The sequence below is a fragment of the Urocitellus parryii genome, chromosome 9 (genome assembly GCF_045843805.1).
Source record: "Urocitellus parryii isolate mUroPar1 chromosome 9, mUroPar1.hap1, whole genome shotgun sequence".
Classification (NCBI taxonomy): Eukaryota; Metazoa; Chordata; class Mammalia; order Rodentia; family Sciuridae; genus Urocitellus; species Urocitellus parryii.
In genome coordinates this window covers 19,598,850-19,708,605 of record NC_135539.1, presented here as the reverse complement: position 1 = coordinate 19,708,605, position 109,756 = coordinate 19,598,850, and the positions used below count along the sequence as shown (strand labels likewise).

Genomic DNA, 109,756 nt, shown 5'->3' with positions numbered 1-109,756 from the left:
CACACTCAGATTTGAGGCCACGGGTTAGATTGCTATAATGTATGCAGGAGGCACACCCTAGAACTCAACCGCAGCTGCTTGGGTTTGCTTCCTGACACTATTCCTCAAAAGCAGCATTTTACAACTGCATGGCCAATAGCAGCATAGTGAATTCTTGCTTTGAATACAATCCTTTTTTTTTTTTTTTTTCTTTTCCCTCTCACAGTCTTTGGAGTTGCATTTCCTTTGGCTGTGGTCAAACCTGAGTTGAGCCTTCAGGTCTCAGTTGACATTTGCTTTCCTCCTCTTGTCTATCTCGGCTCCCTGCTTGTTTGTTTGGCTCAGAACAGTCTTTATTTCTACAATTAATTCATTTGTTCTTGTTTCTTATCTGCTTTCTAGGGCAGGGACTACAAAAGTTTTGTTTACCTCTTGTAAAATAAAAATTCTAGGAGGCCACCGTTTTGGACTAAGCTCCCGCACTAGACCTCAGCAGGGGAGGCTAAACATAAAAATGGAGTCCCTCATGCCAAAGCTCCATCTTACCAAGCTGAAACCAAGTTGTTTATCTGACTTTATGAGAAATTAGGATTGGAGAAAAACAACCAAATTTTCTCAGATCAGTTTAATTTGGTGAACTTCCCTCATCTCAATCCTTAAACACTAATCTGATGTTAACCATCTATTTTTCTATTGTCTTCTTGTCTCAGCCTTCAGGAGAGTAACTTTGAAACAACAAATCCGTTTTTTGTTTTCTTTTGATGGGGGGGGGGTTCATTATGATTTTCTTTTGCCCTTTTTCTATCCATAAGGCCAACGTTTATAGCTGAGCTCATTAGAACACTTAATTCTATTTTATGGACTTTAGTGTCACCTGATTTTATAATTGAAAAGTCAATGGAGATCGTTGGGCAAAATTGTCCTTTGACACTTTCGACTCCTAGGGCTAAATTGTGTGTGTAACGAAGGTAGATAAGCTCCGCGAGAGCAGGGCCTGTGCGCCGCCAAATTACTAGCCCGGAGCGTGGCATTTGAAATGCGCTCCGCAAAGATTTGCAGGATGAAAGAAGGAAGCGAAAGAAAAACCTCCCCTTTACTAAAATGGCAGACCCCGTTTCCTTTACCAAGATGTCTGCGCGCAGGCGCACGAGACGGTGGGCACAGGGGGCGGGGCCTGGAGAGGCGGAGTCAGCGGGAGCCGTCAGGTGCGGCCCCGCCCCTCGCCCTCCGCCCTCCTTCTTGATTCCGGATTGGTCCGGTTCCAGCGCCGCAGCCTGGCGGCAGCGCTTTGGAGCCGCCCGGCGTTCGCCACTTCCGGCGCGTTGGGGCTGTTGGTCCGGGGCTGCCGCGCGGCGTGAGCGGGCAGCTCCGGGGCGGGCGCGCGCAGGGATGCTCTGGGGGGCGGCGGCGGCCGTGTGGGCTGAGGCGGTGGGGACAGCGCGGGCCCGCGGGCCTCTCTCCTGAGCCGGCCACCCGGCCCGAGCCGCTCCGCCGCGGCCCCTTCAGCCTCCGCCCCTTCAGCCTCGGGGCCGGGCCCGCCGCCGCCTCTGTCCGCGGAAGCCGGGGAGCCCCTGCCTGGGCCCGTAGCCTCCCCCTCGGGGGTCGGGCCCGGGCGGGGGGCCCCGAGCCGCTGCCCTCCTTGCCGGCTTCGGAGCCCCATTTCCTGCTTTTTCCGTTTTCTTGGGGAGGAACGGGTGGGTCTGGATGAATTGCCCCGGGGGTCCTCGATGAGGCGGACCGGAAGGCCGTGCTCCTTTTAGAGGGTCCCGGCGGGACCCGGGTGGGGAAGGGGTTGTCTTTGCATGGTCGGGGGACTTCCCGAGCTTGCCGGGACCATGACCTGAACTGTGCGGGCGGGACGTGTCCGAAGCCCTAGAGCCAGCTCACCTGAGCCGCCCCCTCCCCGGCCAGCATGGTAAGTGGAGTGGGACCCTCCGCCCCACTGGGGGCCCTGCCGCAGGGGTGGGAGTGGGTCCCGGGGCTGCTGAGCCATCGTTTCTTTCCCCCGGGCGGGGAGAGGCGCGTGCCGAGCCTGGCTGGTGACACATGCGTGCAGGGTGTGCAGCCCCGGCTGTGCGCTCCCATCCCCCCCAGGGATGTCTCAGGACTGGGAGGGCCCTGGAAGCGCAGCAGGCACAACCCTTGCATCTCCTTGTTTGCTTCCTTCATAATGATAATAACTATCATTTACTTATGGAGGGTTTTCTGTGTGCCCAGGGCCTGTGCTAAGTGATTGACGGGTATTACCTAATTATCACACCAACTCCTTTGATCGGAAGTGGGGGGACTGAGGCATAGAATCATTAATTACCCGGCTCAAGGTCAAGCGCTTTTTAAGTGGCAGTGGCAGTGGCAGTATTTGAATCTAGGCATCCCGACTTGAGAACTCCTCCGGGTTCGGGGAGAACATGGTGTCCAGGTGTAGGTTTATATATATGGGAAAACAGCAAGATTTGCGGAGGTCACTTGGATGATAGCAGAGTCGGCAGGAGTATCCCCTGGACCCACAGCAGCTGTTCTCAATGCTGCGAGCTCTCTGGCCTTCTCCCTGGTAGTGTTGGAAAGCTCCATCCTTTCTGATTCTGCTAAGAAGCCTCTAGAGGATATCTTCCTCATTTTCCTGAGCCATAAGCATTCTCAGTGCTCCTTTAGATTTGTGTACCTCCATCTATCGATAGAGCATTTGTCTTTTTACTTATTTTTGTGGTGCCAGGGATGGGACCCGGGACCTTGTGCATACTAGGCAAGGCTGTATCGCTGAGCTACGTCCCCAGGCTGAGCATTTGTCTTTTAAAAAATTTTTTTTTAATTGAGCCTTATCTGTCCATTGCAGTAGACTCAACTGTCTCAAAGGTGAAGTTGTCTGAATCTTTATCTGCCCTAGTTCTTGGCATGGTAGTAAGCCCATGGTGAGTAGTTAATTGCCCAGCCTGTGTTTGGGCACATTCAGGGCTGGCTCTGTGCTCCTCAAGGCCACTGTTTTACCGCTGCCAAGTTAGTGGAGTAGTAGGGAAAGGGATGCTGCTTCTGTGACACAGCCAGTGGAGGTTTGAAAACTTTCAAGGGGCCTGCTTGTGGTTTGGTAGGTCCTGGAGTATAGAAAGAGGATCTAAGTCATTGACCTTTTCCTCATAGGGCTTTTATCCAGCTGGATAAAATACAGCCATTAATGTCCAGCAGCATGGCATAAGTCGTACACACACACACTCTGTCTCTGTATGTGTAAATTATGCGTTATATGTGTGCACACATACTCTGGTGGCAGACGAATTAAGCTCTTTGAGTTCCAATTTTCTTATCTATACAGTGTGGAGATAGGAATTCTCTAAATAATCCAAAGGTATGAGATACATGTAACATTTAGCAACCGAGGAAAGTAGTACTCCTTTCCTTCATTTATAATTTCAATAATTAAAACATTTCCAAATTATTCTTTCAGTTTTTAATTTTTGTTTTTTAGCTCTGGTAGGATTTACATAAAACAAAACATTTTACCTGTACAGTTAGTTGAGTGGCATCAGATACATTTACGTTGCTGTGCAACTCTCTTGGCCATCTACTCCAGAAGTTTCTCATCTCCCCAAATTGAAACTCTGTACCCTGGGCATGAACTCCTAGTCCCCTCTGTCAGCATTCCTTCTCCTCTGGGGCCTTGGAAACCATCATTTTGCTTTCTGTAAATGTGACTACGTTAGGGCCCTCATGGAAGTGGAATCATACAGTATTTGCCCGTTGGTGACTGGCTTATTTCACTCAGCTTAATACCTTCAAGTTCATCCATGTTGTAGGGTGTGTCAGTTTCCTTCCTTTCTAAGGCTGAATTCCATTGTGTACGAGGCACATTTTGTTTATCCATTCATCCGTCAGTGGATACCTGGTTATTGTGCTTAATGCTGCTGTGAATATTAGTGTACAGCTATTTCCGTGGATTTTACACAGCGACTATATGCCACATCCTGGAGAAGGCACCGAAGGAGCCAGACCCCAGGTACCTCCCAGGGAACTTAGACCACCGTTTGCACCCTTGTATTCAGGTTTCACTTAATTGGCAGTCAGTAGAGCCCTGGAATGACCACCTTTGAGTAATTAATTGTAAAGTTGTTGACTTCTTGACCTCTAGTAGATTTTTTTCCTGAGGTAAGTTGTGATCAACCTTAGTTATTTAAGCACACAGCGAATGGTCACTGTGGATGTGAGGTGAATGATCACATCCTCTTTGTGTTTCTGATGCCAGTGGGTCGCCTGTAGTTGTTCTAGGGGTTTGGGTGGGGCAGGCTTTGTCCCCTAAAAGCCAGGAAATCATTGCCTGGTTTGTGTCTGTCAAGAGAAGGGTCTTTTCTCTGGGATCACAGCTCTTAATTCAAAGAATTCTTTCTCTCTTCATTTCTTACTGATTTACAGTTTGACTTTTAAGAGTATTGGTTGGTCTAAGTTTGAGCCTTTTAAATATCTTTTTAAAACATCAAGTCTAGGAAGACTTGAAGAAAACTATCATTTATTAAGTGCGCAGTGCGCATGTCAAATATGCAGTTTTTCATTTAGCCATTCAGTATCAGTTCACCTCACCAACCCTGTTAGGTCACATTGTTGCTGTTACTACCAGAGGAAGAGATTAATAGACCTGCTCTAGGATGGAGCTGGCATCTATCTGGACCCATGGTACTGTATTCCAAATCCTGTGTTCTTCACATTGGGCCATGTCATGGGAAAGATTATCAGGAATGTCACTGAACTGTGTGCTTATTTAGTTCTGAGATAGATAGTGGTGGAGCGTAGGGAGAATGGGAGAATTTCTTTAAACTGTCCCTCCAGCAGAAGAGAATTTGACCTGCATTTTTATAGCCAGTTAAATGAGAATGGTAGTTCCAGTACAGAATTAGTTAGCTGTACTCTAACTCCATTTGATTAAATCATCATTTTTTGTGGAATTCCCATGAGATTTTAAGTGGTGTAACATGTTAGAGGTTCCTACTACTTCTCTGAAAAGTTGTTACTTAATATTGAATGAGCTGCTGCTTAAAATGGAAATTTTGTGCAAAATTGAATCTTTGCTTAAGTTAGTATTTCTTTTTTAGTTGCTTAGAAATTCCATTGGTTACAAAGGCTTATTTTTTTATTTTTTATTTTTTTTTTACGTCCCAGTCCGTGAATGGTCCCTGTAGTGGAGACAAAATCAGACTTTAAATTTGGCCACTCACATGGTGTGTCATGGTGCCAGATTGTGTCCACAGTGTTGTGTGGTACACAGTGCTGTGGGAGGAAGCCACCATGGTGGTGTGAGCAGATGCAGGGAAAGGTTCAGCAGAATCTAGGGGTTCTGTAGTTCTGTCACATCATTAGAGATAGTCTGGGTGACATTTAAATATCAAGAAGTGACTTTTGGAAAAATTGGTGCATGACATGGTTCAAATGATGAAATTGCCTGGTAAACAAAAACTCCTGTTAATGTATGTAAAAGCAATTCTCAGCATTAAGCCCAAAGCTTTTTAGTATCTCATACATTCATGAAATATTTTTTTGATTTCTGTTTCAAACTTAAAATCTCAGGTGCTGTGACTACAGTATAACAGTGTGTTAGTTAATGTTAAGTATAGGTTAGTTTATGCCAGCTATTTTACATATATTAATTCACTTTTTCTTCTAAACAATGCTAGGAGGTAGAGGCTATCTTTATATCCCATTTTGTTTTGTTTTTTTGTTTTTTAAATGATGACATTCAAGACACTAAGAAGTCAGGCAGCTTCCCAGAATTACACTGCACCAAGTGGTAGAATTGGGGTTCAAACCCAGGTAGTCTGGCTCTGGAGTCAGTGCTCAGGGTGTAGAAAGTGTTTGTTCAGCATGCTCAAGGCCATGGGCTCCCTCCCCTGCGGTGCAGAAATGTTGTTGCTTATAACTGTTACACTTTCTGGGTAATTGTCCTTGCCCCTGAGGAGTCAGGTTAGTGGGGAAGAGGAGATGGATATTCTGATGAATACAGGGCCTGTGGTGAGAGCTGTGGGAGAGGAATGCTTTGGTACTAAGGCATGTTGCCATGAAGGTACCTGGGGACAAAGAATGCATTGAGAGCCCGGGTGAGGGTCAAAGAAGGCTTTCCAGGAGGGCATATTTGAGTCTTGAAGGATAAGGAAGAGTTTGATAGTTGAATAAGGAAAAAAAGGGCTTTCAAAGCAAATGTCATTTACATAAAGATCAGATATGTATCAATAAAGATAATAAAATAATGGGTGTCAGGTGAGAGTGAAGGAAGGAGTAAATGTTGAGTGTTTAGTACTTTCTGGGGCTTTATCTGCACACATATCTTACAACACAAACATGATGCGTTTTTCTCATCTTCAGAATTCTTCATTCATACTTTTCTTTGACGGGTATTGCTCCATTTCTTTGTTCCCTTTCCAAGGAAACTTCAGGAGAGTGTGTTCTATACCTGGTCTGTACTTCTTTACTTTGTGTTCTGTCTTAAGCTTACTTGTCAAAATTCCTCCTGCCTCTGTTACTGACTCCAGTGGTTGTCTCTTAGCCTTCATCTTATTTGATCAGTGGCATCAGACAAATCAGACACTCCCTCTTCACTTAAATATTTCTTTACTTGGCCTCCAGGACACTAAGATGTGCACTTGATTTCCTCCTCCCATCTCCTGAATGTTTCTTCCCCATCTCACTGATCTGGGGATGGAACTGAGGAGGAATGATGTTCTAGCATTTTTAAATTTTGAGACAGGATCTTGTTAAGATGCCCAAGCTGTCCTTGAACTTGTGTTCCTCCTTCCTCACCCTCTCTGGTCCCTGGGTGGACAACACCACCCTGGCCTTCTCTCTGATCTTTAAACAGTTGGAGCACACCAGGCCTCAGACTTTGTGAACTCTTGCAGGCTACCATAAGCCAAGCACTCCTAATCCAGGCCTTTTTCCCCAGATCCAGTGCTCATATATGCAGTTGCCTGCTTGACACACTTGTCACACTTTCTTTCCTGCTGGTGCTGTTGCTGTTACTCTACCCAGTGCTCACTCTGTTCCAGCTTCCCTGGCCCCCTGTCCTTCTAACCTTCCGGATGTGTTCCTGCTCCAGCTTTGGTCTTGCTGTTGGCTCTACTGGCCTGTTGATGTGACTAAACTTCTTCAAGCTTCCTCACCTTCCTAATGAGGTCTGCCCTTACCATCCTATGTAAAATGGTAATCTTGATGGGCGTGGTGGTACACACCTATTATCTCAGTGTGTGGAAGGCTGAGGCAGGAGGATTGTGAGTTCAGAGCCAGCCTCAGCAAAAAATGATGCATTAAGCAACTCAGTGAGACCCTGTCTCTAAATAAAATACAAAATAGGGCTGAGGATTTGGCTTCGTGGTCGAGTGCCCCTGAGTTCAATCCCTGGTACCCAGAAAAAAAAAAAAAAGGTAATTTGTGGGCTGGGGCTATATAGCTTAGTGGTAGAGTGCTTGCTTTCATGTGTGAGGCCCTGGGTTCCTCCTCAACACCATCAAACAAATCAAAAAAGGTAATCCCATTTCAGAATGCCCAGTTCCTCTGACATCCTGCTTTACTTCTTTTTGTAGTGTTTACAGGTTTTAAATATTTTATGTACTTAAGGCTTAGTTGTATAGTCCATTTTTTGTTGTTTCCTGCTAACATATTAGCTTTGTAAAGCTAGGGATTTCTGTTTTGTTCACTGATGTATCTCTAGTGTAGAACAGATTCCCAGCGTAGCACACAGTTACATGGTAGTAGGAATGAGTGGAGGCCTTAGGTGTTCAGAGGGGGTTTCAGAGGTTTCCTTGGTGATTAAAAGTTGCAGAGAGGATATTTGAGAAGAGAAGAGAGTAACAATAAGATATGCAATGTTAAGAAAACACTGGAGGACTGGTTTGGCTGTGGTGCTGGTTTATGAAAGGAGGTGGAGGAGGGCTATAACATTAGTTTATGGCGAGGTTGTGGAGGGTCCCCTCGGCTACCCTTGGGAATTTGGCTTTGATTTTTGGCTGATTTTTCAGTCCATCTGTTGTATATAGGTTAGATTGGTGTCGGAAGCTAGATGTGACACCATACCTGTGTAGACGTAACAAAGGCCTTTTCTCAGATGTGGAATTAGGAATGGAGAGGAAGACTTTTACTCAAAATAAGAGAATTGTCCCTTAAATCTCTCAACTGATTTCAGAGTGTAAGGATGAAGGGAAGAGCCTACACTTTAGCCTGGAGATGGGAATAGTGAGAAGTGTGAAATAGTTGGTGATTTGGATTTGGAGGAATGGAAACGATGACATTGACCATTACACATGATAAAGTGTTGGTTTGTTGTTTGGCAGTGCTGGGGATGGAACCCAGGGCCTCACACAGTCAGAAACAAAGCTGACAGGAAGAGATGACAGGAGACGGCCATGTGCTGATAAGTAAGGGTTTGGCTGTGTGGGCTGCTGTGTGGAGAGGGAGGTAATTGGTACCTGGCTGGAGGAGGATGTTGGAGATTTTAGGGAGTTGAGTTGTCAGTGTACACGGCTGCATAAAGGAAGGCGTGATGGCATGCACTTGGGTGAAGAGGGAGAAATTCTGGACTGCATAGCATCTCTCTGCCTCTGTTTCTCTTCCTTCCTTTCCTTCTTTCTTCCTTTTCCCCCCCCAGTGCTAGGGATTGAACCCAGGGCTCTGTGCCTGCTAGGCATGTGCTTTCCCATAGAGCTGCATCCCCAGCCTCACCTCTTCATTTTTCAACCTTCCCCTACTCATTTCCCCCCATATTCTACAAACCATTGTGCACTGACTTTAAAAAAAAAAAATCTTACTGTATTTTCCCTAAGATTCTTCTATCCTTTTTTTTTTTTTAATTGTCACATATTTGTGGCGTAAAGTGTGATTTTTTTTTTTTTTTTGGTGGGGGGGGGGTGGGGAACCAGGGATTGAACTCAGAGGCATTCAACCACTGGGCCACAACACCAGCCTTATTTTATATTTTATTTACAGACAATGTCTCACTGAGTTGCTTAGTGCCTCGCTTTTGCTGAGGCTGGCCTCAGCTACCCAAGCCACTGGGATTATAGGCGTGAGGACCAGCACAGTGTGATATTTTGATACACGTATACCATGAATAATGGTCAATTATATATCCATCACTTCAAACAATTATTTCTTTTGGTGAGAGCATTTAAAATCCTGTCCCCTATCTATTTTGAAATATATAATAATTGCTTACTGGCAGACGGACTTTTTGTCTTGATTTTTCAAGATTGCCTATAATCTTAAGTGTGCTGAGTCCAGTTTCCATCCATAAGCCATTTGAATTCTTGTGGCCTTTGGCAGCTACTGTCTCCTTTGGTTGAGACACTTGTTCTTGGCTCCCTTGTCTTTCACGTGTTACTTTCTTGGGTTAGTCTCCCTGATCTTTTCTTCCCATGGCTTCCTATTCTGTAAGAGTGAAACCTTCCTCTCCAGGCTTGGATATCCACTTAAGTGTGCATTGAATTATTTGAAACCCATCATTTCTCTTCCGGTTAGTCCTCCTCCCATGCCCTAGTTCTCTTAATGACCTTATCTACCAGACTAGTCACAGACCTTGAGTCATCTTTAACTTCCTCTCCTTTAGCCCCCACTCCCAGACCTCTTGATGATGTTACTGTAACATACTATACCCTGACTGGTTTTCCCTTCATTTCCTCCACTTGGGTGGGACTTCGTTGTCTTTTGCTTTGATTGTTGCTGTCTTGGCTGGGCTGTGCTTTCCAGGTTCTCCCTTCATCAGCCCATCTCTGTGCCTCTGTCAGAGCTACTTCATAGAGCTCAGATGGGAGCCTGCCACTTGACCCCGGTCGTTCACAGCAGAGGGTCCCCATTGCTCTCAGAGAGCAGGTTTCCATTAGGGCAGAATAGTGGAAGCACACAGGCTCTGGGTTTTCACAGAAAGATTGACTTTCAGGCTGCAGTAGGGAAGAGGATGACTTATTAAATACTTAAAGTGATTTATTTGGAATATCTTTTTTGTTTGTTTGTTTGTTTGTTTGTTTTTTTGGTGGTGCTGGGGATTGAACCCAGGGCCTTGTGCATGTGAGGCAAGCACTCTACAACTGAGCTATATCCCCAGCCCTTGGAATATCTTTAAAGATTTCCCAAATTGTACCTTGTTCTCCAGCCACAGCAAACTTCTTGTCATTCCAGAACATCCAGCACACTCCCGTGCTTCTCTGCCTTTACTCTTGCTGCTGTTTCTCTGCTTGTCCTTTTCTTGAGGGAGACTCATCCATCATATTCATGGTCATCATAAGCATGTCTTTGAAGCTTTCTAGCTCCTAGTTTAACATACATTATCTTTTTTTTGGCTTTTATCATTTTTATTTATTTGTTTTTATTACATAAGAATTACAGGACTACATTCTTGTAGTGATGTTCAGAAGTTTGAAGAGCATAATATGAAACCTGTGCCTCCTTTATGCTCCCTCCTCTCCATCCCAACCCAAGTCTGGTTCTCTTTAATGAAAGAGTCCATATCAGGTGAGTTTTCCTCCTCTCTGCCTCTCCAGTGCCTAGTAAGGATTCAACAGGCATTTATTTGGTTGAGTCAGGAGTGAAAATAAATCCAAGGAGGTCAAGGTGGCCCTTGAGATTAGAAATGATGAAAGTAGCAGTACTTGGAGAGACTGGTAAAATTGAAACAGTATGAATGTAGTTACCACCCTGTTTAACCAGAATCCAGCCAGTGAGCAAGGGCAGTGGTTAGGCACTTGCTGTGTAGATGGTGTGCTCAGAAGCCCCAACAGCTGGGGGTGGGGTCAGGTGAGGTGAGGCAGTTGGTTGTAGATACCTAGGAAAGCCACAAAGCAGAGAATCTAGGGAGGTGGAAGAGGCCGACGGGAAGGAATTTAGAGGAACAAAAAAATGGGTGGTTCATAATTACATTCTGTGCTAGCCATTGCTTGGGGGCCCTGCTGCAAACTCGTACTCCACCTGTTGACTCTCCCATAGCCACCCTGCAAGGTGGTTATTACGTTCCCATTTTACACTTGAGGAAGATATGGACACTGAGGCTCAGGGGAGGATAAAGTTAAGTTGCTTGTCAAAATTTTACATAGTGAGGGCTGGGGTTGTGGCTCAGTGGTAGAGTACTTGCCTCTCACGTGTGAGATCCTGGGTTCGATCCTCAGCACCACATAAAAAATAAATAAATAAACAAAGATTAAAAAAAAAAGAAGCTTAAAAAAATTTACATAGTGAGTTACATAGCTAGGTTTCAGACCCAAGGTTCCAACCCCCAAACACGTGTTTTTTTCGTAGATCATTAGATTTCTTTTTAACCCTATGCATATATACGTAGACATATTTACTTGAAATATAGCTTATCTACTTATATTGTCCCATGAAAAACAGTGCATCTAGCTGGTTAAACTTAATACCTGAAAAAATTTGCCTCATAGTAGAAGGGTTCAGATGGTCAGCATTGGCTAATAAATAGCTATCTCTGCATGTCCTATAATGTGATAGAACAGAGAAAGTGGACTGTTGAGGGCACAGTGGTAGCTGGAATAATGGAATTGACAGAGGAAAGTTACTTTCCTTGAGTTTCAGTTCAGATAAGCCCATTAAGCTTAGTCTATGCAGTAGGCTCACTTATATCACAGCAGCTTTCTGTCGTTTTATATCAAGGTCATAATAAAAACTGTCTCTGGTCTAGGACTCTCCCAAAAGGTTAGGTGGAAAAGAAAGGCCATCATTGTTTTCTCAGCCAGTAATTAGACCTGGGAAGTGTTTCCTTTTTTTTTTTTTTTTTTTTTTTTTAGAGGAATAACTACATAAAAAAAAAAAATTTTGTGTGTGTGTATCCGTGTGTCTGTCTGACCATTTTTCCAATACTGGGGATTGAGCCCAGGGCCTCACTTCTGCAGGCAAGCACTCTACCTCTGAGCTACATACATCTCTGTCTTTTATTTTTATTTTTTTTAATTATTATTTTTTAAAAATATTTATTTTTTAGGTGTAGATGGTCACAACACAATGCCTTTATTTTTATGTGGTGCTGAGGATCGAACCCGTGATCTGCCCGTGCTAGGCGAGCACTCTACCACTGAGCCACAATCCCAGCCCCACATCTCTAATATTTTATTTTGAGACAGGGTCTAAGTTGACCTTAAATTCCTGCCTCAGACTCCCAAGTAGCTGGGATTTTTAGCTCCTACTTTAAGACATATTATCTTTGATTTTGTTTAGTTTAGCAAGCCTGCACCACTGTGTGCCTGGCTGAAATTTTTTTTTTTTTTTGAGAGAGAATTTTTTTTAATATTTATTTTTTAGTTTTTGGTGGACACAACATCTTTATTTTTATTTACTTATTTTTTTAAAGAGAGAGAATTTTTTAATATTTATGTTTTTCAGTTTTTGGTGGACACAATATCTTTATTTTATTTTTATGTGGTGCTGAGGATCGAACCCAGTGCCCCATGCTGCCAGGAGAGCGCATTACCGCTTGAGCCACATCCCCAGCCCTGGAAAATTTTTTAAAAAGTGACACGTGGCTTCAGTGACACGCACCTTGTAATCCCAGTTACTCTGGAGGCTGAGGCAGGAGGATGGCAAGTTTCCAGCTTTGACAGCTTAGTGAGATCCTGACTCAATATAAAAAATAAAAAGGGCTGGGGTAAAACCCAGCTTAGTGTAAAGCCCCCTGGATTTAGTTCATAGTTTCACAAAACAAAAACAAAAAACCAATAAAATGACAAACCAAAAAAATAAAAAACAACCCCAAACTCTAAAAATACCAAAGTACAAAGCCATGACAAAAGGGAAAAAAGGAAATCACTGATTTTTTTATATTATATAAATATCCCATAATTTTCTGAAAATTTATCTATAGCTATATATCTGTAGATGGATGAGGGGCGGATACTTAGCATAAGTATTTTTGTTAAGAAAGTGAATGTACTGATGCTTTTTGATCAGGATATTTAAAAAATAAAAACTAAATTACTGTCACTTATTTTGAAATAATTGTATGATCACAGGAAGTTGTAAAACTATGGAGTTCTGTGTACCCTTCACCCAGATCCCCCGATGTTGGCATTTTATGTACCTTTGTGCAATATCAAAACCAGGAAATAGGCATTGGTATGTGTCAATTATTGACTAGACTACAGGCCTGATTGAGTTTTTACCAGTTTTAGACCTGCATTTATTTGTATGTATATGTTTCTGTGCAGTTTATTCCATGTGTTGATTCGTGTAATCACCACCCCAGGTAAGGTACAGAATTCTCTCATCACAGAACTCCTCATGAGTACCGCCTCTTTGTCTTCGTATCCCCCCCGCCCCCAGCAACTACTCATTTCTAGGGTTTTGTCAATGTTATTTTGAGAATGTTATTTAAATGTAATCAGCAGTATGTAACCTTTTAAATTTTTTTTTTTTTTAGTTGTAATTGGACACAATACCTTTTATTTTTATGTGGTGCTAGGGATTGAGCCCAGCGCCTCACAGGTGCTAGGCAAGCGCTCCTGAGCCACAACCTCAGCCCCAGTATGTAACCTTTTGAGACTGACTTTGTTCACTGACCATAATGCTCTTGGCTGCTGTCCATTTCACTTGAATTTATAGCACAAAAAGAAAAAAGTGAAACTGAAAGGAAGTAACACATTTCAAGTAAGTCTTTGTCTCGATTATTAATGCTGCATAAATCCTCGTTGGTTAAGGAAGAAGACTATAAAAAAAATTTGGAAGATGGCATCATTTTTTATCAATATACTGTGTCCCAGTTGTAATCAGTATTGGTGAACTTTGTAACAGCAAAAATAAGAAAATTTGTACTCTTTCCACTTCCCCTCTTCCTCCCTTTTGATTGTTAATTTACTTTGTTTTAAAGCATTTTTATACTATTTTATTATCATAATTTACTCACTTTAGTGTTACATGTTTTCAAGGATTCAGTATTTCCCACTGGTTCTTTTTATGTTTTTTTTTTTTCCTCATATTCTGTAGTTCATTTCCTACTGCTGGATTTTATTGTCAATTTTTGTACAGAGTGCCCTATTTGGTCATGTGTGTTTGTATTTTGAAGAACATTTTGGCTAGGTATAACATTCTTGGGATTTACTCTTTCCCTCTGATTTTGTAGACATTGTTCTACCATCTGGGATGGAGTGTTCTCTTGATCTTTTCTGTCAGTTATTAGCTGATAATCCTTTTTCAAAAGAGTTTATAATTGTTATTTTTCTGGAATTATTTCATATAATATAAAATGCCTGTGTATTATCCTTATCCATAAATGGTAACCTTGCTGGGCATAATACTTACAGGTAGTGCATTCTTTTCCCAAGTATTTTGGAGACCTTTCTTCATTGTTTTCTGAAGGATGACATGTGGAATATAGTAATTTCTACCTCAGTGAGAACCAGCTTGACTTCTGCCTGGCTGCTGGAAGAAATCTGCAAGTTCAGTAACTTCAGCATCTCTCAGAGTAGATGATTTTTTTTTTTTTTAATCAATTTGCCCTGGAACACCAGTGGTGTGCCTGTGTTAATGAATTAATATTGAATGTTACTGTGTTTCTGTTAACTTACTTTTTAAGTTTGTAGGATAGATAACTTTTTTTTTTTTTTGGTGTTGGGGATTGAACTCAGGGGCACTCAACCACTGAGCCACACCCTCAGCTCTGTTTTGTATTTTACTTAGAGATAGGGTCTCACTGAGTGCTTAGCACCTCACCTTAGCTGAGGCTGCATTGAACTTGGACCCTTCTGTTTCAGCTTCCTGAGCCTCTGGGATTACAGGCATGGGCCACTGTGCCCTTCTAGATAACATTTTTGCAATACTCAAGAGTTGGGTAGGCCCTATTCCCCACTTTTGGTTAACATTATTAAAACTAATTAATGTGAAGGGTGAAATTGAACTTCAGGAATTACTTTTTGAAATAAAATACCAAAAGATGTTCCACTTCACTCATCACTTATCACCTAAGGCACTCTTGAGTGGAGTGGAACTTTTTTTGATGTTTATTACAGTATATATTTAATTCCCATATCAGCTTACCATTCTTGATCTCCTGATCTTTGTACATTTTCTATTGGGTCAGCCAACATTTGTTTAATTTTAAATATAATTTGGTTGGATAATTTTGGAGTAGCTTGCACATTTGGTTGAGCAGTTATAGGGTAAACTGAACAGCAGCTACTTTTGTTGAAAGGAGAGCGCTAACTAGCATTTCATGTGCACTAATTATTTGGAATTGAATAAAATGAGAATATCGAAGGGGCTGTGGAATCTGATGGTTTTCTAAATCACTACACATGTACCTTTTGTCTTATCGTGTAATTGAAGTGTTCATTCCCTCCTGCTTGGCTAAAGGTTTATTTGTCATAACATAATTTTTTTTTTAGAGTAATAGAGGAGAGAGAGAGAGAGAGAGAGAGAGAGAGAGAGAGAGAGAAGAATTTTTAATATTTATTTTCTAGTTCTCGGTGGACACAACATCTTTGGTATGTGGTGCTGAGGATCGAACCCAGGCCGCATGCATGCCAGGCAAGCGCGCTACCGCTTGAGCCACATCCCCAGCCCGTCATAACATAATTTAAGAACTTTAGAAATACAGGTCTCATTGTAGGATGGAGATTCCTTTACCAGGAAGTTGTGGAGTTTCTTTGAAGTGATTTTCCAGTAATTTTTTGTTGTTGATTCTGTTAGTTGGGCTTATGAATCAAAGTGTGAATTTACAGTGTTAAGAGGTCATTTCATAGAAGGATTGGCTAGTCATGCTTAGAGTTTCTGTAAAGGAAAGCACATGTCCGTGGACTACAAGTCATAGCAGGCTTCCTGTAAACTTGAAAATCTTGGCTTGTACCTTAAACATTTATTGTTTAATAACCAGTGTAGCTAAGTGTAGTCGTGCACACCTGCAGACCCATTTATGTGGAAGGTGGAGGCAAGAGGATCACGGAATTGGAGGCCAGCCTGGGCAATTTAGCAAAGACCCTGTTTTTTTTTTTTTTTTTTTTTTTAATATTTATTTTTTAGTTTTCGGCGGACACAACATCTTTGTTTGTATGTGGTGCTGAGGATCGAACCTGGGCCGCACGCATGCCAGGCGAGCGCGCTACCGCTTGAGCCACATCCCCAGCTCTGAAGACCCTGTTTTAAAGTACATCAGTAGGTCTGGGAATGTAACTCAGAGGTAGAGGGCATGTCTAGCATTCGAGACCCTGAGTTCCATCACTAGTGTAGGGAGGAGGGAACAGCGTAGAATCTTTTTGCTTATCTATTAACTAGTCATAACTGTTTGAATCTTCACAAGGAAATAAAAGTACCAGGCACACATGTTTGAGGAACACAATGTGGATTCATCTCATTTGTCTGTGGGTTGAGTGGCTCATCCTCACATCCTCATCACACTCTGCACAGACATACTTTATTGAGACATGCTGCAAAATCATATCTTGATCTATTGGTAAGTGAAGCCTCTTGTGAAGAGAGAAAACTTGAAGGTGTTTGAAAAGGCCTCAAAGCACTATAAGAAAACATTTTGAGAAATAATGAAGAACTCCCATTTTAATAATGTCAGATTGAAAGAGTTTTGAGTTGATACTCTTATTGGGATACAGACCAGTTGATAATTTAACATTTGTGTTTCTGACTGCCAGGAACCTTCAGAGCTTTTAAGGAGGAATTTGTTAGGATTTGCATTGCCTCCAGTGGTCTGGAGCAGGTCACAGTGAGTGGACTCAGCTGAAGGTACTTCCTAAAACTTGGATGAGTGGTGAGCCGTGGCAAAAATTGCCGATTATTTTTTTTAGAGAAAGTTGAAAAGACAAGTTGTAGAGAGAATCTGCACTGAAATGCATGAAATTTGTAATTTTTTTTTCTAAAATGGAAAGTTAGGAGCTGGGATAAGCACTGGTTCATTTGGGGAAACACTTGAAAAAAGTTGCAAATAGTTGGGTATTCATCTAGTCCACAGATATAGATGTAAGAATGGAAAGGGGTGAGTAGAAGTTTTGAAAGTTTATAATTTCTGGGTGAGTTTATAATTCTTGGATGAGGGAGATGCACAGGCCAGCGTATGATTTCAGTGCTGGGGATAAGTGCAGAAATAGAACTTGTAAGAGAGATAGCTGCACTTAAAAAACAAAAATAAGCCTTGCTAAATTGGGGATGGGAGTCTGTATCAGGGAAGGCTTCCCAGAGGAGGTGATGTCTAACTTAAGTTTCAGAGCAGCTGTGGGAAGTCTTTTGGCAGAATGGTTTTTCTTTTGATTCATGAGGAAAGGAACCGTGGACTTATTATCGCCCAGGAAACTGTTCATGTACATTCTGTATTCTGTTTTTAGAGAAAGACAAATTAAGTGATATCAGGATTGATTTATTTTAAGCCTGTTATTGAGATACTTTTAGACTTATAGAAAAGCTGCTAAGATCTTACAGGGAATTTCTCTGTACTCTTCTTTTGTAGGGATTTATTAAAAGCAAACATCAACAAAAATTGCAGTAGCCACCCTTTGAAACATTTGTGACCACTCCGGTAGTTCAATTTTTACCTTCTTCATTCTGGTAGAATGAAGGAATTAAAGGAGAAACTGATGCTCCTACAGAATCATAAAATCTGCTGCCTCTTGATTTTGCTTAGTTAACTATTTTGAACTCTTACAAATATTTGAAAAAATAATTTTTTTAATTGTAGATAAACACAATACTTTTATTTTATTTATTTTTATGTGGTGCTGAGAATTGAACCCAGTGCCTCACACATGCTAGGCAAGCACTGTACCACTGAGCTATGACTGCAGCCTTCTTAAAAATATTTGATAGCTTAAAAAAAAAAAGAAATTACCACCATCTGATTCAACTATTAATAACATTTTGGTTTGGTTTGCTCCCTTCTAGTTTTTTTCTCTTTATATATGGTTGAGGTCATACTGTCAATGCACTTTCTTCTTTTTTTACTTAACATTATAGCAGAAGTGTTTTTTGTTTTGTTACCAGGGATTGAAATTGGGGGCACTCACTGATCCATATCCCCAGCCCTACTTTGTATTTTACTTAGAGACAGGGTCTCACTGACCCCTCGCTTTTGGTGAGGCTAGCTTTGAACTAGCAATCCTCCTGCTTAAGCCTCCCAAACTGCTGGGATTACAGGCGTGCACCATTGCACCTGGCTAAAAGTTTTTTTTTTTTTTTTTTAATCATTAAATGCTTTATAAATATTTGTGATGATTATATAATATTACATTGCATGGATTCTTAAGCAGTTAGTTTGTTCAATTTTTTTTTTTTTTTGCTACGGTAAAATGTGATTAAAGTCTTTGCAAAAAGCTTTTTCTGTATTATAGAAAATTGTCTCAGAATAGGGTCCCAGAAAAGCCCAAGAGTATCAAAGAAATTTTTTTTGTCATAAAGTTTTTATTTTCAAATAATTTTTACATTTGGTATGAATTCTTTTTTTTTTTTTAATGTAGTGCCAGAGATTGAACCCAGGGCCTTGTGCATGTGAGGCAAGCACTCTACCAACTGAGCTCTATCCCCAGCTCCAGTATGAACATTTTTAAGGCACTTCATCACATGGTACAATAGAAAGGTTGCACCAGTTTATTCTACCCACCAGTTGTACATAATTATGCTCATTAACATTGGTAATCTTAAGAAAATTGTTGCTAGTTTTTTTTTTTTTTAACTGTAGATGGAAACAACACCTTTACTTATTTTTATGTGGTTCTGAGGATCGAACACATTTCCTCAAACATGCTAGGCAAGCACTCTACTACTGAGCTACAACTCTAGCCCCCAAACTTGCTATTCTGTACAGTACAAAATTCAGCAACAGGTCTGGGGGTGTAGCTCAGAGGTAGATCACTTGCCTAGCATGTGCAGGGCCTTGGGTTCCATCCTTAGTACTATGTGCAGCATATAAAAATCAGCTCTATTAAGTACATTTATCATGTTGTGTTCTTTCATTACTCCAAAGGAAATCTCGTCACTTCCCATTTCTCTCCCCAGCCCACGGCAATCACAAGTCTACTTTCTGTGTCTATGGTTATCCTTATTCTGGACTTTTCATATGAATGAAATCATGTAGTACATGGCCCCTCAGTATCTTTTCTTTTTTGAGATGGTAGTCTTTCTATATTGGCCAGGCTTGCTTCAAACTCCTGGGCTCTAGTGATCCTCCTGCTCCAGCCCCCTGAGTAGCTGGGTAACTACATCAGTATATTTTTAAAGCATAGAAAAAGGTGAAGATGAATGAGCTGGGTGTGGTGACATGTGTCTATAATCCCAGCCACTTGCTGGGATCCTGGTCTGGGCAACACATCGCCAAAAAAAAAAAAAAAGTTGGTCAGGATGCCCCATGCTCCAGCCATTAGGAAGAAATAGTTTACAGCTATTGTCAGTGGACAAAGGGCTCTAGGGAAGGATGGAACCTAAAATAAGGAAAAGGGGGAAAATTTATTGTGCCTAGAGAGTGAAAGCCAATGAAATGACAGCACATTTCCTGGATGGGAATATGCAGGAAACTTCTAGACATTACTCTTGATTTGGAATGTGATTTGGAGAACTTGCAGGTAAGGTGTTTCCCTTTGTCATAAAAAATAGCCAGCCTAGAAATGAGTAAGTTTATGACAGCATCTAATACAGAGAACCTTAGGAAATGTATGAATTTTTGCCTAAAAACAAGAGTTCTATTGAATGTCAAGGAGAATAGACAAGGCTCCAGAGCATCAGTTTCTCAGTATTGGATATTTTCACTGGGACCCCTGGGGAGAGAAGTCCTGTGTTTTTATTTAGGTGAGTGGTTTTCATCCTTCATGTAGGATTTTTTCCAAAACTGGGACTGAGCCCTTCAGAATTTGATCTGACAGGTGTTGGAATGGGAGTTCTTGATGTAGACGAGGATTTTATGTGAACAGTTATCACTTAGGTATTACATTCATGTTCTGGCTGATAAGTCAGCATCTTGTTTTGATCAGTGTGTTAATCATTCCCCAGGGCCTGAGCCCTTAGGGGCGGTGGTGGGGGCCGGAAGATGTGAATCCGCAAGGCCAAGGATCAGAGCCTGCATGATGTTATGAAATTTTTGGTCTTCACTTCCTAAAATCCTTAGAATCTCCAGAGTGATGTCCTTTTGTATGTCATTGAATTGACTGATGGCTGCTAGCTTCTAGGGACCTTCAGGATGGGGAATGGTCATAGGAAAAACAAAAGCAGGATTAGAGAATTGGGACTTTGAGCCCCACCCCTCCACCTCATGGAAAGGAGAGGGCTGAAGATGGCTAGTGATGAATCAGTAATGCTTACCTGAGGAAGCTGTCATAAAAGTCCCGAAGGACTAGGTTTGGGGAGGTTCTGGATAATGTCACATGGAAGTTCCTGGAGGGTGTTGCACCAGGGGAGGGAGTGCCTTCTGCCCTCTCCGCATCCACCTATGCATCTCTTCATCTGTGTTCTCTGTAGGATCAGTTTTAATAAGCTGGTAAATGTAAGCATTTCCCTGAATTCTGTGTGCCACTTTAGGAAAGGAATTGAACTCAAGGAAGGGGTTGTGGAAATGTGGATTTATGACTTTTTAGAAGCACAGTTAGAACAGCTGTGCTAGGTCTTGGTGACTGGCACCAGAAGTGATGTGAGGCAGAGCCCCCCCACCTGTGGGTGGGATCTGATGCTGTATTCCAAGAATTGAGGTGGCACTGAGATTTGCACACCTGAGTTCATTTTAGCTTATTGAATTCATTGTAATGTGATAAGCCCAGGGGTGGCTGCTCTGTGTGGGAATTGCAGTAGTCATGGTTATGCTTATTCTGGACTTTGGTGGTGACTTTGCCAAGGAGTGAAAGGCATTCTAAAGAGAAAATGGCATGGATCTATAATGTGGAGGGAAAAGTGAGGCTTTGGGTCTGGCTGGAGCAGAGGACGGATAGGGGGTCTGGGAAGGGAGTGTGGGGACAGTAAATTGTCTGTCATACATTAGGGCCAGAAGGTGGAGTGACTCCATCACCCCTGGTGATCAGGTGGCAAAGACACTCGGTGTTGGTGGTGTGGTGGTGTGCAATTGAAAGGTGCTTGAGAATTAACAAACTAGTATTTCAGCGACTGTTTATTAGCTGGACTTGATAGAACCTGAATCATGAATCTGCAAGGGCTTTGGCTCACAGGTGGTATTAGCTAAGGGATTATTTTTTCTTTTCTTTTTTTTTCTTTTTCTTTTTTGCTGGGGATTGAACCCAAGAGCAAGGGTTTCTGTGCTCTGTAGGCCCATAGAGTTTTTTGGAGATGTCACAGGTGCTGGGCATGGGAGTACAGGCATTTTGGGGTCATAGTAATTAAGCAGAGTCTCTGAGTCTGTTTTAAATGGTGGAACTCTGGGCAATACATTTCTTTAAAAAACAAACAACATGCAACTTTTGCTGCTGGAATTATGGATCTGTTCCCAAACCCTACTGTCTCAAGCACAAATGGAGGCCCGCAGGGCACGTGGTGTCATTGTCTCATACTTTGTTTGCAGCACATTTTTATATGATCCATATAAAAATGAAAGTGAAGGCATTTGGTATTGGAACTTTCTGAGCATTTGGTTGGTTTATTATGTGGGATTTTTGTTTATTTGGTTTCTTTTTTAAAAGCTCATTGAGTCACCCATGATATGTGTAGTGAAGGTAGTGATGTAGTTTTGTTTATGGTTAGGGTGTCATTTAGTTCTCACAACTACCTGGTGAAGGAATGTGCTGTTGTAAGTTCATTTTGCAAATAAGAGACTTAAGGCTCAGAGTGGTTAAGTAGTTTGCTCATCATGTCATTACTGTATAGGGTGTTAGGGTTAAATCCTTATTTTAAAATAACAATTTTTACTTAAAAAAAAAAAACAACTTTCTTTTTACTTCTCCTTGCCCCCCCCATATTCTAGCAGGGTTGTTTGAGAACTGTGGAAAAGATGATCCATGCTTCTCTCCCAAGCTAATTATGCTTGTCCTGCTGGGAATTGGAGGTTGACAGAAAACTGTGTGTAGGGCTATCTTTCCATTATCTAGAATGCTAGCAGGGCCAAGGTTTTTAGCAGGGTAACAGGACACAAGTGAAGTAAGTACTTGTTTTCTTCCTCCTGTGTACCTCCACCACCCCTAAAAAAGTCACCATCTGCTTTTCAGCTGCCATAGCTGTTTGGGAATCACAAGTGGGATGGGGAAGGAATAATGTATAGCCCAGCATTGCAATATAGTTTTTTTTTTTAATTACAATTTTTTTTCTTTTGGTGTGTTTTGGTGAGATATATATATTTTTTTGGTGGTGGTGCTGGGGATTGAACCCAGGCCCTGTATATGCTAGGGAAGCACTCTCCCACTGAGCTATGTTCCCGGCCCATTTTTTATTTTTGTTTGCAATAGTTTTCTATATTGTATACATTATAGCTATTTTTAAAATCATAGTTTTAATGAGAAAAATTGCATTGATTAGTAGTACTGTGTGGAACCCAGAGCACACGAGTTCCTGGTTAGAGAGTTGCTAAGCAGACTTCTCACTTTGTGGCTAGTGATCATCTGTGGTGATGGGAGGAGTATCATCCCCTGGCCAGGAAGAGTCACTTCCTATTAGACAGATCTCTGCTTGTGCAGCACCCTCACACTTCCGGTAGAATGTAATGCCCTCAGCAGCTGCTCCTATGGGCTCCTATCTCTTGCATGAGATACTGCTTGACCATTGGTTATGAGCCTTTGAGAACCTTCGAAAATGTGGCTGAACAGCAATTAAAAATTGAAATATTAGGGTCGTGTTAGGCATATTCACAGGGAAAAGTTGGTGACTGTCTAATGGACTTTGATTTTTTAAAAGCAAGTGCATACGTGGAGTTTGTGCAAGGAAACGTGTTATGAGGGATGGCTCTTACAGTGCTTTAAAACCACACACAATGTGCACACCTGATCACATTTAATGCCCAGGGTGCTCCAGGAGCTTTCAGGGTTTGTCTATAAAGTTTTATACAGGCTGTCCTCAGTGGAGCCAGGCAGGACTGGCTCTAGCCTGGTCCTTTCTCTGCCTGCCATGCCGGGCTGTGTTCCTCTCTTGGAGGTACACTGTTCCTGTAAGTTTTCTCCTTGCTCATGTGGTGGGCACCCTTTCTAGGTTCCCTCATTCTTGCTTTGGTTTACATTCAAGGGCGGGTTGTTTGTATCCCAGATGGGAGCAGGATTGGAGCAGTTCTCCTCTGCCCTGTCTCCATCCTCTTTGTTTCTTCCTTTCTACAGGAATGATTGGTGCACTGGGGACAGTGTGACACGTTGGCTTACATCTGCCAGGTGTAAAGTCACTGCATCAGAACACTGCGTAGTTTCGGACTTGAAATATCTCACCTGCGTATCCCTTAAGAGAAGCCTGTCCTCCCTGTTGTGGCCAGAACCAGCTGTATTTTTGCCTGGCCAAGGGGTATGGGGTGAGGTGGTAAAACCAGTTCAGAATGGTAAGGAGGAGGCATTGTGGCTTTGTCAGTAATAGGGACATTCAACTTTGATCTGCACTTGGTTTCTTGATAGATCCTGGAGGGGAGAAAGAAAGTGATTCTGCTCCCCCAGTTCCCAACAGTCTGTTAAACAGTCTAGAGGTTTCGTCCAACATTAAATATATTTTAATTGGTATTTAAAATGCTAGATCTGTTTGATAATAATTTAGGATGAGGTGATATGCGTTTGACAAAAGAGACTTAGGACAGGTGGTAACAGCAACTGCATTGAAATTATTTACACATGAGCAGTAGTGTTGATCATGATTTTAGATTTGCAGCATGATTTTATAGTGGTCTAGCAGCATCATACTCACCTGATTTCATCCGATGCCAGCTCACTTGTTATCTTTAAAACCCTTGGGAGCAGAACCCCTCTCTTTGTTCAAGGGATGGGGAACCATCACTGGAAGGAGCTTTGCTGGCCTCCATGTCTTGACTTGACCAATAACAGGAGACTTTTTGGGCAAGATACTCTGGCGTGAGACTTATTTTCCTTACTGGTAACGCAGGTTCGACTTGCTATTCTTTGAGGTTTATTTTTGTCACAAGATTCTCTGATCCTGTTTTAGAATTTCTTGGTAGCATGCCTGTGTTAATGTACTCAGTATAGGTCTTTGGAATTTAATTGACTAGGCATACAAACACTTATCCTCCTGGGATATGTACCTGGGAAAGAGAAGCAGATGGGATGGTGAAGAGAGAGCCTGTTCTCTGCTGTATTACTCATTATGTTCCTGTAGAATAAATATTTTTATCATTTACTTTTTTTGGCTGTCTAATTAAAGCTGTCTGGAATGTAAAATAAATATATAAAATATATGTATTCTAGCTCCCTGTGGATATGGTTGTTGCCCAACTACTAGATGCAAAATTTTTTAATGTCTAGTCTATATAGCGTTCTTTTCAAAAATAGTGGATGAAAATACGCTTGGAATCTGAGAGACAAGAAGAATACTCTCTGCTTTTATCACTTTCTTACCCTCTTTACTGTTTTCAAAGCCAGCTTGGAGTGGTAGTGAGGAAGGAGCAAGGTGGAAGATGGCAGTCCAATAGATTTTTTTGTGTGTGTGTGGGGGTACTAGGGGCACTTAACCACTGAGCCACATCCCCAACCTCTACTCCTTTTGGTACCAGGAATTGAACTCAAGGCACTCAACCACTGAGATACATCCCTAGCCCTATTTTGTATTTTATTTAGAGACAGGGTCTCCCTGATTTGCTTAGTGCCTTGATTTTGCCTTCGCTGGATTTGAACTCGTAGTCCTTCTCTCTCAACCTCCTGAGCCACTGGGAGGGATTACCACTGCGCCCAGCCCCAGCACCCCACCCTTTTAAAAAAATATTTTATTGCACTCTTTAAGTTGCTGAGGCTGGCTTTGAACTTGTGATCTTCCTGCTTCAGCCCCCAAGCCAGTGGGATTACAGATGTGTGCCGCTGCGCCTGGCTCAATTGATGAAATTTTAAAAAACCTTTTAGAGTTGGGGAATGGTTCAGTGGTCCAAGACCCTGGGTTCCATCCCTAGCACTACAAAAAACCCCAAACTAAATCAAACAAACAGAAACACCCCTCATTCACTGTTAACATTTTGCCCTGTTTCCTTTGTTTTATAATAAGGATACTTTTTTATATTGCCATTTATACTTACAAATCAACTTATTGCTTCAGCACTTTTATCTACCATCTGTAGTCCACTTTTGTCAGTTGGCGTAATTATGTCCTTCATAGAATTGTTTCCCCTTTTCAATACAGGGGCCAGTCAAGGATCAGATGTTGCATTTATTTGTCAAGACCCTTTGGTTTTTAGATTTGTTTTAAAATTTTGAAACTGGTGTACCTATACTTGGTAGCTGCTTGGTGACCCTTGTTCTTATGTATTCAGTAGTACATAGATAAGTTTTCCCAGCATAAAATGTACTGTCCTCTGTCTGCAAGGATGTTTCTTCTGATTGGTCCCCATGGGGACAGAATAGATGCCTCCACCTTATCACTCCCACAGTGGGACCAGTTGAACTTGCTAGCTCAGATGCCTGGCAGTCACCCAGCATCTCACTCATGGTCCTCAGAAATAATCAAATCCCTTTTGTTCTTGAAGGAGACAGAATCTGACTTGGCAGTTTGTACAAACCCAAGAAATACTGGAGGAATGTTCTACCATTGATCAGCTTTATGGGAGTTTTAGTCTCAAGCAGAAAAGTGCCCTTTAATGACTAGAATTATGTTTGGATGCAGCCCAAGTGTAATAAATATTAACTCTCTACATAAAGATACTGTGCAGTATCTATGGTATCAGAAGTTATTTTCCCTGCAAACCCTGATGCCTAAATTTTTAGAGTTAATACCATCAGTGCATATTGGTACCTCAGTATCCTCTGTTTCACCAGCCCTCATTCCTCTGTCACAGACAGGCTAGGGCAAAGGACTGCCACACCGCGTGGGTGGGCTTGTGTGGGAGTGCTCTCCTCACAACCTGTGTCTTTGAGGGAGTCATTCAGGACCTCAAGTTTCAGCACTGCCACTTCTGACTGCTGGACTTCAGAAGGGTCAGCTGGCCTCACCCATTTGCTTATGAAGAAGTATATTGAGATTCCTGCTTCTGGGCCTGTGTTTAGTTTGTGTTTTTAAAGGAAAGTACCTGCAGGCTGAGACACAAAAGAGCAGTGATGGGGAAGCGGGGAGATGGGAGGAAGAAACCTTGTTCTGAATGGTGCTCTCCCAGCGGGGCTTTCCTTCCTGTCCTTTGCTATTTTCTAGCTTTTTGAGCAGCATGACTTCAGGAGGGGGTTAGGTAGACAACACTCACATTGATTACCACATGGGTTACTTTGAGTTTAGTATCTCATCTCATATTTATCTGCAGGCCTACAATAGGCCAAAGAGATTTTCCCCTGTGTTCTTTGCGGTGGTGAAAGGCTTAGGGAAGAATGAGAGTGCTCATTAGAGAGTTTAAACATCTATGATAATCTTGTTAGCTTTCAGGGAGAGTTTACAAGAGATCAAATTTCTTTGCTAATGGCTTCTGTTGTAACACACCAGGTAGGTTTTGCATGCTTTTATACCTTGGCTAGCAGCTAGCATAGAATCCATTTTCTCAGAAGCATTCTTTATATACAAGCAAATAGAGAAATAAACTTGTTCTAGGCATACCACAGGATGGGCATATGTTTGAGGATCTTGTTTGAATGGGACTCTGGGATGCTAGCCCATTTTGTTGAGGTTTGGTATCAAGGAGGCCATGAACCTGAATACAGGACACCTGTATAATGCACTTTGTAGTAGGATATACAAGATGTAGCAGAAAGTGAGAAAAACTTTTAAAAGTGCATGCCTGTAATCCCAGCAACTTGGGAGTCTTTGGCAGGAAGATCTTTAAAGTTTGAGACCAGCCTGGGCAACATGGCAAGACTCTGGCTCAAAGAAAGGAAAGGCAGGGAGGGGGCCTAACCTGTGTGTGGGGCCTGGGTTCTTCACCAGTACTGCCTCCTCCTTCCAAGAAAGGTAATTTTTTTTTTAATATAGTTGTGCTGTAGAGGTTTATTCAGGGTTTGAGAAAACTGTCTTCTAGGTGTCTTGTCTTTATCTTAACAGACAAAAATATCATTATTATCCACCTTCAGCTTAGTGTCTTTTAAGAAAAATTTTAGCAATTTCTTACTTTTCAAAACAGATTGACTGTGAGCAAAGGTCATTATGATCAGAGCCCTTAATGGGGAAATTTTTTTTATATAGACACAATATCTTTATTATTTTTATATGGTGCTGAGGATCAAACCCAGTGCCTCACACGTGCCAGGCAAGTGCTCTACCACTGAGCTACAAGCCCAACCCCAACCCAGAATTTTTTTTTTTTTTTTTAAGTTTCTAAGGATTGAATTCAGGGGCACTTTACCATTGAATTACATCTTCAGCCTTTTTATTTTATTTTATTTTAAGACAGGGTCTCAAGTTACTTAGAGCTATGCTAAGTTGCAGAGGCTGGCATGGAACTGGTAATCTTCCTGTCTCAGCCTCCTGAGCAGCTGAGAGTACAGGTACCACTGTGCCTGGCTAGGGGTTAATTAAATAGATAATCACATGCATCTTAAATATGGAGGAATTACAGATATTCCTTAGATGCTGAAAGCCATACTAGCAGTCTTCTTGTTCCTTTTACTCTCCTGAATTTGATCCATTTGAGACCAATCTTCGCTGGATGTTGTAGAAAATACAAGGATATTATGCATTCTCTTTGCAGACAGCTATGTTGTGATTAGATAGAGAAATGTAGCATCTATGAGGCAGTAACAGTGCTAGCCACTATATGGAGATTATTTAATCCTCAGAAGAACCCAGTGCTTTTGTTATTCCCAAATGTGCACAAAAGGAAAAAGTGACAGGTTAAAAAAATAGGCCAACATTGAGGTGCATTTGGGTTGGAGCTCTAGGAACTTGTCCTCTAAGGCTGCTTTCTTTAATGTTTTGTGATCGGAAAAGACCAAAGAACAGTAGCATGGGCAAAAGTCTATGGTACTTGGGGCTGGGGTTGTGACTCAGTGGTAGAGCGCTTGCCTAGCATGTGTGAGGCCCTGGATTTGATTTTTCAGCTCCACATATAAATAAATGAATAAACACAGGTTCATCAACATCTGAAAAATATATATATATATTTTTTTAAAGAGAGTGAGGAGAGAGAGAGAGAGAGAGAGAGAGAGAGAGAGAGAGAGAGAGAGAGAGAGAATTTTAACATTTTATTTCTTAGTTTTCGGCAGACACAACATCTTTGTTGGTATGTGGTGCTGAGGATCGAACCCGGGCCGCGCGCATGCTAGACGGGCGCGCTACCGCTTGAGCCACATCCCCAGCCCCTGAAAAATATTTTTTTAAAGTGTGATATTGATTACAAGACAAAGAATGAATGGGTCCATGCTGTAATCTTTGTCATAAATTTCATGAAGGTCGAACTATGAATTGCAGACCTATGAGCAGGCACAGGATGGGAGTAGACATTTACTTCTGAGACCAGTGAGTTCAGATGGAGTGATGGTTTCCTATGGGGAGTGATGTGGAGCCAGGCACACTCTCCTCTTAGTAAACTCTGCATTCTTCAAGACTTAAGGTAGCTGCCTCCCCTGTGGAGCTTTCCCTCAGTTAGTGTGCACTCTGGGCTCTGAGGCTGTGATCTGTGTGCCTCTACTATAGGATGCTAACCATCACATTCTGTTTTTCACTTAAGGCTCTGCTTTCCCCTCTCAGGCAAGCTCCAGTTCTTTGAAGTCAGGGACCAAGCTAGTTTAGAATAGTTGGGGTAGGACATCATATATGGGAGAATTCATCTGGTTTTGAAGTACAGATTGGATTGGAATTGGAAAAGCTGGTATCAGTGTGACCAGGTAAAAGAAGGTACAGTAATCTAGGCAGGAGATAAGTAGGGACAAGAGAGAAGATACAGATTTAAGAAACAGTGTGAAGAGTCATCAGGCCTGATAGCATTTGTTGTGGGCATAGAGAATATGGAGAAGAATCCAAGAATATTCCAAATTATGTGACCTTTTCCCTTGTCTCAAGTTTTCTTTTATGAGTTGATTTTGAGTCTTGGTTGACTTAGTAGTCTCTTAATAAATGAGCCAGTCACACAGGTCTCTGAACTGCTGACCCATGAACAGCAATAAAAGGAGCAGATAAAAATCAAGGCAGGCTGTTGAAAGCTTATTAGCTTTGCAGGTTTTAACTGTTTCTGGAACAGAAAACTTTGAGTTTGTCTTAGCTATCCAGGAGTATATTTTGAGCCAAACTTACCTCATCATCAGGGCCAGGGATGTAAGTATGTATGCCATTTGCTATTGAAGTGAGTGAGCCATGTAGTCCTCTGGGATGCATAGGCAGAGGGGGTGCTAATATCTTCTATTGCTTCTCTGGTGGCGCAGAACATAAACAGGTGACGGTACCAGAAGTCTTATCTGCATGTAGTCCCCAAATTGCTTTGAATACTTGTGCTAGTGGAAGGAAGACAGTTTTAAACTCAGTCTAAAAATGCCAGTCTAAATTTTAAAAATAAGTATAACATTGTTTTAAATATTGAAGTATAGTACATACAGAGAAGTGCAGAAATTATAAGGCAAAACGATGAGCCTTGTATAGTTAATATAATTAACACTTAGATCAAGAAATAGAATATTACTAGAATTTTGAAGTCCTTCTCCAAAAGTCACCACTGTTCTGATAATAACATTATAGTTTTTTTGCTTCTTTTTAATATAAAATCAATAATGGAAGGGTGTGTTTTGGTTACTCTTTAAGTTGTATATGTGAGATTTTTGCATGTTGTTGCAATTAGAGTCATTCATTTATGTATATTCTTCTGTATAAATAAAAAAGTTTATCCATTTCACTAGTGATATACAGTTGGGTTCTTTTGGGTATTGGTGTAATGGTGCTGAACATGTGTATACCTTCTTTTTCTTATCCATGCACAGATTTCTGTTCGTTATTATCAAGGAGTAGAATTGCAGGGCTATAAGATACACATATGATTAACTATCAGTTTTCCACAGCGATTGTACAGTTTATGCTTCCACCAGTGTTGTGCATGCATGTTCCAGGTGCCTGGCATTCTCACCAGCACTTGTTATTATCAGTCTTTTTAATTTTAACCAGTATACTAGATGTGTGGCACTAGCTAGTTTTTACTTGTAGTTCCCTGATAATTAATGAGGTTGAACAGTTACTCATAGGTCTTTTTTTTTAAATTTTTTTTTTAGGTGTAGTTGAACACAATATCTTTATTTTATTTGTTTATTTTTATGTGGTGCTGAAGATCGAACCCAGCCCCTCACATGTACTAGGCGAGCGCTCCACCGCTGAGCCACAACCCCAGCTCCCTCATAGATCTTTTGATTATCTTCTTTCTTAAGTACCTATTTGCCTATCCAAAAAAACCTTTGTGTTTTTCGTATTGATTTGTATGAGTTACTTTACAAACTGATCTAGGTTCTCTGTCACTTACTATATTGCAAATATCCTTTTCCATTTTGTGGCTCTCTCTGAACTCTATACTGTGCCATCTGATTATTATTCCAATTTATCAATCTGTTCGTTTGTTTCATGCTTTATCCTTGGGAAAAGAAAAAATATTTCCTGCCCCTGAATCATGGAGATACTATAAAAACTTTATGGCTTTACTTTTCACATTTTGTATCTATAATTTGACTTTTTTTGCTTTTTGCATGTGAATGTATCTCACTTAGTTTTATTTTTTTGCATGGTGGGAATTAAACTTGGGGCTTCATGCCTGCTACATCCCTAGCCCCCTCACTGAGTTTTAAACTAATCTATCTTTATTTTGTCAAGACAAGAGGCATAAATCCCTAGCCCACTATAGGAAGCAGTCAGATAAAATTGGATCATGAATGTTCTTCATAAACGAATTAGTGTAGTGTAGAAGATAAAGTGAATAGGCTTTGAGAATTGAAGTCTTCTCTTCTACCACACAGTGTCACTTGATTTTGTTTTAGATTCTTTGTCCCTTTCACGTCTTGAAAGTACAGTGATTTATGGAGTCTTAACCAGTTCCTCACTTGCCATTAATTCCTTAACTCACATAGTCTGGATTCTGGCTTCACCACCTGATTGAAACAGCTGGCAGAGGTTCCAGTGGCCTTCTTGCCAAGGGCGGGAGGGCATTCTGCAGGATCCTTCAGCTGTTCGCAGGTCTTGAACACATCCTTTTTTCTTTGTTTTTGTCCTTGGCTCTGATTGTATAACTTTGGCAAGGTCTCAGCCTCTTTTTTTTTTTTTTTTTTTTAACCCCCTCTAAATTTAAATAGTTTCATTTTGAAATCTGATTGAAAAATCCCAATAAATAGGTTTGGGATGAAGCCCCATGAGTCTCTGCTAGGCCCGACCTCCTCTGCTCTGCATTGGTCTTGCCTTGGTCTGTTTCATTTTGAATCTAGGACCAAGTGAAAATGAGAGCAGCTATAACTACTAGTTAAGACAATTCCTTACAGTTTATGTAGCAGTTTTATGTGGATCACCTCATTTGATCCTCATAACACCCTGTGAGGCAGGTATTAGCCCACGGCTCCTGCTGGGAAATACCTGGTGATGCTGCTGGATTAGGTTCTGGAGTTTCCTTTTCTCTGTAACCATCTGTAATCCTTACGTGTACTTTTTTTTTGGCAGTACTGGGATGGAACCCTGGGCCTCAGGCATTCTCGGCAGACACTCTACCTCTCCACCCCAGCCCCCTTATGTATGCTTTTGTCTTTTCATTTTCCTTAGCTGTTTGGATTGGCACAGGGAATGTGGAGTAGGTAGGACTAGGGATGGAGACAGAGTTGGTTCTTCGGGACTCTCATCCAGGGTGACTGGGATTACAGCAGGCTCACCGCCTGGTACCTGGACTTGTAGTTTGGACACGCAAGCAAAGCATATTTTTTATTTAAATTGATATAGAGGTTTGAAAGAGAAGTAGGGAATTAATTTTTATCACAAGTGCTGGAACTCTGCGATAATTCAGTACCCAGCAGGTTGGAGTTCAGTTGTCATTGTGTAGCCATCACACTGTGGATAGTCTGAGGGGGACAGCTGTGCCTGGCACTGCTTAAACATGGCCCATGCTCTAGGTCGTGAACGTGTATGTACTGGTTGATGTGATGTGCTTGTGCAAGCCTGGGTTAGTTTCTTAATTGGTACTCATCCTGGGAAGTGCTGGTGATTGTGGAGTCCTCAGTCTCCACTAAAGTAAGCTACTAGTTGGAGGCCTTTCTAATACAGTTTGACATGGAACACATTTGAATGTGGGCCTGTTGTTTTAAAATGCAGTTTTTATAGTCAGCTCTCACTCTGGGGTTAATAGAGGGGCTCTGGGGGAGGAAGGGATATGAAGAAAGGAATTAAGACATAATTCAAAAATCAGTAATGCCTTAGGCTCTTGATCCCCTGAGGGGTAGGTTAAGGCCAACAAGGATCCTGATCTGAGAGTGCTCACTGTTTTGCAAACAGGTGTGTGAAGTTTTGACTCAAGTTCATTGCTGGAACAGCTGTTTGTTCTCCTACTTATCAGTGAAAAGGAAGTGGGTTTTGGGGACACCATATGGAAGAGGGAGAGGATGAGCACTGGGGGCCTGGGTACCTTCTCCTTTCTCAGCCTGGGGAGTTCTGGGAGTCCGGTTCTCTGTGGGTCTGTGGTTTGGAGGTGTGGTCTCTGCTCAGCTTGGCTCTGAGTTGCATGCACCTGCTCTCTGTTGGCTGCTCATGCAAGATTGAGAGCTGTCTGTATGCATGACTCCTGAAGCATCTTTAGTAACCCCAGGGATCCATGAGGCAGTGCAAAACAATTCCTGTGAATCAAAATAGGTGATGATTCGGACATGGAGCAAGTATATTGTGGAAGGAGAGTCTCCAAGTCTCCCTGAATCTCTTCAATCTGCCTATTCAGGCAGTCAGGGACTGTTGATTTTCTTCAATATCATTCCGGAATTGACTTATTTGTTCCCTTTTCTTTAACATAAATAATTAAAAATTACACAGTAGCATGAATTTCTAGAGGATACAAAAACTTGTGTTTCAAGCCAGCTGGGAAATTCCCTTTAATTTTTCTGGCTTATACCACATATTTGAAGAATGTTGAACCCAAATGTTTTGAGGAAGTAAATTGCTCTTGCTATTGAGTGTGACCTGGAAGGAAATGAGAACAGTAGAACTGAAGATATAGTTTATTGATGTTTTTTCAAATTCTTTTGTCAGGCATCTGAAGAAGCCTCCCTCAGGGCATTGGAAAGTTTGATGACAGAATTTTTCCATGATTGTACAACCAATGAAAGAAAACGTGAGATAGGTAAGTGAAGTATTGTGCTGTGAGGAATTGTTTACAATAAGTGGGGAGGAAGGAGTTGGTGCCTTGGCTGCTCAAGCCTGCTTCTTTTCCCTTGAATCATTTCTCTTTTTCTCTGATTCTCTTGTGTGGCTGGTGAGGTCTGCAAACCTAGCTACAAGGGCATAGTGAAGGATTTTCTTTTTCTTTTTTGCGGGTTCTCTATGGCTGAGAAACATCCCCAACCCTTTTTATTTTTTGAGATAGGGTCTCACTAAGTTGCTGATGCTGGCCTTGAACTTGTGATACTTCGGCCTCCGGAGTTGTTGGGATTATAGGTGTGCACCACCAAGCCAGGCGTCAATGGATTTTCTTTCCATTGGTCAAGTGTAAAACTTCTCTCCCACTTTATTCCTAATTTCAACAATGTTGTTGAACTTTTAAAAGAAGCCTGCAACTGTTGATTAAAATAAACATGAGAATTCACTGAAGTGTGAAACATGTTTTGTAGGCACAGGTCTGATCTGAATCCCTTACCTGGTATTGCTTTGGGGGCTTCAGCTTTTTCTTATCTCTGCTATTATCTTTTTCATTCTGCAAATTTTTAGGAACTAAGGGCTTCAAACAACAAAGAGATGTAGGTGTAATCACTTCAAGTCTTCTGGGGCCTCAGCATGTTCTGGAATCCACTTTTGATTTTTATATTCATTCACACAAACAATATTAATTAAAGCATACTATGAAATAGAAACTGCATTCAAGTGTCAGATTCTGCATTAGGGGCATGCTGTATTGTGGTGCTGGAATAGTCTTTTCCCCCCCAAATTTTCACTAAATTGAATAGAAAATGCTTTTCTCTGTCCAAACCTGCAGGCTTTTCTCTTGGGTGTCTGCTTTGTACTAATCTTGTATTCATTGCTTCCACCTCCTTGGAGGTCTCTTTCTGTGACTCCTAGGCCCTGTCTTCATTGGTTTCTCTAATCATTTTGGCCAATTAAATCTCATGGTTGAGTCCATCTTTGGCACAGAGCTCATTTGTGGTTCAGATTTTTCCAGGTGGCCAGAAGACCTCTGGCTGCGGTCCATTTCCCCTGCACATTTTTTAAACATCACATTGGCTCCTGAGGAGATGCTGCTTCTCTTTCAGTTTTAAACTTGAAGGTGTCTTTTTCTTCCTGAGGGAGTATGCTATGCATCCTCAGAGCATTTATGAAGAAGGAGTCACTGACATACTGATCCCCACCCACTCTGCCCCTCTTGCTTCTCTGATTGCTCTTATCCAGGTGGGTAGACCCTCCTCTTCTTGCTGCCAAGTGGACCACTGGCTAGTTTTATGCTACCAAATGCCTTACACTTTCAGTGAAAATACGAGCTGGGATTTTTACCAAAGGAGGAGGAGGAACTTTCCCTCACATTAGTTTACTGTGTTCCAGATTCTCATTTCTTGAAGGTTTTTTTTTTTTTAAAGCTTATGATTGAAATGCTCTTTTTTTAAAATTTTGGTTTGCAAATTAAATGTTGCTTACCTTGTGTTCTCATGAATTAAAAGTGTAACCTTCTATAACATGTTCATGTTTGAATTTGATTTTAAAATAGCTCTAAATAACCAGATGCTCCAGTGTCTAATTAAATGGAGTCTGAGGGGAATCCGGAGGTTTGGCTCTACACAGTGGGCATGTCTTCTTTCAGTTCTCTTTGTACCCAGTCTTTGTAGCTTTGCGTGTGTGGGCTATAGCCATTTGCTTCTTTTCTGTTGTCTTAGGATCTAAAGGCTCTATTCCTAGCAAGGTGGGAGAAAGGAAGGAAGTCTTTTCTTAAAAGGGCTTCCCCTTCCTCCAGCAAAGGCGAGTTACTAGTGCCTAGAGGGTGACAGAGCTGTTAGAGGGAACCTTGAGAGGGCATCTGGTCCTTTTAACAGTGTAGGAAATGGAAGCATCAAGGAGCACTGACTCGCTTGGGGTCAGATTCAGTAAATTTGTGGCAGGATCTGTGCCTCGGGTACAGCCATAGCTCATTCTGTCTGATTTGACTTCACCTCTGGGATTCATAGAGACTTCTGCTCAGTTAGTAGGACAGGCATCCGTTTCCTTTTACGGAGTTTTAATGAGACTGCCTTATTGCATTTAGCCTAGATGGTCGGGGACTAGCAGAGCAATGCGTTTAGGATTGGAAAGCGTTCTGCCTTTCCACAGGCTTCCTAGAATCTCAGCATTGTGGCCCTTTTGGGTTATATTTCACTGCCTGTGCAGCAGGTCAAGGTGACTGAGGGGCAGCATGTCTAGAAACATGGTGAAAGTCTCCCAGTGCTTGCTGTCTTCTGGATTTTGGCTGATGCTGGCAACAGCCTAAGCAGGAGAACCATTGCCAACTGATTCAGTGTGTGGACACGCTGCTCCTGGCAGCTCTCATGATTGTTAACTCTCAGATTTTTTTTTTTTTTTTTGGTGTGTGTGTGTGATTTTTTAAAAAATAAAACTGACCCAAATAAAGAGAGTTAGCCAACTTGAATTCACTTAAATTTTTTTCTGTCGTCTTTGTAAGGTCTTAATCTTTTTTTTCTCCTCATTTTGTATGAGCATGTGAACAATGTGGACTTTACTGAAGATTTATAGAGGAGCGGTTGGGAAATCCATAATAGCTCAAATGTGAGGAAACAAGCCATAATTTTTAAGAAGGTGAAATGACAGTCTTATGATTTGCCATCTACAGCTGAGCTTAAGTAAGAACTTTAACAGTGAGAATTTCTCTACCTCAAAAAGAATTCACAGTAAAGTTACTGGCTTTTTGATGGCTGAGAACACTGCATTGATGGTTACCGCAGAGTCAGAAAAATATTGCATCATCTGTTCTATCTTGAGAATTAGCTGGGTTTTGTGGTTGTTTTTGATGCCATTTAAATGAAGAAGCACATTTAAAAAAATAAAAAAGCCCAGTCTTCTGTTAATTGCATGTGTTTTTATAAACTTTCTTTTGTTGCTTTTTAACTTTTGCAGAGGAGCTTCTTAATAACTTTGCCCAGCAAATAGGAGCCTGGAGATTCTGCCTCTATTTTCTCTCCAGCACGAGGAATGACTATGTAATGATGTACAGTTTAACGGTTTTTGAGGTAAGTTGTCAGATAATTTCACACTTTTCTGAAATGTTTGCTGTAGTCACTTTGCCATGTTATTGGGACTAGACTTTAGCTTTAATGTACCAGGTGACTAGGAACAGTGGGAACTCAGCCCAGGGACTTTGTCCCACACACTGCCTCTGTCTAGATACCTGGTGTTCTGAGGCACCTTTCTGTCCTTGACACCAGACAGATCAGATGGGTGGTTGACTGTATTGTTGAGCTAAGTTGTGTTTAATGACATGTACCTTTCCCCTCCCTATTATTATTTAAAAGAGAAAAATAACTAGAGAAGAACATTATTAGAGGAGAAATGAGGCCCCCAATATCATTATCCCCCGCCACAAAGGTTTCATTTTATATTAACTTTCTTCCAGTGCACTTAAAAAATGTAATAATCATGTTAGTTAAGCTATCTGCCTGCCACCGCCACCATGTTATATTCTCAGAGATGGTTGTACCATTATTCATCACTAGTTTTGAACAGTGGTTTAATTGTCATTATTTTGGGGTGGCCATTAGAGTCAATGGTATAATAGAAAATTTTTTGTACATATTACAGCCTTTTTTTTTTTTTTAAAGAGAGAGTGGGAGAGAGAATTTTTTTAATATTTATTTTTTAGTTCTCGGTGGACACAACATCTTTGTTTGTATGTGGTGCTGAGGATCGAGCATGCTAGGCGAGTGCGCTACCGCTTGAGCCACATCCCCAGCCCAGCCTTTTGTTTTTATTAGATTATTTAGCAGGTTTTCCTAGGAATGTGGTTGTTATATCATAGGATTTTAATATTTTTGTTGCTCTTTTTGCCAAATGCTTCAAACCATTAGGATTTTTTGGGAAGTGAACTAGTTATTTTTGCATGTAGATCGTTAATTTAAAAGATGCATGTTTGTTTTTCAGAATCTGATCAATAAAATGTGGCTTGGGGTCCCATCTCAGGATAAGATGGAAATCCGCAGCTGCCTGCCCAAACTCCTTTTGGCTCACCATAAAACCTTACCTTACTTTATCCGGAACAAACTCTGCAAAGTTATTGTTGATATAGGACGTCAGGATTGGCCCATGTTCTACCATGACTTTTTTACTAATATTTTACAGGTAAGGATATTCCTGAGGAAAATTTATCCTGTCAATTATTTGTTTGCAGAAGTTATTGTTTCTTTCCCTTGAGGAACACTGTTTTAAGATCAGTGACATGGGACTTCAGTCCTGAGGTTATTGCAGGATTATTGCATTCACTTAACTTTATATTCCTGAGACATGTTGTCACTTTCTGTAATGGACAAATGGGGAAGAAACCCCACCACTTTGTTAACCTCTGGTGAAATTGGGTTCAGTCTGTGAGTTATTGTAGGTGTTGGGGTGTGAAGATGAGGGCTTCTGTAGTTTCTGAAATTAGTGGGAAAATAGCTGTGTGAACAGTTAACCATTGACAACGGTGTACTTACTATAATAGAAGCACACGCAGAGTGCAGAGCTGTCAGGGCACATAGGCTCAGTGTTGCTGGGCTTAGGGGTGAGCTGGGGAGGCAGTGGTGGGGTTTCAATGTTTAATTTATAGTTCTTTCTTGGGAGTTGATGAGAGGGGGAAAACAGACACATTTTCACATTGGAATGATGATGTTCCCATAGAGGGGAGGCAAGAGGGAAGGGGACCTGTAAGGCTGCTGTTGAAGTCTGGCAAGGTTTTCCAGGCCAAGAATGAAGGAAAGGGAATAGTTTTGGGTAGAAGATGGTAACTTCTGTTTGACAGAAAGTACCTGTAAGATTTGTGTATTTTAAATAAAACAACAAAAAAGGTGCGTTTTTTTTTTTTTGTTGTTCTGTGTGATATCTAGGAAATGAAGATCTGGGGTTTAGGAGAGAGGTGTGGTTATAGGCAGGATTGGAAGCTGTTAGGGAATAGGTGGGCCCTAAAAGCTAAGGGAGATACTATTGCTTATTTGAATCATGTGATCAAGATGGAAACATTTTCATGTTATTAAGACAGTATTGGGTATACAGGAAATGGACACTAGGTGCTTTTATAGAAATAAAATCCTTTGAAAATTGGCTGTGATCTGAGTGCCTGTAGGTTGGGATTTTTCAGAATGCTGTCTTTTTTGGGCGGGGTGGTGGTGGTGGGGGGTGTGCGGGGGAAGAAGTTACCCGGGATTGAATTCAGAGGCACTCAACCACTGAACATCTCCAGCCCTATTTTTTTTTTTTTTTGGTGTGTGTGTGTCTTTGGTGCTAGGGATTAAACCCAGGGTCTTGTGCATGTTCACATGCAAGTACTCTATCAAGTGAGCTATATTCCCAGCCCTCCCAGCCCTATTTTGTATTTTATTTAGAGACAGGGTCTTACGGAGTTGCTTAGAACCTTGCTTTTGCTGATTCTGGCTTTGAACTTGTGATCCTCCTGCCTCTGCCTCCTGAACCACTGGGGTTACAGGCATGCGCCACTGCGCCTGGCCCAGAACACTATCTTTTTCTGATGTTTTCCTGCTTTCCCTACAAATCATTTGAATGATGCATCAATTTAAAAACATTTGGTATCCATTATGGCTTCTCTTAGATTGCCTCAAGAGTGACCTGAGAATTCTTTATTTAGTTTTGTTTTGTTCTATATGATTCATTTACCTTGAGACTTGTTGGATTATAATGCACAGAAGAGTGATGCACTTATTCAGAAAACTGCTTATTGAGACCTGCCATGTGCTAACCAAGTATGTGGTAGGAGTATAGTAATGAATAGATGTAGTCTTCCCCTTTATTCTTGGGATATGACCCAAGGTTCCTAAGGAAAGGTTGAATCACTGGTAGTATTAGGCCCTAGATGTTACTGTGTGTATTCCTCTACACACATGCTTATGAGAAGGTTTAATTTATAAATCAGGTATAGCAAGAGATGAGTAACAATAACTAATAATAAAATAGAGCAGTTATAACAATGTATTGTAAAAAAATTATGTGGTCTCTTCCCCATCAGAATCTTCCTATACTTCTACGTTTTCTTTTTTTAAAACTTATTTATTTATTTATTTATAGCAGTAGAATGCATTAGAATTCTTATTATGTATATAGAGCTCAATTTTTCATATCTCTGGTTGTATACATAGTATACTCACACCAATTCGTGTCTTCATACATGTACTTTGGATAATAATGATCATCACACTCAACCATCATTAATTTCCCCATGCCCCCTCCCTTCCCCTCTTACTCCTCTGCCCTGTCTAGAGTTCGTCTATTCCTCCCGTGCTCTTTTTCCCTATTCCACTATGAATCAGTTTCCTTATATCAAAGAAAACATTCGGCATTTGTTTTTTTGGGAATTGACTAACTTCACTTAGCATTATCTTCTCCAATGCCATCCATTTACCTGCAATATTCTCTTTTATTGCTGAGTAAAATTCCATTGATTATATATGCCACATTTTTTCTATCCATTCATCTGCTGAAGGGCATCTAGGTTGGCTCCACAGTTCAGCTATTGTGAATTGTGCTGCTGTAAACATTGATGTGGCTGTGTCCCTGTAGTATGCTGTTTTTAAGTCCTTTGGGTATAGTCTGTTGAGGGTCACATCCGAGTCGGGATGACACATGGCATTTTTGCCAGAAGTAGTGGTTGAGAGGTGACGCTAGCTAGCCATTAAGATGATGACTTTTGAGTTCTGGTGGAGTTCCCGTTGAGTTCCACTTGAGCTCTCGCGGAGATTCCCGGAGAGTTCCCATTGGTTGGGGAAGTGCCGGAGAAGGGATATTTCTGGTTGCTGGTTCCTGGAGGATCGTGTGGTGTTTGGGAGAGAGTTGGGGGTGGGGGTGGGGGGTGGGGGGTGGGGGGGTGTGGGGCGTATGTGGAGTGTGCTGGTGGAGTTCAGAAATAAAGTTTGTTCCTGCTTCAGTGGCTCGTGATTTGTGCCCAGCCAGACTGCGGCAATAGTCCAAGAAGAGGGATAGCTGGGTCAAATGGTGGTTCCATTCCCAGATTTCCAAGGAAACTCCAAACTGCTTTCCATATTGGCTGCACCAATTTGCAGTCCCACCAGCAATGTATGAGTGTGCCTTTTTCCCCACATCCTCGACAACACTTAATGTTGTTTGTCTTCGTAATAGCTGCCATTCTGACTGGAGTGAGATGGTATTTTAGAGTAGTTTTGATTTGCATTTCTCTAATTGCTAGAGATGATGGACATTTTTCATATATTTGTTGACTGATTGAATATCCTCTTCTGAGAAGTGTCTGTTCAGGTCCTTGGCCCATTTGTTGATTGGGTTATTGGTTTTTTCGGTGCTTAGCTTTTTGAGTTCTTTGTGTACTCTAGAGATTAGTGCTCTATCTGATGTGTGAGGGGTAAAAATTTGCTCCCAGGATGTAGGTTCTCTATTCACCTCACAGATTGTTTCTTTTGCTAAGAAGAAACTTTTTAGTTGAGTCCATCCCATTTATTGATTCTTGATTTTAATTCTTGTGCCACAGGAGTCTTATTAAGGAAGTTGGGTCCTCATCCCACAGGATGAAGATTAGGGCCTGCTTTTTCTTCTATTAGACGCAGGCTCTCGGGTTGTATTCCAGGAAGCTTCTTTCTCTTTGGCAGATATGGCTAAGAGAAGTGTACTGTCCTTGCACCTTATTTCACTAATAAGTAAAATAAGGGTTGAAATAAGGGTTCTTTGAACATCACTGAAGTGCCAAGACTGTTGATCTGCTGACTAATGGGATACACTGGACAAGGGAGGACTCATATCTAATGTGGATTGGAGCAGGATTCCGAGATTTATCACATGACTCAGAATGGCTTATTGTTTAAAACTTAGCTGTTTGTTTCTGGAATTTCTGTTTAATTTTTTTAGACCATGGTTGACTATGGGTAACTTCAACCTCAGGAACTGAAACTGTGACAAAGGGGGTACTTCATTTGAAGTACTTGCCATTAGGGAGTTTAGATTTTTGAGGTAGGGACTGCAGCAAACCATAGCAAGTGAATACCGTGAGGTAGTTATAAGTATCATGAAGAAAACTGAATCCAGGGTGGGTGAAGAGACTCTCGGGTGTTATTTAGATGGGATGCTCTTGGACACACAGTTGAGTAGAAACCTGAGCAGAAGTGTTGGAGTGGGCCATGTGGGTATCTAGGGGAAATAGTGTTGGGAGCAGAAGGAATAGCAAGTGCCAGGACCCTTCGGAATAGCGGGAAGCTGGAGAGCCCAGAGTGCTGGAGGTAGGTGACAAGGTCCTGGCTGCTACACTTGCCTTCCTGCCCAGTTGAGGACAGTATGGTAACTTCATGGCTCCTAGGGGGCAGCCAGGGAAGCCTGCTGGGCATCTTAAGTGAGTTGACTCCTGGTTTGTCTATGTCTTGGAGAAGCAGCAAGGAATGTCAGGTGGAGACCTGAATCCTGGTGGTGGCCGGCTAGGAGGAGCTGTTTCTGCCCTGGTGGGATTGGTTCTGTGGATGAAGCCTGGAGCATAATGTCCTGTCTTTTCTTTCTCTCTCTCTCTCTTTTTTCATAACCAGGGATTAAACCTAGGGGTGCTCAACCACTGAGCCACATCCACAGCCCTTTTATTAATTTTGAAATTTTGAGACAGGGACTCTCATTAAGTTATCGAGGGCCTTGCTGAGTTGCTGACCTTGAACTTGGGAGTCTGAGGCACAAGGATCACAAGTTGCTGGTCCTGTCTGCTCTTGAAACCTAATTATTTCTAACATATGAGAATCTAAAAGAACATTTTTAGTTGAAACACTTATAGAAAGATTGGTTGTGTTTTGTGCTCCGCAATTACCCACTTCGTACTTGTTCAAAAACAGCTCCTTTTGCCTGAAGCCTTTATGACTTTGAAACCACAGATTGTGGAGGGAACACTGGACCGGGAGGCCGAGGGGTGAGTTCCTTGTCCTTTGCTGTGTAAGTCATCTCTGACTGCAGCAACCCCGAGCCTCCGTTTTCTTCTTTGTAAAGTGAAAGGGCTGGACTAAGCAGTGTTTAAAATCCTTTGTAATTATATTATTTCCTACTTCTAATTTATCCATGCAGTCAAGTCAGTGTATGGAAGCCAGGTCAGGAGTGATACATGCTCAGTTGCTGACAGTTCGATAATGATAATAAATTAAACCTTTTCTCCAGTTACTGGTAAACAAGAGCAAACTGGTTCTAGAACAGAGCTAACTCTGACAGGATCCTGAGAGTAAAACATATAAGAGGTTTTTTGGCTCTTTTCTGCTGTGTTCTGTTTGCAGCCTAGGTTCCTAGATTTGTCTTTTTAAGAAACTCTTGACACTAGACTGGGAATCTGTGCAGTTTGTTATAATTGTGGCAAATATAATACCAGGCAGAGAGTTGATTCAGGGTCACAGCATCAAAACTTCTGTGGGTTGGTTATATTGTTTCTAGGCCACTGGAGAAGGAAGTAATTGAAGTTGGAACTGACCTCAGTTCTCCTCCCCATCCCACCCCCTGCACCAGCACACACAGGACACCTTTCTAGAATCTGTTCTCAAGATTCCAGAAATCTGCAGAGGCCAACCAAACCTCTGGTCACATTGTGCCTGGGTACAGATAATTAAGGGACAAGCAGCACAGGAAAGAATAGCTCGCTCTTCTGTTTCTGGTTGTGTAATCAAAACTGTTAAACCTTTTAGAAGTTCACTAGAAATCTGATCTTGATCTTCCCTAAACATACTTACTTGTTAAAAATCAGTTGCAGAGGGCTGGGGATGTGGCTCAAGCGGTAGCGCACTCGCCTGGCATGCGTGCGGCTGGGTTCCAACCTCAGCACCACATACAAACAAAGATGTTGTGTCCGCTGAAAACTAAAAAATAAATATTAAAAAATTCTCTCTCTCTCTTAAAAAAAATCAGTTGCAGAGATTACAGTATTGTGAGCTTAAATTATATATGTGAAGATGACAAAGGGAAGCATTTTAATAAAGTTTTTTGGATATAAAGTTAATGAGAAGAAAATTTACACAGTACTCAAGTTCTTTTTTTTTTTTTAAGTAAAGAATGACTTTTTCTAGCATGTTTGAGGCCCCAGGTTTGATTCCCAGTACTGCCCCCCCCCCCATAAAAACAAAAAACCCTAAACCCACAAAAACCGAAACAATAGCAACCAAAACCAGGAAGCAACCAGGAAGAAGAATGACTGTTTTTTCATCAGGCTTCTTGCCTTGCCTCTTCCTTCCCCTAAATGATGAGAGAAGGGAGAGCTTTATGGTACATTTCCCATTTTGTGGGATTTTCTTTTCTCTCCCCGCAGGAGCACAGAAGCATTAACTGTCTATAGGACAAAGGAAGTGCCAAAGGAAGCAGTTGGCAACACAAGTCCTTCCCAGCTCAGAAAGTAGGGCTGAGGGCTTGGGGGAAAGTAGGGCCAAAAGAGGAAGAAGAGAAAGGAAATAAAGGGGAAAGGAATGGCAGCTTTTATCTGGAGCAGAGATTGGTAACCCAGAGGTCTCCTGAAGAGGGCCAGTTCTACTCCACGGTGAAAAATGCATAGGGGCAGGTTTCCTGTTCCTCTAGTGTGTGATTTGATTTTAAGTTAGTGTTAGAAATAGTTCAGCTTTGTAGGAAAATGAAGAGAAAAATTGCAGAGGTGGTAGCACTCCACAGAGCTGCCTGTCACAGAGCTGTAGCACACGGCTGGTGGTTGCTGGCCTCGCAGGGTGCTGTCTTTGTGAGCAGGTGGAGTTTTCTTAATGGTTCCTCTGGAGAGTGCTTTTCCTACTTTTTGGAGATGAGATTTTCCTTAGATGTGATGGGAAGAGTTTTCAAGGGAAAGGAAGGTACCCCTGCAGTTTTTGAATGAAGAACATCTGGTTTGTGGGTGCACTTCCTGAGCCTATGTTTCGTAGCTTGAGTAAAGAACTTATGTGTGCCAGGGAATGAACCACATGTAAAGTTCATGATGACTAAAGGAAAAGTGAAGTTCTCCTTAAATTGTTTGCTTTTAATAGATTGTAGATATAACTCAGCAGAGAACATGAGTGGCAACTTGAGCTTACTTTGATCATTTCTGGAAACTAGGAAATAAACACAATAATAATGTTCTGAATTTTGTGAAAATTATTAGGAAGATATGTGACCTTTTTTGTATCTTTTATTTAATTAGACTTATGGTAAAATATAGAAAAAGCAACTTAATTCCCTACATAATTATTTGAAAAACTATAACCATAATCATAGTTTAATGACACGTATGTGTGTTGCTGCTTTGCCATGTTTAATCTTGAATTTTCCTGAAGCATGCAAAGCTTAAGAATGTAAAGTTTACTTAACAACCTGAATGTTGAAAAGAAAGCACAAATTAATTTACACATATTTTAATCACTAATATGCAAAATATAGTTACCACTAATATATACAGTGATGTGCCACTTAACAACAGGCACATTATGAAAAATGCATTGTTAGTGTTTCTTACACACCACTGGGTGGTGTAGCCTACTACACATCTGGCTGTGTGGTGTGACTTGTTGCTGCTTGTTGCAAACCTGTGCAGCCTGATACTAGACTCCCAAATACTGTAGGCACTGTTAACATAGTGGTGGATGTTTGTGTATTTTTAGTGTATTTAACATTGAAAATATGCAGTAAAAATGCAGGATGATAGGAATTTTTCAGCTCTGTTGTAATCTTATAAGACCACTGTAGAGTATGTGGTCTGTCCTTGAAGGAGATGTCAGTGCTCCGTGTGTGTGTGTGTGTGTGTGTGTGTGTAATTAGGTCATTAGGCAAAGAGTAACAAGGCTCTGTTGGGAGTCGGAACTTGTATAAAAATTGTCATGTTATATATGTGAGAGCATACTGTCTGGTTGTCTAGTTTTTAAGTTCATGGTATTAGATTTTTGTACTTAAAGTAAAGGAATTTTTTTTTCATTTTATTGTACTTCAGTTTTACTTCAATAAAGCTATGGGGGAAAAAAGTAAGACAATTTTTTTGTGTTTGTTTTTGCGGTACTGGGTATTGAACCCAGGGCTTTGCATGTGCTAGGCAAGAGGTCTACTACTGAGCTACACGCCCAGGTTGGTAAGAATATATTTTGAATGGTTAGTAAGGCTATATAAATTGTTCTTAAATTGTTTTTGTAGTGTTGATTTATGTAGCCTATTCATGTAAGATCAAACATGTACAAAGATACTACCCAGGTTTGGTGCTATGAAGTCCTCTTTGTGCCAGATGCTGCTCAGAATTTGTTTTTTCTTACTAGTTGATCCAGTCACCTGTGACAACTCCCCTTGGGCTGATCATGTTGAAGACAACTTCGGAAGAGCTAGCTTGTCCCCGCGAGGATCTTAGCGTGGCTCGGAAGGAGGAGTTGCGGAAGCTGCTGCTAGACCAGGTGCAGACGGTGCTCGGGCTCCTGACAGGTGAGCAGTTTGGCACCCATGGACAGGGGTCTGCCAAGATAGGCAGAACTCAGGCCTTTTGAACTATTCCTGAACTGAGCATAAAAGTGTAAAGAATATAGTGTTGCTCTCCCAGCCCAGTGTCTGGCACGGGTTAGGACTACAAATAGATTTGTAACTTAATTTTCTTATAGTCTTGACTGATCCTCACCATTCCTGTGACTAGCAAGGTAGAGTCCAAGTCATGGAATTTGATTGAAATACTGATACTGTAGTGTAAGGTGGGTGGCAAGCACTTTATTTAAAATGATTTAAATTTAAGATCAGGAGAATTTGCAGGAATAAGTCGATATGAAAATTTCCCATTCTTTGTTGGGAGGTGAGATGAGACGTGGAATCAGCCCCCGTGCCCTGAGGTGTATGTAGCTTCTCACCTTGTCTGTTCAGTTAGAGCCTCATGACATGTAAAGGATGAGAGTAAACAGGAAGCAAGCCACCCAGCGAGGCAGGCGGGTGCAGGGAGAGTGGAGCACAGGAGTACCAACGGCCAGGTGCCTGCTCAGTGTGCGGGGGGTGTGCCGTGCCAGCCCAGGTCCCGAGTGTCCGGGGCCAGGCTCACTACTTGAAGGAGTGCTGTAGTCAGAAGAGATCTAGTCTCCAACTCCTCTGCTCTAGGTTTTCTGTATGTTTAGGATTTCTTTCTTTCCTATGTCCTCTTAAGTGCTTGGCATGTGTGGGCACTTAAATTATTGATACTGTGATTGAGAGTGAACTTATCATTTTCCCTCAACATTTCCCTAGATCCCAGGTGGAAGCTCAAGCGTAAACCATCCACTCAGAGCACACTAGGTGCTCAGTTGATAGTTAGGGACCTCATATTAATAGCTCTGTGTCCTGTGCCTACCAGCATTTTAAATATTTTAAGACTTGAGATATAATTCACATTTCATAACTTTCATCACTTTAAAATGCAGCAGTCAAGTGGTTTTCATATACTCATAGGTTGTGCAGCCTATCACGACTAACTGCAGAACAGTTTCCTCATCCCAGAAAGACACCCTATACCCATCTGTAGCCACTCCCTGGTCCCTCTTCCCATTCCCTAGAAACCAAGAATCTCCTATCTGTGTGTGGATTTGCCTATCTTAGACTTTTCTTAAAATAGAATCATAATATACAATTTTTTGTGTCTTTTTGTGTCAGGTTTCTCTCATTTAACATCTTTTCAAGATTTATCCATGTTGTAACATGGATTGATATTGTGGAGACAAAATATTTTCATAAGCCTCTATGAAAATCTCTTGTGCCAGGTTCTGTAGGGACACAGAGAATAAGAAGTTCTTGCCCTCATTGGGGAGAGGCAAGGAAACAGACAGGTAAAACAGTGTCTTGGGGTGAAGAGGTGTGTTCCATCTGCAGGCACCACTGAGCAGGCAGGAAGTCTTCCTGGAGAAGGTGACAGCTGAGTGGAATTCTGAGGGCCAGCCAGGTGGCAGTTCGCCTGGAGGAAAGGTCAACTTGGGATTTGGAAGAGGAGTGCAGGACATAAGTTGAGAAAGAAAGAAGACACCTGTTTAAGGAACAGCAGGTGGTCTGGGCAGTGCATGTGTGCGAGTGGGCTGGGCTGCAGGCGGGGTCTGAGGGCTGGGCCAGAGGGGTGAGCAGAGGCCTGTTTGTAGGTGAGGAACATATGAGGATTAGTGACAGGTTTGGGGAGGGAAGAAAATTGAATCTGGGACATTCAGGAAGCAGATGGACCTGCAGGACTGTGAGTGAATGGCTGGCCTTTTTCTAAATCCCTGTCAGGACTGGGAGTCGGTGAATATAGTTTGGGATGAGTTTTGGCCTGAGAAACTCCACAGGGTTTTGTTGAAGCAGTGGCTGTGGGTGAGCTACTCCAGCTGAGAGGGTGAAAGGAGAGGAAAGAGGGCCAAAAGAGAGAAGCTGAGAAAGACAGGTACTTACGTGATGGATGGCAGAGCATCGTAGACATGGTGAGAGAGGTGGAGTCTTATTTAAAGAAACCAAGAAAATCCAGAAAAGGATGGCATCGTGGGGCTCAGAGAAGAGTTTGAGCAGCGCCCAGAACACCATGGAGTTGTGAAAAAGGATGAGGTTTAAAGCAGCCCCGAGAGGACACAGCAGCCAGCTGGCCTGGGCACGAGCAGAGCTGGGGGAGACAGTGGGGAGGGCCACACGGCCAGGTCGGTGAAGCAGCAGAGATCCTGAATGAGGACCGCGCTCTCCAGAAGGCAGCTGGAGGTGAAGCAGAGAGGTGCAGCCATTAGCTAGAGGGGCCATGTGGCTGAGAGCTGGCTGTTTAAACACTGATGGTTGATTATACAGGTATCAATAAATCACAATAAATAACTTTTTTTAAAAAAAATTTTTAGTCCTGAGGATTTAACCTAGGGGTGCTTTACCACTGCGCTATATCCCTAGCCCTTTTTTATTTTTTATTTTGAGGCAGGGTCTAAGTTGCTGAGGCTGGCCTCAAGCTTATGATCCTCCTGCTGCAGCCTCCCAAGTCACTGGGATAACAGTCATGTGTCACTGTGCCTGGCTTCAATAAATCACTTTTTAAAATTTGATTTTTATGTGCTGGATTTTATATCTCAAACTCAGCTTCTCTTTTTTTATAGGTATCTTGGAGACTGTCTGGGACAAACACAGTGTTACTGCTGCCACTCCACCACCATCCCCGACCTCAGGAGAAAGTGGTATGGGCTGTGTCCGGCTACAGCATTTCTGTCTTTAAACATGGTCGGGCGTCTCGCAGGGCCACGTACAGATGCTTGTTCTTTTCTAAGCTATTTTGGTTTTTCTTCCCCCACTATCTGAGTGGCTAGCTTTCTACTGTTTTCATAGGTGCATGTGCTGTTTAATATTTTTGAAAAGCATTTCTTCCTTGTCCATCATGCACATGGCGTCTCTGATCTTCTGTCATTCACCTCTGTTTCTGTCAGGTTTATCTGCTGCCCCTCCTAGTTGGTGGCCATCTTTGTTTTTCCTCTTTTTCTCAAATTGTATTGCTGTGTTGCTTGTGCTGAGGTTGACATGAGCCTGAGGGCTTTACAGATCTGCTCCCCGTTCTGTAGGGTGGAGGCAGCCCGAAGGGGACGATATAGGAATATGGAGCACTGTCTTCCCCCTTGGACCAGGGCAGATGTCATGTTGGCCAGGATAGATTGGGGAACAATGTGCAGTAGTCAGTGCTGAATTTACATTGGTTAAGAATAATTCAATCAAGCCTGGGTGTATTAGCATTGATTATTAAATACTTCATGGGTAGGTAGTAATTGTCCACAGTTATATCTGTTTCAAAAGTCATCTAAATATCTGCTTCAGAAGCCATTGAGTACTTTCAAAGATGGATAGAAAGAGGAAATTGTGTATGAGCAGGAACTTTTAGTTTGTAAATGCTTCTGTTTACACTAAATATCACAGATGCTTTTCAAGTAAAGTACATCCTGTGAATTGGCACATATTTCTTCCTCTACTGTAAAAGTTGATGTGGCTAATGAGAAGTATTTCCACATCTTTCTCTCTTACCCCAGGGAAATGGACTGTTGAATGCAGACGTCTCTAAGCTCAGGCTGTTTTGTATAGCCTGTTGCTGATAATGTAGAAATTGAAGTTCTTTCAGTTATTGGAGAATTGAAAACATTCCATGAATTTTGAGGCTGCTGATAGTACTGTATCTCAAATTGCATTTATCGTACTTGGATTTAAAACTATTAGATATTTATTAGACTACTTGATTAAAAACTATTACAGAGAGTCCTAGAGTATATTAAAAGCCCATGGGAATTTCAGCTTTATTTGTACTTGGTGGCAAACCCAATAAAAGTTGGGTGTTTGAAGTGGCTCAGCATATTTGTATTTTGAAGTATTTGAAGGATTAAAGAAAAATTTGTAAATGATGTATAGATTTGATTTTGTGGTTGGACAGATACTTTGTAGCATCCTATTATTTGCCTACTATTTTTGGGGGTATATGGGGGGAGTTACCGGAAATTGAACCACTAAGCCACATCCCCAGCCCTATTTTGTATTTTGTTTAGAGACAGGGTCTCACTGAGTTGCTTAGTGCCTCACCATTGCTGAGGCTGGCTTTGAACTCATGATCCTCCTGCCTCAGCCTCCCAAGCCACTGGGATTACAGGCATGTGCCACTGCGCCTGGCTTGCCTAGTTTTAAGTTTGTCATTTAATTGCAAATATTAGTTATTTTGAATTAGATTTGTCTTTAGGTAATGCAGTACTAGTCTAGCATCTAGTTTAAGTTAGCCTCAGCTGTTTACTGCAGTAAAATTTAATTGTTTTTCTGAACTCATTTTCCATTACCAAGAGCTGTGTTTTACTTGGCTTTGTTCAGGTATGTTCGCAGCTAACTCCATTCTGATAGACTTGATTTTCCTTGGGGTCCAGTTGGGGAATATCAGATCTTACAATTCAGAAATATGTGCTTATCTGTTTTATGGGTTGCATAGGTTATGCTTATGAGTTTAGGTGAAGTAACCTGACACTTTGTATTATAAAACCTAAACACATTGGTGCCTGCTTCTTGGGAATTGCCATTTAGATGCTATTCAATTTTTTGAAGTCCTGAATTTTGGTATTTGAGAAAAAGCTAAATAAATTGAGACTTTTTTTGGTAGGGAGTGGGGATCGAAGGGAGTTAAGTAAGCTGGTTTACTTCCTCTTTTTTTGTTTTTGAAAAACTACATGTTCATTTGTTAAGTTTCTTCTCTTTGTAATTGTACATGAGGTCATCAGAGCTTGCTCCATTATTTGCACAGTGCTGATGATTTAATCAACATTTATTTTGCTGCTTTTACTCAACTATCTTTGTGCACTTAAGACACCAAGTAAAACTTCCTGAAAACTCTTTCTTTAGCATTCTTAACCCCATAAACTCAATTTTGTAGAGGAAATTCATTCTGAGAAACGCCAATGCCAGCAAATAAACCAAACTAATTCCTTAGCGCACCCCATCGGCAGTGCCTGCTGGATATACACTGTTCTGCCTGAAGTCTGTCACTCACAGTCAGATTTAGGAGCCTCCTCAGGCTTTTGGTCCTCCTGCCCCACCCCTTGGTGCTGGGGATTGTACCCAGTGCTGTGCCGTATACTTATCAGTCATCTCCCGTGCCCTTTCTTTTGGTATAATTTTCTGTTTGTCACTGTCAAAGAAGAAAGACCCGCAACAGCTACTCTAGGCCTGGATGTAGAAAAAGATTTGAAGGCCACGTATGGTTCGTTTCTCAGTCGTTCCCCAGGTCATTGCCTCCCCTCCTGAGCCTCCTCCAGTGCTTGCCCAGACTGGTGTGGAGCAGCTGGTGGTTCATCTCTCATTTACAACCAAGGGAACTGGGGCTTCTGGAGGAAACTTGCTGGAGATGACAAGTCTCGTGACTGGTGGAACTGACTGAGTGAGTGCTAGAACATTGTCCCAAAGTCTGGGCACACGGTCTGCGTCCTAACTTTGGCCTTCTTAGTCACTATCACCGCTTCTGGTGGCATCCTCCTTCCCCTGGTTTGAGTCCTAGCCTTGCTACTTACTGTGTGACCTTAATTTGATCCTTTTACCTTCTCTGACCATTGATGTCCTCAGCTGTAAAAAGAGATTAACTACCTCTGAGGATGAATGGAGGAGGAAGATGTGGATAGTGTTTCCCACCCAGGACAGCCGTTCCTTCCTACTGCACTTTTGCGGCCCGTGCCTCTTAGTCTTCTGTTGGCTGTGTCTCTTCCTGTTTGGACAGATGACTCTTCCCAGTCGAATTTGCAAATCTTTTCACTTATCCCATATAAACTATCTGTAGAAAGATGAGACTCAGGAGGGTCACCCACAACTCCTTGTGACCCCATGTTCTTCTCCTAGGGGCTCCTTGAATAGAGTCTTCCCGTAGTTTATTGAGTTGAGGCTACAGTTACAGTAGTGGTTCTTAGCTGGGATGTTTCGCCCCACAGGGAACATTTGACGGCATCTGGAGAAGTTTTTGGTTAACACAACTGGAGAAATGCTGCTGGCATCTAGGCCACGGAGGCCGGGATGCTGCTGAAGAGGCCTAGATGAGAAACATGTTAAAATTTTTTTTTTTTTTTTTGAGGGGATTAAAAGAAAGCAAACAAACCACAGATCATCTCTATCTAAACAATTTTTACCTTTTTACCTTGCATGATTCCTTTATATCTTTGTTCTTGTGCATATAGTTGCAGTTATGGCATATACAGTTTATTTTATGTATGATTTTAAATCCTGCATATTTTTCTGTATTATTACCTTTCTCGCTATTCTTTTTTTCCTAGGTAAATAATCTTTCTAGTTGACAAGTATTTTGGAAAGGACATTGGCTTTGGAGCCAGACCTGATTTCAGTTTCATTTTTCTGTCTTATTGGCTGAGGGACTAGATGGAACACTTGATCCATCTAAGCCCAGGCTATCCTAATAGTTCCTAATCATAGCTATTAATAATTTTTACCTTACAGCTATTAAAATGAGAATTGGCATTAAAGGAGAATGAGAACACACATGTAAAGTTGTCAGCATGGGGCTGCCGGGCCAAGCAAATAATAACACAACTGGGAGCTATTAGAAATCCCTTCCTGAGAAAATTTTTCTGAGCCCACAGAATAGGGACAATTTTTAAATCTACTTTTAACTAGGAAATTAAGCCCTGTTATTAAAAAATAACAGCCCTCATGTAATGGCTGAGGAGATTAGGGTCAGACTGAGAAAGGTTAACTTACTTGTTTATATTAAAAACTAAAGTGGAAGTTCTTGACAGGTCTGGGCACCTTTGGAGGTCCCCCTTCCCCCTTTTTTGGAAGGTCCCACAGGTCAGTTGTATATTCACAGAAATCCTAAGACATTGTCATTTAGTCCTATTAAGAAGTTACTTTGGGGGTTGGGGTTGTGGCTCAGTGGTAGAGCGCTCGCCTAGCACATGTGAGGCTCTGAGTTCGATCCTCAGACCACGTATAAATAAATAAAATAAAGGTACTCTGTCGAAGTAGAACTAAAAAAATAAATATTAAAAAGAAGTTACTTTTGATATATTAAAGAGTAACCACAGTCTTCTGAAAAGGCATCTTTTTAAATTGTACATGTATATGAAGCTGAATCTTCATATATTTCAATGAAAACAATATATTGCAACAGATAAATGCAGAAGCAGATGTGAGATTCTAGCTGTAGTTTAAAGGAATTTCTACAACTGTAAAAAATTATACTACTACTCTTACTAATTTTGGGGGTAAAATATTTTTTATTCATTTTTTATTTAAAAATGTTATTTGTGCTAATGTGTTTATTATTTAAGTGAATTAAATATTTAAAAAGTTCTCAACTTTAATTTCCAGTTAGCTAATATCAATAGAAATAGCCCTCATAGGACTGGGGATATAGCTCAGTTGGTAGAGTGTTTGCCTTGAATGCACAGGGCACTGGGTTCAATCCCCAGCACCACAGAAAAACAAAAAACAAAAACCCCAACAACAATGGAGAGAAATAGCTCTCATAAATGAAAGCTCTTTGGGATCTTCAGTAATTTTTAAAAGATTGTGAAGGTGTTCTGAGACCCAGACATTTGAGACCTCCTGCTATAAAGTATAAAATGTGAGAATTTACCTGGTATTCTATACAGAAATAATATCAACATTAAATTATATTTGGTGATCTTTATAGACTTTTCTCTATACACAGGCACAGAAAAGACAGATTAGATTAGATAAAAAATTATATCAGTGGCATAATATCGTATTTTTATTTTTAATAAAAACAAATTTTAGTTTTGCTTGGATTCAACAGAAGTCATTAAACTGAAGGAATTGCCGACTTTGAGGTGTTTTTTCCATGGATACCTTTCCTTAAGAAAGAAAATCTCTAAGAAGAAAAGATTATGAAAACCCACTTCTTACTACAGATATTAATTTAAGACCATGTATTTTGGGACATCTTCCTTGTGAAAGTTGTGAAAGACCACCCATTGCTTCCTTGAATAATTTCCTTTTTTAGTCTTGATTCCATATTTAATTAAGTGCAGGCGTTAGGCTTTTGAAAGGCCCTGGGGCTGATCTATTGCAAGCCCCCGCACCCCCCCCCCCCAAAAAAAAAAATGTTTATTTGTGCGCCCTGAAAGGTCTTGGAGTTCACCCAGGTCCCTACAGCAAACTTTGAGCTGGGTGCTGTGGAGAACACGTGTAGTCCCAGCTACTTGGGAGGTGGAGTTAGGAGGGTTTTGTAATCCCAGGAGTTGGAGACCAGCCTGGACAATATAGCAGGAGCCTGTCTCATAAAAACCAGAAACCAAAAACCCAGCCCTTTAGAACTGAGGCTTTGTAGTAATGCTTGTATTTAAAATTTTAAGTCACAGGGCAGATTGTGAATTTAATCATACTGCATAGTTCATAGCACTTGAGTGTCATTGATTGATGTAAGACCTCACTCATTATTTTTTTATGTATGCCACAGTCCGGCTGCAGCAAAATAACCGGGGGTGACGAACAACTTGTTGCAGCATATGTATTCTGTTTCACCACGCTTCTGCTGTCCCCCTCTCCCACAGTGAACAGCCCTTTTAACATCCATCCATCTCTCTCTCTCTCTCTCTCTCTCTCTCTCTCTCTCTCTCTCTCTCTCTCGTAACATGTTCTTGTAAAACTTTAATGGCGTCTCTGTATTTGACTGTATAGATGGTGTGGTGATATTGCGATTCTGTTTGGCTTTTTATTCAGTAATCCCTTTTGAAGGTCCTGGCTGTGGCTGCTGCCTTTTTGTATCCCCAGCATGTTATGTTCTCCCTCCAAGGAGGAGCCCAGATTTCCTGTAACTACCCACCCACCCCAGGATTCTACTTGTCCCTCAGAGCTGGGTGAGGGTTGCTTTGGGAACACACCAGACGGGGAATGGCCAAGTGATGGGCGTGAATGCACCAGGGTTCCAAAGCGCGGGATCCCTTGACACAGTGCCCATGCTCCTGCCAGTGAACATTCTTCTATCCCTTCCTCATCCTCTGAATTCAGCATTCTCCAACATTCTTATTTTTCTCACTTTCCTTTTAATTTGTGTTTTCTGATTTTTAATTTGTTATCTGTATGCTGGTTTTCCTTTTGTATTTCTTCTCCTGAAAATTGTCTCTTAACATGCATTGACTGTCTTTGTATTGGGGTGATACTTACTAATGTGCAGCATTTTCCCTTCCTTCCTTCCTTCCCCCACTTCCTTCCTCCCTCCTTCCTTCCTTCCTTCCTTCCTTCCTTCCTTCCTTCCTTCCTTCCTTCCTTCCCTGGGGATTGAACTCAGGGGTACTCAGCCCTGTTTTGCATGTTGTTTAGAGACAGGGTCTCACTGAGTTGCTTAGCGTCTCACCATTGCTGAGGCTGACTTTGAATTCGTGATCCTCCTGTCTCAGTCTCATGAGCTGCTGGGATTACAGGCCTGTGCACTGTGCCCAGTGCAGCATTTTTCTTGTACATTAAAATAGATTTAGGTTTAAAGTAGAAATAGATTTTAGTCGTCCTTGGTATTAGACATTATGACCATCTTCTTGTAGTCTTTATCTGCCTGGTCACATTTCTTTCATGTTTTTCATTGATTATTAAGAGATTTGATACTGGATGTTGTAAAAACCTTTTTTAAATTTTTAGGTGACTTACTGAGTAACCTGTTGCAAAGTCCTAGTTCAGCCAAACTGTTGAATCAGCCAATTCCCATCCTCGATGCGGAGAGTGAGTATATCTGTTCCCTGGCCTTGGAGTGCCTGGCCCACCTCTTCAGTTGGATTCCTCTGTCTGCCAGCATCACCCCGTCCCTCCTCACCACCATCTTCCACTTTGCGCGCTTTGGCTGTGACATCCGGGCCAGAAAGATGGCATCAGTGAATGGTAGCAGCCAGAACTGTGTTTTGGGTCAGGAGCGCGGCCGGCTAGGGGTCCTGGCCATGTCCTGCATCAATGAACTCATGTCCAAGAACTGTGTGCCTATGGAGTTCGAGGAGTACTTACTGCGTATGTTCCAGCAGACTTTCTACCTCCTGCAGAAAATCACCAAGGATAGCAATGCCCACACAGTGAAGAGCAGGCTAGAAGAGCTCGATGAGAGGTAATGGAAACAGGTGTGAGTGGGTTGTGTCCTGAGAAAGGGCCTTAGCTGTTTAGCATGCTGTGCCGCAGTGTCTGTAATCCCCTTTGATTTCAGAATGTGGGCTCCTGGTGAGGACCAGAAAGGTAGGTGTGTACAGTAAGTCCCAGATGAGCTGGAAGGGCTAGGGTGGTCCAGGGCAATGAGACGACGTGAAAAGTGATGGTGGATGGTGTAGGTTGTTGTTTTTCTTTCCCATCCATTTCCTGTCTTCCCTCCACCGCTCTTCCCCCTCTCCCTCACTATTTGCCTGCAGGTCTGAGGTGGTACAGGAACTGACTCTGCTGCTCCTGCGTAGGCAAGAACAGGAGAAGAGGTCCGGGAGGTACAGGAGTCACAGTCGCCCTTTCCCACGGGGTGTTGCTTGTCAGTTTTTACTCTTTGACTTTTTCCAAGTGAACATCTTGCAATGTAAATGTATAGGATTACTATTATTGTGAGTTTTACCCAAATGACAGGTGCTCATCAAATGATAGGAGAGATTGTAATGTGAGTCCAAGTTAATGTGGAGCTCGTCTATTTTGCTTTGTTATGATTCCCTGGAATGGAGCCCAAGATTGCCCAGGCCCATTTTTCTGAAAATATTTTAAAAGATGACTTCATCACAGTAGTCAGAGGCAGTGATCATTATTTATTTCCTTTGCAGATGATGTCATTTATGTATCTTACAACTTGCATTAACCCGATGCCATTGCTGCATAAACACAAGGGAAATTGGAAACATATTATGAACAATCCTGTTGACTGTTCAGAAACATCCAAGCTGATAAATTGTATTGAATTAGAAAATATAACTTGCCTGACAGTAAAAGTTGTTAATATCTTAATGAGTTTTCCTTGGACTGTGTGTTGTTATTAAGCTATAACAGAATTAAGCTATTTCCTTTTTCTTAAAGTAGCAGAATATAAAGGTAATTGCCTAAAGTGAAGAAAGTTGTATGCTTTTGAAATCAGACACTTTTTTAATGTTTCTATTTAAAAAATTGATAACGTATGATTATTTTGGTTTGGTTCATTGTAAACAAGATTTGTGTGGCATTTGCTTTGTATAAATACAGAAACTCATGGTATGGTATATTTTTTCATGACTTAATGGTAACTTTCTATAAGAACACAAAGGTTTTAGTATTCACACAATTTCATCTCCTTTCTAGTTTTGGTTAAGAAAGTCTGTCTTGTCTTCACATGTTAATAAAATGTAGCTGCTTGTACCAACCATCAGTATCAGTTGTTTTGACTTTTCCTTGAGGCATAACACAGTCCCATGCACTGTTATGCCTTAGTCCAGATGGTATAGAAATGTCTTCATGGATTATCTGTGCACTGATTTTGTTCCATGTAACTTCTGTGCTCATGGTTTCATATTTTAATCCTATGCTTCCTCTTGCCCTGTGAAAGCTGAGAGGTACCTGGAGGCAGAAAGGTGACATAAATAGTGCTGTGTGCTTGTTTCTGGTTCTGGGGTCCCTTGTACTAATTCTAAACAGCTCTGTCCGTCCTCAGTTGTTTAGGAGCTGCTTAACCGGGTCCTTGGCTTCTCTCATCCTCTATTGCCTCCCCCTCCTAACTTCCTACTGTTCATTAGCACCTGTACCAGAAGGTGGGCAAGGGAAAGAAAATGAGGTGAAATCAAACCTGTAGTTTAAATATTGAGCAGCCTTGTTTGTAATTTTTAAAAAATTGGGTTGGTCAGTAAAATAAAATTGAGATTGCTGGATATCTTACCCATGCTTCTCTTTGGTCTTTTATGGGTGATAGGAAATTGAGTGCATTTTACTAAAGAGCAGTAAACTGGGTGACTTTGAAGATCATGTAAAAATATAATGTAATAAACGTGTTGAGTGAGGAATGAGGGGTTTGCACCCGTGAGTGTTAGTGATTGGAGACATCAGAGAGCAGTCTCCCTGTACTTTGCTGTCTTTCAGCCATTTAGTGCATGTTTCCAAGTGTTTGACTCCTTGGTATACAGAAATAGCCATTCTCTTTATCCGATCAAAATCACATTTTCAAAAAAGCTGAGAATAAGCTCATGTATCTGTGAGCTGGCTGAGTAGAAGTCATATAGGCAGTTGGCCACCCTCGTGGAGATAGGTCCTGCGAATGGCATGGGACATTTTATTTCTGGACCAGTTTTGCTCTCTGAGGAGTAATTGTCTTTTCACCTTTATTATTTCACACCTGTTTTGAAAAACAGCTTTTGCAGGTATGAGTTTCAGAATTGCTTTTAGACATTAATTTTTAGCTAAGGCCTATTATGTTCTTACTTTTTTGTTGGTCTCTGAAATGTGATTTATGGAGGTGTGTCCATCTCATTTTCTAATCACCTTTTGGTATTGAGGGGCTTAAAATGACAGTTTCTGAAATGTGAGAGTGATGATGTGCTGTGTATTTAATAACAAAAATCTCTTATCCTTGCAGCTGTGACCCACACTCCTCTGTGAAATGATTTTGTGAATACAAATGAGTTGGGGATTCACTGTGAGGTGAAAAGAAAGAGCCCTGGATTGGGAATGACTTTGGCCCGTCTCTGGGCTTCATCTGTCAAATGGAAGTGTCAGACTAAATTGTCCTTGAGCCTTGGCCAGCTCTAAACAGCCTTCCTTCTTAGAGCTGAAAATCACTTTTAGGGTGGAGTGGGATGTGCTAAGCTTCACTGGCTCCAGGAGCCAGAGGGGGAGACCTGAGTGTTAGGGTGTAGGTCTGAATGTCTTTTGCCTAGATGCCACGCCCTCATGAAACCTTGTTGTTATGTCTGTAGCACAACCTGTTTTAATATTTTGGCCTCTTGGTACAGAAGACCAGACCTCTAGATTTGCAAGATTGAAATAACACAATAATCTGCCATCAACTTCTGAGCACCATTTCCTTTCATTCTAATTGAGTCTTAATACTAATGAGTGAGGAAATAATAGAGCACTAGCTCACAGCAAGCCTTTGTGGATGGTGTCTAAGGATTAAAGTTGCTTTTCTGCTATGTTTCAGGTGGTAATGGAATGAAGGGTTGCCTGTCCTGTAGGTAATTGTTGTAGGTCTTTATATTTTTAACTGAAAAAATATATAAATCTGTATAGTTCTGTACTGAATGAAATTTGGGTTGAATTTAAGTTCTCTTCTGAGGAAGATGGCTAGGTTCATTTGGTCACTTTTTGTCTTCTTGTCTTATCTAGCTACATTGAGAAGTTTACTGACTTTCTGCGGCTCTTTGTAAGTGTTCACCTGAGAAGAATCGAGTCCTACTCCCAGTTCCCGGTGGTAGAGTTTTTGACGCTTTTGTTCAAGTACACGTTTCATCAGGTAAAGCACCAACGTGGCCTTTCTTTGTTCCTTCACAGTGTTTACTCTGTGTGCTCTGTACCAATAAACTAACGCCTTAGTCTTTACAGCAGCCTGTGAGGATGGCACTGCTGTTACAGCTCCACTTTACACACATAGAGACCGAGGCACAGGAGTAAGTGTGCTCAGGTCATACAGGCAGCGAGCGGTAGAACCAGGGTTTGGACACACAGAGTCTGTGCTCTTTACCACTGTTATGTTAGGGAAGCAGAGTACAGAAAAAGTCTCAAATTAGGGACTTTAATTCCATTCTGTAACTGTCACCAAAATTCCACAGATTATATATGGTGAAGCTCTGAGTTACAAGTTTGTGTGGTATCGAGTTTTTTTTCCTGTTCAATAAATATATTTGAGCTCCCATTATATTTTAGGAGCTAGGCATATAAACTTCACTAGCCGCCTTTGCTTTCAATCAGTTGGTAGCCAAATGACCCAGGTTTTACACACACACACACACACACACACACACACACACACACACACAGTTTTAAAAATTTTATTGAAGTATAATTTTACAAACCCTGGAATTCACTCTTTATGATTTGACACTTCATTGAACTGATAGTCACGTAATTGTTTCCACAGTCTAGATTTAACGTTTCTGTCACACCTTGTCCCTTTGCTTATTTGTGGGTATGTTTAAAACAAATAAGCTTTCATATAGAGCATTACACAATACAGAAAAATACATAAATCGTGTACAGCTTGATGAATTTTCTCCAAATGAACATGTCCATGGAATTACCACCCAAGTCAGGAATAGAACTTCACCAGCACCCCCAGAAATTCCCTCACGACCTTTCCCTGAATCACTCTCCCTCCCTTCTACTTAGAAGTAGCATGGTTCTGGCCTGGATACCACAGGTCAGTTGTGTCTGGTTTAGAATTTCTCTGAAAAGCATATAATGTATGTTTGGTATTTTTTTTGTCCGGCATCTGTTTTGTTTTGTTTTTTTAATATTTATTTCATAGTTGGACACAATACCTTTATTTCATTCAATTATTTTTTACGTGGTGCTGAGGATTGAACCCAGGGTCCCACGCGTGGGAGACGAGCACTCTACTGCTGAGCCACACCCCCAGCCCCTGGCATCTGTTTTTTTTTGGGGTGGTGGTACTGGTGATTGAACCCAAGGGTGCTCTATCACTAAGCCATGTCCCCATCTTTTTTTTTTTTTAAATATTTACTTTTTAGTTATAGATGGACACAATATCTTTATTTTTATGCTGAGGATCGAAGGCAAACGCTCTACCTCTAAGCCAAATTCCAGCCCCCCAGCCCTTTTTATTTTTTATTTTTTTGGTAGCAGGGTTTTAATTCAGGGACATTTGACTGCTGAGCCCCATCCCCAGCCCTATTTTGTATTTTATTTAGAGACAGGGTCTCACTGAGTTGCTTAGTTAGTGCCTTATTTTTGCTGAGCCTGGCTTTGAACTCATGATTCTCCTCCTGTCTCAGCCTCCCAAGCTGCTGGGATTATAGACATGCACCACTGCACCCAGCTGTTTTTTATTTTGAGACAGGATTTTGCTAATGCTGAGACTGGCCTTGACCTTGCCATCTTCCTGCCTCTGCCTCCCAAGTTGCTAGAATTTAGGCACGTGCCACTGTGCTTGGCTTTCTCTGGCTTTTCTTTTTTGCCCCCGTTCGAAATTTTGCATGTGAGCTTCCTCCATGTTGCTTGTAGCAGAGGTTTGTTCTTGCTCATTGTGTTGTGGTAAGCCATTGTCTGAAAATCCATTCCACTGCTGATTTGGCTGCTTCTGGTTCTGGATAATTATGAATCCTGCTGCAGTGAGCACTCTTGAATTTGCTTTTTGATGCACATGGGTAGCTCTTTCTGTTTGTGTATACCAGGGATGAGACTGCTGGGTCAGAGAGGGCGTCTGATTTTAAAGACTTTAAAGAAAAAAACAAGCACTGACACTATGCCTTAATAAGACTAGAAGAGGCAAGGGTCGAGCCTGGGTGGTGTGGGCAATGCGTATGTGATTGGGGACTTGGAGCAAGGGTTAATAGCCAGCCTTTCTCAAAGAGGGACTTGGTATGTAAAAATAAGATTCCCCAGTGGTAAGGGTGACCCTTTCCTGGGAGCAGGGCAAGGGCTAGGGCACAGGTGGCAGGGCAGAGGAGGACCCAAGCTTGAGGATGTGTGGAGGGGGGGGGGTCATTGTGCAGAGCAGGGAGGAGGCCACCTGCTTACAGGCCTGGTGGGAGGGCAGCAGAAGAGGTGACCACGAGATGATGGGTGGGGGCCGTGGGAGGAGCAATGGAGATGGAGAAGCTGTTTGAGAAAGATTCAGAGAAATCTTAAAGGGACAAGGAAAAATGGATTTGAGAGAAGTTTGAGTGAGTGTCAGATAGATTCTGTATGAGTGAAAATAAAAGATAAGGAGTCAGGTCTGAAATCATAAAGGAAGGGCTGCTTTGGGACAGAGGGATGAAAATGTCTTGAAATTCCCTCCCCTGCCAGATGCAGAGGAAAGCTGGAGACTGCCCCAGGGCTGGGCTGGGCCTCAGTGAGGAGCACTGGCCCAGCCTGGGCAAGGTCCTGGGGATTGTCCCCCCCCCCCAATTAAAAAACAAAGACTTTTCAGGTGTGCACATCTTACTTGTCCTTCTTCATACGTGAACCCCAGAAGTTCTATGTTCCAACTCTGGTTATTTCTATGGGTCTGTGTCTTGGATGAGCCATTTTAGTTTCTTACCTTAGATTTCAGTTTCTGCTCCCAATGAGGTGGGTTAGGAATTTCTTTCTTTCTCAAATTAATGGAATTTTAGTACTGGAAAATATATTTTGAAAGAAGAGCAATTAGACAAAGGATGATGCTGATGTCTTCAGCCATTTCTTCTTTTCCATTCCTTTCCCTGCATTTTTCTTCAATCTGTACTTCCTGCCACCAGTTCCTGCAGCACCTCTCTCCCGGCTCAGGGCTTCCACCTGACTGTCCGACTGCTGAGCCTCCCGAGCCTTCTGTGCGAGCCCCTGCTCCTGGGCCTGCAGCTCCTGCCGCTGCGCCTTCACTCTGCCCCTTCTTGCTAAAGCCGTGCCTGAGGTGGTGTGGCTTGGGGGACAGATTCTGGACAGGGAGCTGATCCTCATGCTGGTTCTGATTGTGTTGCTTAGTTGTCTTGTCATCTTGGCTGGGTGACTTGACTTATGAAACTTGGCTTCTTTGGTATATGGGGAGGGGGGGTGACACAAGCCACTTTCCAAGGTTACTGTGAAGATCAGATAGAGCAGCGCAAATGAGAACAGAGGCTGTAAACTCCCTGGAAGACAAGATGTGGTGTCGTTCATTTCTAGAGAAACCTGTTAGGATTCTCAATGATCAGGAGCCCTAGAATCTGAAAAGTGAATCTGAGTGTAGGTACCTTCTAAAATGCCCCTGTGAGAGTTAGGAAACTGGGTGACTCCAGAAGTGGCGTCCGGCTATCCTCGTAAGACCTTCCTGACTGGATCCACAGATACGATCAAAGGCCACATCCTGGCCAGCCTGTGTGCAGCGCCAGGCTCCCAGTGGGGCCTCCAGGTGCAGATGTGAATGGCAGCGTTTCTGGCTGTACAGGGGTATGCCTCCACCCCTGCCCCCTCAGGGTAGTGAGTCCCCAGTTCAAAGGCACAGAAGGTGACACGTGTAACTGTAAAGTGCTTAATGCAGCCATCAAGGTGTAATTATATGGTGGCTTTTCCCAAAAGCACTTCTCCATGCATCTGATCAGTCATTTTCTTTAGAGGGTGGATATTTTCAAACAAAGGAAGGATGATTGGGTGACTGACTGATTTAAGGGAAGTTCAGCAAGTGATAGCAGGACAAGACGTATCTTCTGGATGTGCAAGTCTTAGGGCCTGTCTCCTGACTCCCCACGTTATTTCCACGTCTTTCTTATTGTTTTTCTCGATTATTCTCCTGGTTCACTTCATGTCATAGACATACTGGCTTTTACCAAGTAAGAAGTAGAGGCAGGACATGGGTCATTGAGGTTGGTCCTGTCAGCTCCTGACTGATCTTAGCAGCATAGTCCCAGGGATGCTTTTCAGGTTGTGAAGTTGGCATCTATGGTCAATTGTGATTTCGGACGATACGTAGGACGCCGTGGCTACCTACCACCAATGTTAGTTATTCTTGGCACATTCCTTCTGTGCCCTTGTAAACTTTTGAATTTCCTCGTGGCTCAGATCCAAGAAGGTAAATGTATTCTTTCTTTCCATATCTGATCCTGTCCCCAAATATGTGGTTCATGAGGCAAGACATTAGCAAAACCAGATAAAGGACTCTTGTGGACCAGCATTTGGGGGTCACAGGTTGAACCTGAATGTGTGTGGTAAAGATTAGCTATTGGAGAGAATGGTCCCTGGATTTTTCATGAAAGAGAATCTCAGGGCTCTTAGTAAAGTTAACAGTGTAGCAGTCCGGGCACTAGGACCCTGCAGTTGCTCTACTCTTGTTCCTTTTTGTCTTATCAAAACCTAGTTTGAGGTTGCTGCCAGCCTGTTGACACCCTTGCTTTTGCAAATGGCATGTGCCTTGGGGGGTAACACTTAACAGCTCCTTTTCAATCTGTTATATAAGAAGACTTTCGAGTAGTACTTTCCTTATATTCAAATGTGTAAACCTGTCACCTTTGAAGCCACTTTTACTTTTGGTTTTGTAATGGTTTGTAGCAGAAAAAGCATTGACTCTAGCACTGGGCACTGGGCACTCGGTTTGTCCTGCATAGCATCTCCCTAATGATGTGTTCCACCGCACCCTTGTCTTGTTAAGTTCCCTAGGGGTCAATGGTGAAGACACCAAAAGCCCCCAGTGATGGTTACAAGGAAATAGAGGGAGTCTGTCTGTGCCTATGTTGTGCCCTTTTGGTGGAAGTAAACCCTGGTGAGTGTGTTTCTAAGCAATAGTTGCATTAAGTAATTTCATTATCTGGATTTCTTTTGTACCATAGCCTACTCATGAAGGTTACTTCTCTTGTTTGGATATCTGGACACTCTTTTTGGACTATCTGACAAGTAAAATTAAAAGTCGTCTGGGAGACAAGGAAGCAGTTCTCAACAGGTAAACCCCAGAAACACTGATCAATAGAAACAGTCATTTTTGCCAGTTATTCTCATGGACTATAGGGGCAGCCATTTCTCTGGACCTCTTTAGTGAAATTTGACCCATGTGAGCTGTTCAGAAGTAATGCCATTGAGTGTTTTCTTCATTTTTTTTTTCTTTTAAAGATCTTGTTTTTTTAAAAACTTTTTTTCTAATTAAAAAAGTAATTGTGTTATTAATTTTTTAGATATGACAATTGTATGTTCTCTTTAAAGGCTTTTGTTTTAGAGATATAAACAAAAATATATTGAATGAAATGATATGACCTCTGAAATTTGCTTTAAATAACCCACTGAGGGTAGAAGGGAAATACTTTGTTACATTAAAAAAAAACAGGATTGGTTATGTGTTGATAACTGAAGTTGAAGTTAGTTGATAGAAACTTGGGGTTCATTGTATTCTTAACTCCTTTTTATGTGCTAACAAATTTCCTAAACATACTGGTTGTGTGGCGCATGTCTGTAATTCTAGTGACTTGGGAGGCTAAGGCAGGAGGATAGTAAGTTTGAATCCAGCCTCCACAACTTTGTGAGTCCCTGCTATAAGGAGGCAGAATGCTTACAGGCATAATGTTCCTGGATTCAATTCCCAGTTCCACAAAAAAGAAAAAGAACAAAATGTCCTAAATAAATTAATAAATATGTTATGGAGGGCTGGGGTTGTAACTCATTGGTAGAGCACTTGCCTAGTACGTGTGAGGCACTGGGTTTGATCCTCAGCACCACATAAAAATAAATAAATAAATAAAATAAATAAAATAAAAGGTATTGTATCCATCTCTACAAAAAAATAATGTCATGGAAAAAAATGTTCTTTTTTCCCCCCTTTTTTTCTTTTTTTGCCTCTTGTTGTTTTGTTTTTAGTGGGGATTGAACCCAGGGGCACTTTACCACTAAGTCACATCCCCAGTCCTTTTCATTTTTTATTTTGAGACAGGGTTTCACTAAGTTGCTTGGCCTCAGTAAATTGCTAAACTGGCCTTGAACTACTGCCTCAGCCTCCTGAGTCTCTGGGATTACAGGCATGAGCCACTGCGCTTGGGTCCTACGCATACTTATTTGTTTTTAATGTATTTTTTTAAAAACAGGAAAAGATGAAAAACATAAGGGAGATATTTATCCATAATCCTTCACTCCACAGTAATTGTGTAATTTTTATTGCATTTTTTTTAAACACAGAAAATAGGGAAAGGTTGCCCCTGCCCCATTTCTTGCTTGCAAGCAGCGTGTTTCTTGTACGGTGTAGTGCCACGGAGTGGGGAGAAGACGAGGGGAAGTTAGGAGTTCAGCATGCTGGAAAATGGCAAGGTCTACGTGTAGGTCCACATGTAGTAGAATGGCTACTTAGCAGAAATAGACACATGACATTTGGGCTGTTCCGGTGGAGTGGCTGTATTCCAGTCACATCCTCAACAGGCAGGCTGGAGGGAGGCAGAGAATTCTGTTTTTATCATCAGTCTGGTTCTTAGGTTTCTAGTGCACGCATGTAAGGATCCTGGGAGGGACTGTTGGTGATCTCATCCCAGGGACTTTCTCACACTAGAGCGTCTCAGGTTCTGTCCAGGTTAGTCCTAGCTCTTGTGTCTTTGCACAGTATTAATAAGAGAAGTTTCAGAGCAGGTAGTCAATATGTGTGAAACTGACCAGCGGCTGAGGGAGGTTCTGCACTGTGATGTCATGCTTGGGAATTCTGGCTTTGTAGTGTCTTTCTTTCTTTCTTTTTAAAGAAATTTTATTTCAATTCTGATTTGTTTTATATGATAATAAAATGCAATTAAATTCATATTACACAAATATAGCACAATTTCTCATGTCTCTGGTTGTACACAAAGTAGAGTCCCACCATTCATGTTTTCATACACATGTACTTGGGATGATGATGTCTGTCTCATTCCACCCTCTTTCCTACCCCCATGCCCTCTCCCCTCCTCTCCCTCCCCTTTGCCCTGTCTAAAGTTCTTCTATTCCTCTCACACTGTCCCCTTCCCTCCTTGTAAAAAAGGGGACAGTGATGGTTGTTTTTCAGACATTTAATGAATGTTGTTTAAAAGAGTGTTGTAAGTGCTGAGTACATGGGACCTGTGGGTGGTGGTAGCATTAGTGGATACCCTCCTCAGTCATGTGCCCCGTGGAGGGAGGCTGATGGGAAAAACTCCACCTGGGTAGAGAGGCTGGATTGGATCATTCTAAGTAAAACAGAGAATCTCCTTCTACCAAAATATCTTTCTCACACACTGATCAGACATATCTTTTGGTTCTAGGATTGTTCCAGATTTTTCTGTTCAGTGATTGGTATTTCTTCATATCCCTCAGGCTTGTTGAGAGATAAGCAGAAAGAGGGATTAATATGAAAATGCTTTTTTAAAAATAATACAATTTGGAGGTGTGACGAATATGGTTCTGTTGAGAAAGCATATGCTAGCAGATTAGTAACATTAAACATGTAGATGAGGGCTGGGGTTTTAGCTCAGTTGGTAGAGCGCTCGCCTCACACGTGTGAGGCACTGGGTTTGATCCTCAGCACCACATAAAAATAAAGGTATTGTGTCCATCTACTACAAAAAATATTTAAAAAAACATGTAGATGAGTATTATAGGTAAGTGAGTATTACTTTGTGCAGGTTGTTGTACCTAGAGATGGAGCAGTGAGACAGTTTAAATTCTTTTTCTGCTCTGTGATTGCCATGTTCTATTGGTCAAATTTTATGTGCTCATCTCATTTCCAAGATGGACATACTAATGTCTTATATTTTTACATTTTGTTTTTAATGTGGTGCTGGGGAGTCTCACACATGCCAGGCAAGCATCCTACCACTCTACTACTGAGGTGCATATCTAGGCCACTCACATAACTCTTGAAGAATGGTTAGTATTCAGATAAATCACATACATAAAACACTTGGCACTGTGTCTTGATATATTAGGCACCGAATAAGTGGTCTCATCGATGATGATAGCAGCATGTAATGGAAATGTTACTGCCAGTCAACAGTAATCCCTGGAGAGGCTGAGGGCCTTTATCCCGTGCAGATGTTGACCTGGCTGCCTAGGTACCTGTTACCTGATGATATCACAGGTGATCGAGTTGCTGGCTAGCCACTTCAGACACTAGAAATTTTTTCATTGATTGTTTGATTATACTAAAAGAGGTTTGTTTTTTTTTTCCCCTTCCCCAGATACACACACAATATTTTTATAACACCTTTTTTTTTTTTTAAATGCCTTTTGAAAATGAATAAGGGAAAATCCCTCAAAGCTGGTCTGGATTTATGTTGTTCAGTAGTAACCACCATCTGGGAACTGCCTCTTCTGTCACACACCCCCTCGTGGGTTAAGGTGGTAGACTGTGAAGAAGAGCATATTGGGCAGTCCACTGTGGTGCACAAAACATTTGAACTTTGCTTATGTCACCCTTACATTGTACGTTTGTACAAGTGTATGCTCCATAGCTTTTAATTGAAAGCTTGAAAGTTGGTGATCACTGCTCCATGTTACGAGAGCCCCAGTTTATCAGAGGTGTGCTGTTTTTGTTGGAGCAGCTGATAAAGAACATTGGCTACTGGTGATCACATTTATTTTAACTGAGAGCTTGCAAACATGGTCAAATGTTTTTTAACTGATAAAATAATGTGGGGATGCTTTTGGAATCACATTTGTGGCTTAAGCCAGAATTTCAGAAGCAACTAATCTTCCAGGAAGTTTTTTTTTTGTGTGTGTCTTAAATGGGAAACGTAGGTGTGGTTAAGTCACAGAGACAGCACTTAGTTCCTGTCCCTTGTGGTTTAAGGTTTTGCATCATTCATCACAACAAAGTGGTAGGCATTGTAAGCTACAAATTTAGAAGCACAAATGTACATAGGTTTATTTTTGATTCTAGGAGCTTGGAGATTGGAGCTTTGCGTGTTTCTTACTCAGAATGCACAAGAGTGTCTTGATCAGAGCTGTGGGGACTTGAGAGAACTGGGTTCCAGTGTTAATGGGATGAACGTTCCGCTGAGCAAAGTTGCTTTTGGAGTGATGGTCCTGATTGCCATTGTGAGCTGTCCTATGTAGAAAGGTGTGGGTTTCAGGCTCCCTTTCCTCATTTGTACTTGGGGGATGGTCGCACCTTCACAGGCTCCTGAGAAAACAGGCCGAGCCAATGCATGTGAAGTGTGTGAGCGGTTGGTCCTCACAAAATGGTGATGCTTCTCTTCCCTGTTTTCTCTCCCCCCTTTCTTTACGGTCACTAATGTGAAGGGAGGCACCTGTGTAGAAACTTATTTTTACAAGAAGATGAGGAAACCTGCGTGTGTGAAGCAACCTAAAGTATTTGAGTCATGTCCTGTGAACCTCTCTGTCATAAGAATAATGGCAAGAGCTGGCCACGACCAGCACAGGGATTCTGGGTAACATGAGATTTCCCTGTAAACAAATGTGGATGAGAAAGACTGCTGCTCTCTTTTTGGAGTGGATTATTCAGCTTCATAGAGGAAGTGCCATTTCCACATGTTACATTGATGTACTTAATAACATAGTGCAGAGGAGAGTTAGACCTGTGGCCTTCTAGCTCCTGCTAGGAGAAATTATTTTGTTATTTTATTTTCAGTTAGGAGAAATTAATGCCCCAGATTGCTCTAGATAGCAAAAGATGGGATCTTTGTTATTTTATTGAGTTGAAAAAGCTATCCAGGATCATGCTTCTATCTTTCACCATTTCTGACTCGGAGTTTTGTTTATTACCTATGTGCTTATTCATTTCTTTGTTTGTGTGTTTATTCATTATACATTTATTAGGCAACTACTTTACCATAATAACGATACATTTTGTTTAACTTCCAGAACTTTGTGAGGTATATAGGGTTTTTATCCATAGTGTATATAAGCATTCAATGCTTTTATTGGCTTTATCCATCAGATTTTAATGTTGCGTATCATTGTTATTTGATTTACAGTATTTTCTAATTTCTCTTGATATGTCTTCTTTCCAAATATTTGGGGATTTTCCTTGTATCTTTTTGTTACTCTCTTCTAGTTCAGTCTTAGTATGGTCTGTAAACATAGTTCTTTTAAATTTGTTAAAGATTGTTTTATGACCCAGTCTTCATGCACCTGAAAAAAAAGATGTGTATTTCTGCTATTCTTGAATGTTCTATAAATATCAGGTCAGGTTGGTTGATAGAATCAAACACATCTTCTTTATCCTACTCGTTCTATCACTTAGAAGTGGATTCTGCCAGTGTAATTGTGGATTTGCTTATGTTTCCTATTAGTTCTATTAGTTTTTGCTTCTATTTTTTTTGAGACACTGATGTTAGTTGTATGCACATTAGTTTTCCTCAACATATCTATTAGTGCTTTTAAAAATATATATATATATTTTTAGTTGTAGTTGGACACAATACCTTTATTTTGTTTATTTATTTTTATGTGGTGCTGAGGATCGAATCCAGGGCCTCCCACGTGCTAGACGAGCGCTCTACCACTGAGCCACAACCCCAGCCCTCTATTAGTGTTTGATTATAACTCTCTATATATGGGTATATTTTAGTGGTTGCTCTGGGTCTTTATATATTCTCTTAATGTGAAAAATTAACATTTTATATCCATGTTATAGAGAAATCTTACCACCATAGAGATTCTTTTTACCCTCCCTTCTTTACTTTGTGGTTGTCATGTTTTTTGTGACTATGAGCTTTGAAAACCCAATCAGAGAATGTTACAAGTTTTGCTTTTATTCATCACCCATCTTTTAAAGATCTTACCAGCAGAGAAATAGTCTTCTCAGATTTACCCAGACATTTGGCCACTCTTGCTTTTTGTTCCAAGTTTTTCTTTCTTTTTTTTTTCTTTTTTAGATTTATCTTTTAGTTGTTGTTGAACACAATACCTTTACTTTATTTTTATGTGGTGCTGAGGATCGAACCCAGGGCCTCGTACGTGTTAGGCGAGCGCTCTACCACTGAGCCACAACCCCAGTCCCCCCCACCCCCATACTACTCTGCTTGGGCTGCCATAACAAAAGGCATAACAGGTTGTGTGGCTTAAACAGTGGAAGTTTATTTTCTCACAGTTCTGGGGGCTGGAAGCTCAAAGGTAAAGGTGCCAGTGGTTGATTTGTGGTTAGAACTGTCTTGATGGCTTGCAGAAGACTGCTTTCTTGTTATGTGTTCATGTGGCCTTTCTTTTCTGTGCATGTGTGGGAAAAGAGACCTCTCTTGTGTCTCTTATGAGGGCATCAGTCCTCATAAGAGGATGAAGATCCTACCCTCTCATTCCACTTAACCGTTATTGCGTCTTTGTAAGCCCTGACTCCAAATATAGTCACACTGGGGGGTACTTTTAGTGCTTCAACTTGTGAATTGGGGGTGTGGAGGAACACAGTTCTGCACAACACCTTCCATTCAAAGAACCTCATGTTATAATAGTGCATTAAAGTCATTGATAGTCCCAGCATTTGTGACATCTTGATATGGGCATCTTTGATTGGTTGTCTTTCACTTGGGAAATGGTCAGTGTCTGCTTTTCTTTGTTTACCAAGTGATTTGCTGGGTCCTTTTGCCTGTGTTTTTTTTTTTTTTTTTTTTTACCAGTTTTACGTGTAGAAACAGCCTTCCTATCCACAGTTGCCCTGTGGTCAGTGATGAATGCTGGATGATGCTGCATCACAACCCTGACTTAGGAATGATGGGTGGCAAAGGCTTTCCTAGAAGTCTCAGTGAGGTCATTGACAGCCTTTATATTCTGCAAGGGAACCTGGGAAATGTGTCTTTCAGGTGACCTCTGTGCCCATTGTTCTCTTACTTACGAAGACAAAGACGGGGATAATGGGAAGAGGGCACAAAACTCTCATCCCCGCCCCTGTCCCTGTGCCTGGTCCAACTTTGTCAGATACCTTGGGAGATAAATGAGTAGACTTCACAGAAGGGTGACGTCAAAAGCGGTACCTGCAGCACAGTTGCTGGTAGTTTTCTAAGTGATTTTTTAAGTGATGAGGTTTTCTTTTCTTTTTCCTTTTTGGCGCTAGAGTTGCCAACTGCTAGTAAGGATTTGAGGTCTAATTTACAGTTCTCTTTTCCATACAGAGTCTCTGAATTCCCTTTTAGTTCAGAAAGACTGTTTATGGATGATGTAAACAGAATTTACCTGTTCTCTTGTCTGCCCTCTTGTCTAAAGATTTTCTTTCTGTGAAATTTTTTTGGTCTGACACAGCAATTTATAGCATGAAATTTCTATTAACTTTATGAATTTATAAAATGGAACGAAAAGCTCTAAGTCTAAGTGTTTGATCTTACCTTTCTAAAGTCTTCTGAAGTGGGATTTGGACTCTGGGGTGGTTGCCCCCAGGTGTTGCCAATTTTATTAATGGTTTTTCTTGCTGGCATTTTTCCTGGCCATCTTCACTTGCTGGTCTAGGACCAATGCTTGTTAGGTTGTGAAGTCATTTGCACACAGTGGCAGTCACTGTTGGGGTGGATGGGCTGAGGCTCTGTGTTAAGACATGAGCGGCTGTGCACATCAGACTCTGAAGTGTGACATTCCAGGAGGATCTGTAAGGGCTGGAGGTGGGCTCTGCAGAGTCTCATCTCCTGGGTTGCAGCTTTTAGACTAGGTGGATTGTATTTGGTTTGAATTTTGGTTGTCTTCTTGTTCCTGGACTCAATCTGGATTAGATTGGGTGATATATGAGGGCACTCTGAGGAAAACAGAAAGCACACATACAGAATTATTTTAACAGAGAGTTGAGTGTAGGAGATTGGTTTAGTAGGTTTTAGAAGACCAGAGAAACACAAAGGGAACATTGAGCTGTGCAGTTAGAAACTACAGGAAGCAGCTCCACCCCTACAGCTAGGGGCTCGAAGAAAGGAGATGGGGGTTTATCACAATCAGAGGGATGGGCCCCCAGGAGCCAGGACTCTGAATCTAGCTGCCTTCAGAGGAGGGCCCCCCAACCCCGAGGAGGTAGGCTCATTCCTTTGAGGAGCAGGTGCAGTCCACTTCTGGTAGCTCTGAGGGCCAGCAGGTTGGTTCTGGAAGTGTGGAATGAAGGTGGAAATGGGAACTGATTGCTGCTGCCAGGTGACCATTGCTGGAGCAGTATTGCCGTGACAGCAAGCCCACAGGAAGAATGGTGTCTCCTCATCCCTTCTTCTGCTTTCCTGTCCTCCTCAAAAGTGTTCCTTTTGGTAGAGCCTAACAGGCCCAGGAGATATGTGCTTTGCACAGCCTAAGTCCTTGAGTCACAAAGTATGGTGAGTAGATTAGTATTGCTGTTTGCTTTACGAGTGGGAGCAGTCTTTTAACTAGTCTCTGAAGCATTTCAGGACAGGCAAGCATTTAGGCAATGATTTGTTTTTGAAAATGAGTTGTTTGTTGACTCATGTGGTAGCAATGTTGTTCTCTGCGTTAGGTTCTTATCAAATGGAAAGTATCCAAACCTAGGGATCCAAAGACACAGACCAGACTGTCAGGATTTCCCCAGGCCTTTCTCATTGCTGCTTTTAGTTTCTGAGTCTTCTTAAAATTGACTCAAGGTTAGGTTTTGGAGTTGTGTGGAACAGGTTCAAAGTCCACTGGTGGTTTATGTATAGAGGGAACATGGGATTTTGAGTCCAAAGTGGCTAGCTTTGTGACCTCAGGCAATTTATTTTACTTTTGTTAACTTTGGTTTCCTCATCAGAAAAGTATGGATGATACAGACACCTTTCCCAGCTGTTAAAGCATTGAATTATTATTTAATTGATTTTTATATATAATGTCTATAATCTCCAGGATAATTGCTAAAAAAAGAAATCCCTCAGGAACATGTAAGTAAAAGAAATGACAAAGTATTTAAAATGATATACTAGAAAATATCTATTTAATGGGAAAAAAGGAAATAATGAAAGAACTGAGGAACTTAAGGGAAGATGCATTTCTTCCATTTTGCTACTTAAGTCTTAGCAATTACATTAAATGTAATGGATTAAATTCTCCAGTTAAAAGGCAGAGATTGCACACAGGTTGAAAGTGAAAAAATGAAAAATATATTCCATGCAAACAATAAACAAAAGAGCTGGGCTAGTTGTACAAGTATCAGACATGATAAATGTTAAGCACCCAAAGAAGGACATTATGTAATAATTAAAAGAGTTGATACATCAGGAAGATATTTGGTGCCTATTTACATAGTTAAGTAAGCAATACCTCTGTTCCTGTTCCACTCTCCATGCCTTTGCTGACCCATAAGCCAAGCATTGGGGATTCAGTTTATTTAGATGCTTCTTGTGTGTGGTAGCCCAGTGGATACCATTCCCGTCATAATGCAGGAAGCCTTTTTGAATTCCTGGAATAAAGCTCCCTTTTCACCTGATGTTGAGTTTCCCCCTCCCACATAGGTACGAAGATGCCCTGGTCCTCTTGCTCACAGAGGTGTTGAATCGAATCCAGTTCAGATACAACCAGGCCCAGTTAGAGGAGTTGGATGATGAGACTCTGGATGATGATGTAAGTGACGTGCCTTAATTGACCCTTGATATTGTCATGTGTATGGAGACTTGGAGCCTCTAACCCTCTCCTCTGGAGAATTCTTAAACCAGAGTACTATCACCGATTGAATTTGAAACTTCAAAATACATTTGAAATTCTTTTATCTCCTACTGGTCTCTTGGCTCATTGAGTATAAAAATTGCTGTACAGGCCACCTGTTTGGACCAGACATGCAAGTAGAGAAACAGGTGTGTAGTGAAAAGCGGTTTAGTGCGAACTCTTACTTCCCTTGCCTTGCTCCCCCCACTCTGCTCTCTATCCCCAGTGACAGAGAATATTTGAGCAGAGATTGATGGAAATAATTTAAGAGATATTTAAATGATGAGGCTAGAATGAAAAGAAGTCTGTTTTGAGTATATGTTGTATGGCTGATTTTGTTTTCATTTTGTTTTGTTTTGCAGTTCTGGGGATGGAACCCAGGGCCTTGAGCATGCTAGGCAAGTGCTCTACCACTGAGCTACTTCCCCAGCTTAAGTTTATATCTTTTTGATATAATCTTGAATGTATTGATGCTGGTGTGTTCAACATTGATAAGGAAAATGTCCTCCTCTCTCTTAACCACCAGGCACTTTAAAATTTTCAAGTAATTGCTATCATTCTTGAAATTAGAGTGATGGTGGTGTGGTGATAGCCACATTTGGGTTGGGAGGAAGAACAAGAACGCTGTGCTTGGAACCAGGTGGCCTGAATTTGAATCCCTGCAGCTTTGGGCATGGAACAGATGGAGGGTCTGGGAATCAAGTTTCTCTGAGCCATAATTTATGCTTATCACCCCAAAGGGGAGTGACTTGCCTTACTGACTTGTGTTGACAATTACATGTGGCAACATATATGGCAGGGCTGGTTGAGTGCAGGAGACACAGAAGGTGCATGGTAAACTTGGGTTTCCTTTCTTAGTAACTGATTTAGGCTACTGCTTCTTAACCTTTAGCTTGGATGAGAATCACTGGGCCAGCTTCTTTAAAATAGAGTGATTTTGGAGGTCTGGGTAGGGGCCAGAGAGTTTGCATTGCTCACAGGCCCTTGGGATGGAATGCCCATCTATGGGCCACACCTTGAGTGACACTGAGGTCGTCAGTATGTTCAGATACATGGTAATGGACTGTCTCAGAAGGTGAAGTGACCAACTGATTCCTACAGATGGAACCATGTAAAGGGCTCTCAGACATTTCACAAGTGGCTCTTAGGTATCTGCACTCCTGTGATCATAGGGAAAGGTAGGTTATTCTGTGTAGATCATTTACCTTCTGAGAAAACAGCTTGTTATGAAATTAACATAACAATTTTTGTTGGATTAAATAATAATTCTAACTTGGCCTTTTAAAATACCTGGTTCCATTATTGATTATTTCTTCAGAATTTTGATTGAGAGTGAATTTGAGGCAAAAGGGAGATTGGCAAGGAAGATGGCGAGGTTCTTCCTGTCTGGGAGAACTGATTTCCTTTGTTTCCCCACAGCAGCAGACAGAGTGGCAGCGGTACTTACGCCAGAGCTTGGAGGTAGTGGCCAAAGTGATGGAGCTCCTTCCCACACACGCCTTCTCAACCCTGGTAACTCACGAGGGAGGGGACGAAGCATCCTCTTACTTTCCTACACCTGTAGCCTAGCTTGCTTGCTTTCTTCCTTTCCTTTCCCTCCCTCCCTTCCTTCCTTCCTTCCTTCCTTCCTTCCTTCCTTCCTTCCTTCCTTCCTTCCTTCCTTCCTTTCTTTCTTTCTTTCCTTTTCTTTTCTTTCTTTCCTTTTCTTTCTTTCCTTTCCTTTCCTTTTCTTTTCTTTCTTTCTTTCTTTCTTTCTTTTTTCTTTTACTTATCTGTCTGCCTTAATCTCCTCTTTAAAACAAACAAAATACACACACAGAATAACTCCCATAACCAACTCTCAAATTTTACAAATGTTAACAATTTTGCAAACTATTTTAAACTAACTTTTAGAAGCCTTGTTTAGTCTTGGATAGAACACAAATTTTACTCTTGTCTTAATACCTTCATTGAAGTTTGAAGGTAGTTGGGCCACTCAGAGGAGGTGTTATTTTTTTAAAGTGATGTTACTGAAAAGCTAGACTCTGTAGAGCTTACTATGGGCTAATTGCTAGCACTTTCTGCCTGTGTTTGTTTACTGGTGTCTTTAGTCATAAGGACACATTGCATGCACCGAGTCGTGCTTGCTATTTGAAGAGATGTCATTAAATTCATCTCTTCTTCAAAGGCAAGAACTTCCTGGTTCAGCTTTTGCATATACAGCCCGGCTGTATTGTGTCTTTTTATGGAAAGAGCCATTTTACCGTGCTGTCTGCCCCTCTTAGGCACATACAAGGGGCACATAAAAGTCTTTGTTGTTATCTTGATGGTGAACATAGCAGCTTTGCAAAGAAAGACCCATCCCTGGTTGTCTCCTTGTCCCATTCTAGAAAGGGAAACTGACTTCCAAATAATGTGGCCCATTTTTTCACTTTGCCATGTTCTTTAACAAGGTGTGCCTGATCTCTCTGTCCTTGAGAGGGGAGACATGACCCTGTAGTAGAGCTCTAGAAGGATAGATAGATGATTTAGGGGCTTGATAGTCTATGCTTGGAATGTAATAGCCATGCCCCAGTATCCTTTGCTTTGCTTAAAAACAAAAAACAAACCGAGATATTGTTTTCTTTCTTACTCTATTACTTGGTGGTTTTGGCCATAGGAATTGTTGGCATGGCGGGTGTCTGAGGTGGGGGCGCCTTCTCATCTCAGCTGCATGTGACTGGTCCTGGAGAAAAGTCTTTTATCCTGTCCCTCTGGCTACAGGCACTTAATGTTTTAATGTTAAAATTTTATTAAACTGTGCATTTTATTTTGTTTTTTAAAACTTTGTTTCTTTGTTTTCAGTTCCCAGTTCTTCAGGACAATTTAGAAGTGTATTTGGGATTACAGCAGTTTGTAGTTACTTCAGAGTCAGGTAAGCAGGTTTTTATTTTCTAATGTAATCAGACATTTAAAAAATTGCACCAGTGTTGAATTCCCACTGCCCCTGCTGTCATGTGTGACTTCCCCACTGTGGCCCCTCCTCTCCCCAATTCCCCCTGCTTCTAAACAGAGAACGCTTATAAAAACTCATGATAGTGAAGCTGTGGGGAGGTAATGATAAGTTCATGACATTGTAATCCAAAGAAGCATGTGGAAAAGAAGCTAATCTGGAGCGGAGATAAGACTTACCAAAAATCCCCAGAATATTTCCTTATGTCCTTTAAAATAACAAATAGGGTGAAAAGAAAATGGCCTTGGACTTCCCCGAGATGTGCTCCTTCTCTGGTTTGTAGAATCAAGAGACAGGAGCAAGTCAGAGCAGGCAGGGTCATGGTGGAGGTGACGGCGAGCTCAGCAGCTCTCCTGCTGCAGTGGCCTGGAGGTGCTCCTGTGAGCCTGCTGGGAAGACTCTGGGCCACTGTTTAGAGTCCTCACCCGCTTGGGATGTAGACTGAGCACTTGTTGTCACTTGGCTGTTATATTAATAGCCTCCATTTGTTGCGCACTCCTTAGGCGCCAAGCACTGGTATTAGATGTCTCTCGGCTGTCCTGGAGGTGTCTATGCTGTTACTCGGTGCCTGTGTTTACAGAAGAGGACACTGATGTTCACAGACATCATTGACCCAGAGTCTCATAGCTGGTTAATGCTAGTCCAAGGTGATACAATGGGGAGCCATAAAACATTGACATGCTGGGTGTTCCTTTTTGCCAGCTACAAACACCAGTGACTTTAAGTCCCACGTGCCATCCCCAACCCCTGTCGTGTGTGTCTTGACACCATTTCATACCCCTCTCCCTCCTACGTGGCATTTTCTTATAGGAGTTACCCCTGGCCCTGGCCTGGCCTGCAGCCTGCCTCTCTGTAGTGTCACTGTTGTTCAGTGGCACCAAGCTCCCTGGACAGCAGCCATCTCCTGGGTTATTTGTGGCAGAGCCTCCAGGGGAGGCTTTTTCTGAGGCTGCCCTTCCTGATGGCCTGTGGTGGCTTGTTTCCATGATTATATTAGCTTCTCAATGACCCAGTGGGCCCAGGAGGTTGATGGGACTCTGCATTCCCCAGGGCCAGGCGCAGCTTTGTGGATGGAGTAACAGCAGTGTACACATAACTCTGAAAGGGCACTTTTCAAAACAAGCATTCCTATAAAACATACTTGCAACTTATGAAAATCATTTGACTTTGTATAAATGCTGTAGATGTTTCCAGAATCCATTCTTGGAACTAATGTACCCAGGTGTTCTTTTCCTCAGGACTATTATTCAAATTAGCATGTACTCTGGACCCTAAAGACATTCTTGATATGTTGAAAAAATTAACATGTACCCCTACCCCATTGACCCGTGAGTTTCCCATTCAATGTTATTGTTGACTTTTTTACATTATAGAGTCTGTCTTGAAGTGAAAATCTGCAGTGAGACTTAAATCCTTTTTCTGAGACAACTGATAACTGAAGAGTTTCCCATTCTAGAAAGATAATCTGATTTATTTTCCTCCTAAATCAAATATCATCTACCTGCTCTTGTTGCAGCCCATTTACTGGCAATTTCACAGAGCACTTGGTTCTTCCAGGTCGTTCATAAATCTCATTCTCACCATGATCCTTGGTGCATACTCTAGTGCAAAACCTCTCAGGCTAGAGAAACACTTATTTCCTGTTTTAAAATGAGCTTTCTTATCCATGACGAAGCATTCTCCCATGTCTTAGTGGTTCAAAAGCCAAGTTTCCAGGGCAGAGGCTATTAAAAAATTGAAACTGTTGAGTACAGAGTGTTCCTGGTTCCCAGGCCACTTACTCCCTCAGATAACTGCCTTGCCTCTCGGCAGAGACCGTGTGCTCTTCTCCCCTGTCAGGGGCAGGCCCGCGCCTTCCATTTGCATTTACCCTGTACCTAGCCCTTATTCTTGGGTTCCTGGAACTTGTGTGGGTGAGAGTCAGCCACAGTTTTTGCCCTCTTCTGGTACTGTGATCTTTGTGGTGTTATTACCAGAGTGAAAGCTGTGGGGTGTCACCCAGCTCACCCTTGGATCCCATTAGAGCATCTGATTGAGAAGGTCAGCTGCGCTCGCTGTTGCCCAACGACTGCTGACCCTCTTGCTTCCACCATAAAGACCAGGGCAAAACATGTTGTGTGGATGTGGCCATCACTTGCTGTGTGCCTGTGCTCTTGCAGGTCGTCCTCTGTTCTGTCTTTCCTACAGTGTGTGGGTTATAGAACCTTCTCATTGGTTCTTCTCTTTATATCCATTGTGCATTTGACCTCTGCTGGTCCTCCTCACTGAGACAGTATTTCAGCTGAGCGACCCTTTAACTTTTTTGGTCAGCCATACAGGCTCTTGCCAAAGAGATTGCGTCATCTGCGATACGTAAGATTTCAACTTATTTTCTTTGTTCTACTTGGGTTCATTTAATATTTGTTTGTTCTCTCAGGGTGGAATTCCTCCAGTGCTGATTCTCATACCTCTACCCTCCCTCACCTTCCCCAAATGAGAACATTGTGCTGTGCTTAACTTGAAGACCCCCCCCCCCCCTTCCCCGGCAGTGACTGCCAAGGAGTGTTCTGGAAGCACATTTTATACACTTGCAGATGACTTTGTTTATGGGAGATGGGATATTTAAATGTGTCTGCGTAAGTCTGCAGAGCAGAATTCTCATCTGGAGGTTCCACTTCACACATGTTCTGTGCTTTTGGAGGTGGCAGTCTTAAGTCGTAGCCAAAGAGCAGAAAACGTGGGTAGGTGTGAGCAGCTTTCACATCCCCCTCAGCTTAGTTGGTGCTTTGTGTGATTTTAGTTGGGGGGAGACGGTAGGTTTCTAGGCTGGGGAATTGATTTGGGGTACGTCCTGCTTGTGTGTTTGCCTTGGAGATGAAACCAAAAAGAACCTGCAATTCTCAAGAACGGGAACCATAGAGGGCACATATGTATTAATTGAATTCTGTGGAATGCAGTTGTTTTTTTTTTTTTTTAAAGAGAGAGAGAGAATTTTTTAATATTTATTTTTTAGTTTTCGGTGGACACAACATCTTTATTTGTATGTGGTGCTGAGGATGGAACCCAGCGCCTCGCGCATGTCAGGCGAGTGCGCTACCGCTTGAGCCACATCCCCAGTCCTGGAATGCAGTTTTGTTCAGTCAGAAATGGCCCAATCTCCCAATTTTGTGAGGTTTAACCTAGTAGTTTGCACACACAGCACTGCCAGGCCCTTCCATTTCAGGCACTGTGCTTCTCTGGTCAGGACAGCCAGGGTTCTCAGAGGAGGGTAGCACCGGAAAAGGAAGGGACCCAAGAATGCGTTCCAACCCAAAGGGGGTTTGGAAGGTCAGCCTGTCTTCCCATCGTGTGTTAGCAGGCTGTGACTAGATGAGTGGCCTACGGAGTGGGTGGGACCAGAGATGAGAAGGAAGAGTGATGGGGAGTCATTTTCCCTGTGTTTTGACCAAATTGTCCAAAGATGGAGGTCTCCCTCAGGATACTGAACTCCCTAGTGCTCAGGTGAGGTGTCTGAGGGAGACTAGGCCAAGAGAGGAAGGGGAAATGCTGGAGCAAGGGGCAGCGGGGACGGGCTTGGGCAGCAAACCCTGAAGTGCTCGGGGCTGCATTCAGGGGCAGGCTGAATTTAGGGTGGGCTGTTGGTTTGTTTTTTAAAAGAAACAGTGTGTTTCCTTTATATGTTTAAATACTTCAAGACCTGGATCTTAGGTATCCCTAAGGGTCGGAGTGTGCAGTACAGGGAGGAAGAGGAGACCAGCCAGTGGCCTCGAAGAGGAGGACGAGTTCGAGCAGGAGGGTGCAGGCTACTGGCGCCAAGTCCGAGGCCTTCCTGCGCTGCGCCTGGAACACCACCTGGCCGCACCTCTTCCTGCCCCTGCCCCATTCCAGGGGGTCCTTTTTTCTTTTGTCATGGAGCAGTGATGCTTTAGTGAGCACTGGAGGGGCACACCTTCAGGAGCAAAATGGTGGCAGGCCACCATGAGGATCTAGCTTTTTTTTTTTTTTTTTAGTTGATTTTATTTTTTAAATACATGACAGTGGAATGCATTACAATTCTTATTACACATATAAAACACAATTTTTCATGTTTCTGGTTGTATATAAAGTATGTTCACACCAATTCATGTCTTCATACATGTATTTTGGATGGAAAGCAGTATGGAGATTCCTTGGAAATCTGGAAATGGAACCACCATTTGACCCAGCTATCCCACTCTTCGGTCTATACCCAAAGGACTTAAAAGCAGCATACTGCAGGGACACAGCCACATGAATGTTTATAGCAGCACAATTCACAATAGCTAAACTGTGGAGCCAACCTAGGTGTCCTTCAGTGGATAAATAGATTAAAAAAAAAAAGTGGTATATATACACAATGGAATATTAGTAATAAAAGAGAATAAAATCATGGCATTTGCAGGTAAATGGATGCAGTTGGAGAAGATAGTGCTAAGTGAAATTAGACAATCCCAAAAAAACAAATGCCGAATGTTTGCTCTGATATAAGGAGGCTGACTCATAGTGGGGTAGGGAGGGGGAGCACAGAGGAATAGTCAAACTGTAGATAGGGGTGGGAGGGGAAGGTAGGGGCAGGGGCTTAGCAAGGGTGGTGGACTGTGATGGACATCATTATGCAGGTTGTCTTTTTCATTAGAGTTTAAATCTCACAGAACCCTAAGGTTTGGTCAGAAGGAGCAGCAGGCTTTAGAAGTTGGCCCTGGGAGTTGGTTGCACTTATACCTTGGCATTCAGAAGGTGTGCAGTTGTGGCACTTTTGTTATCTTGACAGTTAGGGCCGTCTCACTCTGGCTCACGAAGGCAGTGTTCCCTCATGACCAGAATCCGCGCCGTGGGCTGTCTGCCTGGCCCTCCCCTGCTCTGGCTGGCAGAGCCATTGCTCTCTGAGCTGCCAACCCAGCATCCCCGTGGAGCTGCCGACAGGCTGGGGATGCTGTTTTCTGCACCAGGGCGCTGTCCCATTCCTGTGGAGCAGAGGAGGAGGAAGTGGGGAATTGGGGGCAGGTCAGAGCTGATTTTTGTCACTGCTTCTCCTTGTAATGCCCTTCCTTGACTTTTTCCTTCTTTCATTCTGTTCCTTGGGCTGTGGCCTGCTGTGACAACACCCTAGCCAAAGTGTCCCCTTCTCAGGCTTGTCTTCCTTTGATGGCTATCACAGGCACCCCTGCTGGCCTCATCACTTGGAAGTTCGTGTAGAGTCCGGGGCATCGCTGCCGCTGCAATCACCAGTTTCTGTGTATGTGTCTGTGTCTGTGTCTGTGTCTCTCTCTCGCTGGCTTCCTCTGAGTAGGTGTTCATCTTTAAATAACAGACGGCCACCAAAATACTCATACACTTATGGTCACTCACTAGCACAAGGTGCTATGCTGGTTGCGGGGGCGTGGCCCTTCACCACGGGGGTCTTCATGGCTGGTAGGTGGTCGCAGAGTTCCTGGGGAAGAGGGTTGGTGACAGGTAAAACCCTGGGATGGCTGAGGAGGGAGCAGATCTGAAAAGAGAGCTGTGGGCGCTCAGGGGCGGGGCTGGGAGCTCACTGATACTGCCTCCGCCTCTCCTTAGCCTGCGTCCTTACTGTTCTCTGCTTTGTGGACATAGTGAGGAGAAGGGATTGACTGAATAAAGGATGTTTTTGTCCTTCATTTTAGCACCCTTCCTAGGTTGGACATCTGTTGAAAACTAAGAAACTTCAGGTCTTAGAAAATCCCTAGTTCTTCATTCATGATAGTCATGACATTGAACAGTGCCCTGTGGTTTATAGGTTTTCTTTATGCATTCTGACTTAGCCTTAAAATAGTGAATGGGGTTTAGCCCCTTTTCCATTTTAAGTATGAGAAGACTGAGACTTGGAAGGGCTCGTGAGGTAGGAGCCAGAAAATGGCAGGGAATCGAGTCTTCTGAATGCGAGTCCTGGCTCTTTATTCTAGTCTGTGCCACCTAAAAACCTTTTGGGCGTAATGTGAGATGCACCCTGTTCTTCTAGTGGGGGATTGATATCTGCCATGGGGGTTTTATTCTGAGAGGGGCCCTGGGCAGGGCAGCAGGTTTGGAGCCACACACCTCGCTAAGCACACCAGCTCTGCCCTAGAGATAGAACCCATGTTGGGCAAATTACTGCCCCCCCGCCCCGCCCTCCAGTCCTCATTGTGTGAAACTAATGGCATCCACATCTTGGGAGGATCCTGAGGAACCAGGTCAGGCTCTTGTCTGTGGCATCACCCCAGGCAGTCTGTTCCGAAGTGCGTGTGGTGATGGCTTTGGTGGAGCTGGGCTGTTCCCCACTGGGTCCTGGGGTCTTGGGTCTGCCCCACGCAGCTGCTCTGGACGAGCTGTTCTGTGTTAACTGAAGCGTGTTCTTACTGTGACAAACCGTGGCGTGTTGTTGCAGGACACAGGTTGAACATCACAGCGGAGAATGACTGTCGGCGGCTGCACTGCTCCCTGAGAGACCTGAGCTCCCTGCTGCAGGCCGTGGGCCGCCTGGCCGAGTACTTCATCGGGGATGTGTTTGCTGCAAGGTTCAACGACGCCCTCACAGTGGTGGAGAGGTAGGCCGCCTGCCCCCAGGAGCCGCTCCTCCTACAGAGCTGCTTCACCTGCCGCACACTTCCCCTCTGGTGCCAGCTCTGCCACATTCGCCTCTCTGAACTTCAGGTTGCTCATCTGTAAAGCGGAGTGGGGGTCGGTTCTAACAGGCCTGTTGTGGTAAGATACTTAGCACAGTGTCTCGCGTCTAATCCAGCAGTACGCAGCCTGGCCCATGTTTCCACTGCTGTCTTAGGTGTAGCTATGGAGACGGGGTCGAACTCAGAAGGAACCAGAGCAGGTCAGTCCCCATGACTTTTCTCATAGGAGCAAGCCACATTAAGGGGACAGCGTCACAATCCTAATAGCCAGATATGAAAGCTATGGGGCTCTTCCTGGTCAGTCTTGTCCCATCGGGGTCCTACGGAGTTAAAGCTGGGTGACTCCGAGGCCTGGCCTGAGAGCTGGTCTCAGCCTTTCACCAACAGGCATCTTTATAACTGCTTCCCCTGAGGTCCCTTGAAGAAATGTTCCCAGCTGCATTTTATTCTACCAGTCCTCTATACACACTGGACGCTAAAAAGCCAGCTGTACGTAAGAGGGGATTGGATCATTCCAGACTAGCTAGTGAATTGATTAGATCCACCTAGTGGATGTGGCTCCAGGCTGACGCCCAGGCACCTGCTGCTTTCCTTGGTACAGTATCCTTATTGCTGTAAGACACAGGGAAACCAAGCTCAAAGAGCTTAATTACATGTGCACCATATTTTTAACTGTTAAATCTTAGCTTAAAAGCAAAGATAACTAAGAATTTTAAATCCCTTAAAAGGCAGATTGATATTAATTTATAAAAGGCTGGTCGTGATAGCTTGTGCCTGTAATCCCAGCAACTGAGGAGGCTGATGCAGGAGGATCATAAGTTTGAGGCCAGCCTCAGCAATTTAGTGAGACCTGCAGCAACTTGATCCTGTCTCAAAAAGAAGGACTGGGGATGTAGCCAAGTAGTAAAATACCCCTAAGTTTAGTCCATCCCTAGTACTAAATAAATAATAAATATTGATAATATAATAATAAAAGCAGCATCCAATAGAAGGACATTTTCAAAATATATTTTTTTTTCATTCTACACTTTGAGAGATCAGGCCATTTTATTGGTGAGTAAATTGGGGCTCAAGAGTTGGCAAATATCTTAGTCCACGTGGTTTATAAGAGGGAATTTTAATGAGCTTCCTGAGTTCCTGAGTTCAGATGACAGCCTTTCCTCTTCCACAATTGTCTGTCTTCTTCATCCTGTATGAGGCCCATTCCCACTGATGTTTAGCAGGGATGAGACGGGTTGTTTGAATTACTCTGTAAGCAATATCAAAATGTCTGTCAGTCAACTATGTAGTGAGATGATTGGCAGAGATCCCAAGCTATTATTTTGTAAGTTCTTGTTTATACATCTTTCTGCACTGCGTAGAGATGCTTACTGTTTTGTCTTTAAATAGAACAAAGTGTGAGGGAAGGCTCTCCTGTGGCCACATAATCTTACTACTTAGTGTGATTAGCAGTGTTTTCACTTGTAAGTCACATAGAACAAACCTAATGTGAAAACTGTGAAATATAGATGTGTTAAGAGGGACACGTTTAGAAGTCCATTTTTAGTGTGGAACAGGAGAAATAGTAGGTGCACATAGTGCAGTATGACATTGTAGGTGCTTACTGAGAGGTAAGTTTTGATTCTTGGTTATTGCCAACACTTTCTTGGGCTTCAAATGAAGAATGTGGCTCTTCACCCTCACTTTCTGGACTCCCTGGAAGTGCCCTTTTTGAATGCTCTCTGGCCCTGAAGTTTGTGGTTTTCTGTTTGAATGAAGTCCTGCATTTTCTCCCATCAGACAGGAATGTTTTCCAGGGTGTGGGCCTTCATGCATCAGTCCTGGCCGCTTTGTGGAGATGCCGATTTCCAGACCCTCTTCACATCTGCAGAATCTGCCTGAGGGTGGGACTAGGCAGCTGGCGTTGTAGCACTTCCCCAGTTGATGGCCCTGTGCCCAGGTTTCCATGCAGAGTAGCCTAGGGCCTCAGCAGCTGTGGGATTCCTCTTTGGGGAGAGAGGCACTTTCCCAATGGAGCTGGCTGTTGGTTACTGTATTTAATGCTCATTTGTATACAGTGAGCTCTTGAGCAATCCTGGGCTCACTTGACCTCTGTTTACCCTAAAAACATTTGCTTCCCCCTCTCTCTGTCCTCCAATGTTTTATTATAAACATTTTCAACCCTTCAGAAAAGTTGAGAGAATTGTATGGGGAATACCTATATCACTACCGCCCTCCTGATTCTGCAGTGGACATTTTGCTGCATTTTCTTTGTTACATGTAATTCCATCTGATACATTTTCTTTTAAAAGTAATTTTACAAGAATGGGAGTTTGCAGTGACTCAGACATGCACAGATATTCACCCTGGCATTACTTAGAGCAAAAAATATTGAAAATAGTTTAATGTCATATAAATACACGAAAGTAGGAACAAAAGGAAAGAGTGATGAACATCTCTGTGTACTGATGTGGACAGAGTTTTCAGATGCTCGCAGGAGAAAAACAAGGTACCAATGAGTATATCACAACAAAAAAGGCATATATGTTTGTTGAGATATAATTATATTGCCATTAAAGCCACCATTTTAAAATATAAAAACAAAACGGGGAGTGTGGTGCGGCAGGAGAGCACTTGTCTAGTGTATGCAGTGGCCCTGGGTTCCATCCTCAGCACTATAGTCAGACAAAGTTTTAAGTCAAATTTAAGTTGGTTTTAACATTACAAATTTTATAAAAAGGTCTTTGTCAACCTATTTAGATAAATTTTCAGTAGAACAAGTCTGCTTTTTAAAATTTTTTTTATTCTCATTTATAAAAGCATTGCTAATTCATTATAGAAATAAAGAAAAATAGAGGGGGAGTAATCATCCATACTCTACCTATTCCGTCCTACCCCTAAGAGCAAGTGATACCAAGAGCACATTCTGATGGCTTTTTTTCCTTAACAGATACACATTTGAAAAGTTAGGACATTTTCTCTGTGTGTGTACATAAGAGCCTTTTCACGTTTTGAATACCTTGAACATTTGTCATTAAATATACCTCTAGCATGGTTTTTATTGAATATTGTATTACATACTTTGTGTTGGATATTTATTTTGCTTTTAAGTAATGTAGATAATGCTTGTTATATAAATATTTATGTACATCACAGATTATTTTCTTTGGGGAAAAAAATGAAGGTCTGATGATAATGTATTCTCTCCCTCCTTCCCTCCCTCCCTGCCTCCTTCCCTCTCTTCTTCCTTTCTTTTTCTTTTTCTTTTTGGTATGGGGAAGAAAAGTATGTCCTGGGGCTTCTCCTTGTTGATACTTGTTAATTTTGTCACTTTAGTTCCTAAGCTGAATGTTCTTTCTTAACCTGCCTCTTTGCCAACAGGTTGGTCAAGGTCACTCTGTACGGATCTCAGATAAAACTGTACAACATTGAAACTGCTGTGCCATCGGTGCTGAAGCCCGACCTCATTGATGTGTAAGTATGGAGTTTGGGGTTTTGCCTTCTCAGGAAGCACTGTTTACCCCCAGATCATTTTATAGAAAATAGGAAGAGTAGGAGCTGCTACAAGAAGGGGGGAGTGACTTTGAACTTTGGAGGAAGGATTGTTGGGTTTTGGGGACAGGAGGGGTGGGCAGGAGTGGCTGGGGCAGGGGGACTCCCCATCAGGCAGCTGAGAGCTGTGGTGAAGGGGCTGTGAGTACTGTGTGGCAGGAGAGGCTGGGAGGGTCCGCAGGACTGACACGGGAGCTCCTTAAATGCCATGAATATCAGCCTGCCCAGAGCCTATTCACCGAAACCGAGATGTGTGGGAAAAAAACAGCAGTTTTAATTCCCAAGATGCTTCTGAGGCCAGATGAGGGGTGGGGTGGGTGTATCTCCCCATTCACAAGCAGCAGAGACCAGCTGGCTGTCCTCATAATTTAATTTAGTCTGACACCTCCTGGAAATAGTGTCAGATCCTACAGGTCATACTCAGTTCCCAGTTCTGTCCCCTCCGTGTCCTTCTTTCCAATGCTAGAGACAAGCTCCAGGTTGTTTCCCTGTGCTTCTGCCCAATTGGCAACAGGTTGAGGTTGCCCCAACCTCTTCTGGTTTGCAGAATTTGCCTAGAGTTGATCAGAACTCAGGGAAACCCTTAGGCTGCTGGTTTACTTGTTTGTACAGGGTATTACAAAATAGACCCAGGAACCCCGGATGAGAGGGGGGCGGGGTGGATGGGGAAGAGCACAGCTGCCCTGCAGGAGCCTCCAGCCCTCAGGCGTTTGGTTCTCTAGAAGCTGGCAGAGCCTCTACCCAGTGCTTTTGGGTTTTTATGGGAACCTCATTAGGAGGTGTAAGTATGTGACTGAATCATCAGAGTGACCCCCACTCCCTTCTTCCCCCCCAAAGCTTAGGGGTGAGACTCAGAGCTTCAACCCTCTGAGCAAAAGGTTCCCCTGACAGCTAGGTTCCATCCTGTGCCCATCTAGGGATTTTCCAGAAATCCCCTTATTTTAACATTTGCTCAGGGGTGTTGAGAGGGCTTGTTACCAATAACAGGAGATTGTATTTCACTACTTGGAAGGGACTGGAGGAACCCAGGACAAAAGGCCAAATATTTTGTTGTTGTTGTTGTTGTTGTCGATGTTTGTTTTGGTGCCAGGGATTGAATTCAGGGGCACTCAACCACTGAGCCCCATCCCCAGCCCTATTTTGTATTTTATTTAGAGACAGGGTCTCACTGAGTTGCTTAGTGCCTCACTATTGCTGAGGCTGGCTTTGAACTTGCTCCTCCTGCCTCAGCCTCCTGAGCTATTTGAATTACACTTGTGCACCACTGTGCCTGGCTGAAAGGCCAAATATTTTTAAACAAAGATGCTCTTTTAACCAAAACACATGTATCATAATATCCTAGAAAGGTACAGGAGAATACTAGGGGAACACACTTCTTCAGCGATTCTGATTTGGGTAGGATGGTGTAGGCATTTATTTGATATTTGCATATTAAACAAGAACTTCAGATTGTTTTGAAACAAGACATCCAGGGACTGTTATAAGAGGAGGAGGGCCCAAGGAAGTCCTGGAGAAGGGAACGTCAACTCAGAATGACAGATTCCTTGACCCACATGAAGGAAAAGAATCTGAGCACACAAAGATACCAAGCCACACAGATTTATTTAGGAAATCAAGGTTTATACCTTGAAGGAAGAGAGCACAGGCTCTTCAGAGTGTGAGGCCACCCCTGGGTCTGGGGTGTTAACACTTACAATGAGACAGTGGCTAGGGCTGGACTGAGGTCAGGTTCTGTTGATTTCCCTGGCTTTAGCTGTTGTCCTTGCTTCCTGGTGCTACTTTCTGCAGACAAGGAGGGCTGAGGACACTGGCTGGCTCACTCAGGACCTGCTTGTTTTGCATTCCAAAGGTTTAAGGGCACTTCTCTCTTTAGATTCAGTTCATCTTTATTTCTCTGTACCCTCAAATTCTTAGGACCACACTTTGAGGACTGTACACATGGGAAGCCATTAAGAGAGTGACATGGTCGGGATAGAGGGCCGGGGCTGAGGTGGGTCCTATCCCAGAGTCTGTCCTGATCAAGTGGCTCACACTAGAGTAGAGTACCACAGCTGTCCCCCGGCTTGTTTCTGTAAATAGTTTCCGAGGACAGAATGACAACAAGTTAAATATCTTAATTGCCTTTTTTGGATTCTGGAATCAGGCCATACTTAATTCCATAAAATAGAATAATCGTTCCAGGGAGTTAAGCAAGAGACCCTCCTCCTCATGTGACCGTTCCTGGATGTCTTGTTTCAAAATAATCTGAAGTTTAATATGCAAATATCAAACAAATGCCTACACCATCCTACCAAATCAGAATCCCTGAGGGAATGTGTTCCCCAAGTATTCTCCTGTACCTTTCTAGGATAGTGCTTTGGGTTTATCCATTAGAACAACAAGAGCATCTTTGTTTAAGGGAGAACAAAGAGAGAACATTGGTTTAGTAGATATAGAAAGGATTAAAGAAAACAGAAACAAAAAACAAAAAGGGGATTGGTCATTTCAAAGTTACCTTCCCTGTAAAGCTGGGACAAGAACACAGAACAATAGAAATATAACTGGTTCACTTCAGATTGCCTTTTTGTGTAAAGATTAAGTCAGAGGGACTTCATTTTCATGCCATTTGAAACTGACTTGTTTGGGGAATTTGGCTGTTCTGTCTAATCCTGAATTCTAGGACTGGCAGAGTAAATAGCTTAGTTTCAGCCTGGTGGTGTGGAACTTGAGCTTGAGTGACTGCAGTATGGTTTTTAGCCTGGGCTGTTGGACTAGTGCAGGAGCTTAGCACAAAACAATGGCCTCCTGGAATTTTTTTTTTTTTTTTTTAATTTAACAGGAGTTTTATTGGAACAGGCCCTTGCCCTGTCATTTGCATATCACCTGTGGCTGTTTCACACGCAGCAGAGTTGAATAGTTGCGACAGTCTGGCCTGCAAAGCCTAAGACACGTGCACTGTATTTACAGAGAGAGAAGGCTGCTATTCCTGTTGTAGAGCATTCTTGAGCTGCACATTAAACAAGTGAACTTTAAGAAGAATCTATATACTGTGGTCTTTAACTTTTTCCCTTAGTTATTACTTTCTACTTTGAGAATTAGAGAAAGCTGTGATGCATCCTCTGGGTGAGACACCAATTTGCTCATGAACTCCCCAGCTTACAGTTTCAGGAAGTTTGAGAGCACCCCCACCACCTCGCCTTTTTCAGCCGTAAGACGCTCCAAGTGTGGTAGACTGACTGAGATTCTTGGGTTTCAAAAACTGACTTTGATGTCCTTCCTATTTAGTTTTGATGCTTAGCACTCAGGTAAAATGATCAATGGATTCTGAATATAAAATACAAAATAACTGCCTGGTCTCTCTGAATTTCAAACTCTTGATTGGCATGCATATATATATATATATATATATAATGAACCTTTTCTTCCTATTTTGATAAAGTTCAAACCTATAGAATATGTAAAAACAGAATAGATGCCCTCATTTTTTTTTTTTCTGAGCCATTTAAAAATAAATTGTAGATAACATGTCACTTCACCCACAAATCCTTTAGCGTGTGTTTCCTAGGAATAAGGTCATTCTTCTACATAATCATAATATCATTGTCAGCACTTAATAAATTAATAAATTTAATGAATATAGTAATATAATTTGATAGTCCAGATTCCCATTTCCCCATTTGTCCTTTATGTATATATAATTTTTTGGATTGAAGATCTAGCTAATTGTGAACTACACATTAAATTTGCCCCAGATAATCTAGAATAGCTCCCCTAATCATATGTCTACCTTTGTCCTATGTCTACTGAGAGGTTCCAGAAACTGTGACATCCCTCAGCAGTGCACCTGTCATGCCTACCCCCATCTCCATTTTTAAAGTAGTGTCTCCAGCATAAGAGCCAGAGCTCCTTGGAGAAACGGTCCAAGTCTGGGGCGGGGCGATCCTGGAGAATCCTGTTCATCAGTGAGTGGGGAAGCACGGGGCAAGTGTTGAGAACGTGTGAGAAGGACGTGTGGGGCTGACGTGAGACCAGGCCATTGGGTCATCCAGAAGAAATAAGGGTGATAGTAAATTATTCCATGTTGATCGATCTTTTAAAATTAGGTCATCTCAAAAGTATCACCTTACACAGAGTACTCTATAGTTCTTAACAGGAAGAGGAGAGGTTACACTTAGGTGTATTGCATGGTCTGGTGTTATCTTGGAAGAATTATGAGCTTTTGTGATGTATATTTTATCATATGTCAGATGCAGTTCATCCTTTGCAAAACCAGAGTCTTTGCTGCCTCAGTTATTCTCTAGCCAGATGTGTGGTGTGATGGAAACTTAAGCTTTGGGATCTTAGGTCAAAGCTTTATTTATAAAACTGCAATACCTAGTATTTACCTGAATCTTAGGCTACAGCTATGGATGTTCGTTATCACTAATAGGTCCTCTGTGAGCAGGTAAATGGTTTCCATGTTGTTGCCATGTCCAGGGACAGCCAGCACAGTGGGTAGTTTTTGTTTTTTGGGTACTGATGTTTTTGAGCCCAGGGGCACTTCACCATGGAGCTACATCCCCAGTCCTTTTTATTTGGGACAGGGTCTAAAGTTTCTGAGGCTGACTGTGAACCTGTGATCCTCCTGCCTTGACTTCCTAGGTAGCTGGGATTTCAGGTGGGCACCATTATGCCCAGCTATCAGGTTGAATTCTTATCTCCTGTGGGAACAAGTTTTATGAATGGTCACCTGACCCTCTGGACCGCGTCTTCTTTCCTTTTCGCAGGCATGCTCAGTCCCTGGCTGCTCTCCAGGCCTACTCCCACTGGTTAGCACAGTACTGCAGCGAAGCCCATCGGCAGAACACGCAGCAGTTTGTGACACTCGTCTCTACCACCATGGATGCCATCACACCCCTGATCAACACCAAGGTTTGAAATAGTGAAGACCACGCCTTTTATCTAATTCTCTGTCCTTCTGTCTATGATTTGTTTACTACAAAATCAAAATATTAAACAAAGTTCAACGGATAATTCTGATTTAACGGCTAGCTCGTGTCCTTCATAGTAGTAGTCCACGTGCACCCAGGTAATGCAGGTAAATTTTAATTCTTTTAGTCCCACATGACGCATTCTCATTGTGAAAAAGTAACGTATTGTTCATGTTCACAGAGTAAGAAATTTTGCCTTCTTTAATCCCTTCCTTAAAACACTTTCTTCCCAGGGGCAGCACAGTCAGCTGCAGGTTGTATATTATTCTAGACTTTTTTCTATTTTACATTCATAAGTAAAAGTTTGTAGGTAACTGGAGATGGCCCCTGCTTTTTTAAAAAAATAGGCATAGAACAACTGCAGTTTTTCACATTGGCCAGTGCTTTCTTTTGTGGGATTTATTATGATTTTCTGTTGATGAAAGGACTCTCCTTATGGTCCATTTTTCTGTATACATTAGTGGGTGTGGTTTCCCATAAGTGGGATTACTGAGTTAGATGTTATGTCTGGAGGAAGTTTGTCCTCCAAGAAGACTTCCAGTTTGTTACTAGACTATACAGATGCTTACATTTCTTAATTTTTTAATGTAATTTTAATCATGCATAGCATTTTGTACCACTTTTAACAATGTATTGTTTTAATAATAATAATGTATTTTTTCTATAAATTTGTGTGTGTTTATAATTTGTAAAAGAGCTGTAAAATCCCCTTAGGAGTGTATTTCATAGTTGACCTGACTGTTGCTGGACTTTATGGCTGCCTCCATTTAAAAGAAAAAAAAAAAAATAGATAATTCTGAGATGCATGCATTCATGAATGTAGCTTTATCCTTTTAGATCATTTCCTTAGATAAGTAGAGATCATAGTGTTAAAAGTTAGAATATTTTGTGGTTCTTAGAAATTATAGTGATATTTCTTTCCTAAATAATTCTGCGTGCCTTGACTCTGGTGTGCTGTGGCCATCACAGTCTTACCAGCATTAGGTCCTATCTATAAAAAGTTTTCTTAGGGCTAGGCGTATAGGTCAGTGGCAGGACATGTTCATAACATGCATAAGGCCCCAGGTTCAATCCCTAACCCCCCCACTCCCAGGTTTTCTCTTTTGCTAATTTGAAAGTGACAGTGATACCTACACCCAGTTTTTGATAGGTATGTGGAGGTCAAAGCAGCGGGTGAGATGAGTTGATTGATGAAGCACAGACAGGAAGGGCTGAGGGAAGTCTTGGCTTGGTGGGAGCCAGGGGAGTGAGCTGAGGAATCCCACATTGTTTGAAGTGGGAAGACTTAGATGCCATACCAGGGAGTGTGCCTTGTGATGTGACAGCTCTCAGGGATCCACTGTAGATTCTTGAGCTAAGAATTTAAGAATTGATTGAGTTCAGAGATACCAGTTACAGTGAAGAAGAGTCTGGAAGAATTAATACTGGCTCGAGGGCAGGAGCTATGGAGGTGGCAAAGAAGAAGGAACCTTGTTGCTGATAGTTATCTTGGGAAGAATTCTGGAGATAGAGCCTTGTTGGTATGATTTGGCAGCCAAGAACTGAGTTCAGTTTGTGGCTGCCTCAAATACTAGTCACCTAGGACATGTGGTGCACTCACATGTTCTCTCCTTCTCCAGGTCCAAGATAAGCTGCTGCTTTCTGCGTGCCACTTACTGGTCTCACTAGCCACCACTGTGCGGCCTGTCTTTCTGATCAGCATTCCTGCAGTGCAGAAGGTGTTCAACAGGATCACGGATGCCTCTGCCCAGCGACTTGTTGATAAGGTGAGACCCAGGACACCCTGGGGTCCCCACGACATGTGGCTCAGATCCAGGGAAGCAGAGGAAGAAGAGGCAGGCTTTGTGTGCGCTCTCGGCTTACAGGCCATGCCAACACTGGCACACTTCAGGGGTTCATCTCCTTCCCTTTCTGAGGCCAACTGAGTGCCAGTGCAGGTGTGGAAATGTCTTCCCGACATGCAGAGAGGTCTTGCTGCTCTGAAGTCTCATGATTTGGCCAATGTCATGAGAATCCTCTCTGTACTTTTTAGTTCAAAACATTCTGGTTTGCGTTGTTTGTGGGTTGAGAAGCTCCAGGCAAGTGATTCTCTAGAAAAAGAAGTGGAATGGGGTGGGGCAGGTAAGATAGAGTGTGTGCACATGCGCTCCTGCTGCTGAGTCCCCTCGCAGCCCTGTTCTAAGTGGCTTCTCCAGGACTGTCAGAAGGAGCTGCCAAAGTCCTGGCTAGATGCTGTGTCCTCAGTGGGACTTTTCCCTCTGTAATGCCCAGGTGCCGGGTTGGAGGGGAAGTGTGAGCACCAGTAAGGATTCTTGAGGGCGGCCCTGGGGGCTGCTGGACTGACATGGAGGGTTATTTCTGCCTTTCTTTTCCCTGCCTGGGTTACCTTGGAGGTGGACTGCAGACTGCACTTAAGTTATGAAAAAAGGAGCCTGGTAACTAAGCTCTAAGGTAGGCTTCTAAAAGCTCGGTCAGGCATGGCCGTCTACTCTGGTCTCTGACCTCACGGTGCCTTTGGGTCTCTTGCAGGCCCAGGTGCTGGTGTGCCGAGCGCTCTCCAATATCTTACTGCTCCCATGGCCCAACCTTCCTGAGAGCGAGCAGCAGTGGCCTGTGCGCTCCGTCAACCACGCCAGTCTCATCTCTGCACTGTCTCGGGACTATCGCAACCTGAAACCCAATGCCGTCGCCCCCCAGAGAAAGATGCCACTGGATGACAGTAAGTGACCCCTGGATTGGGAGAGCACAAGGAAGACAGCAAGGCAGGCATCGCTTTCCCTTGTGGCAGATGAGCATGTCCACAGTCACTGCTGAGTCCACTGTGGGGGTGGGTCCAGCTCACCCACAGAGCCCACGTAACACAGCAGCTGGACATATTTCCTGAGTGCAGGCTGCCCCTTCTCTTAATTAAAATGTGAAAAACATTGGAGACCCTAGGAAGACATCCACGGAAGACCCTTGATGATACCGTCAATAAATACCACCAAGATTATTGATCCATTTCAGAGACTGTGTAAGCAAAGAAAGCCGTTCCCCTCTACTGGGAAAATGAACTTAAGAACTGCCTTGTGAGATTAGTTTGAATCTTTCCCAAATACAACTACTTCAGAGGTTTTGGAAGAGGTTTTTTCACAAGTGGTACTTGAAGTTTGGTTGTTTAAAAAAAAATGAATTAGGAGAGCTGTAGTTTAAATAAAAGGTGACAGGTTTCCCTGAAAAATCTTCCTGAAATAACAAATATTATAGAAATAATTCTAAATTACAGTCTGTTTTTACAAGAAGAAAATAATAAGGGTGTCATTTATGAAATGTCAACAGTGGTTTATGAAATGTCAACTAGTATTAATACTTTGCATTCTATTTAAAAATAGTGTTTTATAAACAAGTCAATATATGTTTGCTCAAAAATAGTAGGATAGTATAAAGAAGGAAATTCTTTAAATCTTACCAGTTCTAATATTTTAGAAAGAAGCCATTTAACCATGCTGTGTTTAGCTTCCTTTTTCTACTTTTAAGTATATTTGTAGTGACATGGTTGGGTGAGAGCAGCTGATCATCGAGGGCATACCGTGTACGAAGCTCTCGCCTCCATGATTTTATGCCCATCATCAAATCTCTGATATTTTCAGCGTCAGTCTTCTAAGTCTGATATTTCTGATTTGGGATCTAAGTATTTTTTTAAACATTCATTTCATGTTCATATTAGCTGTGAGTTGGGTGCTATTATCCTGATTTCATCCATGAGGAAACCAAGGTCCAGGAAGGTTAAATAGCTTGCCTCGGAGGGCACATGGCACTGTGGAGGAATCATGTTTTATGAGGGTTAACCGTCTTCTTTTCTCTCTCTCTTTTATGTGGTCGTCCTGTCATAGCACAGGCTAGATTGTGCTATGTAGTAACAAACAATCCCAGCGACTTAGTGGCTTCTTGTGAGGGGAAAATAGTTCTGCTCACATCTGGCCTGGGTCACAAAGCCCAGGAGGCCACTCAAGCTCCAGGCTCATGAGCCTCCCCTTCAGTCTGTGCTCACACTGGGAAGGGCACGTGGTGAGGGGTGGAGCATTCCCAGAGATCCTGCCTGAGAGCCACACGTGTCACTTCCATTCACACCACATCAGTCTGAGCCAGCTGTGTGCGGTCCTGCCGTACCCTCAAAGCCAGTGCTAGGGACAGAGGAGCATCTCTTTCCCCCGGGGAACATGGTTGGAAACCCTGTCCGTGGTTCTGAGTGTGCCAGTGCCGAGCGGGAAACTCGGTGCACAGAGTTTCTCGTTCAGTCTTGTGTGACCCTGTGAGGTGGCTCTTACATCCTGATTCCAGAGCAATGAAATGAAGATTTGAAGGTTTTCTTTCAACTTTATATTTTGAAAAAATTTCAAACCTACAGAGTAGTTGAAAGAATAAGAAAATGAACAAATATATGTCTTTCACCCAGATTCACCAGCTACTAATGTTTTGCCACATAGGTGCTTGAATGCCCGATCTTTATATGGAAACTATATGGAACCTAATTAGAACCTTTATGTAACCCAGTCTTCCATAACCCACACTCCATCAGCACAGCCAGGATGGTAACCATTGTCACAGTGTCACGTAGCATTGAGACCACATTGAAAACTCCCACAGTTGGTATCAAAATGTCTTTGTTGCTTTGTAAAAGTCTGGGATTGTGCATTATATTTGGTTGTCTTGTCTCCTTCATCTCCTTCAATATAGAAAAGCGTCCCCCTTTTTTGACTTCCGTGACATTGGCATTTTGAAGAGTCCACACTTGTTCTCTTGTAGAATGTTCTGAATCTTGTTTTATCTGATTGTTCCCAGTGAGTTTGATACTGTCATGTGCACTTCCTGTTGCATCACTTTTGTCAGTTTTCCGGTGGCTGCCAGTCTGTCCTTGGAGAGGTACCTCCCTCCGAGGCCTGGCAGGTGTAAGTTGCTTAGAACCCCAGGGAATGTGGTGGGTCAGGGGTCCCACCTGGCTGAGCAGCTCAGAGGCTGGACTCTGCCATGTGGCTCTGTAGCCTCCTTGGGAACCTGGTTTAGAAGGGTTTATAATATCCTGTCCCCATAGAAGTACCATTCTAATTATTATGTACTTACTATGCTTTCAATTTCTGACTTTTACAATTTTGCCAAATAAACTTTGGTCTTTGTTTTAATTTTCTTAAGTCAGAGGTCAGATTTTTGTCTCTTGATTGTTGGTTTTTCTGCCTAAACTGCTTCCCCAGGGCCGTGTTCCTCTTGGGGAAATACCTGCCCTGTGTGTGGGGCCCTGGCTGGGTGGGTGTCCCGTGCTTGCCGCCATTGTGGGGGCTCATTTCAGCCTGGTCATGCCTTGCCTTTACTTTCCAGTCACCACCCCGGGTCTTAGAGGACAGGGCCTGTTGTGAGCCCGTCTTCTTCCACCGTCAGTCGTGCAGGTCAGGTGATATGAGCCACCCGTGATTTCAAATGAGGAAAATAAGACAACTTCTCGCACAGTTCAGGGTCAGACCCAGTTCCTTGCAGTCACTGATCACATCTTCTTTCTGCCATACCCTGCCCTGGAAGTGACTTCAGCTTGGACTGGGGAGCTTTTCGGGTCAGGAAGGCTCTCAGCCTAGTTCTGGTTCAGCCTGGAGGTTGAGTCTTCCCGGCCTGTGCTGAGCCCTGGGGGTCTCCACGCATGCTGAGGACCTTCCTGTCCTGGACCTTCTTAGGTTCCAGGTACCTTGCTAGAATTATTCAGAACCAGTGTCCTGTCCTTGTAGCACTGCAAAGGGCGGGGGGGTCTGTGGGCTCTCCCTCGTGTACTGAGGAGGATCCTGCCCAAGGCTCAGAGCTATTTTCTGACCTCTGGGTTTTCTCTCCAGGGCTCTCTGACCGCCTGCCTGTTGGCTGTCTACCACCTTCATTTTTCCTTGTGCTTTGTGAAACATTGATGTTAACTCGTACAACAGGGTACTGTAGGGTTGTATATTGCTGATTACATATAATAATAATTATATATTATCAGCCTACAGGCCTACTAGGCCAAGGATTGATTGGGCATTCTATTTCTGAATCCAGCATCACTGCACTGCACGGCAGGGTATGAGTGTGGGTTGGCAGACCAGGGAGCATCTGTAGTTGAAGGAGAAGGTTTGATCTGCATGTGTCCTTTGTGGTGTGTGGGTAATTACCTTCTGACACTTATTTTCTCACCAGTCTTCTCAGCGCCTTATAGTTTTGATTAAGTCCATGTCACCTAACTTGGAAGTACGGGTCATTTTTTCTTCTCTGTGAACTTGTTGCTGGTAGGTAGAGGCACAGCCTGTACAAGCAGATGCCTGGAGTCTTGGCAGTAAAAAGGTGGGATACGGTGAGAGAGGAGAAGATGTAAAGGAATCGAGGGAAACTGTTCAGCCAAACTTGAGTGTGGCCGTCTTCCTGACTCCGTGGCAGGTGTCTTTCCCTCCCTCTGTGTTCCCTCGTCTGTGCTTTATTCTCAGATAACTTATAGCCTGCACCTTACTCTTGATTTGCAGCCAAAGTGATTATCCACCAGACACTGAGTGTCTTAGAAGATATTGTGGAGAACATCTCCGGGGAGTCCACCAAGTCCCGGCAGATCTGCTACCAGTCGCTGCAGGAGTCTGTTCAGGTCTCCCTGGCCCTCTTCCCAGCTTTTATCCACCAGTCAGGTAGGAGCTGGCCCGGAGGCCTTCCGTGGGCATCTAACCAGGTCTGCTTAGATCTCCTGAGCGCGCCAGGATGGCGCAGTGCAGGCCTTGGCACGCTCTGGAGGAACACTGGGGTGTGGAAGGCAGAGGGCAGTGCTGTTTCTTTGGAGAGTGTGGCCCCTGGCACTTGTCACGTGGCAGCGAGTCACTTGCAGCCCCCTTCCTAGTCCTTGTGTTCCCTCAGCGGGGAAGACAGATGGGTGAGAGGGTCAGGGGCTTCACACAGGAAGCAAGAGAGCTTTCATTTATGCAGCCTGCGTATGTGACAGGCTTTTCAGCTCTCTGGGTGTACTTGTCTGGCTCTCCTGAGAGCATTTAGAGTGGACTTGCCAGTCTTGTGAGAGAAGTGTGGGTTCTTCTCAGTCAGCATGTGTTCACTTGCTTCTTGCAAGCTGAGCATGTGCAGTAAGAGCCAGACGGTTGCTGAGGTCTGGAGGAGGAACCACACCAACTGTGACCAGTGTTTTCTGCAGTTAATTCATTTGATGGAACAGGGCCATGCAGCCTGGTCCACCCTCATTATCCACTTCAGCCACTCAACCCCTGACCCAGCTGCAGAGATTCTTGGTCAGAGAGAGCAGTGGCTGTGGCTGTGAACAGTTCCATCAGTGTGAGCCCCAAATGATCCATCTGCAAAGAAAATTTTGACCGTGGCTGGATGCTAGGCCCTGAGTGAGGCTTTCAGTTGACCTCCATTTCCTGTTGTGAACCATCAGGCAGAGGTTCCCTGGACCAGAGTTGTTTTCTCAGCAGGTCCTAAACCATTTTCCACTTTCCATCATTGGCTCTGATGGTACTGGGGAAATTTTTTCCAGCAGGAAGTATTAGAGAGAGATGACAGTGCAGTTTGCAAAAGAAATCAAGCTGAGGGCTGTTTGCCCCGTGTGTGGAGCTTTGACCACGTGTTCTGTCCTTTTATTTAGATGTGACTGATGAGATGCTGAGCTTCTTCCTCACTCTGTTTCGAGGCCTTAGAGTACAGATGGGCGTGCCTTTCACTGAACAGATCATACAGACTTTCCTCAACATGTTTACCAGGTAACCACGCACACCGCCGCCCAGGCTTTCAGGCTTTTCAGGTTCAAGTGAGAAGTAGGGGGACCGGGCTACAAAGTATGGATCTCTGTTCCCTTTCTTCATTGGCCACAAGCATTGGTTTTCATGTGCTCTGTAGATAGAGTTCTTTAGTTGTCGTGTGGCTGTGTCTTGTCTGCAGAGAACAGCTGGCGGAGAGCATCCTCCACGAAGGCAGCACTGGCTGCCGGGTGGTGGAGAAGTTCCTGAAGATCCTACAGGTGGTGGTGCAGGAGCCGGGCCAGGTGTTCAAGCCCTTCCTCCCCAGCATCATCGCCCTGTGCATGGAGCAGGTGTACCCCATCATTGCCGAGGTACGCAGGGCCGAGGGAATGAAGTTTCAATAAACACCTTGTATTCTAAAGTGCATTTGTTAGTTGTTTTAATACTGTTTTTAAAAAATTATTTATTTATTTATGTATTTTTACCTCTATTTCGTTTATTTATTTTTATGTGGTGCTGAGGATCGAACCCAGGGCCCCGCACATGTGAGGCCAGTGCTCTACTGCTGAGCCACAACCCCATCCCTTCTTTTTTTTTTAATATTTATTTTTTAGCTGGACACAATATCTATTATTTATTTGTTTGTTTATTTTTACATGGTGCTGAGGATCGAACCCAGGGTCTCGCACATGCTAGGCGAGCGCTATACCATTGAGCCACAACCCCCGCCCTGTTTTAATATTCTTGTAAAATTGTTTTTGTTTTTCCCAAGAAAGAATGCCTTCAGCTGACACGATCTTATTAAATTGGTCAAGTTAGTTAGAAAGTCTAGGATAAGCCTAGGAGGCCAGTCATCACAAGATTGGTTGGTTGGTAAGGAGGGTCAGTTTGTAAAGTCGGGGGCTGTGTGGTTTTCTACAGCCAACATGACAGATTTACCTTTCCATTTAAAAGCATTCTTGGTCTCAAGGATGCAAGGCAACTCTTGGGACCAAACAAACCTGTCACTGTTAGAAGAAAGCACTTGGTCCTTGGAAAACAAGCCCTTAGCATGACAAGGTCCAGGGTCAGTATAGCTGTAACTCGAGCTTTCTGGAAATAGTTATGTAACTAAGAACTAACCTTTTTAACTGTCTGAACTAAGACCAAAGTGAGTGCCTCGCATCACGAGATACATGTGAGCCCTGTATGGTTTTCTACCATGGAAGCTTGTGACCCGAGGTGTCGGTTTAATTTTAATTAAGGCTGGGCCTTATAGTTATGAATTTTGCAGAGACATCTGGAGTCATGTGACTTGCATGTTCTCTAGTAAATTTGGAGATTTTTTTTAGTTAAGTTAAAAAATCCTGCTGAGCCCGCGCCCTGCTCCTCTCAGAATCCAGGCTGCCAGCGAAAGAAGAGGCGAGTCCAGAGAGCAATCAGCTCAGCCTGCGGCCTCCACCAAGGGGTCCTCTGTAGTGCTGCTTTCTGTGGTTCCTGAGTGCTCTTTAAACTCTCTTTCTATGGAGAGCAGCCCTGCTTTTAAGGATCTTACTGTCTTTAGCCTCAGAGGTTGTGGAAGACCAGCAGGTTAGCTGGGATAGTGTTTTTATCCTGGGAAAGGGAACAGCACAACCGGGAAGAGAAGACACATCAAACTGGCTGTTTTCTCAACAGAAAATCCATATTCCTAATTGTTCCTCTGCTCCGTAGCCTTTTCTCCTAGTGTACAAAGCTGAGTTCTTCTACCAGAGAAAGGGCCATGGGCACTGACCTGTGCATTCTGAATCAAGTGCCCTCCAGTGCTCAAGCATTCTGGTGTGAACTGCCACCTCCAGGGGCTTGAAGTTTTCTGCCCAGGAAGTGACATGGTGTAGGGGGCTTGTTGACACTGTATGCTTCACCTGGTATCTCTTAGGCTTCTGTGTTGCCCTGGCACCAGCTGGGAGTGGCTCCCTGAGCTGCATGAAGAAAGGGCTGAGCTTGTGTGTGTGTGTCCCCACAGCGCCCTTCCCCTGATGTGAAGGCTGAGCTGTTTGAACTCCTTTTCCGGACGCTCCATCACAACTGGCGGTACTTCTTCAAGTCCACTGTCCTGGCCAGCGTGCAGAGGGGAATTGCTGAGGAGCAGATGGAGAATGAGCCCCAGTTCAGTGCCATCATGCAGGTAAGGGGGACGAGCCAGTGAGCACGTACCCTGGAGCAGATGATTGTCCTGGGGGCCGCCTGGGCCCACTGAACTGCTGCTCTTGGGTAGCCTCTCAGGCGCGTAGTCCCATTTCCCCAGCCTGACCACATTGGCATACTGACGTTGAACCCCTGTAGGTTGGGTCTGAAGCTCAGCCCCGCCTGCCTGTCTGTATTGTTAAGTAGCATCTTGGGGTCTTAGTTTCTTCACCTGTGAGTGGGGCTCTTACTGCCTGTGTGATGGGTTGGCTTTGAGGTAAGTGAGACAACATTCGTGACCAGCCTGGACGTGTGACCTCAGCTTGCTTTACTGTAGAGCAGTATTGCCCCAAGTGTGCAAGAAGCAGGGACGAAGAAAATGGGAGTCTTTCTGGGAGGGGCCCAGCAGTCTGTGTTTTTCAAAGATGCACCCCCGTGGATCAGTCCTCACCTTCGGGTCAGTGCAGCTGTTACAGCAGCAGGCTTGATAACATTTTTGTTTTAAGCCCTCATCTAAGTGGAGGTTTTTTTAAGTATAGGCTTTTTGTCGCAGGAAGCTGGGCAGGGGGTTTCCTCCTTCCCTCCCTCCCTCCCGCCCACCTCCCAACCCACAGAAAATCTCAGCCTGCTGGGTCTTCCATCTACCATGCTGTGCTGAGGCTGGGGTTTGGGGTGCTCAGGACTTTGCTCCCCTCTCGCCTCTCTCAAGCTTAAATTCTGTCCTTGCTCATAAGACTTCTTGGGAAAATTGAGGCCTGGTCCCACACTCAGAGCTGGTAAAAACCCTTCTGGAAAACAGTCTCACACTTTGGCAATTTCTTACATGTTAAACATAGGTAGCGTGTGACCCAGCAATGCCATTTCTAAGGGTTTTGCCAAAGATAAGTGAAACCTGTGCATATTTATTTGAAGTGGCTTTTTTCATAATTGTCAAAACCCAGAAGCAATCCAAATGTCCATCTGCCGGTGAGGGGGTGAACCCACAGGGACAGGTGTAAAGTAGGTTACTGCTCAGAAATACAAAGGAACATATTATTGGTGCAAACAACAAGCGTGGATTTCAGGTACATTGTGCTAGGTGGGAGAGGCCTGACCCCAAAGGCTGTGCACCATGTGGTTCCAGCCATTATGGGACATTCTGGGAAAGGTGAAGCAGAGACACAGAGTGTCACTCGTGGCCCAGGGGCAGCGGGAGATGATGCTACACGGGGCATGAGGGAGCATTCTAGGTCAGTGGGAATCCCTGTGTGTCTTGACTGTACTGGTGACTGACTCCTGTAACGGCAGCCTCAGGAGGTGCCTCTGTGTCACCCTCAGTAACCCTGACGTTAAATAATAAGTCAGTGGAAACTTGTCATTATGGAGGTCCCAGGGCTGCAGCAGGGGTTACAGGAGCCCCCTCTCAGCAGCCCAGGGTGGAATGATGAAGTGGTGACACTTACTCAGAGAGATTTTCTGTGGGCCACCAGCCTCCCTTCCTACCAGGGTCACTTTCTATTAGATCAAGGCACTTGGTGTTTTGAGGGGGCATGCTTCATTTTGTTCCTGAACTAGTAATTTTTATATCCAGAGCTTCCAGGGCAGTTCAGAACTGGTGGTCACTTAGCCCTGAGGCAGATGCAGCTGATCAGGAGGAGCTCTCAGGATTCGTGGCCTGTGGGGCCTGGAATGCCAAGGAAGGGGGAGCTGGTCGCTTACTGGAGACACACAGATTGCTGAGGGGTTTGGCCAGAGCTGTGGGCTTCCTGCTTTAAAGTCAGGTCCCATGAAGGGATTCTAGAGATTTCTTATAAAAGGTGAAAGATGAGGCTGAAGTAGACGACAAGGCCAGTGGGGAAGACTTCAGCCTGGAGACTCCAGGGAGCACCGTGGAGACCTAGCCAAGCCTGAGAAGTCCAGCTGGGCCTCGTCCTGGCATCGGTGTGGGGAGACGCACCTGGGAACAGGTTTTTTGGCATGGGGTGGCTGTCACAGAGGGTGGCTCTGGGAGGCCTTACCTGATGGTCTCACTTCCAGGCTTTTGGACAGTCCTTTCTCCAGCCCGACATCCACCTTTTCAAACAGAATCTCTTCTACTTGGAGACGCTCAACACCAAGCAGAAGCTGTATCACAAGGTGAGTGCCCCTCTCTCCCAAAAGAGCCCTTCATCCAGGTGTCCTTGAGCTTCCTCACTGGGGAGCATCATGGGGGATAGGTGGGACCTGGGGCAGGCCCAGGGGCCTGAGGGCAGCCCCACTCACCATTGCCTCTGCCCGTAGAAGATCTTCCGGACCACCATGCTGTTCCAGTTCGTGAACGTGCTGCTCCAGGTCCTGGTTCACAAGTCCCATGACCTTCTGCAAGAGGAGATTGGCATTGCCATTTACAACATGGCCTCTGTCGATTTCGATGGCTTCTTTGCAGCCTTTCTTCCAGAGTTCCTGACCAGCTGTGACGGTGTGGATACCAACCAGAAAAATGTGCTGGGACGGAATTTCAAGATGGATCGGGTGAGGAAAGAAAGGTCCAGGCGAAAAGGAGGGCAGGTGTGGGCCTCAGGTGTGGCACCTGCCCAGCGAGGGGCAGACTGCCTCAGGCACATTAGGTCCTCTGGGCAGGGCTCTGCCCGCTGGCAACTTGGTAACAGCCTGAGTGAGCAGTGCTTGGGTGACATACTTCTCTGGCCTTGGCTTCTGTCACAGTGTTCTTAGTCTCAGCCATTGAGGCCTGCTGCTTTGTCTCAGAGAAGGGACTTGTCTCAGCTTGTCTGTGCATACCCACCCCACCCGAGCACAACCCTGACTAGAGGGTTCTGGGGGGGATGAGCCCCAGCAGGGCCTACACTGTGGAGTGTGGTAGAAGACACACTTGTCACTCTTGCTAAAACTCAATGACAGAAGACGAGTGCTTTGGGGCTGCAGCTGTGGCCCCCCAGGGTCAGAGACGGACTCAGGTTGCCTGACTCTCTCCAGATTGGCTCCAGCTCAGTGTGGGCTGACTTGCTTCATGGCCACGGAGGGCCCCTTACAGCACCAGTGCTCTCTACCTCAGGGACATCCAGTGGGCTGTCCCTGCCTGAGCAGTACCTTGGGTGGGAGCTGGTCTCTTTTGTCTGTCTGTCTGTCTCTCTCTCTCTCTCTCTCTCTCTCTCTCTCTCTCTCTCTCTGGAAGTACTGGGGATTTGAGCCCAGGGCCTCATGCCAAGCAAGTATTCAGCTGCATCCCAAGCTCTTTTTATTTTATTTTGAGACAGGGTCTTGCTAAGTTGCCCAGGCTGACCTCAAACCTGTGATCTCTCAAGTGGCTGAGATTACAGGTGTGCACCACCGTGTCTGACCAGGCTCTGCCTCTTCATGCCGTCACCCTGGTGCCAGGCCCCCTGGTTCTCTTGGTGCTCTTGACTCGGCTCTGCTGAGCAGCCTGTGCACTTCCTCTCCAGGGCTCACGACGCCCCTGCTGGGCAGACGCTGCCTGCTGCCACTCTGGCCTGTGATAAGCACGGGGAAAATGTCTCGTAGACTGAGGTCCTGTTTGCCCTTGTCTTGGAATCCTCCTTTCCTTGAATCTTTCCTGTTCCATCCTAAGCTTGAGGTTCACTTAGGATCCTAAGTTGGATTCCCCGCTTCTTTTTCCTAGAGCCCAAATCCCAATGACCAGTTTCTGAGTACAGCACTCAGTAGCTTCTTGACTAACACAGTGGTTTCTAAATTTAGTTATTCATCAGAAGCACCCAGGGTGCCGATTAAAAGTGGAGAAACAAATTCCGTGTTCCACTGAAAATTCTGATGAGGTGCTTGTGTGCTGCATCCCTTGGTTGATTTTCTTGGGGATGAGGTGTGGAGTCACGCTCTGTGCTTGTATACTCCCCGTGTGTTCCAAGGCCCAGCGCCAGTCTCTGCCTTCACCCCGTCTTTTGTAGAAGACAGCACAGCACCCTCTGGGCCCAGAGCAAAGCTCACTCCAGGCCCTTGCGGGCTGGGGCTTCCTTGGTCTCTGAGGAGCAGGTGCTGTTCCCTCTCCTCATGGATGGCTCAGGCCCTGGCTCAGGGCAGCTGGCAGCGGCGGCATTTGGAATTTGCAGAGCCAGGGAGCAGAGTCCTGACCTGGGTGTTCTGGCTCCAGAGCCCCAGGGTGAGCCAGGGGTGCTCAGAGGGCTGTGAGCAGGAGGCTGACCGGCCAGGAAAGAGGAGAGCCCAGGCAGAGGAGGAGGCCGGCTTTGAGCCAGACTCTGGAGGAGGAGCCGGGGTAACAGGAGAAGTCCTGGTGGGTGGGTGGGTGAGGAGAGCCGCAGGGCTCCTTCAGCCTGATCCTGTCACCTGCCAGGGTGGTGTCAGCTTTGTGTTGCCTACTGTGCTGCTCATTTCAGCCTGCACAGCAGGTGTCAGTGGGACATGGTTCCAACTGTGAGGCCCTCACTTCATAGCCCCGTGCTTCCCAAGGTTGCGGTTGCTGCTCCCTGCTGGGTCACTAGGGGGTGCCATGTGCACCTCTCCACCCGTCACCCTTGACTGGCGGCAGTGCTGGAGCCCTATGTGGGAAGGATCTGGATGTTGCTGAGTGCTTACTGCCTGCCTGCGGCAGCCGTGCCAGAACCAGAGAACCTGGACCTGGCAGCAGGTGTACTGACTCCACCTGGACCCTGTCCCTTCCTGTCTGTGTAACAAGCAAGGTTCCTCGTGTGTCCTGCTGACGGAGCCTGTGGCGCAGTGTCACCTGGAGGGTTTAGTGGGCTGATAGCTGAGCCTTGCCTGCAGGAGCGCCTGGTGTGGTGGGCCCAGGCCGTGTCTGCGAGTTTTCTTCCCCCATAGTGCTCTGCAGGCAGGATTTGAGGCTATGCGTTTCAGCCTAGCTCCAGGGCCTACTGAGGCTCCCGGGTGTGGGAGCAGCTGGTAGGTTCTCGCCGTGGGGCCTGGGTGTTGGGGGCGCGGGCCGCAGCCCCCTGCATCTAGTTGCAGCTGTCCCCTGCCTTCCAGGACCTGCCCTCGTTCACCCAGAATGTGCACAGGCTGGTCAACGACCTGCGCTACTACAGACTCTGCAACGACAGCCTGCCCCCCGGCACCGTGAAGCTTTAGGAGCCCCGTGTGCCGCTGCGGCCTGCTCACTGCCCGAGGGACACCGGCCGCTGCCCCCTGCACCACCACCACCTTCTGCCGCAGATGTCTCCCGGACAGGCCTGGCCATCCCCCGGAATCTCACGCCCTGAGCCACGCTGCCTGGATTCAGGGCCCATCTTAGCGCTGGCTGGAGGTCCCAGTCCAGGGAGCCCCTGGCAACCCCCAGGGGTGGGCTGTGCAGATCATGTGCATATCAGCCGAGCAGAAACGCCAAGGACAGCTTACGACAGTGCCACCTTCTCACCATTCCACCTCCCCACCCTCCCGGCGCAGCCCGCCATGGAGAGAGCCGCGAGTGGGCGCTGCCTCTGTGGAGCCCGCCCGATTGCCTTGAAGTCCCTGCTCTTTGTCAGGGATTTGCAAAGACTCCTGGTTTTTTTTTTTTTTTTTTCTTGTTTTCTCATCATTCCATTGTGATACTAAGGAACTAAGAAGCTTAATGGGAAAATAAAAGCTTACAATGTTGTTCTATAAATTCCGCTTGGAGAGCTTCATTCCGTTCCTCCTCAAGGCTCCTCCAGGTGAGTGGGCCGTGCTGGGGGCACAGTGGGCAGCAAGGACGCCCGGAGCCCCTCTTTGCCCTTGGCAATCACAGCAGAGGGGTGATGACGGGGTGGGGTCTGACTGCGTCCCACGGTCTTCTAGAAAACACCCTAAACTTCTAAGCCATGTGGAAAAACGCACTCAGTGCCGGGAGTGGGTGTGGCCAGCAGGCAGCCTGTGATGGAGCAGGACGCAGGCCCTGCAGCTACGGCATGGCGAGCCTGGACCTTCCCCTCCCAGAAGAGGATCTCCCCCACAAAGGGCCCCACAATGGACCCAAGTCTCACCTGAGCATGGCAGGGAGGTGTAGAGGTCGCCGTGGGTGCCAGAAGACAGCTTGGCATGGGTGAGGCCCCGCGCCCTCTGAGTGAGAGCCGGGTGGAAACGGCGTCCTTGCTTGCATCCTTCAGAACAGATCAGCAGGGGCTCTTGCTCCAAGACGCAGCGTGACTGGACGGACAGGCAGAGCTGGGTGGATCTGCTCACCTGGAAGTGAGGCGGGCAGTGGCTGCGCCTCGGCTCCTTGGTGAGCCAGGATGCAGGAGGGAGTTGGGGGACGCTTCTCTTTCTGAGGCCTTTATGGGAAGCCTTTGCCTTAGACTGGGCCAGCCTGAGGTGTGTGAGTGTGTGTGCACACACACACTCGCATGGGACTTCAGATATGCCTCGCGGCCCCTCTGCAGCCCTGCGCCTGGCAGCTGTGGTCAGCCCCTCTGCAGAGCTGGAAGGGGGTGTTTGGGAGCTGGCTGCTCTTCTGCAGGGGCATCGGCCTCCAGTTCTCCCCAGGCTATAAATAGGCCTTACCTGTGAACTAGGGAGGCTGGGGCGGCTTTCCACTCTTTGAGGTGGGGGATGAGAGGTGGGGCTTGTCCCTGTGGGCCCCACTCTTGGACAGGGAACACCGGCAGGAGCTGGGACAGTAAAGGAGCAGCTGAGGGGAGGGAGCAGGCTTGGGTGTTGGGGGGTCTTGTTCAGGACTGATGGGCAGGGCCCAGCTCTGAGTTCTGGTTCTTGGCAGTGTGGGCAGAGAGCGGAGGGAGGTCTCTGTTCCAATTCTACTTTTTTTTTTTTTTTTTTTTTTTTTGGTGTTGGGGATTGAACCCAGGAGTGGATTACCTCTGAGCCACATACCCAGCTTTTCAAATAAGTCTTGAGACAGGTGCTCACTAAGTTGCCCAGGCTGGCCTGGAACTTGTGAGCCTTCTGCTCAGCCTTCTGAGTTGCTGGGTTCACGGGGGTGCCTCCACACCCGGCTGATCTGGTTCTCAGGGGCAGTGCCCCACACAGGGCCTGAACCACGCAGGCCTTCAGAAGCCCGGTGAGTCAGGTGAACTACTGGACTCTGACAAATCCAGAGGTCGTCCTTGCATTCCGGGATGGGGAAGGGTGGAGATGGACCCTGCTGAGCCTTTGATTAGTCTCTGGTGGAGACAGATCACGGCAGGGGCCTCTCAACCAGGGGGACTGCTTTTTGTCACCTTGGAGTGTGAGGAGGATGCCCCATGTTCTGCTGTGGCCCGCGTCCTGGCCTCTTTTGGTTTATGTCACTTACATCTACCAAAGACAAAGCCACCTGCCTTGAGATCTGATGAACTTTTTCTGTTTTCTTTTTTTAACCTGGGGACTCTCATCGGGCTATACTCCAGCCACTTTTATTTTTTGTGACAGGGCCTTGATAAATTGCCCAAGCTGGACTGGATCTTGGGATCCTCCTGTCCCAGCCTCCCGAGCCGCTCAGTGTTACGGTCTGGATGTGAGGTGTCCCCCAGAAGCTCATGTGTAAGACAGTGCAAGAAGGTTCAGAGGGGAGACGATGGGTTATGAGAGACTCTACCCAAACAGGGGATCCCCTGATGGGGGTGAACTGGTAACTGGAGGCAGGTGGGGTGGGCATTGGGGGCGTGGCTTTGGGTACATACCTGTGTCTGGGGAGTCTCCACTTCCTGATCACCATGCCGCCTGCTTCCTCCCCCACACTCCTGCCCTGGTGTTCTGCCTCACCTCGAGCCCCAGGGACCGAGCCTCCAAATAAAACATTTTCTCCTCTACAATTGTTGTGGTCAGATCTTTTAGTCACAGCAGCGAAAAGCTGACTAAAACAGAAATCAGGTTCCGCGGTGCCATGGCGCCCGCCTGATGGGATCTCCATCCTCGCCAATTGTATCCTTCTCCTCCACCGCTGGCCACTGACCTCGTGCAATGAAAGGTGAAGGTTTTTGTTTTAAAACAGCAAGTATTTTTCTCCCAGCTATAAAATGTTCATGACAGACTGTAAACATTCTTTAAAAATGACCGTCTAATCCTCTGCCACAGGAAACAGCCGCTGATATTTTGGTGCGTCCTCCTTTCTCCTTTCCCTGTATGTGTACAAATGCGCTTTTTCTTTTCTTTGTTCCCATTGGGAAA

General features: G+C 43.6%; 1 protein-coding gene across 2 annotated transcripts; it reads left to right on the top strand.

Annotated features, from left to right (window-relative positions):
• Positions 1-1,254: 1,254 nt before the first annotated feature.
• Xpo6 (exportin 6) lies at positions 1,255-107,247 on the top strand. Of its 2 annotated transcripts, none has more exons than XM_026392070.2 (24): positions 1,255-1,894; positions 33,142-33,232; positions 36,202-36,314; positions 37,222-37,419; positions 45,516-45,675; positions 48,297-48,374; positions 55,309-55,762; positions 58,969-59,095; positions 64,080-64,189; positions 73,587-73,695; positions 75,199-75,288; positions 76,600-76,669; positions 83,130-83,289; positions 86,728-86,820; positions 91,644-91,788; positions 93,467-93,613; positions 94,377-94,566; positions 98,354-98,509; positions 99,472-99,586; positions 99,765-99,936; positions 101,550-101,711; positions 103,727-103,825; positions 103,970-104,200; positions 106,664-107,247. In XM_026392070.2, the coding sequence occupies exons 1-24, from the start codon at positions 1,892-1,894 to the stop codon at positions 106,763-106,765; spliced, it is 3,375 nt and encodes a 1,124-aa protein (XP_026247855.2). In that variant the 5' UTR covers positions 1,255-1,891; the 3' UTR covers positions 106,766-107,247. The 2 variants fall into 2 exon arrangements, with proteins under 2 accessions (XP_026247855.2, XP_026247854.2); XM_026392069.2 differs by having other exon boundaries at positions 75,196-75,288.
• Positions 107,248-109,756: the final 2,509 nt, after the last annotated feature.

Bases quoted from the DNA above. Each gene is read 5' to 3' on its own strand.
- Xpo6 (XM_026392069.2), top strand. The intron at 86,821-91,643 runs GTAAGTATGGAG...TCCTTTTCGCAG, and splicing joins AAGCCCGACCTCATTGATGT to GCATGCTCAGTCCCTGGCTG. The intron at 93,614-94,376 runs GTGAGACCCAGG...GGTCTCTTGCAG, and splicing joins CCCAGCGACTTGTTGATAAG to GCCCAGGTGCTGGTGTGCCG.